The following is a 121896-nucleotide window of genomic DNA, read 5'->3' on the forward strand; positions in this document are numbered from 1 at the left end:
GCAGTTTTTTCCTCATTACCTAAATATGGACAAAATGTCAAACAGTGAATGTTTTGCAGCCGGCATACTGCTAGGTCGCTACTTTTGCAAACACATATAGTACAGGCAGACAGCGTTGAGAAGCTTAGCACGCTCGCACACTAAAATAATTCACGGCTGGGACCACGAATGCCCCGAAGTTCGTGAATAATGACCTTGCCGAAGTCAGCAACAATTAGCACTTAAGAATTTGGACTTTACCAAATAACCTAAGACCCACTCTGAACATTGACAAGTGAACTTTGACAAGTTTGCCCACGCAATCACTTGTGGTGGCGAAATTGGAAACCAGCTGTGTTGTTCCAACATATTTTGTCCACGACTGTAGCTTATACTCGATACGTCCACTCTTAAAAAAGGAATAATTACTTTTTTTATCTGATCTGAGGCTTGTTTGGCAAGAGACAAAGAAACATACGTTTCAGTCACCAAAACGTAATTTAAACAATTCAAAGGCACAAGGACCAATGTCGTGAAATGCTCAAACTCGACATATTAACTGCATGGAGTGAATTAGGCGAGCAAAAAACGTAGTTTTTGAACAAAATACTACGACGTCATTTAATAAACTGTGATGTAGTAAGTTCTGCTGCAACATAACAATTGGTAATCCGTGGTGCGAACTAAATAAAGTCAAAGTCAAACGAAGGGTGATTCAAACCCTCTTCGCTCGTGCGCGGATGGAATGAAGAATGATGTCATGCTGGAATGTAGTCATGGAATATGTGAACGCTGTTTACAAAATCTAGGAGGGAGGAGAAAGATATATATAGCACTCATCTACCCTTTGTAAACTAATTGCGGAGTCAAAAGAGTAAGGGTAATTACTGAGGACAGAAGTTAAACTTTAGGGCGTGAAATTGAAGATATGATACTATAAATTTGTCTTCAGCATGTATAATCATAAAGGTAAAAGAAGAATTAGAACGATTATTGTAGGATTATTGCAGGATTATTGCAGGATTATTGTAAGATAGATAGTAGATTGCGAAACTTTGTACAGCAATACTTGTGATATTGCTCGCTCAAATAATCACAGTTGTTTATTACCATCAATGCATCCAAGCTATGGGTCAATGGAACATGTTTAAAGCTGTAATATAGTTAAAAGCAAAAGCAAAAACAAGATATGATAAAATAACAACACCAACAACACCATATTTGTTTTAATTTTATTAATTTTCTAGGCTTTTCATTGATTAATAAACAATAAGACTATATATTCCAGTTGTCTTTGATAATTATCTACCTATTTCGGTTTCCAGGTATTTTACAGTGTATAACTGCTTCTATTAAAAAACATTAGCATATTAAATAAAACGCGCATGTTGCATATATTAATAAATAGATCATTTAAATTGTTATAACTTACTGAAAGACTTTCTCTCAAGAGTAGCGCCCCCTGCAGTTGAAGAGTCATATCAACATAGTGCTAAGTATTAATTGTTTCGCTAAGTGACATGGGTAGTCGAGCTATAAACGTTAACTAGTAAATTTCTTCAGAAGATTTACTATCAGGCTTAAGATCACTTAATAAAAAAGACATTTTTTAAAATTAGGACGAAAAAAATATTCTACTGACGAGATAATTCATATCCTATCTTATTGCCTCGTGTGCTTCAAAAAATAAATAAATGAATATGTCAGGTGGATACAGTTACAAAGTCGCAGGGGAAATGTTACCAGATATATTTTGCTGTGTTTGTTAAAGTTGATGAATAAAACTAAGGAAATGAAATGTTGACATGCAGTGTGTAAAACGTGTTTGCAAGATCTCGAAGCAAGCAGCAAAGCAAGGTAGGTTGGTTATATATTTATTTATCACAATTTGTGATTAAATGTACTAGTTAGAATGATATATCGTTTGGCATATTATCATGTTGTATATCTTCTGTTTTTTTTACTCCTGTGTTCATAGGTATTGATTATGTTTGCTCAAGCTGTTGGTAAAAATTCGTAAAGAATATTTAAGAACAATTATGTTCCTTAATAATATTTTTTCCTATAATATATTTTTGTGTATTGTAAGGTGAATTCGGCTAAAATGATAAATGGAATCGTACGAGGAGTTAAAGTAGACTGTGAGGATTTAAGAAAAAGGATGTCAAAGGATTGGAGAACCCAGTAATATGCAGGTTAAATGATCAGGGTATACTGATTAGTTGTGCTGTTAAGGTTCTCCCAAATGTTTTATTGTGGATTAGTTATTTGGGTCGATTAGTTATATATATATTTGTAAATTGCGATTTGTATAGAGGTTAAAACCTCTACAAATTAAACAATTGAATCAGTGGACTAGTTTTATTATCACTTCTTGTCATTTTCTTATGTCATAACAAAGTGATAAAAAAAATTTTTAAATTTTTGATTTTTATTAATTTTTCTTTTCAGCATCACCTTAAAAGTGCAATTTTAAGCTTGTAAATTGTACATTTGAACATGTGAAGAAACAATTGAGCGTCATATGCTGTGTAGCCATAAAAAAAGTATTTGTCAGTCTGTAATATGCGAGTATTGCTGAGTTATATGCCTGAATTTTAAAATGCGTGTAATCACCTTGTGTGTTTATAAAAGAAAACTTTACCCTGAAAATTTCTTTGTTAACTGTCAACCAGAATAAGTTTAAATGTGTCATAGAAAAAAACAACTTACCTCAATTTCCTTTCACATGCAAAAAAAACGTTGATTTTCTTTGCAGGACTTATGCAACCATAAAAGCACAACAAGGTCTAGCCAATAGTTGTCGAATGCATGCAATCACAGAAAAAAGTAATTCTTGAGAGATGACTTTTTCATGTTTTCACAGTAATGTGTATATAAATAAATCAATAATTTTCGGACTATGACAAATCAATCGAAGTCTCTGCGTTATTCTTTATGAATTAATTGTTTTAGCTTACTCAAATTACCTAGGCAAACTTTTTCTCCTAACTAAAAAGACAAAGAATTATTTCTTTCATGTTCACTAAAAAGACCCAAGCAATTATTAATAGATTGATAGAAAAAAGAAAACCGCTGTTTCGCACGAACTCAGAATGAAAATAAGCTGCACGTACACTGGGTGTGATGTAATTCGAAAACATCATTCAAGAGAAATGTAAAAAGATAGATGTGATGGATGCTAGTATTACTGAAAACACCCAAGAATGCATGTTGCCTGTCAGCCAAGTAAATTTTATATAGCTATACATATATTCATTTGTGGAAGTTTTCTGTATTAATTTCTCTACAGTATTTCGTTTAAAAACCTTCAAAGTATGGCTAACTACTTCCTAATACTGTTCTTTTTTATACTTAGTTTTTCTCTAGCTCAACAAAAATATTGTGCTGCCAAGGCAATACACATAATCGACGAGGATGATGTTGCTATAAATAATTGCGACTATCATACATTACGTAACCTTAACAATCAATTGTGAGATAACAAAACAGCAAGCTGCAATGATTGAACTAGTCTACTGACTCTTTTGTTTTTAAATTGTAGAGGTTACACCCTCTAAATATACTTTCCATGTTCAACTTAAACATTGCTTCTCAAAAACTACATGTTCCTGTATTGGAAATAGACGGTGTTTTATTAAGATTTCTTGTTTGTTTATGCTTTATGTTTTATTGCATCATGGCATTTTGTTTTATAGTCTGTCTGCTTTTCTTGTTTACTTTTATATTTAGGGTATAGTTTTGTAGTATTTGTTTTAGCGTTTTTGATTTGTCAGTAAAACCTCACAACAGTAGTTTTTTTTGTTTCAGCTGTTATAGTAAAACACTTTGTTAGTACACAGTTTGCACAACATTAGGCAATGTTACCAGTATGTCTCTCACTAAGTGTTACTGCCTCCATGCCAGTTTATGTATTTATTTATTTGTTATACGTTTATGTGTGTATGTACCCTTTTATAGTCTATTTTTATGTTGTTAATTGTGTTAGTACAAGTGTGTCCCTGAAGTGTCCATGTGGACATTAGTTTCCATAGTGATGTGACAGTGTATTTCTCTATTGTTTTACTTATAATTGTTTGTTCAATTGTCTATTAGGGACTTCTCTTGTTATGTTTGTAAGGTGTGTAGTTGTTCAGTTGTTGCAGTGTGTGTGCACGTGGATAGCAAATTAGTAAGTTTTCTTTTATATTTGTATGTCATTTAACTTGGTTTCTTTCTTGTCCTTGTCTTTGTTCTCATATTTATTTATATAGTGTGTTATGTCCTTTTAAGTGAACTGTTGTATGTTGTTTTAGTTTTGTTGTTGTAACAATTGGAAAGATGAGTTTTACTGTTATGACACTCAGTTCTATAATTATCCCCAACCTAACAAGGTAGTCGAAGCATGCTAGAAAGGAACATCAGAAAACAAATCTCCAAAATAGAAGGCTTGTTAGAAGATGATCAACAAGATGCAGTTAGAAAAGAGTTTTTTAGTAATCCAAGTTCAGATATTGTCAGAGTTTAGTGAGGAAGGGGTCAGAGATGATTACAGTACAGACTCACTTGAGAAAAAGCACCTTAATATTGTGCCTAAACGAAATGTATATGAATAAACCAAGCTTAGAATGATCATCACAAAAACCGTCAAAGTCCTTCTCAAAGACCAGAGGCGTGGGGAGTCGTGTGACATTTGAAAAAGCTAAATTGGGAGAACTCGAATCGAGGCTAAGTATTTGTTAAAAATAAATATCCTAAATATTCTAAGTCAAGAAAGTAAAGCATTGGAACTGAATGTTAAAAGGAGCAAAGCGCACGCTACAATAAAGACATACGAAGAAAGTCTTGAAGGTTGATCCATGAAAGATATTAATGTCGAGCCTACTAACAAGCATGAATTTGTTAAATCTTCATAAACATGCAGTTGGGAATGAAGAAGATTATAGAAAAGAAGCAGTAGGTCAGCACAGGAAGTTACAAGGTGGTCATGGGGTTTTAATCAGATGCTTCGATATCTAAAAGCGCCAGAAATTGATATAGACATCTTTAGTGAAAAGTCAATGTTTTTGTTGCTCTGAGCCAATAGACCATCAATATTTCACGTCTACGTTTGTTGAAGCTGTAAAGACAAAAATAGAAGACCCTAAAGGTAGACTTACCATGTTTTTATTAAAGGTTGCATTCATCTCCCTATAGAAGCTTAAATCTACTGGTTGAACATTATGGTGATCCATATAGCATCATGAGTGATTATCGAAAAGATGTTAAGATATGTCCAAGGATAAAACCTCCCGATTTTACTGAATTAAAAAAATTATACTTTACGACGGACTTACGACAACCGAAAAGAGACGGAATAGGCTGTCATACAAAACTACAAAAACAGACTTCGTGGGGCTGGATTGGAAGATTATATACATACTTTGTTGGGTGATACTAATAACAAACGAAGACTGTTTCTTTTCAAACATCGATTGTGTTTTTGTTGCTATGAGCCAACAGGTAAAGATCACTCCGCTAAGAATTGTAAGAAACGGAGAAAGTGTGATATTTACAAAAGGGAACATCCAACATACTGAGAGAAAATCCAAACAAAAGGAAGATGATAATGACGACAATAAGAACGATCCAGCAGCAGTATCAAATCTGATGTCAAATTGTACAAGGTTTACTGCAGAAATAATTAGTTTGAGTATTGTGCTGGTCAAGATCTCGTCCAAAGTTGAAATTAAGAACAATGCCTGCTTGATAATAGCTACAAGAAGGAAAATTACGAAGTGAAGGCACAATGATAAACTGGACCAGTTAAAACTTAGATTTAAAGTCTAGAGGAGTAGCTCCTGTGCTCACAAATGAAATTTTTTTTTCCTTTCTCCAAGGAGTTAATTGTCACATACGAACGTAACTTTGGCTCACAAACAAACATTAGGAGAGGAATTTTTACAAGAGTTTCCACGTAAATTTCTGATCTAAGGTACCTAAAATGTTTTAGACATTTCTTTCACTTTTTATCTGTCCCACTCAGTACAATCTTGTGTGACTGGGATAATAATCAATATAAATTATGCAGATTATACAACAACAAAAATGACATCCAGCTGCAATAAAATACGTCAAAGTATGTTGCCAATTTAAGCAGTGGAGCATCACCAACCACTATCAATCATTAAGCGGAGTCGTCACTCTTTAAAGATAAGACCAGTGCAGTTAAACCCTTTGCTAGCATATTTTTTTGATTGGGGTATTAATAAGACAGTTACAGTCATCTGTTAAAATTGTTGTTAATAAAACTATCAAAATTAAGGAGTATGTGAACACAAGATAAATTCGAAGATTACTAAAACGAGCATTGTATCAAAAACCACATTGCATATTACGTCTTAACATTACACAAACCCTGCCACACTTTAAGCACTTGTGTAGAGCGCCACCTACTACACCCACAAAAATCGCTGATAATGCAAAGACTAATCCTAAAATGGAAGTAAGTGGAGTCTCCAAAGCTAAGACCAGTCTCCATTACTGTTCTTATTGTAAGAAATAATTACGCTTTTAACTCTTTCTGCTTGTGACCATGTCCAGAATTTTGCTGCGACTTCTTGTTTTCATTGACATTATTATTGTTGATGTCGTCATTATCTTTTGGGTTGCTCTTTGGTTTAACCCGGTGAGCCCTGTCAATCCAATGCTGTAAGACTTCGACTGAGATGGATCTGTCCATTTTATGGATTGTTTTTGCAAGGGTGGCAGCTGTCTCATCCCATTTAAATTCAGTCCTTCGAACTCCTTTGAAGATAAGGGTACATCTCATACCTCGGTTTGTTTGTTTATCCAGGAAAACCTCCAGGGTTGATATTTTATCGTTTAAGCTCCGTACTTGTTCATTCAAAGATTAAGAGTAACAAAGCAAGTAGTGCGATGACAAAAATTGTCTTTAGACGATGTCGGTGATTTGACAATATTTCAAAATGACCTGAATAGTCACTTCCCTTATTTCAAGGTGTATCCGAACTTTTCCTCATTGGATTACACAAAAGCCATAGGACAAAAAAGCGAAAAAAAAAAAAAAAAAGCGATTAAACTAGGCAATTCAAAACGAATTAAATAAACATACATTGAATAAGTAAAACTTATCATAATATTGAGAATCCTGAAACGGATAAATTATTTAAAAAATCCTAAGCTTATGAAAGGGTAAATCATGTAGCCATCGATCTGTGTACCAGTACTTGTGACCCTAGCAGGAGCCTTACACGTGTTACGGGGCCTAAAACTCAGCGTTACACAGATCATTGCTGTGTTTTCCAAAGGATCGGCCTGGAAAGTGACTGGGATAATATGGGTGGGTGTCAAACCACCAAGACAACACAAGTTAGTGTTTCCCCCTTCCAATGCTTCTTATGAGAGACTTAGGTCAGCAGGATCGTCGAACCTGAAAGTTCAGTGAGCAACCTTGAACCTCCCTACTGGACTGAGGTAATAATAAAGATAGTCATAGAAATCTGTTAAGAAATACGTGAAACCTACTGATCAGAAAAAGAAAATAAATGTGTACAAGCAGTACAAACATATCATAAAAAAAATAGAAGAACACAGTATAAAATTATCGAATGTAGTATTTAAGACTTGAACTTAACACAAACACTGCCACTATTTGTGCACTTATGTTGAGCGCTGCCATCTACACATCCTACAAACTAACGGAGAGCCACCAGCCGTTCCAATCTTCACATTGTCAATACGACGACATACAGTTCAAGCTACTACGTGTCCAATCCTACAATGTACACCAGCAGTTTCGAACCCTTTCACTGAACTAACTGGTGCACTAAGAAGTTGAGTGGGTTCACCCTAACTAAGGTTCCGTTTGGTCATCAGCAGTGATTCATCTTCCCTCTCAAGTGACTTAACCTGGTAGTCATAAAGTCGAATTTTCACTAGATGTTCCAGAACGCGCTGAGCGTGGCGGCTATTGTTTTTTCAGCCCGAAACACGCTAAAAGCGGTCCGCTCAGCGTGGTTTTAAAAGTCGACTCTACTTCTACTTTTACGAGCGTTTTCAGAGCGCTATCCAATTAAAATGCCCCAAGGCCACATGATATGAACAACTTTTTGCGAGAGCTATTAAAACTATCATTTTCAATTCAAGATGGCTGGCAAACACACAAATATGACATGGAGCAACAATCTCAGCGAATTGGACGCTGCTAGTGCCTTGGTAATGCTGTTACCAGATTACTCAAGACACAACAAACCATTTAGAAAGTGGAGGAGAATCACAAGATTTAGAGCCCTATAGGCGATCTATTGGGGCATTGCAGACGACTCAAACGATGGAATTCGAAAAAGAGGTTTTCATTGAAGAGGTAAACTTTGTGGTTGGAAAGAATACTTTACACTTTCACACTGTGTGTTATTTAGGTCATTCTACCTGAGATTATTTTGATGCGTTTTCCAAGTAACAGGCTGTTTATTCTCGCAACAGATTTGCTCATAAAGAAGATAAACCAAGTATAGCTAAAGTATAATAGACTGGATTTTGATAAATTTGAAGTGCACGAATTCAACATTTTTGCTAGGAAAGGGGATATAGTCCATTATTAGCAGTTAGATATTAGCACTTTTTGACAATATATCAATATTTGTTAGTTGCTGTTAGCTAGATGTCTTATTATCTTTTGTCAACGATTGTAGGTCCTCTGTCATAAAATTCTTTTTTTAAGATTCGTAAATATCAATGCATATGGAACACAAGTATTCCTGCTTATAAAGACCGAAACATGAAGATGAATGCTTGGAAAGCTATTGGTTTAGTGTTTGGGAAAGACGGTAAGAAACTTTAGTAATTTTTCTACTTTTGTTGTTAGAAATTTGATTATAGTATACTTAGCATGTGTAAACACATAGGTCCTAGCTATTATTTATATGTAATATAGCACTAACATACACGTATATGTTATATACATATACATATATGTTTTTTTCAGTCACTTATTGTACATAATTTTTCTTAAAAATAACTTTTCTTCTCTTTAGTTGAATTTTTGAAAAAGGAGTTTAAATATTTAAAAGACAATCTGAAAAAGTGTCTTGATGCAAGAGCGAGGATGACAAAATTAGGTGCTGCAGCATCATCTTTGCCCACATGGCAGCATTTTGATCAAATGGCATTTTTATACGAAAAAACATCAAATGTGCCTACGATCAGCAACATATTGCCATCAAGCAGTGCTCTTTCAGTAAACAGAAGTCAGTTAATTCCAACTTTTAGAAACTGATTTCAATGAAACGAATCACCAAAGTCAAACTTACAGCTCTGCAGTAATTAAATTTGACTTGCAATCTCCGAACAGATTGTCAAATGAGGGAGGTTTTTCTTTACCGCCATCACCTGCATCGTCAACATTATCGAATAGTAGTAAACGCAAAAAAAAATTGTCCACTGAAGGTGATAACAGTGCTAATGCTACCTTACAGCAAATACATAACATCGAAAAGGAGTTAAAGACGCCTGGGGGAAAATAATTTACAAAGAGGTGGCAAGCCACCGCAATGATGAACTCAACCTGTTAGGTCTTTGGAAATAAGCTAGAGGTTGTACTCCTCTAGAGAAAATGCCTCTAAAAGCACAATTCTCCCTTTTTACAAGGAATTCATTAAAAAAAATCTAAAAAAAAAAAAGGACAAAACACATTTGATTAAAAAATTGGTCAACTTTTATTTGCACTTGAGCTCGATGAGGAATGTATATAAAAAGTATACATAATTGTAGTAACATGTTCTATACACGTTTTGTAAAAGAAACCAGCCTATAAGAAACTTTAGGCTCCAAAGGGTGACATTGTAAGAAATATTTCAGATTCAAATTTGAAAAAAATCAAAACTCAACCCAATGCTTTGGTTTCTTTTAAAAATGGTGTATATGTTATATCTAATCAAGTTTATCTTATCTTTGTAACCATGTCCTATTGCCATTCAACAGCTCGCTCTAACATAAAATACTTATTATATTTATCACGAACTGTAGCTGCATTTTTTGAATAGTTATTGGAAGAAACATGTGTCAAGTCTTGTAACCCCATAATATTTTCGTTTCCTTTTCTCCAATCGTCTGGCACAAAACCATCTTTTGTTTCCCGATCAACAAAATTGGCTGGACAGTAAATACTTTCATTGTCCTTTAAGGTAACCAAAAAATTATGTAAAGCGACCACGGCTTTGGTTAACGCTACTACTTTTTCGACTTTAGCGATAATCGGTCTCGGAAAAACTCTGAAACGACTTGTAGCTATACCAAATACATTTTCTACTACTCTTCTTTCTCTTGAAAGTCTGTAGTTGAATACTCTCTTTTCTGTTGATAAATTCTGAAAGGGATAGGGCTTCATCATATGCGGCTTTAATCCAAACGCGTCATCCGCAACAAAAACGTAGGGTAATACCCTGTCACTGTTTGGTAATTTAGCCATTGTAGGAATGTTTAAGCGATTTTCTTCAATTGCAAATCCTAAATTACTTTTGAAGTAAACACTACCATCGCTTTGCCGTCCCCAATCACCAATATCCACTAGTAAAAATTTGTATTGTGCACTACAAACAGCCATCAGTACAATAAATACTAAAATGTTTTTTGTAGTTAGAAAAGGCCGAACCAGACCGTGCAGGAGCTTGCATGAGAACATGTTTTCCATCGATCGCTTGGAGAGCGTTAGGAAAATTCCACTTTAATTCAAATTTGTGGGCTATGCGCTTCCAATCAGTTTCATTGTTTGGAGTTTCCAAATAACCCTTGTCGTGCAAAGCATCCCAAACCGCAAAACATGTTTCGTGAATTATTCTCCCAACAACAGCAGGACTCATTCAATAATTTGCAGCAATAGTCACTTCAGCATCACCTGTGACTAGATACCTCATTGTGAGACAAAGCCTTTCATTTGCACTTATCGCCTCTCTCATTTTTGTTTCACTTTTTGTTATTAAAGGAGCAACCCAAGATAAGAGGGTTTCAAGTTTAGTGGGTGACATACGAAAATACTGAAAAAAGAGTTGACTGTCACACAATTTCATATCTTGAACGAGAAAATGGAATTCTCCTTTTAGTTTTCGTTCTTGATACGCCGTCTTATCCAAAACCTTTTTGCATACTTCTTTGTTTTGTTTTCTTTTTCTTCATCCAATAAGAACAATAGTTTGAGAAGCTTTATTTTCTTAAACAGCAATAATTTTGTACGTCGAACATTCATGTTTACATATTTTTGTTGTTTAAAAGTTTACGCGCTCTTTTTGCTGCTTTTGACAGGTGGAAATCAAAAAAAGAAACAGTGGATTTATAAGCCGCCTACGCTCAGCGTGTTTTAGACCGCCTAGTGGAAAATCGCCTTAATAAAAGTGTTTACAATTTTTATCTTTTATATTTTATTTTTATTTTTTAATGACCTTGCAATAAAATTTCGCAGAGGCGTTTAGATTTTACCGCAAACCTGTAAAGAACATCATGCCAACCGTAAATGTTCACTTAAGTATTTTGTAGCATGCACATGTTAGCATCTTGCTTACTCATTCTAGCTAAAACATTGTTTGATGATCTTACAAAGTCTGCGATGTTTGAAGTTGCGCGACCTATTCTAAGTATTTCAGCACCAATTGAGGAGTAAAATATCTTTGATGGCATGTTACTACTTTTATGGGACATCCTTACAATTGGAAATGGAAAGTAATCTCTTTTATTAAACAGACACAATGAAAACGTCCTATTGGTTAGGGTAATGTCTGGATCTAGGAATGACGCATTGACACCACCATGCTCCTTTTTTAACTCAAGTTCAGGAGGATAAATTTCGTAAAAAATGCCTCTTGAGCAAACCATCATCGTTTATAGCAATTAGATCATCAATAAATATAAAGGTGTTTCTAAATTTTTTTGTTGCATTCAGATTCTTTTTCTTAAGTTCCTTTATCCACTGGCTTTCATAATAAAATAAAAACAGGTTTGCCATGAATGCGGCAGGATCAGATACCAAAGAAATACCTATTACTTGCTAAAATATAGTATTTCCACATGTAAAAAGGCAATTAATTTTATCCTTGTCAAAGGTAATGTCATGTTCAGAAGGATTTGAGACCCACTTAGCACCATACTTAGTTAAGACAACATGTTTGCATAGCACACCTTGAAAACAAAAGTCAATCAACAGAAAGTATTTTATGATGTGGAATTTTCGTATAAAGTGTCGAAAAGTCAAAGGTTGACAGACCTTTTCCTTTAGATCTACAATTTAGTTTCTGAATATTTTTGATAACCAGTTTCATTATTCTGTAAAACCCAGAAAGATTTGACACCAGAATAAAAATGAGACTTTTCATGGTAAGTCTGAATCTAAGAACTGGATAGCTCTAAAATGGAAGAAATGGATTTTGATATTGGCTTAATGGCACATTTATGTGCCCCGATGATAAACCTGAATTTAGTTGGCGTTTTGTGCATTTTAAGAATCCAATATATGCGAGGAAGGCATTCATTTTTACCGGTGACATTTAAGTTATATTTATCTTTTAGGGTACTTTTCTGTTTTGTAATGATGCCTGTTGCTGATGAATAAAGTGGATTGTAGGTTTCCGTTTTTCCAATTTGACACAATCCAAGCTTCCTTAACAAAACCTCTCCATAATACCGTGTACAAATCACAGCAATGTTAACTGTTGCTTTGTCAATAGGTGTAACAATAAAGTTATTATGCAGGTCTTTAAGTGCTTGGGCAGAGCCGGCGTTCTTCAGAACTTGCGAAACATTCTTACCAGTATCACTGTTCTTAAAAATGTTAATCCTTTCATCTACCAAACTCATCACACTGTTTACCCAATCCTTAAGCAAAACATTATTTGTTGTGTTTTTTGTGCACCAAGTAGTTGCACAAAGATTTCACTCCATCCAGGATGCATTTCCGTGCTGCTTGCCAATCAACTGTTTTAGGTTCTCTGTAATTTGGACCCTTTTCAAATAACTTTCGTAAATTTGTGTTACTTATGATATTGAGATCTCCTGTCATTATATGACCATGGTGTTTGTCGATAAAGGGGGACCCTCTACAACTAGATTTATGTTTGGTTACAATTTGTTACCTATCGATGTAAAAAAGGACGTAGAAATGGCAACTATTTAGAGATAATGGGTGAATTTTTACGACCGATCTATAATTGCATTGTAACCAGTCCTCAGATTTTTGGTCATATACATTAGCCTTTTTCGGTTTTTGCCTCAACATCTTTGCCCAGATCAAAGGCAATTTCAGCATTTTTCTTGTCATCGTTTGCAACTTGTTTAATCTCGTCCATGTCAATATGCATATTTTCAATTGCTACATATATTGATTGAAGTTGTAATAAATGGTCGCATTTCTACTTTTAATAGAATCTTTAATTTCCCTAATTTCTTCTTGGAAATTTATATCCATAGGTTTTTGATAGGGAGGCATAATTTCTTCAAAGATTAAAGCAGATAACGTTTTATACTTGAGTTTTTAGATAGTTATATTTTCAGCTTCCGTAAAGACGTGCACACTAGCTACCAACAAAATTGGGGACATCATATAGGAGTGTATTTAAGAATGATGTTGATACCGGCGAGAAACAAAATAACGAAAAAGAGGGCACTCAGCAAAAATACCATGCATGTGCCTGTGTTTGTTGCTCCATTATGTTCAAACTTTAGTGAAAAGTGCTCGCTGGTGTTTTCATTCCGTGCTTAGCTCTCGTTGAGGTCGGACGTATCTAAAACGCTCCGGTCTTGGCGCGCTAAGTCGAAGAAAGAAAAAAGAAGACTAAAACTTGAAGAGCTCCTGTTTTGACAGCTAAGTCCTTTTTGATTTATTATATATTGTACTGCTTTCTTTACTTCATTTATATCTTTTCATTTCTTTAATTTGTTGTTTTGTAAGATTTTAAATTATTGTTTTTGTTAATAAATTGTTTTTATCCCAGTCAGTTTTTTATCCATCTATCATCTAATATGGTAGCTTTGCTGTGTTGTGGGTTTCTGCTGCTCCTTCTGTGTAACATCGTAAGGAAATGGGCTTGCCTCAGATCCTTCAAACATAGTTTTGGAAGAGCACATAACCGTAGAATGATCTCTCTACGACTTAAAAATAACTTTACTCAGGTAGGAAACCCCACATTTACGCTAAAACTGATTTTTGTGTTCGTTGTATTTTTGAGCAATACAAAACCTTCGTTCAAAAGTAGCTCACCCAACAACAACGAAATGAGTCGACTAGATAGGAGTTTCTTTTCTATCTCTTCACTTGATGCCTGCAATAGAGTTTCTGAGAGCCAGCTCACTCTCCAATTAAAACTAATGGCTCTATCAAAACTTAAGCCAAGCAGGCACAAGTATTTCTATTTTTTAATCCTCTTGTCAGGGGACATCTGCCTCAACCCAGGTCCTGTTAAGTATCCCTGTTCTTCATGCTTAAAACCTGTGGCAAAAACACACAAAGCACTTTCTTGTGACAAGTGTGGATTATGGGCTCATAAAAATTGTGAGCGTATTTCTGATAAAAAATTTCAACAATTTATGAAGACTCCTGAAGATAAACTGTTTTTGGTTTGCAGTCCCTGTCTTTCTCGTAATTTGCCCTTTGCTAATGAGGAGTCATTTGGTGACGAAATTCCGGACAACATCAATATTACTATTGATGAAAACTTTGATTTTGAGGCAATCAGAAATGGGAAGGGCTTAAAAATGGCCCATCTCAACATTAATGGTCTGTCATCAAAACTAGACTATGTTAAACTTCTGCTACATCAAACAAAACTTGATGTATTTTACATCTGTGAAACCAAAATTGATGACACCATCACTGACAATGACGTTAAAATTGATGGCTATGTTTGTTATAGGAATGATCGGAATAGACGAGGTGGGGGTGTTCTAATTTTTGTTAATGAAAACTTGGATAGCCACCTTTTGAAACACCCTTACTTCGAAAATGTTGAATCACTATGGGTGAAAGTGTGCCTGAAAAAAACTAAACCTATTTACGTGTGTGGGGTTTACAGGAGGTAGTGATTTGCAGGGTACCGAAAACCTGTGTACTCATTTTAAACAGTGTTTTAACAAGCTCCCAAAAGAAAAAGAAGTTTTTATCTTGGGAGATTTTAACTGTAACATCCTTTCAAAATATGCTCTTTCCTCCAAAATAAAGGAATTATGCTCCACTCTTTTCCTAAAACAACATATTACGGAGCCAACTCGTGTTACTGAAAATAGTAGCACTCATATAGACTTGATACTTTCTAACAGTTCTTGTATTTCTAAAACTGGTGTCATGGATTTAGGCATCAGTGATCACAATTTAGTTTATGTGATCAGAAAATTCAAAAGGCTAAAATTTGAACCTAAAACATGCAAGGTTCGTAGCTACAAGAACTTCAGTGAAGAGGCCTTTCTGAAGGACCTCAGGAATTTAGACTGGTCATATTTTAATAATTATGATGACCTTGATGAAGCATGTGAGAAACTGAATAAAAATGTCAAAAAGTGGCTGACAAACATGCCCCTTTCAAAACACATAGATTTTCTGGCCGTGTTGAGGCATGGGTCACTGATGAATTAATAATAGCCATCAAAGAAAGAGACTTCTTGAAACGGAAAGCATCAAATACAAAATCCATCATAGACTGGGAAGCTGTCAAACAAAAAGGGAACCAGGTAATAGGTCTCAAAAATCGACTTAAAAACGAGTACTATAATGACGTTTTGCAGGACTGTCAAAAACGGCCAAAACAACTTTGGAAAACCCTAAAAAAACTGGTTCCTGATAAGTCAGGCAATACTACCTCGATAAAACGAGTAGTCCAAAACGATGGTACAGAAACTTCTCACCCAAAAGAAATTTCCAACACATTCAATTCATTTTTTGTCAGTGTTGGTGCCAAACTAGCCTCTAAATTTTCTTCTGACACTACTAATGTTAATGCACCTGTTAGCGGACACGATTTTCGGTGGGCGTATTGAGACCAAAAGTGTCGAAAAAATAATTACTTCACTAAAACTTAATAAAGCTACAGGCTTGGACGGAATTGGTTCACGATTGCTAAAAGCAGGTTCGTCAGTTTTAAGTATTTATTTATCAAGTCTTTTCAACAAATCTTTATTTACTGGTTATGTACCTAAATGTTGGAAGACTAAAAGGGTCTCGCCTATTTTAAAAAGTGACAATAAAACAGATCCTACTAATTATCGGCCTATCTCCATTTTGCCAATTCCTATGAAAATTTTTGAAAAGTTAGTGCATGAGCAAATGTCTTATTTTATTTCTGAGCACAACTTCCTGAATGACAGACAGTCCGGATTTCGAAAACTCTTTTCCACAGAAACTGCAGTAGTCGATGTCTCTGATTTTATTCTTACTGAGCTCGACCAACATAACTTTGTTTGTGCTGTGCTCATTGACCTTAAAAACGCTTTTGACACTGTTGATCATAAAATTTTGTTAAAAAAACTATGGTGTTTTGGCATCAGAGATGCTGCCTTTGACTGGTTCGAGTCCTACTTAACGGGCCGAATGCAGCTGACTCTTGTAAACGACACAGGATCAGATCTGCTTCATGAAGACGCTTTTGGTGTGCCGCAGGGATCTGTGTTGGGGCCCCTGCTCTTTCTTTTGTATATTGATGACTTAAAATCTGTCATCAATTCAAACTACCACCATCTATATGCAGATGATACAATAATTATTTCGTCTCATAAAAACTTGGATACCCTTGTCTCCCAGGTCAAGTTAGAACTTTCGCAAGTCGACCTCTGGCTGAATAATAACAAAATGACTATTAATAGGGACAAAACTGAAACAATCTTTTTCGGCAACCACAGCCAGTTAAAAAAAGTTGAGAACAAAACTATCAACTATATGGGTATTCCTTTGAAGAGGAGCGAAAAAGTTAAATATCTTGGGGTAACATTTGATCAAAAAATGCAATGGGAAAAGCACATTAATGACATAAATAGAAAAATACTAATTAAATATTCTAAAATTAGAACCATTGCATCCTGTTTAACACCTCACACAAAAAACCTTTTAATTACTGTACTTGTCATGCCATATTTCAACTACTGCTCCTCGGCATGGGCTTGTGCCACCCAAGGTAGATTGGGAAAACTAGAAAAACGATTAAAATGTGTCCGTACCTTTCTTGGGAAAGAGAGGGAATATTCAATGAATAATTTACTCATCAAAAACGATGCCATATTAGTTTTCAAAGCCATGAATCATATTGCTCCTGATTACATGCGCTCAAAATTCTTTTTGACAAAAAACTGTCATAATCATCAAACAAGAGGAGCTTTAAAAAACAGGTTCACACTTCCCTTGGTCAACACGGAATTTGGCAAAAAAGCCTTCCCATTTAGAGCTGCAAAAGTGTGGAATAATCTTCCAGACCAAGTGACCTGTGATGGAAGTCTACTTTCGTTTAAGACTTCCATCTCTAATGTATTTGGCAAATTCTAATGGAGATCACTTTTTAACTTTTTAATTTTTGTTTTTTATTCTTTTTCTTTTCAATTTTCACAGATTATAAATGTTACTATGTTTGATTGAGCTGAGGCAGTCTAAGGTTTATCATTTTTTGTTTCTTTTTTGTTCTAGTGGCCCCCAGTGGAAACAATCCACTAACTATAGGTTTTTGTGATTTTCTGGGCTAGCCACTTTAAATATTTATTATTCCAGTAAGGTGGAAAATGCAGTCGTATGTAAACCTGCCTGCGGGATTGGTCTCAGTATTTATGGATAAAATCGTGTAGCAAAAATTAGATAAACCAGACGAAAAAAAGGATTTTAAAACAATACAGCAGGCTACTCTGAAGTATCTTGTCCACAGGGGCAGTGGTTGTGAAAACTGGGGTTAGGCTCCCAAAAGGTGTTGAATACACTTTCTTGCTTCTTACAACCGTGAGTACTGTCCAACTTGGACCTAAAACTATTTTTGAAAATGTTATAAAATTCAAAACTAACCACAAGCCAAAAACCACCCAAAACGAGCCAAAAATTCCCGAAAGTGCAACTGTCGATTTATAATATTAAATAGTAATACGGACATATATAAAAAGAGGTTTCCAAGGCAAAGGCATTAAGGACGGCAAGGAGAAGGCATGGCATAGGAAGGGAGAAGAGTCAGCAAGGCAGGGTTAGGCGTTCATAGCAGGCAATGGCGCACTAAAAGTAGGCAAGGAAACAGGAAGATGAATCAGCAAGGCAACGACAGGCAAGCCATGGGAGGCACAGGCAAGGGAAGAGTAGGCAGGTACCAGAAAGGGCATGGAAGGGTAGGCCAAATGGAACAGCAAGGCAGGGGCAGGCACCTTAATAGAAGCTCTCCCTTAAAGAACTGCGAAAAGGAGGTTTAACTGTCTTTTTTGCAAACTTTGGAGGAGCAACCAGTATAGAAAGTGTTGCGGAGAGGTTGCCAAGGCAAAGGCATTCAGGAAAGGGCACGGCAATATATTTAGCGTTGCACGGCAAAGGCAGGCAAGGAAACAGGGAGAGGAATCAGCAAGGCAGGGGTAGGCAAGACAGGGGTAGGCAAGGCATGGGAGGCACAGGCAAGGGCATAGCAGGCAGGCACCAGAAAAGGCATAGGAAAGGAAGGGATTTATTAAGAAAGGCAAGGAAAGGGAGCGACAAAGGCAGGCAAGAAAACAGGAAGAGGAATCAGCAAGGCAGGGGTAGGCAAGGCATGGGAGGCACAGACAAGGGCATAGTAAGCAGGCAACAGAAAAGACATAGAAAGGGAACGGCAAGAAAGGAACGGCAAGGCAGGGCCAGGCATTTAAATAGGCAGGCAAGCCATGGGAGGCACAGGCAAGGGAAGAGTAGGCAGGTACCAGAAAGGGCATGGAAGGGTAGGCCAAATGGAACAGCAAGGCAGGGGCAGGCACCTTAATAGAAGCTCTCCCTTAAAGAACTGCGAAAAGGAAGTTTAACTGTCTTTTTTGCAAACTTTGGAGGAGCAACCAGTATAGAAAATGTTGCGGAGAGGTTGCCAAGGCAAAGGCATTCAGGAAAGGGCACGGCAATATATTTAGCGTTGCACGGCAAAGGCAGGCAAGGAAACAGGGAGAGGAATCAGCAAGGCAGGGGTAGGCAAGACAGGGGTAGGCAAGGCATGGGAGGCACAGGCAAGGGCATAGCAGGCAGGCACCAGAAAAGGCATAGGAAAGGAAGGGATTTATTAAGAAAGGCAAGGAAAGGGAGCGACAAAGGCAGGCAAGAAAACAGGAAGAGGAATCAGCAAGGCAGGGGTAGGCAAGGCATGGGAGGCACAGACAAGGGCATAGTAAGCAGGCAACAGAAAAGACATAGAAAGGGAACGGCAAGAAAGGAACGGCAAGGCAGGGCCAGGCATTTAAATATACACTCCTTCCCCTTCTACAACTCGAAGATTACGTATATTTAATTAAGGTATTTTAAGGTCAATATACAGAATTTTATCAATATAATACAACGGGGTTGTTGTAGGTGCAAGATAATGTTTTTCATGCCCTGTCCAGGATTCGAACCTGGATCTCTCGTTTACGAGTGTCATAGCCATTAGACTAACAAGGCGTAATAATTATGTAATTTTGTTAATTAAATATACTTAAATATTTACACTTGTGTCTAATAAAGTAAGTAATTTTGATCATTATCCATCAGTTTTTGACCTTTCGTATTAAAGGATCGTGTGTTTCAGGCTTAATCCCGAAGTTTGAGGTGAAATCAAGTAAGTTTATTGAAAAAATTTTCCAGCATGCAAAGGAACGAATATTATCAGAACAAACTACCACTTTATTCTTTATTATTCCATGAAATTAACGAGTCAAGAAATTAACGCAAATTACATTTAATTAACGCGAATTTGAGAATATGCTACATCACACGGAGCGAAAATTACGGTAACAGGCGATTTTATTTATTGTAAAAAAAGTCGGCAATTTACAGTATTTTAATCAACGAGTCATGAAATTAAAAGTCTTTAAATTAACACGAATTTTGACAAACCGGTTTACACGCTTTTTTTATAAGAATATTGTTTTTTTGTTTCAGCCTCAGTATCCTTAGCTTTTTGACAAATCTCAGCCACAAATATTCTTAAAAATATTCTTCACCGGAAAGTATGATTACCCTTAATATGCTTAAAGATGGTTAAAAAAATGGTGGAAAGTCATTAAACAAAGTGAAAACGACAGGTGATCCGACAAGAAAATAAACATACAGTATAAGAAATAAAACTCTAATCAAAATCTGCGCATCACACAAATTTTCATATCTAAAACAAGAAGTTGAGGCTGGGTATATTCTTAGGATATTTCTAATTTTAACCCATTTCTCAGCCTCGATATTCTTATAATTATATTCTTATAAAAAAGCGTGTAAAATCATAACTGGGTAATTTCATGGAATAAGGTAATTACGCACATTATATGCAGAATCTTGGAACAAAAACGCAAGACACAAATAATATGACAAAACGCAAATTGTTTTATAATAGCTTAATAAAGAATTTTATAACCTAAAGTTATGCTTGCAAGACACAAATATAGGTGGTGGTGGTTTGAATTGATGACAGATTTTAAGTCATCAATATACAAAAGAAAAAGCAGGGGCCCAACACAGATCCCTGCGGCAAAGGTAAAAAGTCAGGGTAAAAATCAGAATATATATATATATACATCATAGTATACGGAATATAATATCCTTAATACTGCAATGTATAGCTATATGTGCAACATAATTAATGTTTTTCCTAGCCCTGTCCAGGATTCGAACTTGGATCTCTCATTTATAAGAGTGTCATAGCCATTAGACCAACAGGGCATGAATGCATATATACTTTTATAGTTGCACATTATAGCCACACATGTACAGAAAGTCTGACATATAAAAACATCATTTAGTTTTCTTTATACAAGTGTCTCAGAACTGCAATATTAACCACAACAGCAAAAAACAAATCAAAATATAAAAATATATAACCAAAATGAGTCAAAACTTTGTACTCTCTGCACACCATATGTTACTTATGTTAACTTTTGAAGTTGTAGCTTCACACCTGTCGTGGACGACAGACGTCAGTCACTTTTTCCTCTTCTTCTACTTCATCTCTAGAGAGAGGAGGATGAGGGTTAGATCGAACTACAGTGACTATACTGTTTTCTGAGGCTTTATATATGGAGAATTTTTACTCACAAATTTTTATATGTCATGGTGCTTCTTTATTAGCAAAAACACAGTCTATTCTGGACACAATATTCTATATGGGTCAGTGACACATTTTATTTAGAACAAAACAAATCAGAAGATGCTACAAAACGTTACGAAGGATTTTTCTTATGCGAATTGGATGGCAAATTTGCAGGCGAAATGTATCTAAGCATGCACATTTTTATTTGTGTTATTTTGCTTCGAAAAGTTTGCTTAACTGAAAAGTAGAAACAAGGTTCTTTTTTCATGTAAATATACATCCTAACAAAGTTTTATCCTAACATAGAAAAAATAACAAAAGAAGTCTTAATTCAAAATATATATATACTCAATAAAATGCATAACTATAAATTCAAATAAAAGCTCAATGTTGTTCAATGTTTATATATATTTGAAGATTTTCTATGTTTCTACGTTATTTTTTCTGTTATTATATAGATGTTTGAAGATTTTCAGGACATGTTAATGATTGCACAAGAACCACTCCTTAGAAATTAAAAAAAATTGTTACTAGAAAATATGGATGTTGGTGTTAATCCTGATATATATATAGAAATAATTTCAGTTTCTATAACATGACTCGCACTAGTGTATAAAATTAATTTGAAGACACATGATCCTGTTGCTGTATTAGCGAAAGAGTAGTCTGTTTGGAACGCCAAATAGTCTATGGGTGTACATTTTGTTTAGAATCCGACGACTACAAATTTATATACATGTTAAACAAAAATTGCATCCAGCACCGTGATGCCCCAGTGGTAGCTAAATATTTACTCCTCTGGGTGTTTGGTGATGCCTCTTAATTTCTAGCTAGCTCCACAATTATATGACTCTCCTCCCCCTGCCCTCTCCCCAACACTTCTCTGTCATCCAATCTTGAAAAAAATTACCTTTGGTGTCGGTAACATGTGACCATGTCAATGTCTATATAAATATTGACAGGAAGTATTATATGTGGAAAAATTAGCGATGTTCTTTTGTTGATTTTGCTAAGTTTTTTTAGTCATTCTTTATATACATTTAAAAAATTTGTCAAGAGCCAACACATTTTGTGGAGCTGGATAAAACTACAAAGTAGTTATGTGATGGACATCACTCACTGTGTGCAGTAGCAGCTAGCTAGCTCAAAAATCCGTCCTAAAGTCTTAGGACGGATTTTTGAGAATTCTCTTATGATCTTCTTCATCTAGCATAAGAGAAAACTTAATAAGCATTTTTATGCTAGTTAAATTGGTAGTTTTATGCTAGCTTAGCTGCTACTGTTGTGCTAGATAGCTTTAGGTGTATGTAAGGGGTTTTCACAACCTTTAAAAAACAGTGATCATAACCTCCACTTCTTTCTTGAAAAATCTCATCATTTCGCTTCTAGCTGGCTGACTACGTTTAGCACCATCTTTAAAACACAACAAAAACTCCATCGCCGTGCCAAAAACACGTTGTCTCGCTCAATCAGATATTTACGAAAATTTACCAACAAATGACCAGATAAAATTACTGGGCAACACTGATAAAATGGCAGAATTTTTTATAAATTTGATGTATAGGGACGAAATCGTATAGAAATCCTATATACTCTCCACCGTACTTCCTTTTTCTTTTATATTTGGCTTATTTAATGAGGAAATGGGCTCCGCTTCTCTCCGCAAAAAAGCCTTTATGATTTAACCCTAAAACTTAACAGGTTGAGTGTTTCATTGTGTTTTGCTGCAATGTTCAAAAGTTTCTTCTCCACATATAATCAATGTATCTAAATAATGTATCATCTTAGTCCAGGGGTTGGTATAGAAAATATTAAGGTGCAAATATCTCAAATTTAATATCTAAAACATATGGTATCAAATTTGAGATATAAAGTCAACTTGGCTCCAATGAATTTACTGACAATTTTGGTCTTTAAGAACTGTAACAACTAAGTCATGGTACAGAAGTGATCAAAATTCATTATTAAGAGAACGGCAACTGGTAACTATGCTCCACAAAAAGGCATACAGGGGAGACAAAACATAAAAACAGGTGTATTAACCTCGTCCCCAGAACTTTACTGGGCCTATGATATCCCAAACCTTGATCCCAGGGCTTTTTTCTTTAATATAAGGGACGGTGTTTTAAAAGAAACAAAGAGTGATTGCAAGATCCAATGCGTGATGTACCATTGCCCTTATTGGAAGTTTTACCATTACCTCCTAAGCAGGCTAAAGCCTTTAATACACCACCTTTTTACATTCCATGAATTTCAACAAGTTCTTCAGTCTCGTCGCAACGGCTCTGCGCCAGGTATCAATATGATGCCATATGAGGTTTATAAATATTGCCCAAAAACTGCTTCTTTCTTATTTAATACATTAAAGTCATGTCTTAAACAGTCCTGTTTTCCTTTGCAGTGGCGTGTTCCATCTGAGGTTTTTATCCCTAAATGCAAGCTTCCCGAACCATCCTGCATAAGGGATTATAGACCAATAGCTTTATTAAATGTGGCAGGTAAACTATTCTGTAGCCTAATCTTGAAACGTTTAGAGACTCACATCATAAAAAATAATAATTTCGTCAACAAACGTATTCAGAAAGGTTGTATGGAAAAGGTTCCTGGTTGTTGGGAGCATATATCCCTAATTTGGTCGGCATTAAAATCTGCCAAGACTGACAAAGCTGTTTATGCTATATGGCTGAATGTAGCTAATGCATACCCTTCAGTTCCGCACAAACTTATCTTCTTTGCTTTAGAACGTTATGGTGTATCATCTTTCTGGATAGACCTTATTTCTTAATAAGGTCTATCTCGAGTATCTATTAAAGCTTTGTTATGGTGGTTTATGGAGTAAATCCTTTTTACTCTCTTCTCCATCAGGGTAACAATTCTTTCACTGCCACAATGTCTAACTTCCTTTTGTATAGGGGCAACCTACAACACTCTTCCCTCTCCAACCAATCTTGTGAGATGGGGAATTGAGAAAGACAAAAGTTGCACTCTGTGCAAGAAACCATCCTCAAATATCTCTCACATATTGGGTGCCTGTAGGACCTCCCTTACGCAGGGTAGATACACATTCCGTCATGATTCGGTTTTAATAGTTTTGGTTAAGACATTAAAGAGTTTTTGCTATCATATGAACCTCTTAAGGTTTCCAAGTGCAACAAAATTAATTTCATTCTGGCCGGCCAATCACCATCTAAGAAGAGACATACAAAGTGCCCAGGCCTTCTTCACCTTGCTTCTGATTGGAAAATACTGTCAGATTTAGATTCCGTTTTAGTTGTTCCACCATACATTGAAATAACACAACTACGCCCAGACGTGTTATTAATATCCACAGGGGCGGATACAGGATTTTTTTCTCCTTAGGCGGATTTGCGAAGCGAAGCGAAGCGAAGCCCACGCGCAATTTTTGCGTAGCAAAAATTGCGCGTGATAAAACAGCTGGGGGTCTTGGGGGGCGCTGTAAGCCCCAGAAGTGGGGTCTGGGGCGAAACCCCAGAAGCTTTAGCTTATTTATCTATTTCAGCACTCAAAAATGCAGCAGACAGGACCTTCACATGTCCATTTCTTATATGTTATTGGAAAAAAAAACAACCATAAAATTCATAAATAAAAGCCAAATAATGTTTGCAGAAAAATTAAGGCTAAAATTAGCCAGCCAGCAAAATTTCTTCTTTCTTCCAGATTCACATCCAGATAAATGAAATCCAAAAATAACATTTTTTAAAGATTAGAGGATTAAATTAATAATCCAGTCAAAATCTTCTTTCTTCATTCAAAATCTTCTTTCTTCTTTCTTCCAGCTTGCACATCAGGTAATATAACCAACTATGAACAAAATGAATCTGTCATGAAATGAGTCAAATTGATCAATTGTCAAAACCAACCAATGAATAAATAAATAAACAACAATCAAAACTGAAAATTTTAAACTAAATTTCAGTACACCAGGTCAACATGAAGCATAAAAAAACATACTCCCTTATATACCAACTTACTTACTTACTTCCCTTACCTACTTCCCTTACCTACTTACTATACCTACTTCCCTTACCTACTTCCCTTACCTACTTACTATACCTACTTCCCTTGCTTACCTACTTTCCTTACCTACTTCCCTTACCTACTTACTATTATCATTGCATTAGGGGAATACTCGCACCCACCAGGCTGACTTAAGACAAGTATTATCATTGCAGCTAGCTGTTTTGTTACCTTAACTTAAAGTATAACCGTCTTTAGACAAGTATTATCATTGCAGCTAGCTGTTTTGTTACCTTATTAACTGAATATTATTTATACTACTATCATGGATGTATACAGAATTTATGAAAATAGCCTAAATTTTATCAATCACATCTAAAAAATTTAACAATCAGATGAAAAGAAAAAGGGCGAGGGGAGGGGGGAGAGAGAGAAAAAGAGCAGAGAGGTAAAAAAGATAAAGGGGTGGGGGGGTAACATGGTAAGTACTATCTATTAACATTTCTTTATCATTAGTTATATATCTCAAAACATGTCATGTCTTAAAATTTTAGTCTTCTGTTATCAATGGAAAATTTATTTATAACTTCATTTATATCAACGTTTATTTCTTTATGGATGTGGAGAAGAGCTAAGCCATTTAGTCTATCGTTAGACATAGTACTGCGGTTATAGCAGGTAATTCATATGTTTTAACTATAGGTTTTGTTAAGAAATTAAGTTTTGTCTGTAATTTACCACCTACACACATATTACCGTCAGTAAATACTTTTTTAGGAAAACATAATTTAAGTGATTGATCAGTCTTTCGTTTTAAGGAAGAATGAACGAGAGGCACGAAATGGTTGGACTGAAATTTTGAAGATAACATAAGGCCTTCATAACAAAACATTATGTGTAGATCAGCCTTCATTGAAACATGCTTACGGGGAATTATTTTTTGGTTCATACAAACCTTAAACTTTTCCTCTCCGATATCAGGGTAATATGAGAATATAATTCTCCCTGTAACTGAGGACAAAGCTAAAAGGCAAAGGAAACTTGACCAGTTTTTGTCATTTAAATTTAAGACAGCTTCCTCTTTTATAAGCTCTTCCCCCTCTTTATTGCTGTCACAAGCAACATGGGAAACACAGAAAAATAGAATATTTTTCAGAGAACTGAAAGAACCTCTCTGCTCTTGAAAGATGGAAGAAAATAGAGGATGATTGGAATAAAAATTTGGGAAGAGAAAAAGTTCCAACGATACCAGAAGTCGTAGCAAGTCCACCAACATATTGTTACTTCCCAAACACAAGGATGCTGAACTGTATAAACAATTTCCAGAAGCTTCAGATCTACAAAAGTGAACATAAAAAATTTGTTCACTTCACTCTACTGCAAATCTACAACAAGAATAACAGCTGGCTCTATTATTGTCATTAAATAGTCTCGATGACCCAAATAGAAACTTTTTGTTTATTGTAGTGAACCCCCTTTTGTTTATTGTTTAAAAGCTTAATAGCGCTTTGTCACCACAATACAATTAATTTATTTTTAAACATTCCTTAGGGATTATCAACAAAAGTAAAAATAGATAGTTACCTCAAAGCGACGAATGCTTTCTCTTTGGCATACCCAGGAATAAAATGTTCAACACTGAAATTTCTGCTTAACAACTTTTTCTCAATCTTTCTCCAATGATCTAATGTTCCAAAATCAGGAAACTCTGTTATTTTATCTTTCAATATCTTATAAAGACTTTTACATTCGCAAATATCATTGCTTTTTACAGCAAGCACAACCCGATCCCGCAAGCTCCCATCAGAAGACATGTTGGATCAGAAAGAACTTCAGAATTGCAGTTGGCCGAAGCTGGCCGAACCCATTAAACAGACCGGCTACCGCGAGGCAATAACAATAGGAAGAGTAAATTATTCCTACGCACCCATCCCCTAATATCAATCTTTCTTTCACCGTAAATTTCGACTAAAGAGAGTCCAAAAGTCCACACTCCGGCGAGATTCTTTTTACGTCACAAATTCTTTTGTTTTAACCAGAGTCCAAAAGTCCACACCTCGGCGAGATTTTTCTCGACGTCATAATTCTTTTGTGTTTCTTTTGTTTAAGAGAGTCCAAAAGTCCACACCTCGGCAGCCGCCGAAGTCGACTGTTTTTACGGCAGAAAACAAAGGAATCGAGAGAAACAAAGTCAGCGAAATGCGGCAAAATGTAGTTCGACTACCGTAAGAACCATAGTACTTCGGCAAAGCACATCGAAGGAGAGTCGAGCCTCGGCAAACACTCCTGAGTGGAGATAAGAATATTACCTCGGATCCTGGGCGCAAAGGAATCTTATTAAACGCTTATAATAAAAATTATGCGTTGCTTTAAATCAATTTCTATATTTAGATACACATGATTTTCTCATTGGCAAAATTTCTCCTTAGGCGAGTGCCGAAGTGGCTGAAGTCTAAATCCGCCCCTGATCCAGTTCTTCCAAAACTGTAACTATGGTAAAACTGACTGTCCATGTGAAGAGAACACGGAATATTGGCACAAATGAAAGCTTAACAAATATTCTTCATTTTGTTATGCTATGAAAAACAATGGATGGATCGTGCATTTCTTTGCCATTGAGGTGGGTGCAAGGGGTTTCTGTTCAGAATCAGTAAGGACCTGTTTTCGTCGCCTTGGTTTCCCTAACAAGCCTTTACGTTCCCTATTAAAATCCCTAACTTTTACTTCATGAGTGCTTCTTTTTACATCTGGATGTCTCGAAATTCTACCACTTGGGTTGAGCCTGAAAAGACCCCAATCATTCCTGAAGTTTCTTCTGTTACAAATATGGAATGTAAGAAATCAAAAACCCTTGAGAAATCTTCCGAAAGTCACACAAAATCTTGTAAAATCAAAACACCCGAAAAACCTGCTACAAGGTCTTACCAAACAACAGTTGCATTGCCATCTAACCCTAATTTTAGGAATAGCGGTCTAAAAAACTTGGGAAACACATGTTATGCAAACTCCATCTCACAATGTTTTTATAACCTTCCAAAAGTTAAAGAAGCCATTTCTGTCAGCAAAACAACCTCAAAGTTAAGCGAAGCGAAATTTTGTTTCTGCTGGTAGTTACCCCACAGCAAAGAAGAAGAAACCTCCTCCAATAAGCATAACCAAAGAGTTAATGCTTACAAACAGTGGAATACAAAATAAGGGTAACACTTGCTTTGAAATTTCTATTCTGTAATGTTTAGACTCCCATGTACAATTCCATGTAGCCCTCTCGGCAGGAAATCCTTCCTTGTCACCTCTTGCTTCAGCTTGCTCGAATGTTTTCCAACAATTATCATCTTTAAAAGTCCCAGTTTTTGTAGGTGTTCTTCAAAGTTTGGCTGTTTCTAGAAGTCCAGTTGATCCCTCCCATTTTTTGCGTGCTATGAAACATCATATCTCAGTTGCGAAGGGAATTGCATTTAATATCTTTGCTTAGCACGACGTCCCCGAGGTTCCTGGATATCTCCTACCTGGTCTGTCATTAGACTTTCCATTTCTTCCAAGTCTTTTTAGTATTGGCATCAAGACATCAACCACTTGCAATTCATGTCATATTACCAGCTCCTCAGAAGTTATAGCACCATGCATCCAACTTTCTCTGCACCCTACGTTACAATCTTCCTTAGATAATTTCTTCGAAAGCGAGGAGTTGTCAGACACCAATGCCTACTTCTGCCATGTTTGCAACGCTCATCAAACTGCTCTAGTTGAAAACGAGGTAGTGTCGTGCGGTTCCCATCTCATTTTACAGCTAAAACGTTTTGCCAGTGCCAACGGCCTTGTGTCAAAAATTGCCTCTTGTATTACTGCGTACCCTGGTACCCTTTCCATACCTTTTACCGTAAATGGAGAAGTGAAATTTCGTAAAAATTTCCAATTAAGGGCTATTATCAACCATTGCGGCAACTTAAATAATGGTCACTACACAACCATAGCCTTCGACCAAATGGTTCACAGGTGGATACATCGCAACGATAGAGCAGTAATTTTCTGTGATGACCGCCTTATTAACAGTCACAAGTCATATGTTTTCTTTTTAGAAGAGCTGAGGTAAGAATATTTTAACCAGAATGAGTCAGCAAGGGGGCTTGACTACACTCAGTCTTGTCTTTGGAGAGTGACGACTCCACTTATTACCCAAGTCAAAAATGAAAACAAAAGCAAATAAAAAATAAGTTAGCAAGGGGGTTTGATCATACAAGTTCTTGTCTTTGGAGAGTGACGACTCCACTTATTACCTGAGTTAAAATCAAAGAATAGCACAGTTGAACAGAAAGTGGTCAGAGTTTACTTTAGGAAGATAGGGATGTTTAATTTCTGCTGATGACCGTCGCGGACCTCTTCGAGGTGACCCAGCTAGACATCCAGGGTACTTAGATTCAGAAATATGGGTCGAAACCTACCTGCCCTTGGTTAATGTTTTGTTCTTTTTTTCAAATGTGTTGTCCTTTTTATTTTTTTTATATTTTTTTTAATTAATTCCTTGTAAAAAGGGAGAATTGTGCTTTTAGAGGCATTTTCTCTAGAGGAGTACAACCTCTAGCTTGTTTCCAAAGACCTAACAGGTTGAGTTCTTTGCGGTGACTTGCTACCTCCTTGTAAATTATTTTCTTATTAAATTAGGCTCTATAATTTCCCCATTTCTTCGCACAGCGCTTGGTGCGTTGCGAAGTTTGGTGCCAACAATCCTCCGCATCTCGCAATCGTTTCCGTTTTTATATTTTCGTTTGATGGCAGCTAAAAAGTAGTGAACAAAATTATAGATAGATTTAAACTTTAATTAGTCTATTGTGTGTTATACACACCTAAACACTTTCCTTGACTTTCTTTAAAATCCTCCCTATTCCACTGTGATTTTTCACTCAAAACCGGTGCTTCTTTCGACTTCCTATGGTTCCAAATATCTGAAACAAAGTAAAATTTATTTACAATCAAGAGTTATTACGCGTAGAATTGAGAAAGCGTAACCAAATTTATTTCAAATATTCTGTGACGATTTTCGGCACTGACTGTGTGCTTGGTATGTGTTGTTGGTATGGACTGTGTGCTTGGTACTTTTACCGATGATTTGCAAACACTAATCTCGTCTTTTCCTTTCGCGATATTTTCTTTTGAATTTGTTTTTTGTCTCTAAAGTACTGTTAGAGAATTTCTAACATTGGTTTGATTTTCAGTGCAAACTTAAAGCAAAGAAAGAAAAGGTCATCTTTTCAAAGTCTGTGCCACTATCTTCGGTACTGGAACAGTCATTTGATAAATCCGGTAATATACTCTTGAAAATTACATTTCATAGAAATAAATAGATCATGAATATGATGGTTATGTGAAGTTTTTCAATTTAATGACTAATAACTTCTTGAGGACCAGCGCGAATCTTAATGCCAATGCCTTAGATATTTTTTATAAAAAATGACTATAAATTTTTCACCATAAATAGTGCTGGATTTATAATTATCATTTCTCAGCACTTTGTGACCTTAATATCCTTTTACCACTTGAAAGTTTTCAAAATTCTTCAACCTTAATTAATTATGTTTGAGGCTCTCAAACCGTTCCAATGTCAAGACTTTTTATCAAATAGTCGCGGAAATTTTGAGCAAATCGTTTTGTGTATTGGCAGTGTTTGTCACGATTTCCAGCCTTGGTTATTAGTGTCTGCACATATTCGCTTTCACAAAATTTTATATAATGCTGTGAATGCGATAGGCGCTTCACTTTAAGCCTTCTAACTTGCACTTTCCTTTGCTTTAAAAGTAGGTTGAACTGCTTATTGAAGTCTTTGATTGTATCAGAGGGAATTTGTAGCTACACGCGACTCATTCCAGCAAACACCTGACTCTCGCAATAACTGGATGAAAAAACCAAGAGACTCATAAAGTGATGATAAATGTTAAGCGGTGATAAAAATCACAAAAGAGATGAATACCTGACATCGGATTGACTGGAAACATTTTTAATTTTCTGTCAACAGTTGACTAAATCAATGTTACCTGAATTCTGTGCTGAGCAGGATTAGTTTGTATGGCCGACTGCCAACAAATCTGTTCAAAGGCGTCTAACAGATCTTCCAGGTTTTGAAAATAAATCGTAAAATCTTCAATAAACTTTATATTCCACGTCTTGTCTATCCAATTGAGAAACACGACAGGCAGTTGATGGGATATAGTCTATGCTTGACGATGGTTTTAATTTAAGCCTTATCAATACCTTCTCATTATTGCTTATTCCTTCCTCCTCTTCGTTCGATGACATCTGGAATAGCACTGTTTCCAGGTTTGGGCTGACTGTTGTAACCTTTCACCCATTCAATTCTAGCATCTTTAACCATTTTTGCCACTTCATTATTAAAGGTCTTATAGATTGGGTGCGTTTTAAGATGGCGATCTAGCCTATAAAAAGTTAAAATTTAAAATCAATTAAAAACCATCGTTAGTTCTCCTTTAAGCAAAACGTAAGGTTGTATCTATAACTAAGGGTTCCAAAATACTCACAAATAGACAATCCTGAAAACGTTTTTGGACTAACTGTATATATAAAAAACGCTAGGACGATAATCGCTGACAATGTAATAAAATAAATGAAACTATCTGCCATTCATAAAATATTTCATAAGATGTATTCAGTGTTTGTTTGTGTGACACTACAAATACAACAAACACATCTTGGTGTTGCCATGCTAGCGTCATTGTAACTTATATAACTTTTACACAGCGGGCATTTGTAAACCTAAAATTTCTTCTTATCCTCACCAATGTGTGCAGTGACGCGATCAGCAGCTTACAAGTTCTGTTTAAAAAGTACTTGGACTTTTTTTCTTTTTTTTTTCTTTTGTTTTGTAGTTTCACAGTTTCTTTTTTAGGGTTTCTGTACTTTCGTGATTTCTTCTGTGCTGTCGAAAATTTACTCCTGCAGAAGCTTCTGCTCTTCTAAGTAAGGATGTCTGAAAGAAGCAAAAAATTAAAGAGAATTCAACACGGAGAATGAAGCAATAATACATGATATCTATTTTACCCGTTTTTTTAAACATATGTTCATCTACAACAAAACAACATCGCTTGGTTAGTACATCAGAATATTTTACAAAGAATGCATTCATAGTTTTTCATAACCAAGCCTAACGTTTTAACAGTTGTATAGCGAAGATAGAAAAAGCGTGAAAACAGTTAAACACCATCTTTAAGAAACTTTGCAGTATGGAGCAGAACAAATTAGCAACGACATACAACTAAGATATGTCACCGTGATATGATTTTCAAAAATTTGAATACAATCAATTCATTACCTTCTACACTTGTCTATAAACAATTTCACAGCATCGTCTTTGGGTAAATTTATAGGCTTGCGTAGATTTCTCTTCCTCCTATATGTAATCTCATAGTGCGTATCGCCGAAAAGTTCATTTTCATTGTTTAAAAGATTAACTTTTTAGAACCTTCATTATTGTCATAGTTACAATGTGTATCGTTTCCCTTCAAAAAAGTCACCAGCATTACTTAGCTGGTCTTGCACACAAACCTCATATTGCTTAGTATAATAAGACACGAAGGTTCGTAGAGACGAGCTAGTAACTGCATTTTTTATCTTACCGTTCTCATGCCCTCAACAACTTTATCGTTTATTCTTTTGAGGGTATTGAACGTTCTTAGATCTATTATAACAAGAATGGTCTTGTCCTTGCAAACATAATTATGACTCGAGGGGGTAATAATTATAAGTTTAGTAAACGATGGTACAATAAAGTTTTACGGCAAACGCTTTAACGACACCTTGTTGGTAGTCAAACCTTCAGATATTAGTTTTGATTCGACTCTTATATTTACGCTTGATACGTTTGAGAATGAGGTTCCACATTTTTTATATAGAGATTGCAGCAGATGGTCTAATACACAAACTTTGAAAATTACACAAATTGGTACTATTAAATTACCTGGATTCTTGTACGTCGAGCCAAAAAGATATGGTTTAATAACAAACTTCCACAGGAACTTTTAATAATTCGAAGATTTGCTTCTTGCAAATGGCATCATTATAAGAACACTTATAAGTTTAAAACACTACTGTTGAAAGCCACACTAATAACAATTCTGTTACTATTTGGATAAAAATGCCGTACCTTGGCAAGCAAAGCTAACACTAGTTCGATCTTTAGAAAAGAAATTGCGCAGGTCTGTTCGTGGAAATGTGAAATTTATTCTGAAAGTAACTTATTCAATAACAAAAATCAGTTATTTCACGAATGACAAAGGTTAATGTCAAAGTCAAATGTGGGTATACCGTTTTCGTTGTCCTGATTGTTCCGCTGATTGCATCGGTAAAACAGACCAGAACCTACGTAAACGTTGTCTTGAACATGCGGCAACAAAAGACATTGCTTTTTTTATCATTTAAATTCTTTTCGTCAACTCAATGACATCAACGAAATGATGCATTATGACTTAGCTGTACTTGATAAAGCTGAACAAAGGAATTACAATGTTAACTGCGTTAAAAATAATACATGCGTAATACAAATGGAACATTTTGTTACTAAAAGAAGCACTGTATATGAAAAAAACATAGGCCTCTTCTAAATAACGGACTTATAGCCAGTAGGGAACTTTTCTTATTTTCTTAATTTTATTTTATTTCGTCGCCAATTGCCCATTTAACACTTTTACTGTCTTTAGCGAACCTTGTTATTAGATTTTTAGTTGCCTGAAAAATGTATACGTTGTAAGAGATATAGCTTTTTATAAAAAAAAATTTTTATCTCGTTGTTTTGAATAGCGAGTGCAGATGAATTTATTCGGACTAAGTTTCTTACTAGATCTTGTCTGTCTTGACAAGATTTCCAATTTCATGTGATTAAACTGTCGTAAGTAACTCTTGAAAATCATCAGTAAATTTCTGCAACGCCAGAGAAGAGGACTTTGATACAACAGGAACCATCACATTAGGTCTAGAAACTAAGCAACTAATCTGGTGTCAGGGCTTGAAACATTTAGCGAAAAAACCATTGCGCACTGAACACATTAACTGAATGTCTTCTGTTGCATTTACATTTCTTCTTTGCCTCATAAATTTGTCATGACCAGGTTTCAATACTGTCGTCTTAACAATTTAATTTTTCGATCTTGCTCTTTGGCATTTAATTTTATCAAAGGCTTCACTAAGTTGCGTTCTTTGTGCTTTGTTAGAATATGCCGTTTTAATCGTGATTGTGGTATTTTGCAAAAAACATGGCATTTTTGGTTTGATAAAACCTGTTGTTTGTTTTTTTTCGTTTGACCACCTTCTTTTCCAAAAGCTTTAGAAGATCCCTGTTGTTCAGTTTGGGAACTAATGTAATTGTCCTAGTCCTATATAGCTACTATACGGCTAGCTACAGATTCAAGACAAATGTTTTTTTATAGCCCTGTCTAGGTTTCGAACGTAGATATGTCATTTGCCATAGTGTCATAGCCTTTAGACCAACTGAGCATTATGAATGCACACATAATTTTATAGTTTCAAATTATACCCAGAAGTTTACAGTAAAGAATATCTTAACGAAAACCCAAACCAAAGTGGTCACAGCAAAAGACAAATCAAATACGTATGACTAAAAGTGTCCAACTTTAAAGCCGGTTCACACAAAATACAAAGAAATTTTGTCTACAAATTCTATCCTCAAAATAAACCTCCCGATGTGGAAATTATGAGATCAGGAATTTTTTCGTTTTTCTGAAAGTTGTTCTGATTAAAAGCAAAAAATGTGATTTATTTAAAGATTTTCAGTACGTTTTTACAATTGCATGATTGCACCGCTTGTCAGAATTTAAAAAGCCTTCGTAGTAGCTGGTTTAAAATATTGCTGGAGCCAATATATTTTGTGCTTGATTAGTTATAAGTGAAGTATTCAGCATTAGACAGGTAGTACGCAAGGGGTCAATAGGTTGAGTTGTGGGATGGCATGAAAAACATGCCTGCTGAGCCCGCAATAAAGTTGGCAGCCACAACCCTATTGTTATCTGTCGCACCCACCGAGCTTAGGCCGGCCCGTGGGATTCATTTTGGACTACAAAAAATCCATATCTTTTTAACCATGATTTTCCAAATGTTATTGACCTAGACCGTATTAGGACTACCCGTTCGGATATCGATTTTAATATAATTAGTTGCTCTTCACCACCGATCACCATTGACATTGCGTCTTCAAATAAAACTTCCTTGAAAAATTGGAATTTAAAACCGTGTAAAGTTGTTTTGCAAGATGTTCTTGCTGCCGGTTCCACTGAAAAGTCTAGCTGCTGAATGGTAACCTGGATAAAACCCACAGTGTTCTTTCTCAGCAACCAGCAGATATTGAAAAGCTTGAGAAAATAGAGAGAAAACAACAAATTTCATGGCCAATATCCGCTGACACAGGAGCTTGGAGTGCTCTTAACAATGCTCTTTTGCACAACCTGTTAGGATCTCACCCTCTGTTATAAAGAATGCAAATTCTAAAATTCCACAATTTACCATCATGCTTCCCTTTTCTTTGGATTTAAGGCTCAACCCACACATGGCCCATCTGGTTTAAACAGACGTGCCTTTTAGTCCATCTCGTTGGTAAAAGAGAAAAACTCTCTTCTTCAACAACTGGAAAACGTGTAGGACTTAATGCAGAGGGAACATTTACAAACTTCGCTAGGCAATGTTAAATTAAGGTTAACAACATTACCCCGGGGAGAACGGAACAGAAAAAGCGATGGAAAATTCGCAATGCAAACCGTGCATTTGGTAAGAATCCTTATCAGGCTGCTAAAGTCTATGGTAAGTGGTTTCATTGCAACGACAGAGCAGTGGTCCCTTGCAAACAAAGCTTGCTTAATGGTGTACAACCTTACATCCTTTTCCTTGAAGAGCTTAGGTAAATTGCAGTCAGCACCACAATTCCGGCTTATGTCAGCAAGGGGGGTTGACTATTCTCATTTTTTTTTTTTTTTTTTTTTTAATTTTTTTTGTAGTCTTGTCTTCGGAGAGTGATAACTCCACTTATTACCCCAGTGTAAATAAAAGCGAAAAATAAAAAAAAAGTAAAAAATGACGCCAGCAAGGGGGTTTGACTGTACCAGGTCCTATCTTTGAAGAGTGACGACTCCACTTATTACCCAGTCAAAAAGGAAATAACAAAACAAAAAACAAAATAAAAATTATGTCAGCAAGGGGGTTTGACTGCACTGGTGTTATCTTTGGAAAGTGACGACTCCACTTCTTACCCCAGTCACACAAGGTTGTACAGAGTAGGACAGATGAAAAGTTATGGATAAAAGAAATGTCTAGTTTCTGCTAAAGACTGTTCGCAGACCTCTTTTGAGGTGACTCAGCTAGACATTTTGGGTACCTTGGTTCAGGAATATGAGTCTAAACCCTTGTACCTTTACAGAAGTCCCGTCCTACTCTTTTTTTAGAGGAGCAAAACCTCTAGAATTTAAATTTTAAGACTTAAGTGGTCCAGTTTATCATTGTGAGTGGACTTTGTAATTTTCATTCTTATTCTAGAACATTCTATGTTTGTAGGACATTCCTACAAAGTAAAAATTATCTCACTCACTGCTAAATGTATAGCTAGCTAGATAATCTGTCCAATAGGAGTTTTCTATGCTTGGACGTAACTATAATTTTATGCTAGCTAGCTATAGCCATTTTATGCTAGCTAGCTATAGCTGTTAGTTTTATACTAGCTAAGTAGCTAGTTTTATGTCAGATTTTATGGTAGCTAGCTTATGGTGTGAGTAAGGGTAAGAATTGGTATATCCTAGCTATAGTTACATACCCATTTTTCGTTTTCTTGAAAACGCCCTTTTGTCAGAAGCATAAACGCGAGTTCTGTTTGAGGCGTTATGTATCATAAAAGAGTCCACGTTATATTAGTAAAAATGACTTATCAATCACGTGGTTAAAAATGTAGGTTGGCATGGTCTCAACTGGAAACGATACAATTTACGCTATCCCCGCTAAGCCATCTTTAAAAAAAAAGCACTTCATCGGCGTGCTAAAAAACTTTCTCGCTTAATCAAAATATTACAAAAATATTACAAAGAATGACCATATTAAATTTTGAGTAACTAAGATTTTTATGTCAAAATGATACGGACGAAAGTATAGGGACGAAATCGTATGGAAATGCTATATACGCTCCACCGTAATTACTTTTCACTTATATTTCTCTTATTCAGCAAAAAAGTAAGCTTCGCTGGCGCTCGCTTTGCTATGCTCCGCAACTAGTATAGAAAGTGTTGCGCAGAGGTTGCCAAGGCAAAGGCATTAAGTACGGTAAGGACAGGGCACGGCAAAGGCAGGCAAGGAAACAGGAAGAGGTATCAGCAAGGCATGGTAGGCATGGGCATGGCAGCCACCAGAAAAGGCATGGGAAGGGTAGGTAAAGGCAAGGGATATGGCATGGAACAGGCAAGTATAGAAATTTGTCCCTTTACAACTCAAAGATTACGTATTTTTTAAGCTTGCATCATATTCCGGGAGCATTAGAAAATGTGCAGGTGTCATAACGTAAAAAAAACAATCATTGTTTAATATATTTGAGATTAAAAGTCAGCTTGGCACCAATAAATTTCATTAACAATATTGGTCTTTGATAACTCTAAAGTCAAGGTACAAAAATGATCCAAAGTCATTATTAAGGACGCCAACTGGTAACTATGCTCCGCAAAAAGTCATACAAACAAAGCAAAGCGTAAAGACAAACAGGTATACCAACCTCGTCCCCAGGACTTTAGTGAGCCTGTGATATCCCCCAACCTCCATCCCAGGACTTTTTTATATAAGGAGGAACGATGTTATAAAAAGAGACAAGACCCTGAAGGTCGAGGTTTCTTCCCCCGATTTATTAATTAGGAAAAAAAAAATCTTTTTGAAAAAAGTAAACTACGCGTCATAACATTCATGAAAATTCTCAGGTAAAAACGACACAAGTGGACATTAAAAGCTTGGTTTTCATCTTGCGTTAATTTTTTCGCGCTAATTTTTGACCTCAGAGTTAATCACATTAGGTATTTAGTGCAAGGAAGTTCTTATTAAAATTATCTTTTTTTACCACATAAAGGTACAAATTTGGGGGCTACATCTGGTGATAAATATATGCAACAACATATATACAACATATATACAAGAAATGACGAAAACAAGTCTATTAGCGCTTACGTCTGCGTTTTTCACGTGCGGCATCCTCCCGGGTTAAAAAATCTTTTTCCCCGGAAACACGCCACAAGTGAAAATTCTCTTCGCACGCGTAAGCGCCAACAGACCTGTTTTCGTCCACGTGCTTCTTAAAGCCTTGCCATGTTAATATCTTCTTCTTCTAAAAAAATTAGGAATCAACAATTTTAACTATTAATTGTTCCCTAAAATAAAGACGAATATTAAAGGCAGAGCAACACAAGAAGCACTTACATTGTATTTCATAGTAGAAATTTCCTCTGCTTGGTTGTACTAAAATAGAGAAAGACGAATACCCATTGTTTATATTTATATATTATCACATTGTTATTTGTTTTTGTTTAGCGGAATAATTAACAAAATGTTTTGTATTGGCAACAAAATGGCATAATAAAAAAATTGTTTTTTGAAATAGTTTTTTCATTTAAGAATAACGACACTTACCAGTTCATTTTTTAAAGAGGTTATGTCCTCGTGCAGTCTTTTACCACCTTTTCGACTAATATTTTTTTCCTAAAGAAATAAAAAGAAATAACAATTATCAACAAAGAAAGACTTTAGAAGTACGGCGTGCGTTAAAAGAAGCATTTAAAATGAAATGTAATATTGACGGAACTAGATACATACAAGAATGCTTGCCATGTTTATCAGAAGAAAAGTTTGTAACACTAAACGTAATATTGACAGAACGAAATTTTTTTTGTTAGAAAGAACAGCTAATATAGTACTCTTCAATGGCGGGAGTTTCTGATCCTATTTCTCATTGGATAGAATAAATGCAGACGTAAATAAAAACAGCCTGTATCGACGTTGACCAAAAAAGGCGGGAGTTTTCGATCCTATTTCTTAATGGATAGAGTAAATTTAAACGTGTATGAAAACAGCCTGTATGAAAATCGAACGTAAAAGGCGGGAGTGGCCAGCTAAACGCTTAATAAACCGTAAAAATTTGGACAAACACAATTTCTAGGCACATTAAGATTGACGGATTTCTGTAACAATACAAATTCCTAGTTGTACGGACCGTGGCAAAAGCAATACGGTTTTACGTTGCGATTAACAACTCGCTTTTACGTACTTTTTAGCCAGTATCATATCTATTTGTGTTTTTTAATATGTTTTTAGATAAATTTAGCTGTGAATGTTAAAATAGTTTAAAAATCGTTAGACCCCCCCCCCCCCCCCCTAATTTGAAATCAATCCCCTTGTTCATTCGATAAAAGCTTTTTTTCATTCTGGTTGAATGTACATCATTATCTGTTATCTGAATACGAAAAGTTTGCCTGTGATTAAAATAGTGAACAAAATTCGACTTTCTACAGAAGTGCTTTTTTTTCTCCAGGAGATTGCGCAAGTTTAAAAAATTCGTTCTAATTTGTTTATCGGCTAACTAATCATTACGTAATTACGAAGATTGACGTCAATGAAATTATTAAAGTTGGTGAAAGTATTGCATCGCCCATCTTAGTGAGGCCAAATAAGTTGGAAACGAATATACATTAGTAACGTCATCTCCTGTACCATCAGCAATGGACCCCCTAGGACCAAAATGGGATTAATTCCTGGGTCAACCCATCCGAACAGACCGACATATGAAGTCAGTGTTTATAGCTCTATACAGTATACAATTTTGGAAAGTCTTACGTCAGCAAATTTTTTAAACCCCTACATATCCCCGAAGGCACTACATTTTTAAGCAGCGTCGTAAGCTCCCCATATTAATGGGAACGGGAAACAACTTTCCTGAAATGTTATTTTAACTCGCCGAAGTGTGGACTTTTGGACTCTCTAAAGCAAAAGAATTTGTGGCGTCAAGCTTATAGACTGGTTATTTTTATTATTACTATTATTAACTCTTTCATAAAATCAACTATTAATAAGTGTTTATAAGTTTGTTTTAAAAATTATTGAATTCCTGATCTGAAATCGGAAACGGAAAATTACAATTTTACACGCTTTTTTTATATAAGAATACAGTCGACGCTCGTTATCTCGAACTCCCAAGGGACCGAAAGAAAAGTTCGAGATAGCGAGCGTTCGAGATAGCGGAGGTTCGACATAACGAACGTATTTCATGAAAAGTTCGAGATAACGAGTTTTTCGAAATTTTTTGAAATTTTCAGAAAAGGGCAAGGGTCAGTAGTTCGGTCATAAGTATCTGTGGGCAAGTTTTTAAAATTAAAATTCACCTGAATTAAGGGTACTTGAAGGAACTGTTTGGTCAAGAAAGGGAAATGGATAATAAAGAAAACAGCATTTTGCGTACATGTATACTTATTGTTGATTACAATTACATACATTATTTTTGATCGAAAAAGCTCAAAATACTAGTTTGCTTCTTGTTTTTCATTTCACTTTTAAGAAACAAATCTTCAAAGCGAAGCGGGAGGCGTTGCATGTCATTTCCATCATCAGTGAATAGACAAGCATTTTTGTAAAGTCTCCACTGCAGTGTTTATTTCTGATTTTGTTGGCTTGCTCACTGGCTCATCAAACACCTCGACGACATCGGCATTTTCATCATGCTCCTCGTCATTCTCATCTGTACTTGGCCGTACCGACTCAAGGATTTCTTCATCAGTCACGGGATTTTCGATTGTGGTCAAATCTTGGTCAATATCGACAACATCACGGGCCGAGAGATCAGCAGGAATAATGGCATCGTCAATGGCACGCAGTTGTTTGAGATCTTTCTCCAGTTGTTTAAATGGATTATCAATATCATCAGTTGCATTCTGTTGAGCTTTCTTGGAAATCTTTGATTTCTTGAAGCAATTTACGATGGTCTCTTTCTTCACTTTGTCCCACGACGAAACAAGTATTTGAAGAGCACGCAGAATTGAAACTTTTGGAAGATCTTTGCCTTTTTCTAGGTTTTGAATCATCATGTTGACCAATTTTTGGCGATAAAGAGACTTAAGACATCTTATGACACCTTGGTCCATCGGTTGTGACACAGAAGTTGTATTTGGAGGTAAGAAAATCAATTTAATGTTGGACAGTCCACCGACATCAGAGTGAGCGGGAAAATTATCGATGATCAAGACTATCTTTCGACCTTCTTTTAGAAACATTGCATTGATTTCTCGCACCCACTCTTCAAAAAGAGAGCTGTCCATCCAACTCTTCTTCTGCGCTCTGTACCTGCAGGGTAGGGATGTTACATTTTTGAAGCACCTTGGTTTCTTCGATTTACCAATCACAAACATTGGTAGTTTATCTCCGACAGCATTGGCAGCTGCAAGCCCGGTAATTCGGACTTTGCTATTTTTACCCACAGAGCATTTTTCGGATTTGTAGTGATACGTTTTATTTGGTAAGCATTGGTAGAAGAGACCGAATTCGTCGGCATTGTAAATATCTTCTAGTTTGTAGTTAGTTAATAATGTTGGTAAAGTGGTTTCAAACCAAGATGCTATCACATCAGGTTGAACAGAATTGCTTTCACCAACGACCGTCTTGAACGTTACATTGTGCCTGAAATAGAAAATAAAACAAATACCGACTTGTATAAAAGATTTATTGTTAACCTGTTCGTGCATTTTTTCGAATACGAATGTTCGAATTTCAATTCGAATGTTTTTAAAAATTCTTGTGTGAACACCCTGTGAACATTATCATTATTACTTGTGCATGGCAACAAGGAAAAGCAAACCAGGAGAAAAAGGAGAAGATGGATCTTGCAAAAATGATAATTGATCAAAATTTAATCAATGTTGTAATGATAAAAGAATTTGAATTGGCTTCACATGTTAAGGGGTTCCACGTTTATAAAGCATTGTGGACTCCAAAAAATGGGGAGACTTTACAATGCGAAGGAGAGCCTAATAATCCCGTTGACAAATATGCTGTGTGTGTCAAGAAAGAAAACAAGATAGTTGGACATTTACCACTTGGAAAATCTGGAAAATTTGCTAAAACAATATTTTATTTCCTCAGAGCTGATGAATTAAGCTCGTGCAAAGTAATTGTGACTGGAAAACCAGTTAATTTGGGAGATGGTGAAGGCATGCAAGTGCCATGCAATTTGACATTTATTGGAACGGAAAAGTGCATCAAGATACTCAAATAACATATTTAGTTTACGTTAGTCTTTTTAAGATTTTAATATCAAAATAAAACCAATTCGAAAAAAAGAGATTTAATATTCTTACCTTTTTTTTCCATTTACCAAGCCAACCGTCTGAAGCTTTGAAATCTTCTACTCCAAGTGCATAGCTTTTAGCTTTCTCCTTTAGTATTGTCCCATCGATTGGTATGTTTTTGCTTCGTTGTGAAACAAACCATTTGAACACGACAAGATCTACTTCTGAGAATTTACCATCTCTGATCTTTCTTTTCTTGCCCGAAGACTTTTTGAGAGCAGAAAAAAGTTTTTCCTTATTGGCCAGCCAAGTTGATATCGTGTTTTTAGGCACCCCGTACTTTTTATCAATATCTTTATTTGAAATACCTTTTTCCAATTCTTTTAATGCTTGGCATTTTTCTGCCAAAGTTTTTACAACGAGCTTTCTTTTCGGTGGCATTCTGACAAAGGAAATTACAATGGAATGTCAACAAGCAGTGCAAGGTCTTCTTTTTTCAAAATTCCTTTTCAAGAGTTCGAGATAACGAGCGTAAATCAGTCCAAGGGACTGAGAAAAAAGTTCGAGATAGTGAAAGTTCGAGATAACGGAGGTTCGAGATACCGAACGTTTTTTTGCCTACTATTGCTTACAGAACTCAAGGGACCGAAGAAAAAGTTCGAGATAGAGAAAGTTCGAGATAACGGAGGTTCAAGATAATGAGCGTCGACTGTAGTTGTACCTCCAGGAGCCAGGTTAAAATCACAAATGACATTTATGGAATGCAGCAAAACCAAATCTGTGGCAAACTTAAGAATACACGTGGAAAGGTCAATACGGCGTATCAAAACTTATCGTATCTTGCAGACACCTCTACCAATTACAGTGCTGCATCGCGTTGATGATATTGTCCGTACATGTGGTGCATTTTGTAACTTGAAATCCATGTTAATTCAAAAGGCTAAAAAAAAGGACAGTTAATTTATTATATTTGATTAGGTATATTTATGTATATAGCTATAGCTGTTTTTTGTATAAATTTAATATTTTCACGCATTTGTAAAAAAAAAAAGTCTTGATCGTCTAATGTAAGACACCTACATTGTAGGAAATCCAGGTTCAAGTCCTGGTCAAGATGATTTTACGTTAGAATATAGCAGCAGAAACTGTATTTCAGACATAAAACATTTTAACAATGTTATGTGTTTTTACATATTTGCACAATATTATACCATTTTATCTCTAAATTACATCCATAATACCTTGACCAGGACTTGAACCTGGATTTCCTACAATGTAGGTGTCTTACATTAGACGATCAAGGCTTTACGCAATTTTTTTCTAAAATATATACACAAAAAATACAAATACATCAGTTAGTTTTATAAAATAGCTTTACCATCTCAATTAAATTTTTACAAAAATCTTCATCATACAAAATGTCATCAATAACAAAGCCATGCGAAGTCCAAACCATAAAAAAACATTTTTTCAAATTTGTTGCATACATTTGCAATTGACACTGCGTGTAATATTTGTGTGATTTTTTTAACACCTTCTTTCCATTCCTTTCAACCAGAAAATCAAGTACCACATCTGTTGGGGACTTGTGGCTTATTGAAAAGGGGCACTTTATTTCCAGACAGCTAGGCGAACAGCAGCAACAAGTCACCAACCCATCAGGACTAGCACCAACAAACTTCACGTCACCGTCAATAAATAAGCCACAAGACCGCACTTCTACATTTTTATGCTCTTTCTTTATTTCTTCTTTAAATGCAGCTAACGCAACAGGCTCCATTTCTCTTCCATATTTCAGTGCAGGTATATTTGGGTTGAAAAACACAGACCCAGACACTTTCTGAAAAAGGGACCAGAGGTTAACATTAAGATTCCCTTTTTTAAACTTTTTCATTTTAGTTAATACCTCATGTGCTTTTGATGCAGTCACAATATCCTTCCGAAATAAATACCATGCCTGATTTTCTGATTGCCCACAAGTTATCTCTTCTATTTTTTTTTCTGGCTTCTAATGTCATTTGGCTATCTAGTTTACTGAGAAACGTGATCTTGTTATCACTAGATGAAATCATTTCATTAACAGATAATACATTTTTTTGTTCTGGAACAGTTTTAACAATCTCTCTCATAAAGTCTATCTTTGGTGTTGGAACAGATGTAAACAATACACTACATGGCAGAGTGTCTTTCAGCGCAGTTACAATGTTTTGAAGCTCAGGCTTTATTTTACATGTAGCAAGAGGATTATAATTTCTTTTCGGAGTTGCTACCAGCGGTCTCTTTTGCTTTTTAGATTTTTTCATTTCATCTCTGTTTAAAACCAAATTTATCATTTTCTGTGGTCTGACTTCTTTTCGGTTAGGTAGCCATTCACAAGCTTTGGCTGTGCATGATGGATTTGTCAGCCCACATGTTACTGCAGCATCTACTCGAAACAAAAGTGCAGCAATATGGTTGCATGTCTCAGACATTCCTGCCATGCAGGTGCAGTGTGCTGACATAATCCGATTACTTTCTCCTTTCAGAACGCATACCCATAGTTTATGAGGTGGATCATTTAATCGTTCTGAAGGCCTACAATCTCCTTTTAAAAAGCAGTACTTTGAATCTTCGTCAATCGGATGGTACATTATTGGTCCTAGCCAACCATTTGTAAAATAGCTATATGCTTTGCTTGTTTTGTAATCGTTTAGGTCGTCACTCCTCCGTGTGCTAGGAGTAAAGGTTAAATAATTAAAAATACTTCCATATGTAATCATTGGCCAAAACGATACACCGTCTTCCTCCGCTAACCATCCAGAAGTAATGTCCATTGGGTCAGGTATAACACCATCTTCAACTAATAATTTGCTCACATACTCTTCGTTTAACTGCTCTTCTACCTGCGCTGCAGTTTTTACCAGCTTTACATTATTCTCACTAGCAGAAAATACCCTTGCCACCAACTCACATTTCCTTCCAGACACCTTTAAACCCCGCATTCTTAAATATTTTTTTAATTCTTCAACTTTCATCTTGCTAATCATATCAAACTCCATTGTAAATGAGCGTGTTTACTTCTTCTTGTCCCTCCTATACTAGTTACTAGTCTTTTCCTCCGACGCGGTTTCATAATGGTAGCCGGATGGGGTTGATTGGTGTATTACTTTTAACTAAAAATGTAAACGCTCATTATACACAAAAAATATATCTATCTTATAGACCGAATCGTGTAGCATAGCTAACTAAAATTACCCGTACATTTGAAACTGGCCTCTGCTTTCGAACTTGCAAATTCTTTATTATTAATAAAGTCTTTTTTCTGTCACGAATACGTTTTATATATAAGGATTCTTATGGTGTAAATTAAAGCTTTACATAATAGAATCACCAACTGTAAAGTTTCAGCCTTAGTCTGTGTCACTTGCCGTGGCCTACGAGCGTATTATAATACAAGAGTTATACGGGAAGTTACACTGTAGTTGAATTTGCTTTAATTATTTTCACAACCTATAGCGTAACCAATCATATTGCACAAGGCGCCAAATAAGTTTTAAATAAAAATACTTATTGTCCGCTGTTTTAAGTGTTTAACCCGTATGCTTATAGGAAATCTGTGTATGTTGTTATTTGCTCTCAAAGTTTATTTCTTTCTTTCGAACCGATGTTAAAAACAGTGAATACTCGTTTTTTGTAAAGAAACACGAGGTTCATATTAAAAATGCTATCAAGTAGCACGTTATCAAAGGTTTATACAAGTTAGGCATTTCGGCTGACTAGAAAGATGACTTTTTAAATAGACTGTCTAACGCCTTTTTTCTTCTTTTTGCTTTTGCATTTTTCTATATCGTCGTAGGTTCATGATTTTCCCAAGCAGCCTTTCCACGCCAAATCTTTCTTCAAATACTTCAAGTTCACAATCTTCTTTGCACATTTTCCTAAGACGTGCGCCAGTTTCGTGAAAATGTTATCTACCAACACCTTCAGTTTTCTTTCAATAACTTCTTTATCGCATATCGAATACTCCATACGTATTCCTGTACTGCTGCTAACATTACTTTCTGAAAAACTTCAAGAAATGCTTGCTGCACCAACTACACTGATGCCGTCAGGAGCAGGATTGTTTACTTCGTGTTGTGCGGCTTCTCGCTTAGCGACTTCTTTTTTGATCGAATACCTTACTTTGTCAAGCAAGATCTTTTCGTGTTAATCACGAAAAGACCTTGTCATCTTTTCCAATTTTTCCTCACATCTTCGAGACAAACCTGTTGAGCTTCTATTTCATCTTTAAATATTGCAACAATCGTTGTATCGTCGCTTTTTTTCATCAGGTTACTCAACTTTTGGCTCATAAGCGATGCTTTTTTGGTGTTGTCTGTCAAGCGATATGTGTCAGATGCCATGTTAACACTATGGGACATAAGTGTAGCCAACTTCTCCTTTAGTGCCGGTTCGTTCTCATGAACAGCGCTTACGCAAGATTTTCGAAGCAATGTAGAAGCAGGGTGTTGTCTCATAGCGGACGCTCCAACACATCTTTTCCAAAACGAGTTAAGTTGGTCCGTAATCATAGAGGACATGTGGGATCCACTCCAGCTGAAAAACACTTTACTGTCATCGTTTGTGTCAATACCTGGACGCTTCCAGGATTTTTTGTACAAATATAGTGCACAGGTGATAAATTCTAGTGCAACTGCTAAGCTTGCAGGTCCAGTCAAGGCGATAGTTTTGTATTGCATGACACTTACGACGTAACACCCATCTTCAAATACAGCTTTGGAAGGTTCCGATAAGGTCATGTTAGCAACAGCACCGGCTCTTGAACCATTATTTAAAATTATGGAGGTGATGAGAAAATGCGACATTGTGTAAACGTTTTCAGGTTTGTCGGCTCTCGTCTCGACAAACTTTCTTTCATACAATCGAAACTATCCTCCACTGTCTTCCAATTGCTTTTGCCATTTTCTGATGTTAATTTTTTTGCGATAAATGCTCAACCAATTATCTATCATTGCCATTGTCGCGACGCAATTTTGTGTTTCAAATATAATCTTTGTTGGTTCATCACAAATTAAGAATTTAAAAAACATTTTCAGAGAATTAATAATTCTTCCTGGTTGTGATTCTCTTCGAACGAAGTCAGCTATCTGTCTGATATACAGATACGATTAAATATGCCATCGAAGGATGTTTGCTGACAGTCATCTGGCATTGTGCCTAGGACAATTGCATACACTTGGTTACTATGTTGAGAGGTGCACCTCAAACTCTTTTCTTTCCCATCGATTGATTGTAGCAAAGTTTTAAATTTTCTATTCAACAGCTGGACACTTTCGTCTTCTTCACTTTCACAATCAATGACGATGTCGTTATCTATGAAAATAAAATATGTAGTAATTTTTGATGGAGATGTGCAACAGATGGTTTTTCATTGAAATGATTGAATTGGGCCACATTTATGTTCCAGACATTAAGGAGGAAATAACTTGAGTACCTGTTGGTTCCTCTTCTTCTGCATTAGCGGTTTTCTCGTCACAAGCAGGGTCCTGTGAAACTTTCGCTGAACTTTCAATGGATTGATTAGCAGCGTCTATTTCATCGTGAATTGGTTCAGTGGGGTCTTCTTAATCAGATGAGATGTGTTTCACCGGAAGAATTGTTATTGTGTAGTCATTTAATTTATTTCAAACAAATACTACGATTTGCTAAAATAAACAACTGAACAAAATTAATGCAAACATCGTCATTTTTAAACAGTGGGAATTAGATCTTACAGAATAAACTTACTTGCTGATGCACTGCAACATCGCGATAAAAATAACTGGGCATAGTCCTCACAAACATCAAACATTGTCTCAATTAGCATCTCCAAACATTCTGGAAGTAAAACGCGTTGCATATAATTAAACAGTTGTGGTCTGTATCCGGTTGGGTTATTAAACAAAGTCTTTTGGAAGTATTTAAACAAACGTTGTATAATCATGTGAATGCCGCCAGTTTAAGGAATTTCAATATCTCTCCGTCTAATGTCAGGATACTGCTGACAAAAGAACACTCCTCCAGCAATTTGTGTCTCCCCTTATAATATTGATTAGACATGTTTTAATGTGGGAGTTCTCTTCAGCCAATATCAACTCTCTTTTAGTCAAACCATTTATCTTGCAGGAGATTTCTTCAAATTTTGTCAGCATTTCGTACAGTTCATCGTCATCATCGACATTATGTATTAAAAAAAGGAAACAACAAAAATTAAATGGCAGAAACACTTTATAGAACTTAACCTAGAAATTATTGAAAACACAAACAAACACAGCCAAATATTCTTTAAAATCTTTTCAAAATTGGTGGAAGTGAACTATTGTTTACGGTGTAGCACTATAACTCTCTTTTGGTGTGTCAATGTATTTCTGACAACTTAATTGCCCCCAAAATGTACAAAATGTTTTTTTGTTAAATATTTTTGTTGCCAGATCCTGATTTAAAAACTGCCACATATTTTTTTAGTTACTACATTGATTCCACACATTCTCTATATCATGTCAGTGACTTTTTATAAAATGATTCACCCAAATTTTCCAACAATCAGTTTGTGAGAAATGGTTTGTTGTTTCATTGGAATAGACATATATACATGCCAATGTCGCAGCCATACTTGTCACAATACTGTAAGTATTAAAAATGTTTACCAATATTTTTACGATATTACGATTAGGAGGGATGACTTTGCCAATGCTCAAGTTAACAAAGGTTCAACTTAAAGAGTGACTTTCACGACAAAGTATTAGTGAAGGTACAAGGAAAATTTAAAAACAGTTATATTTAAACGTTGAACCCTACGTTTTAGGCAGTGAAGCATACAAGAGGTCTTTTTTGAGAGATTTATTAACTAAATTGAGACTCATCCGATTGGGAAAAGATTTTATAATGATTGTGGTAAAGTGAAGCAACGTTTTGGACATTTCATGGGAACTAATTACATAATAAAAGGGCACAACGGCTGTATATCTGACTGCTGCACCTGGCGCGACACCAATTCTACTGGCTAGTTTGAATTTAAGTTCATGCCATCATTCCTGTTGCATTATAAAAAATAATTTACCTAAATGTTTCAGGCGTACAAGATTCATACCTATAGCTAAGCACCTTTGTAAACATTTAGAAACACCAGTCCCAAAAGTTGTGAAAGTTTTTACTTTTCTTCAGTTATAGACTGGCTTAAACATACAAATAAAAATGTATGTGTAAAGTATTAATTAGGACCTAGTCATTTGCTAACATATTCATATAAAACATGCAAGCTAGCTATAGCTAGCGAGCTAGTGTTTATTCCGTTCTCCTAAACAGTTGAGCTAGCATGAACACTCATGAACAAGTTCTCATCAAAGACAAAAGCTATGTATAAAAAAATACATAAAACATCAAACAACAAAAATATAATAAAAGAAACAAATAAGAAAAGAAAGATTGGTTGGTTGGTGGAAAGTCCAAAATATGCATGTTGACCGTTTTGCTGTTTCTATTTATTGCTACCATCTTTCTGTGATTTTAACATTTTAGTTTACCCGAGGCTATAATTGCATTCTGGGAACGTCCAAATTGCGAATTTAGTCCAGGAGCTCATAACAGAACTTTAGGTCCCATTTTCTACAAAAGGTTTGACCCTCTAAATAGGTTGGTAGTATCACGGACAATAAAAATCACATGGTCAGCTGACCCAATTTGGGGGCGTTTGGGTCCCAGGCCCCTAAAATTACCCTAATTCGAGACTCCTATTTGGTCCCATAATTCTCAAAGCTTAAAAGTTAGTAACGTGTGTCATTATATGAGAGAATCTGAAAGATGATAAAGCTTACCGAAAAATTGGGTCTTAAGACTGGGTCAGACCCCCCTCAAAGACCATATTTAGGACCTTAATTTGTCCCCATAAGCTACAAACTCCAAATTTTGCACAAACATTCTCTAACATAGTGTAATGTCAGTGGTCATAAAGCTGACCAAAAATTTGGGTCTCTTGGCCTAGTCAGACCAAGTCTCGCCCCAAATCCCTATTTTAAACAACTTTTAGAGGGTAAAAAAAACCAATGACTACAAAGCCCAAACTCAATATTTGTGTTCTATACTAACTATGTAATACATAAATGGTCGAGCTTACCAAAAAATGCGGTCCTATCAGCAGGTCAGACAAAGATCTGAACAGGGACTCAAATTAGACCTCATAAGGTACAAACTTAAAATTTTGTAAGACTATTGTGATTTGGCAAAAAGCAAACCAAAAATTACGGTCTCTTGATCAGGTCAGACAATAGTTAGCGATATCAAATTAAAAAAGAAATGCTCTGATAGCATTTAATAAAATATAAATATGTACAATAGGTTATAGCAGCATGATTGATATTGTTCTGCATCAGCATCTAAAGATGAGAAATGTCATTCAGTCATAAGATCTAGTTTAAACTACAATACAACATTAAAAAATATTAAAAAGGTTACTCAGTTCTAGAATATATGACATTGAATCCTATTCTGTAAATTTTTTGTCATATCCCACAAAAAAAATCTAACCTTAAATTATCATTACACGTCTTCGTCACTAGTTTCGTCATCACTGTCTGAATCGTCATCACTTGACAGTTCATCAAACCCTTCAAAATCTTAAGGAGAATGAAATACTTTTAATATTTAAAATAGCGGCGGCAGTAGCGGAAATAAAGAATTGCTTCCGAGTAATAATTAAAAAACTAAGTGACTAGATTGTAAAACTTAATATCCAAAATTTTACCTTCTACTTCTCTGGAGAATCCATACTAATTTTCATTGCTGGTGACATCTACTGCTTTTGGAGACTTTTCGCCTTCGTACCACTTAATGATATAGCTGCCATCTTTCAGCAGCCAACCCATGTCTTCAGGAAGGTGATTTGGAGGCTCGGACGTTATTGATGACATCCATAACTGTGCAACATACTTTGTTCGATAAATCTTTTGACGCAACACTCGTAAACAAGGTGGTAGAGAACTTCCATCAAACTTTTTAACACAGGAAATTGCTTCATTTTCTCCTTTTGGTTTATACTTTTCCAAAAACATTACCAACCTAGCTTCATCTACAGATGATAGATTCCTTTTTCCATACATGCTGCATACAAATTTTTCCAACGTTGCAAAAGCGTCATCTGTGACATCAAGATTTGTTCCTAGCTGTTTAAATACATCTTGCACACTTTCATTTTTTTCTAGTAGTTTGAAAGGTCGAATTTTTCCTTTCCTACTAAACGATGCTGTATAGTCACATCCAGTGAAAGCATGGTATGCTGGCAAGGCCATGCAAATATTTTTGCCCAATTTCTGGTATATTTGATTAATACTTATGTACCTTAATGTATTTTTAGTGTAAACACCGGTTTCCATCCAAATATTCAAGCTGTTAGGTAACTTACTAAGGCAGCCAAGAGCAATTATCAGCACGTCAGTATCTATGGTTCTTATCACAACGTTTGCTGGTGTTTGAATCGAAGATAGGTGGTACAAAATTCTGGAATCAGCTTCTTCATGAGTTGAAAACAATTTAACGATCTCGGTTTTGACCACGATCTCTCCTTCAACTCTAAACATGTAGCAGGTATCATTGCGATTCATTATGACTGTTTTGTTTCCAAGTACTGTTGAATGCATGTTGTTTTCCCAAAAGAAGGCTAAGAACTCCACCAATGCTGCTTTGAAGTGATCATTTCTCAATGCATTCAACCAGTTTGAAGGTCTTTTTTGCTCAGGTCCAGTTATCTGATAAGCTCCATGTCTCTCAGTACATCGCAAATCCCTTTCACAATCCTTGATACTCGGGTGTACCATTTTGTCTAGAACAAAATGTATGATGTTTCCCTTGCTAGCACAAACGCGTTTCAAAATGAATGTTGCCAGAGCTCCAAATGTTGCTGGAAGGTCAACAAAAAGATGTAGGAAAAACATTCCATCAATTATGTTAACATCGACGCGATTTGGATCGTCAGTTTTTACTTTTGCTTCTAACTCGTTCAATAATTTGACTTTAGGGGTCTTTTGCATTTTGCCATCAACATGTCCAAGAGATAAAGGGACAGGTGTTAGAGGATACTTCAGTACCTCTGCCATATCAATTTTCCTTTGTAGCGAATGGTACAAGATGCTACCAAACAAATCTCTCATCATCGTTACAGCAACCACTTTGTTGTCAGCAGCTTTAATATTATACTTCGTTCCCCCAGTTGCAAATGTGTGTAATGTTTGTCTTCGTATAGGTTTTTCGAATCTTGCTGGATCTTTAGAACATTCGTCAATAAATTTATCACGTGCTTTGCTTCCAACACTAACGATGTTGAGCAAAAACTTTGTTGTGTCTGGTGAGGCTGCTTTTCCTGATGCTATATTAAAAAGATATTGTTTTTCAATAGCATCGTTAAATGGATTCATGGTTTCCTTGACCATGTTTATAACTTGATGTAAATCTTTAGAATTTTGTCGCATTCTGCTGGCCTTTAAATCTTGAGACACGTCTTCCTGTTTTGTCATCCCCAAATTTTCAAACACGTATGACACAATACTTGTTCGAATAGAATGACTTTGTGCCCATCGTTGACGAGCAGAAATAGAATTTGTTAAAGCTGATATACCTTTTCGCTGACATGCAGCATCTGCATTTATCGTTTGCTCTAATGTCAAGTCGATTGGTAATCTTGAGAATGACTTTTGGGTTCTTCGCAGCGAAAATAATCCCCTTTGAAATTCAGTGTAAACCTCGGGATGAGAGTCCTTTAGTTTGAGAAGATTATCATGATAACGGACAATCCAACGAGCGTAATTTGGATGGTTCATGCTAAAGAAATAGTTTGCGACTTTAGGCAAGCAGCACACATACAGATCAAAGTTTCCATCCCTCAAGCTTCTACTAAAATCATGGTAAAGTCGAATCATCTCGACGTACCCCATCCAATATTGTGCTGTTGCACCATGATTTCCTTTCTCTGTATCTTGCCTGAATTGACTGTATTCACGCAAGACATTGTTGACTTCTTTGGATACTTCATGTCCTTCATGCAAGTTCAAGGGTTCTTGGGATTTTATGAACTTGATTTCTTCTTGGATATCTTCTTTTAATTGAATTTCCTCTCTTTCTTGAAGAAAATATTGAAAATGAAGAATCTCCATTGCAAGTGCAAGTATTTGGTGACATCTTTTACTTCTCTTGTAACACTTTCCCAGTAAAAATGACTTGAGAGAACCTTTTTCAATCACACCAGCTTCATTTAGGATATGCGGACCACCAGATTCAGCGATGTACTTGCCAAATGCGCTAAACATGGCCATCTCTACATGGAATGCACCTAGAGCGACAAATATATTGTCAAACTTTGGAGATTCTTCTGCTTGAAGTTGCATAGCCACTTTGGCAATCGCAAGATCATATGTTACTGAAATGTTTTTTTTACCACATTCATTCGCAATCACCTGTGCACGCCTCAATGTTTCTGCTACTACAGCTATAGAAGTTGGAGACTGATTAATTTGTGGCAGGTACCAAACTTTTTGCAGATTGTTGGTATTTTGAAAAATTATAGAATTCCAGCCAACCCACATTGGTGTAGTGTCGGGTGAAAAATAAAAATCCATCATCCACAAGGTATCGTACATGCGTGCTTTGATATATGAAAGGGGTTCTGACGCCCTTCTCTGGTCATCTAGTGGAAGCATTATTCTTGTTAACATCTTAGGTTTTTTTCTGTACGGCTCTATGTCTAATCCTACAGCCAGAAATGATCTACGTTTTTTCTTTCCAGATAGCTGAGAATTGCCAAGGGTAGAATCGTCATCTTCTTCCAATGATTTGTCATTATTTTGTGACACAACTTGGTACGCTATCCCAACAGTATCATGCAAGGTATCCTTTCCACTTAAAGTTTCAACAAATCTGTCAAAGTTGTCGAATGCAACGCCTGTTCCAAGACTTGACATTAGTTTCATACCATGTGGTGTGGCATTCCCGGCCTTTGTTGATGTAAAAGTTAATTCTGTTTCTAGTTCTTCGATAATGCTATAGCTAACAGAGTGTCCAAGTCTATTTAACATTTCGATCACTTTTTTGCTTCCTGTAATGCTTTTCACTGCCAGTCCAAGCTGCAAATGTTTTGCAGGTTTTTTTTTTCCTGATGTTGCAGCAAATATGACATCGTCAGCAATACTTTTTATGCGCCTCTGCTTCTGATTTGACTTTACTATGCGTTGGTCAGGACCACCAATAAGGTAACTGAAAAATTCAATTAATTCATTTGGTGCCTCAACTTCACCTTTTTTTATATCTGCAAATGTCACTTCATCGGGTATAGGGCATTTTTCAATTTCCATTATGGCAGACCTTAATGCAAACGCTACATCTCTAATCTTCGCTTTCAATTTTGTCTTCATCGAGTACTCTTTCCTGAAAGCTTCTTCTTCGGAAATGGTGCTGCAGAATATCAAGTTTCCACGTCTTGTTTTCCCCTTCATGATTTGTATACTTTCTTTGTAATGCTTTAATAATTTTTGCTCAAGTTTTGCTGAAGACGATTCAATATCTTCGAATGCTTCATTCCCGATTTCTGCTAGTAACATGTGATATTGATTTTTTAGCTCGCTGAGTAAGATAACATCTTTTTCTTTTAGGATGTGATCATCAATATAAGCACAAACACCTTCAAAAGCCTTGCAGTGAATCCCTCTCGCAGTATGCCAGGATGTTTCAAGTTTTTGTCTTTCCATCCCTTTTTCATTCCTCTCTTGTATTGCCAATGGTGTTTTTTCGGCCTTGCTTTGATAACTGACCCTGCACATTCCATGGTAGTATATTTCTTTGCTTACAAAATCTTCATTTCCGATTCGCACTAACATAGGCTTATCTTCCAACCAACGTGCATACTTTTTTATATTTTCTTGAAAATTCTCTGTAGATGCTGCATTTAATTTTTGCTTTAAATTTTTGTGCTTCTTTTCCTTTCGCATGCAGAAAATACATATCTTTGAAAACACTCCTGTTGAAGATGATTGCACTGTTATGGAAATTTTTGAACGGGTTAAAGGGACAGCTTTAGATACTTTCTTATCGTTGGGGAGATTTTTTCTCTGTGTTTCAGACAATGCTATAAATCTTTTGTAACAATTTAAATGAAATCCTTGAATTTTATTCACAAAGCCAGGAAGTTGCGTATCCTTGTACTTTAGATTTCCATTTTTACGTGTAACTAAGATAGATTTGCACTTTCCCAGGGTTTCCGTATTAATATAATTAGAACGTAAAAATGTACAAAGGAATTAATATTTACAAGGCTTCAACATAATCTAACAAGTATGTAAATCAAAGAAGGTCTCATTTACATTAAAGCATCTTCAACTTACCATCACTGTCAGTATTTCCATTTGCATTTAAATTGTCATCTACAGTAGCTACAACATCTGCAAAATATCACAATAATAACTTGTTATTGGTTATCTTAAATTAATGTATTCTAATTAATTATGTTTTCCTCTTACCATCGCTTTCATTGATCTTATTGAATATTTCTTTGTTCGAAAATTCTACGAAATGAGAAATTCAATCAATGAAGTAAAAATTGACAAAATATATGTTTAAAAAATTCAGTTCAACAACAGACTATTAAAACTTTTTTTGACTTATCATCCGAAACTGACTACAACATGCAGTAACTAAAAACTTGATATAATTACATATATCTTTACCTGTCATATCTTCTATCTATCACATTTTATCTAAAGTTTCTAATTTTCTATATTTGATAGTCTAATATGCAAATATCCCGGTAATTTGTTCACGTTTTTACTTCACTTGCTTCAAAATAACTGCTTCTCTTAACTTTTTTCTTTCACTGTCTGGTTTGTTATGTCGGTTTCCTGTTGTATTTGGACGAAAACGTTCTATTCTATTTAAAAAAATTCTAAAAATAAGTTAAGGCCCTGAACACATTGGAAATAAGACAAATGTTTTTCTATTGCTTCTCCTCCGCATTAAAAATAGAGATATGGGGCGAGACGCGGTCTGACTAGGCCAAGAGACCCAAATTTTTGGTCAGCTTTATGACCACTGACATTACACTATGTTAGAGAATGTTTGTGCAAAATTTGGAGTTTGTAGCTTATGGGGACAAATTAAGGTCCTAAATATGGTCTTTGAGGGGGGTCTGACCCAGTCTTAAGACCCAATTTTTCGGTAAGCTTTATCATCTTTCAGATTCTCTCATATAATGACACACGTTACTAACTTTTAAGCTTTGAGAATTATGGGACCAAATAGGAGTCTCGAATTAGGGTAATTTTAGGGGCCTGGGACCCAAACGCCCCCAAATTGGGTCAGCTGACCATGTGATTTTTATTGTCCGTGATACTACCAACCTATTTAGAGGGTCAAACCTTTTGTAGAAAATGGGACCTAAAGTTCTGTTATGAGCTCCTGGACTAATTAGGATACGCAGTTCTCATATCGGGGGAAGATACTCCTAATTTACAAGGTAAAATTTGAATTTTGGGAACGTTCTTCCAAAGTAAGAATAATAAATTCCCAAATCGGGAACATATTCCTGATTTGCGAAGGAAAAATCAGGAACAAATTTTGTATTTCGGGAACAATAAATTCGAAATTGAGGCCCATCTAACGAACGAACGAACTACTGTTTTATTCATATCTATAGTCATATTAGCGTACTTTTTTGACTCTAAAGGCTGTTATTTGGCAAGAACATGGTAATATGAGTTTTCAAAATTCATTTCACTGCGTTTCCACCTCAACTTACTTACTGACCTTAAAAAGCAAAGATGGTGTCTGTATCTTTGCTACGTTTTTTCGATTCAACGAGTTATCAATACACTATTGAAACGCTGTATTGAAGAAAGCATTTGCAGACAGGCATCTTTTTGGTAAAATTATGTTGTAAAAAGTGCATTTCAGGTTAGGATTTTTTTTAAATTGAGTCATTTAAGTATTTTTAAAAATCTTGATTTAATCCTAAAAAGGGAGCAACATTAAATTACGTATAAAAACAGAAACACGATTACCTACACCAACAAATTTGTGGTATAATTGAAGAAAATTGAATGAAGTAAGCAACAATTAATCACTCTGGTACGATGACCGCAGGTCATTATTGGGCTTCTGTTAAGGATCCTGCCACAATTTTTTGGTACCACTGCAACAATAGAGCGGTTTGCAAATGCTCTCCACCTATTCTCAACAACAATTCATGTTATATTCTTTTTTATTTGATAAATAGCCGACATGTTCTTTAATCCCGACTATCCTTCTTAGATCGTTCAGTTCTTATTTTTACTAGGATTCTACGCAACGCATATTTTTTTAAATGTTTTGCAACTCTTCGTCTTTTAACATAATTTTAGATATTGCATCTTTTTTTTACCAGCGAGTTGGGATTTTCTATAAATTTCTTAAACCACCTTCGAATTAATTTCTCTTCGCTAGGAAGATATGTTACGCGTCGAAGAAATAACGAGCTGCCTTCATCCTCGGGAACTGATTCGCTTTCGCTTGGTGATAATACATTACAGTAGTGTTCGACTTCATTTTCATCCACGTTTGCAATTCTGTCTCTTTTCAGACTTTTAACTGCAATCGCCCGTAGAGATATGTCTGACTGACAGAATTGCGTTGCAGATATCTGACTTTGTCTCGTATCTGTGATTCTGTCATTGATGGAAAGTCTCCAGGAGATATCCTTTTTTCGGACTGCATTAAGAGTAATCGCATCTCCTGACATTATCTCGTTGCAAATCTCTCCCTTAACTTCTCATCTCCACCACAGCACATTGTTTCAATAATTTTAGCAAACCTTTCCAAAACGTTTTTTGCTTTTTCTTGAAGAAAGTAAGTTTTTCTAGCTGTAGCCCCAATGTGGCACATCATATTTGCTAAGTCTCTCTTTAGTTCTGGTATCTCCCCATGAACTTTTGAAACAAACGACTTTCTGACAAGGTTTGCAGTGAGCCTCTGACGTTGTTTTTCCGCCAAATTGCAATTGATGGCGCGCTGGAAAAATGCTGAAAATTGGTCACCAACCAAAGGTGATGACATAGGTCCCCCGCCTAGCCCACAAACACGGAATCTGATGAGGAAATGCCAATACCCGGGAGCATATTGCGAATAGCAACGTATGCCTGACATCCTTCGTACAAGGCTTGCGTGAAAGCCATGAATCGATGGCCATTAGTAGAAGCGGTTTTATGGTCTTTGACACTGACCAAGTGTACATTATTTTGGGAGATTTTGCAGGTGTTAAATTCTGTTAACGTCATATTTTTAATTGCTTAGACAAAATAAGTAACGAGATCAGGTAATCTTGACAAAACGCAAAAAAATCTCTGCATTTTTCTACCAACTCAGAATGATCATACTCATGCAGCTCTTTTTCTGTTAATAAGCAGGCTAAATCTTCAGTTGGAGTTGGTTCCATTATCCCAAAATATTAAGTGACGTCTTTCAAAACATCTCAAAGAATGTTTTAATTTGTCAAAAAAGCTTTCAGAATTGTATTCTCCAATTCTTTTTAAATGTTTTACAACGTCATCTTTCGACATGTTGTCGTAATCAGCATCTGACCTAATAAGAAAAAAAATGTTTGTGAAGATCTTTGAAGCCTTTTAGACTTATCAATAGGTTAACCTTAACATTCATTATTTCTCCTTAAAGAGAAAAGAAATTGTGCAAGCTAGCCGCTAACCTAAAATTATTAAAAATGAAGGACTACTAAAAGGATCAAACAGTAAGATAATAACCTAAATCTCATGAAGAGTAGATGTTTTTGTAGCATGTCTTCTCATATTTTCTTTAGTGACATTTTTCGTCCACTCACTTGCACTGTTTCCTCCATAATTTTGTTTTCTTTTAGAACCACCTTGGTGAAATTTTGTGGAGTTAGAAGTTCACCAAGTGAACTCCAAACTTTTCTTTTTAATGTCTCATTTACTTTGTCATTCGTTGCATCCACTGGTAAAAAAATATCCTCAAAGTTGTTCATGTTGAGTCTAAATATGTAAAGTAAAATTGTACATGCGTTTTGTTTGCCTTACTCTAGTAAAACTATTGTCTAGATCATTTGATGTGACGCAGCATTTATATCTTGCTATATCGCACCCGCTAAACGAAACGAGTTCTTTCATAACCTGTCCATGATTTCTCGGCAATGACCCCAAATAGCATATAAATAAATATTAAAGTCGTTGATAGTAAATAAATTATTACATGCCTTAAAAGTTTTGAATTTCTTATGTCAAAAAGACATGATTTTTACTTGCGCTGGAAATGTAATGTTAAAAACATTTATCAAATATACTAACCGTTCATATTTCTTAGTTTATCGGCTTGCTAGATCTGCAAAGTTAATTTTGTGTCCGTCTGCATAGCCCTTAGACTTTCTCCAAACGCTCTTTTTTGTTCCAGTGGAAGTTTTCCAGCGGTCCAGTATGATCGTATGGTCTTTTTAAACCCTACAAAAAGCGTGCATTACCCATATACAAAGTGCCGTTTATATGATTGGATACAATTAGAACATTATATACCTGCTTTTTTGCGACATTTTCATTTGTGCGATTTATAGCATCTACCTTATTTTCAAAGTTTGAATGTAAAGGCAGTTTTATAGGCGCTATAAAAAATATTGCAATTCAATTAACGCACATTCGACAGTTTTTATGATATCAACATTCTTATTAGAATTACTGCAAAGTACTGTAATGTTAAAAATTTAAACAGCAAATTATTAAGTTAAGGTCGTTAATTCTTGTGTGTTCACTGTTATAGATGTCGAAATTGGTTACTAATGCAATCTGGTTACCGTTCAACTGCTGTTTCTGACCATTTATTCTCAATACCCTTTTAACGGTGCGCAAAAGATCACGTTTTTCGTTTTCGTCTTTCTCCAGTGCCAACGTTTCAAACTGGGATGTAAATGACGTATTGTAGTTAGATATTGTCATAAAGTACGCATACTGCATTGTCAAGTCGATTTTATATATACGTTAAAGAAATAGTTTTTATATGTAGTCTAATTTATTTCATTGTATTTTTTAAATTTCATGATAAAACAACATACCTTAATTTCTTTTTTCCAGAACAAACCACTTTTTTCAGCATTAATTTTTAACGACGCGTTTTTAACGGGAAATAACGCCAGCTGCTCTGCGTGCTGTTCTTGACAGCAAAGGCAGTTTTGGAAAGTGTGTTTTTTATTTTTCTCTGGTGCTAAATTGAATCAAGCTTGAAGAGAAAAACATTCTAATAACTGGTCTCTCAAGGTCAGGTTACGTTTTACTAATACGCGGACATTTTCGACTATTTTTGGAAAATTACGTATAAAGGTCTTGTAGTCGACAGAGTTAACAATGCCACACAGCAGCATGCCCTTGTTGTTTTTAAGGATGCTAAAAACTTAATCTTCCATCATGCTTGATAATAGCTAATCTTTGAATTTGTATATTTGGCTAAACTTTTTTGCAAAAGCATTTTGTTAGTCTTCCTGTTGGAGGAATTGGACTTTGAAGATGATATTTTTTTAGCCTGACAGATCTACAGTGTCTGTGAAGCGTTTTGTTATTATGAACTCCAAAACAATAAATGCAGGGGGTGTAGTTAGCAAGGGATATTGGTTTAATTTTTCTTAACGCTAATGTATTCTGTAATTTCTCTTCGCGTAAAAACCCCGTTTTCTTTGTACGAAGGCAAATTCCTTGTTATTTCTTATTTTTCTTAATATTTAGAGATTCAGGTTTAAAACTTCATTTTAATAATTAGCACAATTCTAAATTTCTTTTCTCACAAATCATTTTCTTATCTTATTCTTATCTGCAGATATACTGACCAGAACAACTCACCGTCACGATCTCAATTTGCTATCACCAAATAGTGCCGTTTCTTTTTGTAAGTCGACTTCGTTTTCGGAACCTGAGACAACCTAAAATACATGAATATAAAAGTTTTTGCAATAAAAATTGAACATTAATTCGGAAGGGTCATATATTTTGTATTTAAAATTTGTTTCATTATTTATATAATATATATTTTGCTAATAAAATTTATTTAATGATTTTTATAGTAAGGCCTGTTGCCTTTTACCATTTTCCGTTGTGCTATATTAATTTATTTCATAATTTCTATACCATCGTACTGATCATAACTAATTGCTTACATTAGTTACGCGGATACTTCTTTTCCAATAAACATTTCAGTTACTTAAAAAAGGCAGTTGTTGTACACATTTTTATAAGGTTCATGAAACTTAACATCAACTTGAGGTACTAATTTTGCAGAATCTTATCGGTTGATTCTGCCAAAAATTCAAGTGTAAAAGATATATTTTTATTTCACTTTGATTAATTACAACAGCCTTCAATTTCTTTTATGTGTCTGAGCAAAGTGGATATGTTCATTTTCCCTTGATCTTACCGAACATTCTTTGAAGTAACCGAAAATGCATGTCTAATACGTTAAATTTTCTGACGTTACGGCGCGACGTCAATAACACTACTTTATAGTCAATATCCAATATTAAATTAATGAAGCCGTTACAGTGCACTTAAAACTTTGAGGCCAAATAACTTGGAAACAAGGTAGTGACGTCAATGTTTTTTCACTGCGTAGGTAACTACGAACCACCCAGGACCAATTTGGGTAAGTTTCCCAAACCTGGGTCCCCAAATCCGTTTTGAAATGGACGTGTTGATGACGTCATCAAAAAAACTTTAAACCCTAAAATCTCTGCAACCGTTTATCAAAAGTACATGATCCTATACATTGTCTTGATCAGCGTTTCAAGATCTATACGATAAAGGCAAATGGTATACAAATTTCCAAAAATATATTTTTGAGGTTTTGACGGGCCATTGCATCAAAATTTTCAAGCTCGACCCCAGCACCTTTTACCGTGGCGTCGAAAAGGCGCTGGCACAGGCTGGTCACGTGGGCATCAAATGAACCAGATTCTGGTTCATTTTTAATTTATGCAAATTCTGCATATTTACGATTTTGGCGATGGGCTGGGAAGATGTAGTACGTGTTTTCAAGCGGCTGAATAATGTTTTCGAAAAGTATGAAAAGTTGCCCTCGTTTATTTTGAAACCAAAACAAGTTCAATGTTTCGAGTATTTAGGAGAAGGACACCACGTTATAGCTGTTTTGCCTACTGGGTTTGGTAAATCGTTAATTTATCAACTTTTACCCAACTTTGTTCCAGAACGAAAGGCAGACAATATTGTACTTATTGTCTCTCCTTTAACATCAATTATTCAAGATCAGTTAGTAAATTTAAGTAAAGTAGGCATTGAATGTGGTTTCTTACAACTCGAAGACCAAGCTAATAGCCAGAGATACGAACCCTTGTTTGAGGAAGATTTGAATGATGCATCAAATTCTGTTTTTAAAATTTCAAAAAGCATTGTTGCAGGCAAATGTAAAATTTTATTTGCACGTCCAGAGTCACTGTTATCAGATCAGGGAAGGAAGATATTACGATCCAAAATTTATGAGGAAAATGTTGTGGCTTGTGTGATACACGAGGCGCATTGTGTGGAATTATGGTGAGTATAGCTAGCTAGCTAGCTAGTTTTCTTTGTATAACATAACATAACAAAAATCTACATACATAGCTATTATAAAAATAATATGCCTTAAATATAGCAACTAAATATATATAAACAAACTAATATATATTATATATCCATTTGAAAAAGTTTCACAACCAAAATATATGTATATGTATAGCTATAATAATTGAATAATATAAATTTATCACCATAATACTTTTAAGCTAAAAAATTGATGAATTACTGTATGTTATATCTAGGGGTGAAGAATTTCGTACAGAATTTCAAAACTTATCAGTTTTACAAGCATTCTTCCCTCACAGTATCATGTTAGCTTTGACTGCAACTGCTTCACCAACGAAATTACGTAATTTAAAAAAAGCTTTGAAAATAGAAAATTGCAAAGTGGTTACTGCAAATCCAAATCGTAAAAGCATTTTTTTAAAAAAAGAAATAAGAATGAGTAATTGCAAAGGTTTAGCAGGATATGAGGATATATTACTACCTATCGCAACAGAGTTAAAGCACAAAAAACAAAACTGCCCTATGACAATTATTTATTTAAAGTTAAAATATTGTGCCTATGCATACAGATTGTTTGAAAGAATTTTGGGTGAGGATCAATAACCACTTTTGACAATCTGTACTGCACTTGACATAAAATTACCTCCAATTAATTTCAACAACGTATCCCTTGATGAAGGAGATAAACAATAGCCAACTTTGTTGAGTCTTTTTTGTAACTAAAACAAATTTGCAATAAAAATATAGAATATAAAGCATAATAATTTTATTAAACAACTATTTAACAATTTTTATAACTAACCAACGGATGTTTATTTGAGAGGAATTTAACCATGGTGTGAAGTTTTTTTGTATTGTTTGTCACATTTTTTAACTGATTTTTAAGATTTGTACGACTTATGTTATTTAATCAATAAACATGTATTTTTTACCTGTTTGCTGCAGCCACCTTCAATAACAAGTACTGTATTTATTCTTTGCATTAAGGACAATTCATGCCATCTGTGCTGCATTAAAATTGAGTAAATAAAACACAATTTTATCTGTAGATCATGCTCAATATGTTTTCTGCCTGCTACAGCCGTCAATATGTCTATTAAAAATGGATTATATTGTGTGACTTCTGACCATAAATTGCTTTCTTTAAAAAACATCATTTCGTCACAATTCTTTTCAAACAAGACAGAGCCACCACTTTTCTTGCATAAGTTTTTGCATGCAGTGCTTATTTCATCTGTAGCAAGTTGCTTAATGGCATCAATTAATTTAGGGCAATTATTTTTTATGGTAGTTATGATAATATCAATTGTCCTTGTTTGTAATGCAGTAATAATTTTCTTTTCTTGATCTTCAGTAATGAAGTCGTTTTGAGGTTGTTTTGTTTTGCCAAGTTCTTTAGGAAGTATTTTTGTGTTTGACTTTATGTCTGTTTCATTTGTTATGTTCAGTAAAGGCGTAAATTGTAGAGATTTTTTTGACTGGAAACAGTTTTTTTGGACAGGATAATTTTCATTTTTAATGTTGATTTTTTTTGGTTTTGACTGCTGGTTTGGTGAAAAAGCTGCACATCTTTTTACTGTTGTTTGCTGTTGTAAATGGATTTGTTGTTGTTGTACATTATTCTGGAAGTCAAACATTTTATTGATAAACCTGTCACACTTTGAACAAATTGTTGTAGGCAATAGTTCAAACTCGGAAACGTTTAATCCACATGTTCTGAATATTTTGTGATGTGAGGATTTTTCCTTTCCACTTTTTGAAAAAATTCTGGTCAAGTGATGTGCTGATGTTTCTTCAGCACAAATTCGACACACTCCTTTGCCACCTTTATAAACTTTTTTAGGCGTAGATGGCAACATCTTCTGCAACGAGAGATTAACAAGAAGAGCACCTGCAACACTTCACTTCTCTCTCGAGCCATATTTATGAATGCATTACCTAGCTGGCTAGCAACAACACCTACTACTTTTTAACAAAAAATATCGTATATTTGAAAGAAATTCTTACTTTAGCTAAGACATCTTTAAAAAAAGGTGGAGGAAATGAGATTAAAAAGGAAAAATAATGCTTTTTAAGGATTTAAAACCACCAACAACAACGACGCCACATCTTCCGGTGCCATATTTGTTTATGTATCACTTTTAGGATTTTTGCTGACGCCAGCTAAAAGCGTTGCATAATTAGGGTAACGCCGTGGGCCAATCAGATGCGATACGGTGACCAGCCTGGTCCAGGGCTATTTCGCTAGAACTATCAGAAAGCGCAGCGCCGTTGAGAAGCAAATAGTCCTGGGGACGAGGTTGCAAAATTTTAAAACCCTTATATCTCATTAACCGCTCATCAAAAGTACATGATCATATACATTTTCTTGATCAACACTGTAAGCTTACACAATAAAGGCAACGTGATAACAAGGTTCTATTTTTTTTGTGGGTGGGTTGCTGACGTTATCAAAATTCATATGACGGTTCTTTTTCATTTTTATCCTGCCTTAGTGGATTTTTCAACGGGCTTTATCGACTAGTAGACTATTATTAAGCATCATTAAGCATCGCATTGGGAATAGCAACTTAAAAACTTAAAAATATAGCTTTTTGTTTTTTAATGAATTCTTTATAGGTTTGCCTTTTCATAGTTAATTAGCAAATATTTCTTGGGTTTAAGGCAATAAATAACAAATTAAATTTTGATTCTTTTAAATCAAAATTTAATTTGTTATTTATTGCCTTAAACCCAAGAAATATTTGCTAATTTTGTTTTTTGTTCACAAAGGATATTTTCGAAAATCGCGCAATGTGATTGTTAGAACTAGCGGGCATTAAATGTAGATAAACACAGAAAAAGTAAACAAAGCGCGAAACAGAAGTGAAACTTACTTTTACTTTTAAAGAATTCTATGTTGCAGCTACAATAAAAACCTGTAATGTTTACACGATATTCGATTTTAAAAAATATAGTTTTAGTTCGAATGTACGTTCCATATGTGAATAGTTTCTATACAGACATGGTTTCTACATCCTGCTTAAAATGTTATATTTTTCTCGTAAAATGCAGTACCCGGATAATAATCCATATAATAACTGTTTTTTCTGTTAATTAAGACCCAAATCCCATAGCTAGGTTGGTATGGACAATAAAAGTGTTTTGACGGGATATATTTGTTGCTAATTCAACGAGTTTTGTTTGGAGACAAGATTATGTATTTTTAGTTTATAAATATCGCAAAAAAACATAAATAAAAACTGATTGTTCCCATCTTTTTTCATTGTCCCCTTGCCAGAGTGAACTTTGGAGTTACAGAGTTTGAAATCCAACGTATTGTGTTTGGCTATCTTTGATTTTCTATTAGGCGGAATCATAGTCAGGATTTCAGAACATTAAATGCCGCGATCTTGGATTTCACACCAACATCTGGGATTGTGATATTAAAAGCTCTGTGAGGCATGGAATCAACAAAATTGGAATGCAGATGTCTAATAGATAATTTCGGAAACCCAGTAAGAGTCTTTAATAAAAAAACAGCAGGGGAATAGGGGGGGGGGGGGGGGGGACGATTTGCCTCTCAGACTGAATAAGGTTAATATAGACACAAGTTGGTAGCCTGTAAATAAATGCACGTGGCCAATCCTTTTTATATAGCATTTGCTATTTCGTGAGGCCGTAACACGACAAAAAACTGCGCAGAGACGGCCATTATTATGGAGAAGATGTAACACTGGTTCTTAACTAAGTAAAATGAATGGTTTAAAACATTAAAAATTAAGGTTTGGTCTAGTAGTATTTTTAAACTCATTTGCAACATGCAATATTAAATTCTGTTATTCCATATTCAAATTATTTTAGCCGTATTTTTTCTGTACATGCGTCAAGCCCAAGTGTTTCTGCGGAATACACGAAGCAATTACTAACTTAAAGGGATTCACTACTTTGCAACGAATGCACGAAATTGAAAAGGTAGATATAGGTACGACATAGGATAAATTAAGGCGCGTGGGAGGGAGGCGAGAGGGGAGGAGGATCGTAATTATTTTTATAATAATAAGAGTTTGGCCACTTACAATTAGCTAGGGCAGGGTGTATAGTTGACATCTTTTTCGAAAATTGTTTATGATACCACAATTTGTCAGATATTAGTTAAAATCACAATTACGCTCTTTAAAAAATAAAGGGCATAATATTTCTCTCAGAATCATGAGATGAATATGAAAATTATATAAGTTGTTTATGTTCTTTGTAATAACTATTTCATCTAATTTCCAGATTGTTATAATTTTAATCAACCTCGTACCCAGAAGGGCTTGTTACGTTTTCCTGAAAAGACACGAGGATGAGTTTGGACTTTAATTTGATACACAAACTATTTTTTCTGGGGGTGGAGGCATTTTTTGAAATATTATTACTTTTTATCTCCCAGAAGCATAATGTTTAACGTAGAAGTAACAGGACATAAAAAAAACCGAAAAGAAAAGAAAAAAAAAACATACAACATTCTCAAAAACCATCAAGTTTGGTAATGGTTTCTACCTGCTTCACCTTGGCTAGTGACGTCAGCAAAAATAAATTAAGCTGAAGCAATCATTCTGTCTTGAATCGTACTTTTTTTGTATCTTCGTGATTTTTAAAAAATCTATATTTTGGGTCGTAAATAATTCATAAAAAGCTCTTAAAGAGGAATTTAACCCAAAAGAATATCTTTTTAATATTTTCTTAAAACATGTACCCGACATGCTGTTGAAAAGCTCGTTTTCAAATATTTTTCGATCGTACGCCAGTATTCTGAACGTGAGGTCAAAAGCGCTGTCAAACATGGGGCAGGAATAAGTTTTTGTCTTGTTCTGGTAAAAATATATTCATGTTTCGAAAAGTTTAAAAAATATTAAGCAATAAACGAACATTAGAAGAAAAAGAAACTATAGTTATACATGCACACAGCATGCAAATATACTGGACCCATTGAAAAACAGAAACTTGCTATAAATGTATATATGTATATAGCTTTTGAATAGGTATCCTGTAAAAAAATTCATTTTAAATAAATAAATAAATTTGCAAAGCGGCATTATTTTTTGCTTAATTAGCTTGGCTTTCTTTCCACTAAATTGCTCCAGTGTCATTCAGTGTGGTTGCATAGATTTGCAACATAGCCTTGTTATGTTGTCACTAGTTTTGCTTATATTAAATATATCCATGGTATAAGTAACAGCATTTAAAACTAGAAATGATGCATTGAAGAAATATTAAATATGATAGAAAAATTGCATTTCGTTTATATTTTTTGTCAATACGCCTAAACTTTTTTTTGTTTCTGAGCACAGTTGCGTCAACATTGTTATTCGGTCCCAGACCTTCGGTACGAAACAAAATGGTAACTCTTACCAGAACAACAATTTAAAATTATCTGTAAAACTTTCTTCGATCACATATGCAGAAATAAAATTTGAAAAAGATAAAACAGAGCTTTGCCTATCTGAGTTCGTAATTCTGTTTCAGGCTTCTATTTTTTATTCAATATTTTTTAACATTTTGCTTTTTTATCAACCGTGAAGAATTAAAAGATGATGCTTATTAACGCTGCTGTCATATTGAAGAATGATTTGCGTTTGTTGATATACGTTACCTGAGTAACATATGTAAACAAAACCGTATGTGCATGCGAAAAATAACTTTTATAGAGGAAAATTAACGAATCTGCTTACTTTTATCGTGCTAATTTAAGCAACGAAAAAAGCACGAACCAATAAAATTCAAGACCCCACAAGTAAAAATACATTAATAGTTAATCGCGGTCAGCCAAAACTTTTAATTTTTAATTACCCTGTTTTAAAAATAGTTCTGTTTTGAAAATAGTCTTCGTTGTGAATCTTCGAAGTGCAATGGCATCAAAAATGGCGCTCTTATTTTTAACACTGTTAATATGTATCGTATGTATTAGCAAAGGAGATATATTACGATTGTCTGAATGCAACAAGTTTTATGCTGTCTTCGATGTTGTGTTTAACAAGTTTCTTTTGATAAATACGACATATTCTTTGGTTAGAAACGTCGAGCTGAATATATGTTTGATTATATGCATGCAATATCCAAAGTGCAAATCATTCAGCTACATGTTTCATCACTCACAATGCCGAATACACCATTCCACTAGAACTGACACAGGAAGTGAGTTACAAAAGGAAAATGGATGGACACACTATGAAACCAATGAGAATGCAACGAACGTGAGTAGTTTAGACTGCTTTTTAAGGCTACATTCTTTCATGTGGAAAAAAAAATGTGTTTGGTAACAAAATATGAGCACTATAGAGTTCTGTAAAGAATTGTTTCAATTTTAAATATACCTGATAGACAAACTGGTTTACGAAATTTTAATATCCATATTTGAATCTTATTTAAACAGAACATGCTGCAACAATACAACCTCGTTAACAGGGTCTGCTGTTTCTTATTTTCTGAATGACGAGACGGACATTTTCGTCTCGTTGACCAGACATAAATAAGAAACAACAGGCCCTGGTAACGAGAAACAATATTTCCCAATCAGTGTGCTATAAGAGACGAAGATTTTCGGATATTTATTTGTTCCTTTTTGAAGCAGGAATGAATTATAAAACTTCTAGTATTTGTCGGTCTATCTGAAATCTAGGTTTATACGCGTTTAAAAAATGCAACATCTGTAAAAAAATTTCAATCTCTTTTTTGACCACTGATGAGTCGCTTTGGCAACATGTGTGATGACATAACAAAGATTTTTACCGACCCTAAAAGTAAGCAGATCAATTCTGTATAAACACTTACGAGAATTTTTTACGTCAGTCAATTTAAAACTGATTGATTAAACTTTAATGATAATAAGAACAGAGAACACGTAACTATTCACTTGTTAAAGTTTTATACCTGTTAGCAGTTCAACTGAATTTTTAGTGCGTAGACTTCCAACTTCAAAAACAAACCTCGTTCCCAGAGCATTTTTCTTCTACAGTGAGTTAATAGCAGCGAAAAGGTCTTGGCACACGTTGGTCTTGTGACTGCTTATAGTTTATAAATATTACGCTCTACAAGATAATTTATGCACGTTAATTGCCTTGCAAAGTAATTACACCTGTCATGCACGGGAATTTTTTTGTAAACAACAAAAACAAAATGGTGGATGAATTATAGTAATAATTAGGCCAGCTAAGATTTTGCATCAGCGTTGGGACACCTTTTTCGAAAAATTTTTAGTTTTACATGGTATAAGCAAGACCTACATGTTATTAAGTAGACCAGCAAGAAAATGATCACATGCGAAACCAAACAAAATATTCTAACAAATGTGTGAAAATGCATAATTTGTAACCTTCTAAACTCGCTTAGTTTAAGTGTATCTAATTAGTAACTAGTTAATGTAAAAAAATGTCTGGGGTATGCCATTTTTTTTTATTTAGGTTGGCCCTGTTTGTGAAGAAAGAAAACCATGCAAATGTGGAAAATGTGTGGATACATGTGATGATGCAGGCTTCAAATGTGAACCTGCCTTTTTGGGTAAGAACTAGGAAAAAACTATTAGGGTTAAAGTATACTCTCCGTTGATTAAGTCAAGTGCCCTTGTAACGAAAATTAAATTTTTTTGACAATTAAATGCCTTATGGTCAATGTGCTTCTCCCTCATCGGTTTTTTAACGCTGTCGCTTACCTGATTAACTTTCAAAGATGTTTTTGGCTTGTCCTCAATCTCTAACTCTACTCTTTTACAGGACAATTAAAAATCATGCCTCCAAATAATAAACGACCGCAATAATATTTGCTGAAGCCCATCGTTTAGCATGTATTTTTGTCGATATTTGCTGCTTAAAAATATTTAAAATAAAGATACTCGAAACGCCTATTATCCCAGCTGAGAATACTGTCTATATTTTCTAAAAGGTTATAAAAGTAAATATTTTCTGAAAGTTGGATAAAACTTCTATAGCATAGTGTTGTTTTTACATCCAATTGATTATCGTGGACGTAAAAAAATACCCTTTTCGAGTTGCCGTTTGAAAGTTCGCGAAATTTTTGCAAGAACTTTTGTTTTAACCTTTTTTGCCTTAATTTAATTTGTGAGTGAGATGTGAAAATTCTGCTCAAAACAATATCTGACATAAACATTATTCCTAGTAAAGAGAAAAATTTATCTACCAATTATGTTTCGAAAATTTTATTCAGTCCATACTGATAACTATCACCTCGATGCTTCAGACCTTGCATACTGGATTTATGCTTTATTCTTTATATTTTTGTTACAGTCTTAAGTATTAGGGGCTGTTCATGTTAGGCGAGCTGATATTTTATTTACGTTTATATGAGGCCAGCTGGCCCAATTTGGCAGGCTGAAAGGAGTCACGAAAGTTTGTTTATAAATCGCATTCTAAAGTTAATTTAAATTGCAGGGATTCTTGTAATCCATTATGCTAACAAATAATGCTTATTTTGTCAAAACAACGATCAATACAAACAATAAAATTTGATAATAATGTTAACCTAAGCCGTCACAAGAAATGTTGCATAGCGCGCATGAAAATGTCCCTCGGGTCCCCTTACTTTCATTCATTTGGAGCCTTCTTATATATTTATTGTTCTCCGTGCACGCAATGTAATATTATTTTCACCATGTTTATATTTTTCGGCATTTCCGTACAGAAAAAATATCTGCAAATAAAATAATTTTATCATGCCAAAAATAAGAGTCAGTTCAGTTATCCCGGCTGGTGTGTTCGTATGGAAAATTCTATCCCGCCTTGACCAGATCTCGGCAAGCCGGGCTGGCTCGCTTCTCTAAGAAACACGGCGAATTCCCGCCTAAGTAAGGCAGTTCGTCTCCATATGAACAGCCCTTTAAAGTTTTACATTATTCAAATTCTGAAACATTTTATAGAATGAATTTCAACTATTTATTCGGACTGTTTATACGTACTAGAGTTGCAAGTTGGACGAAATGCAACCAATTTTTGTTCCTCTCTCTTCTTCAACTGATGATAGCCTTAGTCTGCTTATTTGCAACTTTAATGGCCCCTGCGCGTAAAATATATAGAAATACATAATGGTATTATGTTACTGCAGCATTTTTTTGCATCATTGGCGAATTAAGTGTATAGCTTCAAGATTATTTTTTTCAATTCTCTAAGCATTCTCTTTTTCTCTTAAGCATGGAGTAAGTTAAAATATATTTATAGAAAAAAAACACAAACACAAATTCAATGGAGTAAATTAAAATGACAGTTCAGGATCAACATGTTATAGTCATTTATAAAAATAAAAATAAAGGATGAATCATTATTAGTATAAAAATATTTCTCAGGTGAATGGATTTTATTGAAGCGCAATGTCTGCTTTGGAGCACGTGAAAATGAGTTTGGAACATTTGAAATACAACATGATGCAGTAATGACTGACATAAAATTAGTACATATTGGTGGACCTGGTCTAAAGTGCATAGAAAACACAATACCAACAAAGTGGGGATGTAGTTACGATAAGGCCCTTTTTACTGTGAAATATGTTGCGGCTGTCATTACAGATGATCAAAACAAGCAACTTTACCCATCTATGCAACCTGATAAAGGATTCTTTACTGTACCAGGATACAACGCCAACTCTCCCTACCTCATCTTCAATGCAACAAGTCACACTGTTTACAAAGGACAGGAGCTGAGATTGCATTATGGTGAAGCTTGGGTGTCTAATGGATACCTTTCTAATAACAGTGGTGAATCATGTGCAGATATATATGTGAAATTGTGTGACGAATAATGTTTTTCTGAATGATGCAATTCTCTTCAGTCTGAACTAAATGGAGAATTAACGTTCTTGTTTGTTGGAATATCGGTTAAATGCGATGAATTTTCTTCTTAAACTTTAAAAAAAAAAATTGATTTTAAAGACTTTTCACGGTAAACATTTTGTATTAAATTTCTATGTAGATACACACAAAATTGAAAGAACTTACCGTAATGCTTCGAATAAACGCCCCCTTCTATTAAACGCTCCCTCGAATAGACGCCCCTCCTTTTCAGTCATTTTTCAAATAAACGGTCCCCCTCGAATAGACGCCCTTCCCTCATAAGGGGAGTTTATGCGAGGCGATAGTAAAAGTATACTTACTTACTTTTTTCTTAAAGCTTTTCGCTTTTGAAGTTCATTCTCTAAGCATGTGAATATCTTTTATTTTCTGTTGTGAAGATATATATTATAGGTTACCTTAAAAACTGCAAAAAAGACAAAGTGTAAAAAATTTAATAAACGCCCCCCTCGAATATAAGCCCCCCTCCAACATGTCAAAAAATTTAATAAACGCGAAGCATTACGGTAGTTGGAAGAAAAAATCACTTTTAAATCAATGTATTTTATTCACGATCTTATTATTATAGAAATATTACCAATAAAATTAGTAACAACAGCTGCAATTGGTTAATAAGACATTCGAAATTATCCAGCTGAACTTTAACGACGCTCAGCGAAGTCTCGTTATCTTATGTTAATTTCGAATGCCATTTTCCCGCGCGGTAAAAGAAGCGGGAAAGTTTCTTTGGTTAGCAGCAGTAGTTATTTTATTTTTTTATCTCTGTGTATTTTTTTATTTATTTATTTGGTAGTACATATTTCTACTAGATATAAAATGTATAATAGTTGCACGAGGTTAAAAAATATATTCCTAAGAGTTCAGTAATTTCTTTTTTATGTAATGTTAGAAATACTTCATTTAACTTTTAAATCCACTTGTGGCGTATTGACTACAAAGGCTCTATTAACTGTTCTCTTTCTACTTAACACTGTAAAAATTATAAACAGTGTTAAAATTTAGAAAACAGTAAAACTTTAGGAGTCGTTGCACTTTGTTCTTATCGCATCGTATAGCCATTTCCTGCAGTATTGTTCTTATAGAATTGTTCCTCTGGCCAGAGACTCCTGTTTTTAGAACCTTTTACAACCTGATAACTTCTTATCACAGTTTTATTGCTATAAAAGCAACTTCAGAAGCGTATCTAAGTAACACGCACTTTTAATTTATCATCATTCACTGTTCAATGCGAACATTATATAAAGTACCGTCAGTACACTCTCGACACTTCTGCTAAATTAAACTATTGTAGCCGACTCACTGCCTGCAGAGAACTGACCAGCTGCTATTTATATTGTATAAATTGTAAAATAGTAAAAAAAAAGGTCATTTAAACAAATGTTATGTCCAAAGTTGTAGCTTCAAAGTGGAGGATTCACAACCAGATTGTTATTTTATGAGAAATTGCAGTCTCGGTTGCTCATAGGTTGGTAAAACCTGCGTGTCGTGTCGTGTTTTTTTTGAAACTAGCGTGCGTATGTGGTAAAAAGTCTGATAACATTTTAGGGCAGAGATTATTATCATTAACCAGATATATTTGCAGGTTACTTAGGCCACACATTTTCGCAGGCAGAAAGCTTCGCGATGTTAAAAAAATCGTGAAATTTTGCCATAAATAATACATTTCGGACGCATTTCGATTTTCGGATTGCGCAAAAATCAGCAACCACTTTATTTGCAAAAAAAATTTTCCGAATGGCAACAATTCTCTTTTTTTCTTTTATTATTAGTTATCAACAATCTGCATCATTACTGTTCTTGTTTGTCATCTTAATTAGCATAGAGTTATCAATAAAGCCGCATTCGCACGTACGTAAATTGTTACATAAGGTCGTACGGAGTTGGATGGCGGTATTTCATTCTCTTTTCATACATGTTACATACTTAACGGAAAGTGCGTAGATTTTTTTACTAACAGAAATTTATGTTCTTAAATTATACGTAAAAGCTGATCTCCATTTATTGAAACAGTTTCCGGACAGGAAAATTTTTTAACATGCCTAAAGAAAGTTTACAGGATTACCCGGAAATTCTTCATGGATTGGACGGAATTCTGAAAGTTAAAAACTTTGGAATGGTTGCGTAATGTAAACCAGATCTTGACTCTTTAGATCCGTTCTATTTATCAGTTGTGAATTTAGCACACCATATTGCTGTTTAAACACAGTATATGCTGTTTCTGGGAAGACTTTTGCCATAGGATAACTGGGAAGATTGTAGAGATCATAGCATAGATGTAAATACTAAAGGTTGCTAAGCTAGTTGCTTAACTTTTAGCTCAACTTTAAACCCAGTCTTAAAAACTGGGTTGCTTATAGAAAGAGGAACTTGACTTGAAATATAAAAGCTAAGCAGCTAATAAACGCTAGTGCGCTAGCTAGTATCAGTATATCCCAACAAAACTAACTTTATCAAATTACACGTTAATCCATTCTTTTGATAAATAATACTTTAAACAATTCACTCACTATGAAATATAATTCTAGAGTAAGCAAATAATAACTTGATTTGAAATAAAACGTTCTAAACTCAAGCGTTGGAAAACATAAACAACTAATATCCATCGTTCTCATCATGTGCCAGTGAAGAATGAGAACTTGATCAAGTTGCTTTTACTAGCCACAAAAATGTTAACAGCCAGATAATTATCCATAGTAACCCATATACTGGTTATGAAAAGCAGCCTGTACCTGGGTCCTGTTAGCCGTCAAGTAAGTGCTAGCGGCTTTGACATCAGGTAACAAACTCTGGGGACGATAATGGGCTGAATCGGTTAAGCAAGTAGTTTAAACTCTTTCGCTACATTATGTCAATTTTAAAGATAATATTCCATCATATATTGCGATGATGGTCTCAGCATACGAATGTCAGCAGCATGGATCAGCCTCGATCAACCTTGTCCCCAGGACTATTTGTTTCTCATTGATAATTCTAGCGAAATAGCCTTGGAACAGGCTGGTCACCGTATCGCATCTGATTGGCCCACGGCATAACTCTAATTATTCAACCACTTTAGCTGGCGTCAGCAAAAATCCCAAAAGTGAGACGTAAACAAATACGGGATCGAAGTTGTGTTGTTCGTTGTTGGTGGTGGTTTTTAATCCTTAAAAAGCATTATTCTTTCCTTTTCAATTTAAGATACCTAAGTTCAAGTAAGAATGTTTTTAAATATTATTTTTTTAAAAAAACATTCAGACATATATTTTGAAATACAAAGAGAATAGTTTTTCACATAATCCTCATCCTCATCATCATATTTTGATGTTTCTGTAATATGTATTCCTGAATAAAATGTTGAGTAACGTGAAATACTCTTGTATTTCAACATTTTTTTCATTTGTTGAAATGTATGAATTATTGTGATACAATGTTGCTTCTGATGGTTGACCACGTCGGTCTGCCCGTCCAATTTCTAGGACAGGCAACCTGGACGGGGGGAAATATGTACAATCTTCTTGACAAATGGTGTGGTGACAACCATACCAAGTGCTGTAATGGCAAAAATTATTCTTATTCGAGAGTTTTTACGTTTTATTTCTTCTAAAATAATGGTTTTTATCAATTTTGTTTGTGTTGAATGATACTGATTGAAAAGTCGAGAAGATAGATGATTTTGATAATCAACATATTGGTCCTCACCTAAAATTCTTTCAAACAACCTGTATGCATAGGCACAATATTTTAACTAAATAATTGTCAAAGGGTAGTTTTGTTTTTTGTACTTGACTCTGTTGCGATAGGTAGTGGTATCTCTTTATATCTTGCTAAACCTTTGCAATAACTCAGTCATATTTCTGTTTTTAAAAAAATGCTTTACCATTTGGATTTGCAGTAACCGCTTTGCAATTTGTTAATGTTCTTTGTGACTTCTTTATATTATTTTTATCTGATTTATACAAATGTGTAAATAACATAAGTAAGTAAATACATACAAATCTTTTCTTTTTGCCGCTTTAGCGTTTCATATTTGCACTAAACAAAGGGCGCCATATGCGAAATTAACTCTTTATCATTCTATTTTATAATAGCCGGGTCAAGTAACAACTAACTGTGTGATCCGGCATTAAACACTCGGTGAAGAGTTTAACAAGAGCTTAGTAAGAGCCGTAAATTGTGATAAACATCAAGTGGAGCGTTTTAGAACAGGTATGCAGGATGTCTTAAATCGTACGCTTTACCACTTGATTTACGACATCCTGTGCGTAGTGTATAGCGTTTCGGGTGTGAAAACTTTTTTCAACAAATTTCTTGCAACTTTAACTGAAAAAAAAACACATTACCAGCTGTTGGTACCCTGTCATACCAAAAACAAGCGGTCAATATTTTTTATTTTGCAGAATAAGTTTCCTTAAAAGTTCAAAAACTAACCGGGCCAAGCGCTTAGTACAGGTAAACGGTGTTGCACATCCGTATAGGCGTAATACACTTAATAAAATCTTTATCGCAGCTTGAGTTTAAACAAAAACACAGAAAACAGTCCGTTGTTAACACCGGGCTGGGCGCTTAGTACAGGTTAACTGTGTCGTATAGACGTAATACCTTTATCTAAAACACTTCATAGCAACTTTGAGTTATATAATAGCACGAAAGTAATAAAAGGTGTAGCTGCCTAACTGCATTCAGCATAAGAATTATTAATTAAGAATTTTGTTGTAACCAAACTGCATTTGACATTTTTTTTCTTTTTAGTCAGAGGTAGCTAAAAAAGCTAACTAGATAGTCACAATCGCAACATAGAAACAAATATGTTGGCTAGGATAAAATGCTCTTATACTAAACTGAATAAAAACTTTAAAATACTAGTAATAAATAAGGCTAGCTAGCTTTAGTATGCTTCCTCAAAATCTTCGTTAGCAGCCTAAAACCCATGGTGCGTTTAAGATTTGTACATGGCTAAAAAACGTGACAATATATTTATCTTAACATGTGAAAACATACGAAAAACAAGTTATACAAAAATAGCAATAAAAAAGGTCAAACAAACCTACATAGCTAACACTGACCACTACTACTTTCAAAATCAAAATGGCCGACGTTTATTATGTTCCTTCGTCGAAAAAAAATGTGTCGTGATTGCTATATCACGCGCGAGCGGTCAAAATAAAGCCGGTAAAACTATGTTGCATTTGTTTTTTGTGGTTTGTGAGCGAAATCGGCGATTGAGGTCACAGGGGATCATATTCAAAATGGCGTATTAAAATAATAATGCACATATTTTTACTACTTAATTTATTTATTTTTTTTACGTTAATAAAATGAAGCAAATAAATTAATTAAAGAAATAAATTTAAATTTAAATTAAAAAATTTTTGACTAAAAAAGACTAACTGCTTTATTTACCGCTTACCCTAAATTGTCAAATTTTACTTGAGGTAAGCTACTTCCCCGAAAAAACAAATTGAACTCTTGTGAAAGGTATTTAAAAATTGTTAAATAAATCTTTTTATTTTTAAAAAACTCTTTATTAGTTCTTAAGTTCTCAAAAGGTCTTAAATCATCAATTAAGTCTAAAACATGTAATTAGTGTTGTTGAGCATAATCATTTGCAACTAAATATTACGATTTATGTAAAATGTTCAAAAAGGCAAAACTGAATGACCAAAAATATTTCTAGCCCTGTATTCTTTGATAAAACCGTTAAATACAACACCTTACTCAGAGCTAGTTTATGGTGCTATGTATAATTAGTAGAATTTCTAAAATCTTTAGGACCAATACTTTTTAAAAATATATAATATACAACCTCTCAAACAACTTACTAAGCATTTTAACGTTTAAAGCATCTACGGTGTATAATTTCATTTTTACTTGTTTTTCTAAAGTTTGGCAGGAAACTCAGCCATGCCAGTCGTTGTTGCGTTGTTAACACGTTCCCGAGTGGTCTCCTTTGCTCTTAGTGGTACACAATGTTGATGGTGAATGTTTAACACCAAACATGGGTTGGTAACTTCATATTGCAACTTATCTCGAAATAACCAGATTATGAAATTTTCTATTCCGTACTTATTTTGTTCAAAATCAAGCGTTTTTAAAATAGCAGGCGTGAATATACCTTTAACGTGATACACAAACACATCATGACTGCCGAGATATCTAGTCGTTTTACAGTTAGGTGTGGAAACCCATGTGTTGTAACAATTCGAATTGTAAGCTGGTTGTCTTGTTAACGCATACATTATTCGCTTTTCCGACATTACTTTGTAATTCACTAAGTCCCAACCTTTACCAAACAATATATCCTGCTGCCCAAATATAACAATTTCATCCATAAAACATTTCTCTGCATACTCAAAGAGGGATTTTATAGTGTGTTGTTTACTTAAATGGTGAATTACTAAATTCTTACTTTTCATTAGATTCAGACTGTTTAGGTACTCCACAGCTTGGTTGGAATCAACAAACACAAAAACAGATTTGATGTTTTCATGGTTTAAATTTCCTTGTAAAGTTTCCACCAGTTCGTACAACCTGGCATCGATTTCTTCATCTGTTGGTGGTCTCTTCTTTGATATTACACTCTTGTCTCGATGAAACTTCTCGAAATAAGGAATAAAGTCAGTCATTAAAATCATCTGATTATTGTTTTTGTGGACTTTCATACCCTCAAAGCTAACACATTCTCCATATGCTATACGTGCCATGTTTCGTTTATCTTTTCTCAAGTTCGGCAAATAATGGAAATATTCAACTTTATTGTTAGGCAACTCAATAGTTATAGTATGGATCCTCCAGTCAACATTCGTTTCTGATGTGTTGCACTTCAACGTTTCATAATCTCTTTTCTCAAGAGCCATTGGTTTGAATAGTTGAATATGTTTATTTCGAACTTCCAAAAACAAATATGTCGTTGCCACAACCAAAACAACAAGAAACAGAGAAGCAGCCTTCGCATTCATCTTTGTAAGCTTGTTTAATGTTATCAGAACGTTGTTACTTTCTCTTCATTACTAAGAAGTTTATATAACACAATTAATCATTCTTATATCGTCACAAAGATTGAAATTAAAGCGTTTAATAAATGTCTACTTTTATCCTAACAATGATTGCATTCTCCTTTCCAAAGACTTTGAGATAAACCTCGAAAGTAGTACTACTTCCGAGGTTTTGTCTTAAAATGCTCCAGGAACAAGAATGCAATGATTACTTATTTCATATTGGTAGCTTAGGAACATGCTAATAGTAAACCTTCTATGCTTAAGTAAAAACATGCGCATTCTGATTCGAAACAACCGCATTAACTAACCACGTGATCAAACGTACAAACGAAGCGGTCTACTGTCGGGTGGAGCGGGTTAGTGTTAAATTTTATTACCAAATGACTTTTTTATAGCTGCCAGTTTTAAAGTTGCCAACAAAGTTTTAGCTAGTCTTATAGGAATAAGACTAGCTAAAACTTTGTTGGCAACTTTTTTTTAATTTCTATTTGGCAATATTTTTGTGAATTTCCATTCTCTATTTTTTGAAATCCAGTTTCGGGAGTTGTCATGGCAACCGTATTGCAACATTTGGAAAATGTTCTGATTTGTTTACTCATCTGTATTGTACCCGAAAAGTAATAGGTATAAAGGGTACTAATAGGCAGCGGTAAAAACACGTTTTCTTCAGAAACAATAGCCAAGTTGCCGATGCCAATAAATTTTGATAACCTCAAATCAATTTCTTTTATGCAGTCATTAACATTGAAAAAGTATTTGAGGTGTTTAAACTGAACTTTTAGGATATTATATAAAAATGAAAACAAAAATTCTTATTGATGTTGTTGTTGTAATTTTACGTCCACAGGGTTTTTGATTCAATTGTTGAGAGTGGCCGGCACTCTACCCCAGTGCACAGTTCAGTCGGCTCTGATCTCTATTCTCGTACTCTAATTTAAGGTGGCTTACGGGTAACCTAATGCCACGCAATGAACCCTAAGACACACACATGACAGGACTACGACATATAGCGGAACTACGTGATTTGATGTGTGGGCGGTCCACCTTCCTCACTAGACCCAGGGCTCCACAGCTTGCCAGCCATGAGACAAATTATAACATACTTTTACTTCATATAAAGCACTTCACTTTTATCTAATAACTACTTGTTTTCACATTTATTACGGTAAATTTCCGTCATTCTCGTTTAATCCCAACATGCAAGAAATCTTATTAATGCAAAAACAACCCTTTAAATAAGCTTGAAAACAGAAAACGTTAAAAAGTAAACATGTTTACATTGTAAAGTATTACATTTATTTAATATTTTTTTAAAGAATCATATTTCAATGTTATCATAGATTGACTATGTTTAATTAGATATCAGATGTAATCGACATCACAAATATCTATATATTAATACGCCTTGTGTGTGTGTGCGCACGGTGAGGCCACGTCACACAAATCACAGGTCACTTTCTTACGACGTGGCGTTACGCTAAAATTTACCAAGTTAAAGAAAACGCAAATCAGGGGGTTACTATATAAATATTTAATTCTCTTTTCTTATTTTTTTTTAAAATAAAACTTTTTTTCCTTACTCATTAAAACTAATTTTTATTTTAATTTTAAATGGTTTTATTTGTTTTTTTGTTGTAAAAGCCCCGCTGGTCGTTTAACATAGAATAATTAAATTTTACCCCCGGTTTACCATGTGCGCGCCGTATCTCACGGAAACAAAGTTTATTAACTGAAAAATGAAAACCGAAGCGAAGAAAGTTGTCTCTTTTTCAAAGTAATCCTGGAAAAATTTATTTCAAACAAGGTTTACTCATCACGAGGTTAGATTAAAGCTTATTTATTTCTTCTATCTTTTTTGTGTTCTGGGACCGAAGTTGCTTTCTTTTAAAAAAACTATCGAATTCGAATGATAATTCGAATCTAAGAAGTAAAGAACAAAACTGTTGTCATTGTAGAGCGACTGTTGATGTCGAGCGAGAATAAAAAAAGTTAATGTTGTTGCCAGAAATATTTATTATAAAGAAGAAAAACGTACGATAATATAACGTCAAAAAGAGAACTGATTGGAAATGTATCAGACAATTGTAGCTAGCTATACATTTTCAATTTGTTTTCTTTGGGATGAAGCGAAGTTTAATAATTGAAGTAAAAAACTGATTGGTCTTTTATCCAGAGACGCTAGCTAACTGAGAAAGCCAAAGAAAGGCAGGTGTGTTGTTTAGTTTATCTGGTAAAGAGATAAGTTTAGGTGTGTAACGTTTTTTTTTAACCGTTTTAACTTTCAGAGCTCAGCTTTTCCTTTAAATTTTTAGTTTCTTTTTGAGTCTTGAGCTTAAATGCGTTTTCTTTTGACACAATTTTTATAAGAATCTAAAATGTAAAGCGACGTTTTTAAACCGTTTACACGCTTTGTCTTTAGCCTGAACATATTTAACATTTTTTGTAAGAATATACTCTAAACAATGGGTCAGAATATCCTAAGAAAATGTCTAAGCTTGGTTGTTTCTTTTAATATAAAAATTTGTATGACTGAACCTTTTTCTCTCCAAAACAATGGGCAAGTACACCAGGGAAAGCTAAGAACATGAAGGCCGAAACGAAAAAAAAAAACACTATTCTTATAAAATACAGCGTGTATATGATAGAGAAGAGTTTATATAGAATGTAGAAAGTATTTTTTCGTTGTTACTGTTTTTAACGCTACGAAGTGGTTGATGTCGTTATAATAAACCTTAATGTAAACAAATTTAAATCAATGTTTACATCTGTTACGTTACCGTTTAAAATAATATTCGATTCTTCAATTCGAAAACACTGCATTGTTATCATGCACTGCACGTTTGCGCATTGGGAAGGTTGCTATATGCAATAGACTAAATAGCTAATTTGGTATGATGCATTAGAATCTGTACGTTGTGGAAACTTTGCAATAACCTTATTTGTGTGACTTATATTTCGGGTATGGCAAAGAAAGTATATAGTTTTAACAGATTTGTTAGCCACCTTCGATTTTGTTAAACTTTTTGCATTTTTATTTGTTGCTGGACATGCTTATATTTTTAAGCGTTCTGTTTCAGCGGGTACAAGTATAACGCAGATTGTGAGCAACTTCAATTCCAGGGTTTTTTTCTCTTTTATTGTTATTTTTTTATTGCTGCACATATTTATTTTTTTGGACGTTTTGTTCTAGTGGTTATAAACTAGAATAATACAAATTGTGACTTTTAAAAATTCATATTACTGTGTTGTATGTTTTTGTTTGGTATCCCTTACATCGGTTTAATGAGAGATTCAGTGGATTCCCCCACGGGTATTCAGCTAGTCTATATATTAATACGCCTTGTGTGTGTGTGCGCACGGTGAGGCCACGTCACACAAATCACAGGTCACTTTCTTACGACGTGGCGTTACGCTAAAATTTACCAAGTTAAAGAAAACGCAAATCAGGGGGTTACTATATAAATATTTAATTCTCTTTTCTTATTTTTTTTTTAAAATAAAACTCTTTTTCCTTACTCATTAAAACTAAATTTTATTTTAATTTCAAATGGTTTTATTTGTTTTTTTGTTGTAAAAGCCCCGCTGGTCGTTTGGGATAGAATAATTAAATTTTACCTCCGGTTTACCATGTGCGCGCCGTATCTCACGGAAACAAAGTTTATTAACTGAAAAATGAAAACCGAAGCGAAGAAAGTTGTCTCTTTTTCAAAGTAATCCTGAAAAAAGTTATTTCAAACAAGGTTTACTCATCACGAGGTTAGATTAAAGCTTATTTGTTTCTTCTATCTTTTTTGTGTTCTGGGACCGAAGTTGCTTTCTTTTAAAAAAACTATCGAATTCGAATGATAATTCGAATCTAAGAAGTAAAGAACAAAACTGTTGTCATTGTAGAGCGACTGTTGATGTCGAGCAAGAATAAAAAAAGTTTATGTTGTTGCCAGAAATGTCTGTTATAAAGAAGAAAAACGTACGATAATATAACGTCAAAAAGAGAACTGATTGGAAATGTATCAGACAATTGTAGCTAGCTATACATTTTCAATTTGTTTTCTTTGGGATGAAGCGAAGTTTAATAATCGAAGTAAAAAACTGATTGGTCTTTTATCCAGAGACGCTAGCTAACTGAGAAAGCCAAAGAAAGGCAGGTGTGTTGTTTAGTTTATCTGGTAAAGAGATAAGTTTAGGTGTGTAACGTTTTTTTTAACCGTTTTAACTTTCAGAGCTCAGCTTTTCCTTTAAATTTTTAGTTCCTTGTTGCGTCTTGAGCTTAAATGCGTTTTCTTTTGACACAATTTTTATAAGAATCTAAAATGTAAAGCGACGTTTTTAAGCCGTTTACACGCTTCCAGCTAAACTTTCCCTTTAATATGAAGTTAAATATGTTTTGTCTTTAGCCTGAACATATTTAACATTTTTTGTAAGAATATACTCTAAACAATGGGTCAGAATATCCTAAGAATATGTCTAAGCTTGGTTGTTTCTTTTAATATAAAAATTTGTATGACTGAACCTCTTTCTCTCCAAAACAATGGGCAAGTACACCAGGGAAAGCTAAGAACATGAAGGCGGAAACGAAAAAAAACACTATTCTTATAAAATACAGCGTGTATATAATAGAGAAGAGTTTATATAAAATGTAGAAAGTATTTTTTCGTTGTTACTGTTTTTAACGCTACGAAGTGGTTGATGTCGTTATAATAAACCTTAATGTAAACAAAGTTAAATCAATGTTTACATCTGTTACGTTACCGTTTAAAATAATATTCGATTCTTCAATTCGAAAACACTGCATTGTTATCATGCACTGCACGTTTGCGCATTGGGAAGGTTGCTATATGTAATAGACTAAATAGCTAATTTGGTATGATGCATTAGAATCTGTACGTTGTGGAAACTTTGCAATAACCTTATTTGTGTGACTTATCGATTTTTTCTAATGTCTGGTATACCATTTTCCCTTTTATATTTCGGGCATGGCAAAGCAAGTATATAGTTTTAACAGATTTGTTAGCCACCTTCGATTTTGTTAAACTTTTTGCATTTTTATGTTGCTGGACATGCTTATATTTTTAAGCGTTCTGTTTCAGCGGGTACAAATATAAGGCAGATTGTGAGCAACTTCAATCCCAGGGTTTTTTTCTCCTTTATTGTTATTTTTTTATTGCTGCACATATTTATTTTTTTGGACGTTTTGTTTTAGTGGTTATAAACTAGAATAATACAAATTGTGACTTTTAAAAATTCATATTACTGTGTTGTATGTTTTTGTTTGGTATCCCTTACATCGGTTTAATGAGAGATTCAGTGGATTCCCCCACGGGTATTCAGCTAGTCAATCACATTATGTCTGTATGGATAGCTTTCAGTGGGTAATTAAGTTTAAGAATGTCTGAAATTACAAAGGTGTTATCATGGTGGCATATGTGGGGTTATTACGCAGCCTCAGAAACCAGTTTCTAACTACTCCGAAAAATCTTAAACATCAATCACAAGGACTTTATATAAGTCAACATTTTACTAAATTTTACTTAAAAATAGATGTGTGTAGATCTCTACTAAAGGCATCAAAAATTGGTCACAGTGCAAAATCCTTCAAATCATATTTGTCATATCATGATAATGAAATGGAAAAAAAAAAGCGAAGTGCGAAGGAACTGCATGCAGCGTTTCATGTAATATCCCAGCCTCATAACTTTCACTATGTTAGGTTATTAGTCATAAATGCTGGTACGAATGATGTCTGTACCATGACAATTAAAAATCATGATGACTTTTATTAATAATTTTAGCTAGCGTCAGCATTGAATTTTCTGTTAAAATACCAGTTTTTAAAGATATATTGTTTAGTAGATATTTTAGCGATATTTGTTAAAAAAAAAAGATAATATTGTTGAAATGAAAAATCATTGTTGGTCCATTAATTTCGACTAAAATCTAAATGCCACGATGTTCGTGGCTTAAAATTTTAAACAATTTGCTTGCTAACATATTCTACGGTGCGAATTTAAGCCCTAAGCATAATTTGTCAGAATTAAAACCCCTGCAACTTTGAGTTACGGTGGTAAATTGAATAAATATTTCACAAAATTTAATGTTCTGACTCAAAACCCTTTTGACTCATTCTGAATTTATTTAAAAAGGAACATTCCCAACCCTCAACCCCTCGTATAATCTTACCCAGGTGAATAATGACTTTTAGAAGGATTTTGCCTAAGTACCTTTCCCATGTTAGGCGAAGAGCAAAAAATCAGTTGCTTATAAAGAAAAGTGCACTAACCTTTTAAATGAGAATGTTAAACAACTAAGTGTTATAACTCAACAACATCTTATAATTCTCATTCTCATTGTTGTGTTGCTATAGTTACTTAAAAAATATTCTGTTTGCATAGTACTTTGTTTTTACCACTTGGCGAAAGAAGTGCAATAATCATGGCGCTGAAGTATTTTTTTATTAGCAAATTGACACATTATTGATAAAAAATTTCTCTATAATAATAGCCGTATTTTGTCTGTGTGCCCGGTAAAGCCGCGTTGCGTAACGGAAACACGAATTTTTTAAAAAGCGCATTAATACCAAATGAGATATATTTTTGTCCACTTTGTTGCGACGGGTAAATTTAAAGGACGGGCGACTCCGTGATTTTTCCACGGCTAACGAGTAGTGTCTATATAATAGCCGTATACATCTTTCTGTCATGCATAATGGTAGCGCAAGTAGCGAGACGCGGTATAATGAGGACGGGCTAACTCGTGGATTTTTCCACGAGTCACTGACTTATACTTTGATTGATAGAAAAGTTAGTTAACATTCGTTTACAAGAAGATCAAACATGATTATTTGATAATTTGTAAAAAAATGAAAAATAATATCGCAGTTTGACTTTAAAAATTTCCATAGGAATTGATTATCACAAACTAAATAAAACCTTCTTCGATTAAATGTTTTTTTCTGGACAATGGCTCAAAGTACGAGAAGCCATATACTCTAAGTTTATATGGCGTTGACGTCAGCAACAATCAACACATTTTAGGAATTTGGACTTTTGGACATTTGAAACAAACTATAATCATAAATCCTCGCTCTGAATATTGACAACTGTACATTAACAAGTTCAAAATTTGTGGATTTAATATGGAAATAGCCTACGCAATCACTTATGATGGCGAACCTTAAAATTAGCCGTCTTGTTTTATATATTTTGACCAAAATTGTGGATAGCCTAATTTTTAGAGGATTATGTAACTTTAGGGTAGCTAAGACCCTGTTTAAGAACAACGTCGAAGATGTTTGCAAACATTTGCCGTTTGTAAGTACCACATTTAATGTGTACAAAGTTTGCGCGTAAATTGCATGCAAACGGAATCAAAGTACCCTGTCCATAAAAAAGATATATTGTGTCAGTGGCTCACTGTTTACAAATGACACCACGAAACAAAAAAACCGTGTCTTTGTATTTCCTGTAACCTACACTGAGATCTAGGACGGGATTAGTATGTAACAGAATTAATTTTCTTTAATTGCTGTGTGTATATCTTGTATTTATACTCGGAAAAAAAGTGATAAATTGTGGAGTGATATTCTTACCGACCAAAAATTACGACATTTTTTTTTATATTGAAGAAGAACAATGTTTTCAGATAAACTTTATAATTTACCATATAGTGTATGGCAGGTTGCCTATGAAAACAGTTGTTTTTTATTAAGAATTTTAAATAAAGCTAGGTTCTATATGAAATACTTCTTCCGTTCTATGTTACATGTGTCCACCACTAAACCATTTACTAAACTAAATTTATCTTTGACTTTTGAGCAATTCGCCAAGCTGGCGAAGCTGTAAAACGCTTTTTTGATAATCTGTATTATAATACCCGTATACGTCTCTCCGTCCGTCTGTCTGTCACTCAAAATGATGGCTTAGCTGCGCAAGTAGCGAGACGCATGCGATGCGGTATAAAAGGACGGGTGAACCCGTGAATTTTTCCACCGGCTAACGACTAGTATTATCAAAACAAGAAGCCATATTGAAATCTGTAAAATTTCTTTTGTTTTTATGTCAACATAATTAGCGAAAACGCACATGCTCCACACTTTTGTAAACATACAAAAAGAAAAAGTTTAATCTCGTTTTAAAACGACGTTCTGTTATAAGAAGTTATTTATTTTACTTAGAATAAACATTAATTCAGCACACATTTTGTCGGCCTTTTGTCGGCGCATATCTATCAAACTTCTTTTTTATAAGCAAAGTGGTATACTCAAGCTTGTAAAAATAGATTTATATCACAGCTGAACACTGACTTTTAAATTGTTGCTAAAGTTTTTACAAACAATGTTAACCGATTTATATCAGGCACATTTTTCATACAAATGTCACGTGTCTGCAGCCTGTTACAGTCAGATTTTTATAGAAAAAAGCAAGTCCCCAATGTTTGAGAATTTGGAATTTGATCGTTTTTTTGCAAATAAGACTCGGTCGAGCACCTGGCGCACTGATTCTATTAAAAAATATTAAAAGAAACAATAGAAAATTCAATACATTTAAAGCATACAGATATGACCCTATTTCTCCTTCCGTATTCCGTCCCCCATGGTTTAAATAAGCCAAAAAATCTCAGAACTGTCCCTAAATTTAGCCGCTTTTAAAAACGCGGACAGAAAAGATTTTGACAGCATGTTAATTTTGACTAAGATACATGCTCAGAAAACATTAAAAACAATTCTCACGATTGACATAACGCAGGCTCTAAATAAAACATGTGGCTTAGGTCAAAATACTTTATCCAGTCAAGTAAAATTATGCTTTAAATAAAGTCAAGTGTGCTTTTAACCCATAATACCGGAATATTCAACCTTCAATTGTAGCTTTCAACCAATTATACTGGTGAAAAAAGGGTTAAACTATCTCTATAATAATAGCCGTCGTCTGTCTGTCTCTGCGCGGACCCCCGCTAAGTTAGAAAATGATGTTACGGAAACACGAATATCAAATGCGATATATTCTTATCCACTTTGTTGCCACGGGTAAATTCAAAGGACGGGCGAACCCGTGGATTTTTCCACGGGCAACGACTAGTCTCTATAATAATAGCCGTCGTCTGTCTGTCTCTGCGCGGACCCCCGCTGAGTTAGAAAATGATGTAACGGAAACACGAATATCAAATGCGATATATTTTTATCCACTTTGTTGCGACGGGTAAATATAAAGGACGGGCGAACCCGTGGATTTTTCCACGGGTAACGACTAGTCTCTATAATAATAGCCGTCGTCTGTCTGTCTCTGCGCAACATGGCGGAGCAAGTAGCGAGACCCGCCGAAAATCCCCGCGGCCCTGCAGCTTTATTTCGAATCCCCGGCAAACCCCGTTTTTTTATCGGCCTTGCTTTGCCGCTCATTGTAATAAACCAATCACGAGGCTCCATTTTCACTAATGACCAATCCAAGTGCTTCGCGGCCTCAACATGCCGACGGGAGGAAACATGCTACCCCTACGAAGACCATTTTGGTTTGGAAGTGATGGTGTGAAGTTTGTAGGTTTCCTTTCAATCCTCCTTATTTCTTCTGAGTACTTTTTATCCTATAGGATTATTTAGTTTGTTTTCACATGTTAAGGTGAATATTTCATCACGTTTTCTAGCTACGTATAAATCTTAAACAAACCAATTTTAAGTTTTTGGCTAGCTACAAAACGTACATTTTAAGGCAGCTAGCTATAGCTATCTTTATTTATTCCTATTCTTTTAAAGTTTTTATTCAGTTTGGTATATTGTTATTTATTTTTATGTAGAAGTTGGGTCTACCTATCTAGCTCCTTTTAGCTGTACCTCTGGCTAAAAAGTGAAAGTAGCTAAATGCAGTTATAGGCAGCTACCAATTTTATTACTGCTATGAAAGCTTATGCTGAAAAATAAAATTGCTGAGTATATATTTTTTTAACTGAACTTGATAACGACAGGCGGTTTCCTGATTTTTTTTAAACTGAAGTCGCGATAAAGTTTTTTTAAAAATGGTGTTATGCCTATACTCATGTGCGACACAGTCTAGATGTACTAAGCGCTTAGTCCGGTGGTAACAACGGGCTGTTTCCTGTGTTTCTGTTTAACCGAAGTTGTGATAACGTTTTTTACAGAAAAAAAGTACACACTGTTTACCTATACTAAGCGCTCAGCTTAACATTTTTTTGAACTTTTCCCGGGAACATTTCCTGAAAAATAAAGAAGGTTGGCCAGCTGCTTTCGCTATGACGGGGTAACATTGAATTGTAATCTGGGTTTTTATTTTACCTAAGTTGTCGAAAGTTATTTTTTGAATAGTATATTACACCGGAAACACCATAAAGTTGTGTGCACTTCACTTTATTTTCTACACACTATATGGCTGTACTAAAGCGCTTTACCTGTGTGGCACAGTTGACGGTTCTTATTAATCACTCAATCTGGTGTTTAACGCTGGGTAACACAGCTACTTGTGGCTTAACCCGGCATTTCAACAGAGTGTATTCTGTGTTGTGTAAACCAAAACTGCAATAGTTTTTTTGAATAGGGTCTTAAGCCTAAACGCATGTGTCGCACGATTTACCTGTACTAAGTGCTCAGTCCAATGTCACAATTAATTTGTTAACCTTTACTGAAACTTATTTCGCAAAATAAAATAAAATTGACCAATTGTTTTTCCTATGACGGGGTAACAAATGGTTGTAAATTGTGTTTTTATTTTGGCTAAAGTTACAGTAGAGTTATATTTTCAAAAATACACTACAGCCGAAACACTATAGTGTTGTGTGCGCTTTACTCGATTAACGACATACTGCGTACCTGTACTAAAGCGCTCCACCTGACCGTGTAGTACAGTTTACGGCTCTTATTAAGCGCTCCACATAGTGTTCAATGGCGGGTCACACCTTGACTTGTGGCTTACCGCGGCGTTTCGACGCCGGGTTTCCCGGCTAGTCTCCTATATAAAGACACAGGGAGAGACATGCAAACTAAGTGAAACACAGAAACTCAGCAGATGTCAATTGTCCAAAAAAATAATTATCCGAAATATATTCAACATTTACACATAAAAAAATAAATAATAGCAAACATATGATACAAATATAGCACATATAGTATATATTACGTCCTCCGCAGGATAACATATATACCTTCAAAAGAGTTAATTTGCGCAAATAGTTAGATTGAAAATGGAGATAGGAAGAGATCGTAGGAAAATCGCTTAGATGAGGAATATTATCTCCTTTAATCATCCTCATTCGCAAATTTCGAAGCGAAGTTCTTCACTGGCGAAATAAAAAAGGTTTTTTTTGTGTGAATATATTATTCTTCAGACGCATATATGTTTGTAGTAAGATATTTTACATAACGAAAATAAAAATTGTGAGAATGAGAGTAGTTGAATTTTTTTAAAAAAATTCGGAGTGGCTGCAAATCTGTAGTTTTCTTTGTTTTACATATCTGTACCTCTTGACCCCTGGACAGTAACAAAACAGTAGTCGAAGTTAGATTTTTAAAAGACATGACTTATAGTCGTTTTTCTGATGAGATATTTATGATCAATTGATAACGCATCATTAAGCATGATTGTTGTAAGGCAACTTGAGATCTTCTCTCCACATGCAGATGTGGTGCTTTCTTCTGCCGTTCTTATCCAACATTAACGCACTTTAATAATGAAACCAACTTCGGGTGCAAATTAGATTTGTCTGCTGGTTTAGAAGCCTCCTACAATCGAAATGATAACTGATAACGTTGTTACTACCCATCTCTCTATTTGTTGTTGTTGTTGCTGTAGCTGTTATTGTTGTAGTTGTTGTTGTTGTTCTTGAAAACCACAACACTTTATTTGTATAATCTTGTTATCTTTGTTCCCATAAGGTGACCGTTACTGAGCTGCGTTTGAATTCTTCGATCACGTGTGTAGAGCGAACGACTAAAACACAAGTTTAGTGAACCACGTTAATAATCGTTAAGTTCTTAACAAATTTATCATAAATAAAGGCGGGATAACAGACAAATAGAAAAGCGCTCGCCAAAACAGACGTTTGACGTTTAAATATTTTATACTATCGAACATCGATCTTTTTTTTTGGAGAATGAAAAGTATTTATAAGTCAAGAGGAGGAGTGTATATTCGCGTCCTTGTGAATTAAGAGGTTGACGCTATTCAAATTTGTCAGTTTTTAAACTTGAAGTTTAGGGCATGTAAATAAAAGGACAAAACATAACTGCGGAATGAACGTTTAGCATACACTCTCTGATTTGTCAGTCGTCCTCACCTGAATACTTAAAGCCATCCCGACTCGACTCACATAACAGATAACACATACGGACCTGCATAACGCAAATGTTTAAAGCCACCCGAACCACTGTTAAATGAGTACTTTAACCCACCCAGCCCTGTATCGTGTAAATATTTCAACGTATCCGGACTCCAACCCATTGAACGCGCTCATTGCACAACTAAATAACTCCCTCGTATAACGCAATTTTACCGTGTATTTACTTGAGCCAAATTGGAACTGAGTTTTACGCTAATTTTGTCCCCAGGTACTGATACATGCGCAGATAAAAGAGTTGCAATTTGCACTGGTTCTTACAAAGAGCTAAAAACTAGGCGGAAAGGTTTTACCTTGAAGCAACTTGATTTGAAGGGTGCTCCGTATTGACTTCCACAGATGATGATGACGACGAACATATTTGCGATTCTGACGCAAACTGATACACGACAAGTAAACAGTCGCGACATAATTTGACGATTTGACGGCAACATTGAATTTCCGCCTAGTAAAGAGAAGATGCGAAATTACGCGGATAATTAACGTATTTCAGCGTTTTGAACTAACAGTCAATTTTTATAACACCAAAAATACATAAAAAATCGAGGAAAAGTATTATACAGTACAAGCACATAGTACATGATATCGAAGTATAAGTCGAAACAATACTCTCTATCAGCGTCACCGGCAAAATATTTCTTTTAGAAAAGCCTTATGAAAAGATCCAAGCCTGACACCCAAACAGAATATGGCAAATATCTCCCGCAAATCAAGCAGAAACACTATGAACATAATTACTGACACCCATACGAAAACGAAAAATATAATTTCCCAATTTTCGTTTTTGTCAGCAAATGATTAGCATATTATGTCAAGCATTAGAATTATTCACAAAAAGGGCGGGTGGTACATCAGAACATGTGTGTATGAATAGTTAGTAAATTGAATCTGGTTTATGTTTTCATTGATCAACATTACCTGCGTCAGTTGCTCTGCACTCTTTAAAAATATGGATTCCCAAGAGTCACTGAAAGTAAAAACAGAGAACACTCACACAAATTGAAAGCTTAAAAAATAATTATAATATTCCCGTAATTTCTAAATCGCTTCGCTTAAACGAAATTTAACCTTATTTATTTTCCCGCAGATGGAAATTCTGAAAAAAACCCGCCTATTTGCTTAAAAAAAGCACAGGAAAACGTGATATCGAGGTTAATTCTGTAAGGCCTGTTCTACACTGAAAATAATTCCTACGGAAATGCTTACGATTCTTGTGTCAAGCTTTATAACTGTTTCATTTTCGTTTTAAAAATAGAATTGTGAAGTATAACGGCAGGGGCGGATCCAACTGTAGGCGAGGTAGGCTAAAGCCTACATTGAGAATTAATTCAGTTCTTTGTTTTTTTTCTGTCATGAAAACAATTGTATTGTTTTCATTTTTTGACAAATTTAAAGCGATTGTTGGGGTGTTATAAATCCACTTATTTATAATTTTTTTACTTAAACATCTCTGGGACACCAAAAGCAAGAGAACAAATAATTATACGCACTAGAATTACTGACAAAAAAAAATTCACCCGTTCGCATTAAAACAATTCCACAGTCCCTGTCCGTGGCTCCACAGCAGTCGATGAAACAGTTTTGTGAAACTGCGTTGCAATGAAATCGATTCCACGTCCTGTGTTTTCCAAGCACGTTGCATGATCACTGTCACATTGCTTCGTACAATGTCGATGACCTGAAAAAAAGTCAAATCACATTTGTCGCTTTACTCTACCCCGCAAACCTGTATACCACCTGTTTAAATTCAATATTTTATTTTGGGGTTTTTTTAAGATGTTTTTACTAAGTATGCAGTCAAATGTGAAACCTTTTAAATTCAACAAAAGTAAGCTGATATGATAAAATGATCGAATTACGTTTTGAACCTTTTTTCGTGTCTTTGTTAACACTTTTTTCGCCCTTCTTATATCTTCTTTTCGTTATTAACTGAGACAGAGATAAAAACCGTCAACGTAAAACAAGTCCATTACGCCAGCTGGAAATGATGGGTAGGGGGGAAAGGGATTTAAAAGGAACATCAAAATTATCAAAGTCGTCTCCTCTCCCGTTTAAAACCAATCCATGTTGTACCAATTCAATTGCATTTTTTAAAATCGTGGATACTAACTTCGTGAGGGGAAACCACGATTTCTAAAAATGCAATAAACTTGGTACAACAGACTGCTTTTAAACGGAAAAGGAAACCATACATAAAAAAAGTTTTTTGTCTTCTACATGATCACAGTATGGACTATAAGAAAACACACTTTTTTCCTTTTAACAGCGTCTAGTTTTACCAGCCAATACGCAGCAACTCTCGCACGATGTAGCTTCCAATTATCTTGAATCTAAGAAATAATCAGAGAACTTAAAACACTATACATTTATTCATTTATTAAATTAATTCAATCATTCATTCATTCGTTCTTTTATTCATTTATTTATTTATTTATTTATTCATTCATTTTTTTCGTTCGTTCGTTCGTTCGTTCATTCATTCATCCAGTCATTCATTGTTTATTTATTCATTCGTTCGTTTATTCATTCATTTATTTAGTCACTCAATAATTCAATCATTCGTTCATTCATTCATTCATTTATTTACCCACTCATTCTTTCATTCAATCATTCGTTTATTCATTTATGCATTCGTTCAAACAAATTTAAAGAGATTGTACACTAAAATATAATAATTGGAGAATCGCAAACATTGTATTGCAAAATGTTGCAAAGTTTCTCTTTACAGACTCTTTATTACCTTTTTACTTAGAAAGATCAAATTAAAAAAGACATGATCTTCTATGGACAGCTAACCAACGTTAACAACCGACCAACCTGTTGTAGTATCTCTTCAGCTTCTTCATCAGATTTACCAGGATATTTTATCTTCATACATTGTAGCAACTGCAACGTTTCTGCCACTTTCTCTTCGTCTTCTATACTCAGTGTCTTAATCTCCTGCTAAATAGCAAAGAATGTTTTTACTGTGTCACACAAGGGAGATTCCCATGGTTCAAGTCTCACTTAACAAGTCCTGCCGTTTGAACTCTAGTAAAAAATGGTTAAACTTACCGACATTTTTTATTGGAAAAAACTAAGCTTTGTAAAATTTTAACGAAAATGTGCTTTTCTGATAAAATAGGGCTACATATATAAACGTATTTTATGCCAACACACAAAAATGCTTTGAAAGGTAAAATACACGGAATAAGTATAACATAGGTCGACATTTTTGCACCCGGGATCGTTGAAGATATTACCATTGACCCTATTTAGTATAAGCTTTTGGCGCTTTAGATATAAGGGGGGGGGGAGGGGTGCCGGCTGTCCATTACTGTTCTAACTTGCGTTGCTTCTGCATTTTATCTTGGTTTTCAGGCAGTAATATAAACGGTTTAAACCATATCTCTGCACATAACAATGACAAATCCTGAAAATTCATCGGGGAAAGCTTACCAAGATATTTAAATTAAAAACAGAAATACGTTGTGAAATTTTTATTCTCATATGGCTATTACATCAAGTACAATTTAGTGAGTTAAGTATATGTTTGTTTCATAAAAGCTCAACTAGAAGTTCTGGTTCAAACGTTTCTTAAAATTTACCGCAATTTCAAAGAATATAATGCCCTTAAAGCCCTATATCACAGCCTGAAATCGAGACTTTTAGAGTGATCAGTCAAGGAGTGGGAAAATCACAATAGAAAATATCACTTGTATGTAGTAGTTAGTTAAAGCAGAGTTGTTATTCTTTCATGTGGAAAAATTGAGGAGATTTGATGGTTCATATGCTATCAATGAAAAACAAAATTATTGCTGTTCCCAAGCATTTTCACGTATATGGAAAATAAAAACATCTAAAATGCTTAACCACTATAGAAGAGATTTGAGGATAACATTGGTAAAAAAATTACTTTTAGTGAGGAGCTTTCAGAAGACTTTTAAAAATTATCGAGGAGCTTTGAGGAGGCGCATGGTGTAGCATAGATTCTCTTTTTTGAAGCAGATTTTCTGTAAAAAAATAAAAACGCGCACACACACGAGATAAGCAGATATTTCTGCGAGAAGTGACTTCTTGTGTTCATAAGAGAATTTTAAAGATAGCAGTGAACATTGTTGCAAGAAAACCAACTTAAAAAAATGCAGTAATGACAATCTAGGGAATAAAAATTTGAACAAAATTAACTGATTCAAGTTTAAAAAAATTGCCACATTTGATTTTCTTTTGTCAACGAAAGGACTCAAACACACGCTTTCTTTCTAGAAGCGAAACTTTCGTCATTTTGTCCGCCTGTTAACATGAAGTGATAACATTACTTCAACAGCGTTTAAAAATTGGAATTACTTCTTTTTGGCCGGAAACCTTTTGTCATTGCACCAGAGACTTGGTGTCTCAACGTTGATGAAGAAAACTACAGCCGGATAATAATTTTAAATCCTATCAAAGTTGAGTGATTACTAATAGATGACGTGTTGGTATTTCGACCTAGCTGGGACGACACTTGATGTACTGAGGCTTATAGCGCCATTTTTATCTTTGATTTTACGCAACTTCTAAGCAAAGATATAACCTGAAAAAAAGCGCACTCACTTGAGAAGAATTTTTCAATAAAGCTGTAGAAGGTCTAGGCGTACGACTGACCAGTGATTGTGTATTTAAAAAATAAGATGCAGGACGCGGTGTTATTCGTTCGGCAACAGATTTGGTTTTGATTGGCCTCTGCACAGATGGCATCGATAGCAGTGGCTAAAGATAAAGTTATTTACCAACATGACATTGTAAAAATTTAAAAAAATTATATCACAAATACGAACCATACAAGAAACACACGCGACAACAGAAACTGCTTGACATTGCTTGATCTTACAATATGCTCCAACTCACCATAAGAAATATATATTACTTTTTAAAAAATGCCCTACCACCATAGCATGTCTTGTGTCGGGTCACAAGTCGAAAAGAAAATGGTATGGATGTTTTCTCTGCCAGTTATAATTACATCTTTATTTTGCTATCACTCTTAGTTCACGTACTTAATGAAGCGCCACGCAGACGCAATACATTGTCCGCAATACATTGTCAATTTAGCCTACTTTTTTACTTTGGAAGATACTCTTACTACTTGGATAGAGATGAACAATTACACAGGGCGCCAAATTAACAAAATCGTAGAAAAATGAAAACAAATCACAACACATAGGACGTAAATGGGCATGATTCGAGGAATATATTAAAAACCTGGGAACCATTGAAAACTATTTACAACGCACGAAAGTTAAATATAGAACTTCAATAAAAAAAAATCGCTATCATGTCACGAAATTTCAAAAAAAATGAGAGAAAGCTTTTAAAAATGGGCGTGACAACCGCCTGCTTGAATTTCTTTCAACCTTTTTTTTCGTCCTTTTAATTTAAAGGACATTTAAGGACATTCCGTTAACTGATCTAATATTATTACCAAAAGTATGCGAGGTAGGGAGTTGTTGTCCACAACCTCTATCATTTTTACGCCATATTCTAACGACCTCATTCAGCTCACAGTAAGTATGTCACAAAGAAAGACTTTGCCTGCTTGTATACGTCATTGTGCACGACTTAACAACCTGAGCGGGGGGGTACAACAACCAAATATGCCCCCCCCCCTTCCCCTTCCCATGCAATGCAAACTTGATATATAAGAACACCTATAGCGGACAACTTATCACAAGTCCTTTTTAAGTCATAAAATCCCAGAAACACAAACAAAAAAAGCAACATGGCTGGTTCACTTCACCTAAATACATTCAAATCATTGAATGAAGTTATCCTACTCACCACAGGTCCTTTCAAAACATATTGACCTTTATTATTAACCAAATGTAGAACATCATTCTCAACTTCTTGTAACAGATCTAATATTTCTTCCTCCTATTGCAAAATGTGTAAAAAAAATTAAAGAGGTATGTATGTATATTGTCGGAATACAATTTGTGAATAAAAGCTCCACGATGTATTTTCAGTGATATTTTAAAAAACACAAATGGTAAATTTGACTGACATAAAAATAACTATATCTCCATCCACTTTCAAAATGTGTGTTTTCTGACATCTGCAAAAGTAAAGTTGACAAAAGTTGCTCACGTCAGCATTTTTTAATAACAACATAAAAAAATAAATTTCAGAATAACAAGTTTCAGAAAAACTAAACTCAATGAAAATGTTTTAAATTTAGGTTTGACACACTACAATTAAGGTCATAAATCTGAGGCACAAACAAACGATATATCAAGTCCTATTTTTCAGCTTACTGCTATTTTGTTAATGCAAACTTGGTGCAAGAGATAGTGAAAATTAAAGTAAAAATAATATATATTTTTAAGGCCATCAATCAGTTTCTTTAGAGCTACAATTTTTTGCACTCAGGATAATTTATTTAAGTTCACCGTTTTTGTTTTTTTTGGACTTTTTTGTGCATATTCAAAGAGTAATTATCACCAGACACAAAAGTTACAAACCTTGAGATTACACAAGTGGCTCTCATCTTTCTGTAACGTTGTTCGACCTGAAAATTATAGACAACTACTAAAATGAAGAAACATTGACGAAGAAAAACTTAAGAAGACACAATTAGGTTAGTACTTAAATTTGCATTTCTAATGTGTTTGTAGGTCACACCAGAGCAGTGAAGAAGCTTGGTATATATACAAGGCGTTAAGTTTTGTGCAACATTCAACCAAAATTGGTGGAATACAAATACGGTTTGCCCTTGAAAGATTTCCAACAGAGTTTACTTGAAATAAACCCATTGTTCATGTCTACAAAGTCACTGCGCATGTACAGTTTCTACAACCTCGATATGAAAACTTCTATGTAAATACTAATATATTTTATTGCGGCTCGAAATCTGTGCATCAAGACAATTAGAAAACAACAAACGTTATAGATTACCTGTGATAACTTTCGTGCACTGTTCAAGCAGGTTCGAGTAGTAATCACACAACGGTTTAGTAGCTGGTGGATAGATGCGAACAAACTCACCCTAAATATCAAAACACAAAAATAAAACTCTATAGCTTAAGAATTTATAGCCCTTCTTATATACTTGATGCGACATTAATGGTCATGGGGACGAAGTTGCTGTTTGATTTATATTCTAGGAAACAAAGGTGTTTTTACAGCGTTATAGCGCGTATATTTTCTCTGAAACCCATCTATAGAAGACACATATACTACGGCTTGTGACGTAAGAGCTGTCAGAATAAAAACTGATATATTTCACGAGGTGAAGCAGCTTGCGCATGTCTATAACATCAATATGACACTGGATAATTTAAATGATTCGAAGCTACAAAATATAGATTGAATAGATAGATTGAAGCAATTTAAACATAGATTGAAGTTCGCGAATTGAAAGTTTGGCAACATTTGGCCAAGAAATAATTTGTCGGTCACCTCTTTCACCAAGGATAATAAATTTATTCGTTAGTTATATTTATACATATCTGACGTAAAGAAAGTAAAATTAGTGCCGTTTTTAATTCTGTGTAATTTATTTTGGGAATATAAGTTCAAATCTAACTTCTTCGCACCAGCTTTTTTTCCTTAATTCCATGAAACATTGTAGTCTTTCTAAAAATTTTTTCAGATTTAACCGGTAATTTATTCCAGCTGGGTTACGATTTTCCCCAATTGGAATATTACTTTTTAGCGGTCTATATTTTAGTGATAAGCCAATCACTTAACTTGTATGTTTTATCAAAGTACATAAATGAAGGGATTTAACAAGAAGATAGAATATACTAACTGCATTTTTATCTTCGTATTGTTTTTTCTGAGCTTCAGTTCGTAATTGATGCAATCTCCATTTCTACATGATGAATGAGATTGTGTAAAAAAAACAAAAATATACAACAACAACAAACAACAACAAACAACAACAACAACAACAACAACAACAACAACAACAACAACAACAACAACAAAGAGAATAAAAGCAACACCACCAGTAAAAACAACAAAAAACAACAAGACAACAACAACAACAACAACAACAACAACTCCACCATCACAACAAAAGTCTTACCAAGTCTTTTTTTCTTTTCTGAAGTAACTTTCTTTTATTGCCAGCCTGAAAATAGATATGTTTGTTGTGCAATCTAACTTGTTGAAAAAAGAGTTGAAATTGATACTATATCAAATATAGTATATAAAATTTTTTATGACATTTTGCCCATATTTGCCCTTTTTGCCCTTTTCTAAACATTTAGACAGTATTTTTTAACTTCCTGACAATTTCTGACTTTCCGAACAACGCTGACTAAGTGTACACTCTGAGATATTAAGATTAATACGAAAAGGTGTGATATGAAAAAGTATCAAAGTTCTCCTTTAAAAATTGTGTGTGTGAAAAACGTCTCTTCTTGAAACGGCAGCTTACTAATGGTGTGTCATGAGTAAAAGTAACGTTTTCGTGGAAATCATTCATCACAAAAATGTTTATGTACAAATAATACATACAAGATTTGACGGTTCCACAGTTTTACGCGGAGTTGCACCCATTAATCTTTTGTTCGATTCAACCTTCTCCGCTTTTAAACGTCTCTTTTTATCTTTCGTTCTAGACCAAGAACAAAAATCTTATTACATGGTTTGAATAAAAGGTTCTTCCACGCGCATACAGGTAGTTATATCTACTAATCTTATTCTTGTCCTTACGAAATAAAAAAGCAACATAATGGGTCCTGAATGGTTATTATATCATTTCTTTCGACCTGAAAAATCAAAGCTTATTCACATTTTCAAATTTGCAAAAAAACCTGTTTAATATCTGCTGAGTGTTAACTTGCTTCAGCGTGATGAATATAGTGCATTAGGACTTAAAGATTATGGATAAATCAACAAAAATAGCTCTTATTAATCTGTGTTAGGGATTACTTAAAAAAACAATAAAAGTGGAAATTGAATAGAGCAATTTAGTTTAAAAAACTGTTACAAAATTTAATTTTCTTAAAACACAGAAAGTTTGTTTGTTGCAAATTCTTAAAATATTTTATTTCTTCTCAGATTTTGTTAGTTATTCATCTCTTTTCTGCTGGTTAACCATAACAGTTCTTGAACGAAACCATTAAAGTGATAAAAAAGCTGTGAAACTAGAAAATTCAAGAAAAAACTGATTTTATAACCAAGCACTTATTACATACTTTATATTTAGCAGGTTTAGTACACTACTAAGGACACCATATTTGATTTCATAATCTAAGTCTTGGTCAGCACCGAAGCTGGGAGCTCTGTTGACCTGTGAAACAAAAACACAGTGAGTAAATCCTACATGAGAAATACGAAAAACACGTATACTTTTCATGGGGAAGGTAATAAATACTGAGCAAATCACAACAGTTCAGTACCTGCACTGTGTTATAATAACTGTAAAAACATAGCATTTAGTACCGATTTTAAAAGAGAATTGCAAAATTTGGTTTTCAATTCCATTATTAACAAACGGAAAACACAACACAGTATGCACAAAAACGTCATACCTCTAAAACCCAGGGTTTACACTTTCTATCGATAAATATGTCAAAGCCGAGTATTTCAAAACAGCAGCTCTCTCCCTGTGGATCACTTCCTCGACACATGTGATAGGCATGAAATAAACGAGGCTCTGCGACTAAGATTGTTTTTATGATGGCATCCTAAAATTGGTGTGTATATTGTATTTGCTTTATTATTCCCACTGCAGGGTCAGCGTTATAACCTCAAAAAAGGGGTTATCAGAGAGGTCAGAATACTAGCGGATAGGATTATTTTTACAATGCATGAAAATCAGATTAGTATTATTGTCAACAAAAAAAACCAGTAAGTTTTTAAAAGGTCACGGAATTACGATATTTTTTCAACCCATGCGAAAAAGGGGCTTACTAGAAAGGCAGGAGTATTAAAGAGGTGAAATAGATTTTCTACACTCAAGCATTTTAAGAAGATTTTGAAGTGGTATATTTTTGTGTATGTAATTTAAAAAAAGTGGTTATTGCAAAAATTTATTAAGCTGAAATCAAAAGTGTTTTTTACAGAAATTACATCTATTATAATTAAATCAATTTTAAATTTTTAATTTAGAGAAATAACATTGAGAAGGGGGAAAAATATTAAGACTAAATAACAAATAATTTTTATTTTTTAAAAAATCTAACAGTAAAAGTGCATGACACAGGTAACAGAACAATCATAGAAAGAATAGAAAATTGCCAGCACAAGTTCCAAAGCAAAGCACAGGGCATATTCGAGTTAAACCTTCCTCTACACAAAAAACCCTGGCATTACCGCAACTCTGTTCCACATTGCTTCAACATTTTCACCCTTGTCTTCTAACCATTTCCAAAAATACTTTAAAGTTCTAAAAAAGAAAGTTGAATTAACTGAAAGAACAGAATCTTCGTTTTAGTCAAACTATTTACCTCAGTCCCTTGGGAGTTCGAGTTACCGGAGTTAGCTATATGAAATGTTTTAATATAAATTTATTAAATTTTAAAGTTTATTAGAATTATATTCAAACACGTCGTATTAATACCTAGCGAACAAGAAACTACTCAATATTTTCTTAACTTTGTTTATTTTAATGTTTTGAAAAAGGTAGTAAAATTGTCTTTTCAAAATCCTTAGAATTATCTTCGTGCAAAAATAGTAGTATTAACAGTATATGTTCGATTTTCAGTCTTCAATCTTGTCAGAATATTAAATTGATATAAAACTTCCCTCATTAACATACGATTGCATATTAACTAAACTTTATAAAAAGACATTGTGACTCTCTATTTTTTGCTTTCATAATGAAAAACACACAACCTTCACCTTTTGCTTCCTAAATCTTCTTTGGACGTCTGTATAAAATTTTCACTATGTTTATTAATAGAATAGTTTGTGAGATGCATGAACGAGCTTGTCTAAACAAAATTGACTTCTTTATAAAATCAACAAGGGAAGACATTTTCATGGAAAGAAATATATAAAAAGAAAAATGAAGATGCATTTAAAAAAGATTCTAATTGCAAACATAAATTATAAATCTAATTGCAAAAATATCTGTATTTAAACAAAATACAGATATTTTTCTTTGTGATAACTTTTAATTGCAAGAATAAGTTCTGCGAAAAGTTCTTCCCTTGGCATAACAGGTATTGAAATATTCTTTAAAATGCAATTTAAAAGCAACCACTTACTTACAGCAAGTAGATTTTTTATATGGGACATAAAGCTAGTCTTATATAACAAAAATAATTAGACTTACTATGTTTGACTCTGATGGACTTGTATATGGCTCAGTTCCCATACGTACCTATCCAGAATAAAATGTAAGTGAAAATCTGGTTTTATGTGAGTAAAATTAATTTAATTTTTTGTTTCATTTTTAATACAAGCATAAAAAACATAAACACCTCAATACTACAACATACTACAAAAGGTATTATTATAGCAGTTGAAATGGTGATACTTAATTATCCTACACAAGTTTTTTAAAACCTAAAAAAAATGTTTTTGTTTGACAAGACTTTTTGCAACAATTAGCATGATATTGTACTTTTTAAGGGTTTAAAAGAATCTGAGAACTAACATCATTGGGATAAAATAGGACACAGGTCTTGAAATTTTACAGCAAAGATCATTCTGTTACTATAACACCTCTGTTATTGTCAAGGAGGGGAATTTCTGTTTCCCTCCTTGGTAAAATTTAAAAATAAAAAAAAATCACTTAGGCTTTGTTATATGTTTTGTTGCACTACAGAAGTTAAAATGCACGTTCGTGCACAGCAATTTTGTGCATGCAAGATCTCCGTCTGTATGTAAAAGGCACATAATTTTTCTCCACTTTTGCAGGTCATTGCTTACGCAAGTTTAACATTTATCTATTACGTAACTTTTATTATTTGCAAAGTAGAAAAAAAGAGAGAATATTTCGTGCCACATCTTTGGCATATAATAGTCTTTAGTTTCATAATGAATTTAAAATTGTTATACTTGTCTATCATTCAATATTAAAGGATGTGCACATTATTTTGTGTACATTATTAGATTGCCACGAAAACCTGTTCACCATATCCTTATTACACATTGCAGGGTACCAAATGTTAAATCAATGTGTGGGGAAGTATTTTTATTATAAGAATTATTTGTGGTTTGGACTATGATTTTGGTATATATGAACGACATTTGTTTGTATCTTTTTTCAGAGAATGATTAAAAAAATGCAGAACAATTTATGTATATTTATACATCTGTTTCGCAAAAAACTTTTTTATTTCGTTCCTCCCCTCTGTGCCTTCCTAAAAGTGTCTTAAAATTGGTTCTTCCTTATGACCATGGTTTCTCATAAATTTATTTCAAAAAGAAAAAAATGAGTGAAGTACTCACCAAGCCGTCCTTATATAAAAATATTTTGAGTGGATCACATGACATTACGAAGACATACATCCTCAGATCGAATTTAAAGCCATCCATTAACATGGGCTAAATAAAAATGAGAAAATAATGGCAACAAAGCCGAAAATTGAATAAAAATATATTCATTTGGTTGTCAGTGTCTAAACTAAACCATCAGTGGTGAGATGATTTATCTATACATTTTGACATTTATTTAAGAAATGGCAATTTAACAAGGTTGGTAATTACTATTAGGTAGACCAGAGAAGAGTATAGTATATAGTTTTCAAAGGATGTTCATTGGTGTGCACATTCAGCGTTCGAATTAACAACTTGAGCATTGCAAGTTGCAAATCATTTAGATTTTTATGCAGATCTCAAAATTACGTACTTAACATAAAATTCTCAAATTGAAACATAATATTTGAAAAATATATACAGCCCATCAATGTTTTAATTTCAGTGTTTTCCAGGTTTATTTATTATTGCGAAGTATGGAGCTTAGCTTGTTCTAAAACCACCGAAACGTGATGTATCGAAAAAAAAAAAATTTTCGCAGATCACTTTTAATACTTAATTTAAACCCTGAATATTTATTTCATGAAAGGAATATTTCCTGGGTTTAATTTGGATTTACGTGTTGTTTTTTATGCCAAAATTTACTTAGAAATACTCAAATTCCTGTTGTTTTAATTGTGGGTTGGACTCTCTGGTGATTGAACTAACCTCATCATATTTTTTTTATTTAACACTTACTACACATACATTTTAACTTCTTTCTTTTTTCCGTTCACAATAAGTATAACTGAAATTATATCAAACAAACAAACAGCACATACTTTATCTAGATATTCTTGTATTATGCAGTTTTCATTTGGCATTATTTTCTCAGCATTACGCGTTAACCAAATGCTAAAATGAAAAGTAAATTAAACGGAATCTTAGTTTTTTAGGAAGGAAAATTAATTGCTGTGAATCATGCATCTTACCCGTTCCCCATAGCTCCATTAACAGGCTTTCGAATGTATGTCTTCGATCTCTTTTTCTTTTTCTTGCTTTCTCTAGCTTGAAATTGAAACATGGAATACCTGTGTTAATCGTATTAAGGAGACTTTTACATTGTGTCAAAATAAAAGTATGTTTGTATTTCACTGTGAAGTTTTTGATATTGAAAATAAATTTATCATATATTTTTATTACTTGCACGCTACACAAAATTAAAATAAATAATATTTTGAATTGAAAATTTCATCAGTGATGTGTCTGATTTTTTTTACGATAATGACATCGGTTTATTTTGCATTACTCTTATTGCAACTTTCATCAAAGACAAATCAATTGTTTGAAAAAAAAATTACGCAGATATAAATTTTCCACCTGTAACGTTCAGAATTTTTTTTTCTGTGATAAAACAACTTAAGAAATTTAGATTCACAATCGATTTCCCCTCTTATAAAAAACGTTATGTAACCTGTAGTATTTTTCAGATTGGAAATATTTTTTATGTGCTTACAATTGAAACGTTATGAAAAGGATACTCCCCAGGCAAAATCCAGGTTTGTGGAACAAAATTAAAATCATTTGGACATACTCGTTGGACTCTGAAAAAAAAATTACAAAAAATATAGATAATTTGCATAGATGAGTTTTCATGTTGGGATTTTGTGTTGGGAGCAGCATACATGCATGCATATGTACAGGGACAGAAAATATGAATAACTATGATAAGGAGGTCTATTTAAATGAAAAAAAAAATTGTTGAAATTCTTTTGACATGTTCTTGAGAAAAGAGGAGAATAGCTAATAACTTTAATTTCAGTGTCTTTAAATTTTGTAATTCCTGAAATGCAATGTTAAGTAGTCGTTTTTTTTCATGGGATCATTTTTTCTGCCCAAACTTGTATATATACAATATATTGTAGATATGCTAAACAAGTGCAATTACGAATATTTTCATGGATCAAATTTCCTTCTCTTAGCTAATGCCAACAATGCAAAGTAACATCCTAAGGGAAATTGTCAGAGAATTGAACATCGCACAGGTGATGAAGGATTACAAGACAAAGTATTGGTCATCTGTAATTGCTATCTTGGGGTACTCCATGTAAATCTTAGCACATACCTCCATATATTTCTAGCCAGACAATCTTTGCGACAAATTTCCCCCATACCCACAAAGTGGTTTATTTTCTATAAATATAAAAATGGGAATCGGTTCATAACCTTGTCTCAACTTTATTGCAATCAAGTTTAAATTACTCTATGTTTTGCCTTATGTTAGAACAACAAAACAAAAGTACAGGGTGACTACTAATAAAATGAGAATAAAAGTAAGGAGAATAAGGAGAATTAAGGAGACAAATTGACATTTTTTAAGTATATTTTGCTGTAAACGAGAATAAAAAAAACCCAGAGGTAACAGAGAAATATGTCTTATTTTACTGGTGATGAACAATCCATTAACACATTTCCAAAAAAGTTACGATCAGAAAAAATAAGAAATGAGGAGAAATTAAGGAGAATAGCTAAAATTTCATTCTTTTAAGTATATGATTTTATTTTTCTAAGGTTATTTAAGGAATTTAAGGAGGAGTGCCACCCTGTAGTAAGTAAAAGTAATTACAGACCTGATATGACTTCAGTTCAGCAATCTTCTCTGCTGGAACAGCACAATCACTCCAAATCAAAAAACTATAAATACAAACACAAAAAAAACATTGAAATTAAGACCATCACAATCTTGCTAAAAAATTACTTTGGACTCTTTTTGTTTCTTTATTTATGCGAAATCAACAGCAGGCTACTTTTCTTAAGGTGTCTTTTTATTATAAAAATCAAAGAATGTTTATAATTAGAAAGAACTTCGATTATTTTTGGTCTTTCATCTGATAATGTTGTGAATGAAACTGTACATCCTAAATTTAAATTCAGGCAATTTTTTTTGTCTAAAAGCATGTAATAACACCATCTTGTAACAATAGGACCTGCTATATATTATAACCAATCTATCTGACAAAATACCAAAAAGCCAAGCCAGATGATTCTTTTACTATTAGTTGAAAAACACATTTAATGGTTTAAAAATTTTGTTGTTGTCAGCAATGACCAGTTGATAGACAAAAAGAATTTATCAGAAAATTGTTTAAAAGATTGTTTACATGTTGCTTCTATGGTTACTATTAGAGTTTGGAATGCTGATAAAGAAAATGTATAGGATCATGTGCCTTAGATAGATTTACAGAGACATTTGGATTTAAAGTTCTTTTAATTATGTCACAAATCCATTGGTTCCGAAACAGTTGGGTTGGCCAAGCTATAAGAAATTGGTCCCATTTGGGTTCCAGGTGGTTTTTAGTTACCCACGCAGAAGATCTGTGTGCAAGTTAGTCATAAATTGTGCATACATGTAAAGTTACATTCCAGCAATTCAAGTTAGAGCATTCACAAATTTACCATAAGCATGATGAACAAAATAAATTGATATACACTATTGGTAATGTACATAGTTTGTTAAAACTAAATGTTAAAAGTAAAATTGTCTATTTTAGCAGCTCAAATTTACATTTTAGAGTGAAACATGGAAGCAGCCACCAGTATTAAATAATATTTAAACAACCCAAATTGTGTAAAGGAAAAACAAAACTAACCAGTCTGAAGTTGGTGCACCAGAAAATGTGAACCCGAAATCTGAGCAGACTTGACGCACTATAACAGGTTTGAAATAATATAATACCTTTAAACTATACATCTACAAGACTTATACTTAGCCTATTGTGTTTACTTCCAGAAATTTGTGGGATCAGACCATAAGAGACAATAAAAGTGTGAGTTGATTTTTTTTGCCAAGCCTTCAGCATGAGAATTGAACTATCTATATTTGACAAATTGTCATAATTACACAGATATTGGTGCTCAAATGAATCGTCCAATGCAGACCCTTTTTTGCAGAAATTGACAACACTGCCAATTGGAATTAAGATGCTGTCTATAAATGTAAATAATTGTGAACTAAAATTTGCTACCCTACAAATACAAATGCTGAAGTGTTAACAAAGGAGGCAACAAGCAACGAGCTAACGTGAAAAAAATTGAATTAGAAAGGCTGAAGTCTACTAATATTTTGTATTTTTTTGTAAACTATAATGGTATAGCAGTTAAGTACTACGGCAAGCGGTACTGCATAAGAAAAAACATTTTGCTTCATATTGATTGATTTAATAAGCATACACCAAATAACCAAACATGTAACAAATGCACATGATCTAAAGATTTTATTTATTAAAGTAAATAATTCAAAAACCAAAATCCTAAAGTAAGTCAATAAAAACATACCTAAATTATACTTAGTCAATGAAAGATTTGCAGACAACACAGTTTTCTTTTTCTTCCCAGTACGTGTTTTTGTTTTCTTTTTGACTCCATCTTTTGGAGGGTCATTTGCTCTATTTTTCTCATCCTTCTCCACAAGAAGAGGTTGACTTGTGTACTGTGTAAGTTGTTTCTTTTGTTTGTGTAAAGAAGAATCATTTAAACTGACTTCTGCTTGTGATATTAATTTTGACACTGAATGGCATCTTTGGGCTGGCATATTTTAACCTAAAAAGATGGTATATAATTATCTAATTTAAACAAATTAAAAATCCAAAAAACAGTTTTATGTAACATTCTAGTAGTTACCCACACATTAGATGATATCACTTATATTTTAAGTTTTTAAGTTTGTTGACTTTAAAGTTATAAGTGCAATGTCATGGCTTCACTAAGTTCAACATCAACAAATAGCTAATTTGTTGGCAAACAAATGAGGAAATCACAGACAGACACATCTATATTATAATACCCGCATACGACTGTCTGTCACTCAAAATGGTACTGTAAGTAGCGAGATGCACACATTTTTCCATGGGCCACTGACTAGTTAATTATAAAGTATTAATATAATAGACAAACATTTATTTTCCTTCACTTCTCAATTCTACTGAAATTTTTCCCAATCTGGATAATTAAGGAATGTTCTAATAAGAAGGCATAAGCATTTATTTCCAATATTTTTTTTAATATGAGAAGGTTTATGTTAATATTTGGAAAGGGTGGTTAAATTTTTTGAAACATGGTATTGTCACCCAACTACACCAAGGCTACCAGGGATATATATGTGGTTTTTGAGGACATCGAGCATCTAAAATCAACAATCGCATTTGCTGTTGTCATTACCATTCTATGTTAACACAGCACAGAAATAAAATTGCTGTGAAAAGAAGTACTTGTGATGTGTGTTGTTGAATCCGATACACTCACTAGGTTTTTCTAAAGATCTATTACCTGGAAAATACATTAGATATGTTAGTCATTGTTACTAAATGGAGCTAAACACAGTTTAGCTCAAGTTAATTGCAGTTTCCAATACTTGATAGTTGCTATGCAGATGCATCATTAAGGGTACACAAGGTTGTCTTGCTCACCCAAGGCATCTTTGTCTCAATTAACCAAATCGAAGCTTTGTGTCATAACTTGAAGCAACTTTCTTGTTGTTGATACTTTAGAGTAGGGGACTAAAGGTTTGGGTATAGTCTGTCCATATTAGGAGGTTCTAAGTTAGCCAATCAACAATCCAGGGGCCCTATAAATAGGAGAGAGTTACTCTGATTTAGCTTCTCACCAGCAGTAGCAATAACTTGCTTAACTGAAATAATTTTCCCACCCACCCACCCATATATTTGGTTAATTTTATTTTATTTTTCTCTTTATGTGACACACCTGCATCATCGCCACACTATGGTGGAACGATAACGGATCGAACTGGTTCATCGAGGCTACATAACGTCGTCGAGCTTAAAGAGATGTCCAATTGCTTTAGCTACACAGTTTCCTCGAATTGGCGCAGTTTGGCTTAGTACGACCAACAAGGTTTTAGTCCAGTGGTGGAAGCAATTGGCAGCTTTACTCAATTATGTCAATGGGTTAAATTTAACTGGTGGGGGTGCTGGGCTGCCCTGGGCAGCCACAAAGTGTAGAGATGTGCATGTACCCCTGGAAGAGTATGGTGAATTAAGTACAGGTGCGAGGAGATAAACGACGGTGCACCACACGAGCAGGACAGATGACTGGGAAAATAACAGCAGGGGGATGCGGCGCTGACAGTCAGAGGTGGGGCACCAAGAGGTTAATAACAGGTGTGAAATGCAAAAGAAGCTAGAGCTCATAAACAGTAGGTTCTTGTGAGGTATGATAGAGGAAATGGAATCACAGGAGAGAAGCTCCGGATGTGATTGAGAGATTAGTTAAGCCAGAAAACACTACCAGGAGAAAAGCTCCGGATGTAGTGGAGAAGAGAGAACACTACTAAGAGAAGAGCTCCGTATGTAGTGGAAAAGAGCGAATTTATTGGGAACACGCACGTGAGCTTGAGACAATATCTTCTCTTTAGCCTAGCATTCTCAACCGATTCCGCCAAATTATCCTCAGTTTATTCTTACAAAATTGAAATAAATTTTCTATTCCAAGTTTGTGTTTTTATTGGGAACTACATCAATTAATTGAAACTAAAGAAGAAAGTACAACAAATGATACACAAATGATAGCATTTACAACATGGACAAATACTTCGGGCAAGTTGGCACCCTCATGAATAAAAATAGCTCTGTATTTTACTAGTTCCATGTGTCTGCAAGTGGCAAAGTGGATATGTTTATTTTCCTTTGATCTTACCGAAATTTTCTTTGAAGTAACTGAAAAATGCATGTCTAATATGTTAAATTTTTTGACGTTACGGTCCTCAACAATAACACTACTTTAACGTCAATATCCTATATTAAATTAATAAAGCATGAGTTGGACGGGGTATATTAATGACCCTCTTCCAATCTGATCTAGACTGTGTTAAATCTAAATTCAACTTCCTCTGTATCAAGTCTGTCCTTATAACCTCCTGCGATGTCAGCAAAACTTTTAAACCCTTATATCTCCTCAGGCGTTTGTCAAAAACATACGATACTATAGATTATTTGGGTCAGCATTTCAACCTTTACACATTACAGACAACAAATGACTAAATCTCACAAATTTTTCTTTATGTATATGCACTGCTGACGTCAGCAAAAAATCTAAAGCAACCTATTTTTTCATTGTTCTTCTGCGCCTTAGTGGATTTTTCCACAGGCTTTATCGATTAGTAATTAAATACTTTAACAACACTGCCAAAAGTAACTTTATAAACACAAGTTCAAGTTTGAAAAAAATGCCTCAATGCGGAATCTAAACAACATAAAATATATATACTTTAATAAAATATAAATTTAGGTACATGTTAGCAAAAAAAGTCAATAGCATTAGTCGGGTAATTCTTTTTACAATAAACACTAAGCAACTAGTCTTATCAAACAATCGGCAACAGAGAAAATGACTTCATTCTAAAGTTCCGGCTAAACCTGCAAAACAAAGAGGCTTTAGAAATAATTCCGGTGAATCTCACATTTGAATAAACACATGACTAGGTAGTTCGGCAACTTCCATTTTGCTCTACCCTGCACAATACCTGCCCTGTTTACCATTTTGTAGCAAGCTGACTTGCCAGATTGTTACTAGAGCCGTTTGTTTAGATAACTACGTAATAAGGTCAGTATACGGTAGAAAGAAAGATTTGAATCTTCTGTGATGTTCACTCTTTTTAAGAAAATGACCTTCCATATTCAATGTTTAAATGACTTTTCCGAAAAGATTTTACCAACAAAAACCCACTCACACCCAAGACAGTTTGACATCTTCCGTTCTTAAATCGATTTGTAAGTGGCCCCTGAGGAAGTATCGTTATAGGACGGGTTTGAATAATGAGTGTTAGGAATCAGGTATCAATTTTGTTTACACACTCTGTTTACACAGCTTGCCTCCATTTTAACAGCCCCTGAGAACATTTTACTTTGGTGATTAACTTAATGCATAACAGACAGGGACATTTGATAAAAAGATTAAATATTCAGGACATGATCCTAACATTTTGCCTATATTTTCGAAATTCATGACATTCCTGACAGAGTGGAAATATTGATATAGTAAAAAATGCACTGACTTCCCTTTCCCTACCCCATAGATGTTAAACCCACTGAAAATGTAAACCAAAAAACCATCCGCTCTAGAGGGTTTAGATAGCTAGCTAGCTTACGTTTTTCGCTGAACAGAAAGTGCAAAGAGAAACCTTGTACGACCCATAACATAAATGTGAACACAGAATGAAAAGCTGATTGCTATTCCTAAAAAAGCCAGAAAATAAACAAGAAATAATAAGTAAAAAGTCATTTCTTTCTATTCTATTTTTTATCCTTCAAATCCACCACGTTACTGCCCGACAACACAATTATTTTGATGTCTTGTAAAATATACATGAATTTAAATTCGTGTTTTCGACATGCTGTGGTGGGAGGGTGGTCTGTGATGTTACGCCCAAAACGAACCTAAAAAGTACGCATGTTCATGGTACAAGACTGGACAAATATGAATTTTAACCTAAAATTAACTGTGTGAATAACCTTAAGTATATGTGAACAAGATGGTTAATTGACGGCTTATGTGGTAAAGCCTTAACGGTAGGTTGACGCCCAGAATAATCTCGTTTTCAGGTCTCCTTGTCTGTTTTTCTCATTATAATTAATAATTAAAATACAAAAGAGCAATGAAAATGCGGCTGATATCAAAGACAGTTGAACGTCTATATACATATGCATTCCAATTCAACATCAATCGCTTAAAAAAGTTTATGGAGATCGCAGACAATTATATTCAACTTATAAATAAATAAAAATAAAGCATTTTAAATCCCAGTAGAGCAACGTAAATGAAGTTTTCAATCTGGAGAATGCACGACATATCTTTTATACAATCTTTTCTCGTATTCCAATATTAAAAATGCGAAAATGTATATATGTATTTATTTTGTCAAAATAAAAATTCTTTGGAATTAAATTGTTTATTGAATCTTGTCTGATACCTGTGTAACTTAGCTTCTTATCTCGTATCCGCGCAATTTTGTTCCGCTAAACGTTATCCGATTTTAACTAAACATTTATGAAGGACAATGGGATAAAACAGTTGGATGACGTTAATATGTGCAAGAGGACGTCATCAAATAATTCCAAACTGTAGATTATAAACTTCTTGCAAATGATCCACATAAGCAAAATTACTTGATGAGCGCATAAAATGGCTAAAATATGACGTTGGAATTGCAAAATAGGATATCTAAAGAAAAATAATACTTTTTTGTCAGATTTTGAAAAACTGGTACGTAGCTGGCAGCAGACTTAACCAGGTGGGTGCAGAGTGGAAGTCCGTTGTTAATACATCTTCACTGCATCCTTGTTCCCAGGAGGCGAAAATTCTTAAGCACGGGTAAACTTGAAAGGATAACAATAAAAAACTGTCCTATATGGAAAAACATCAACTGTGAAAATGTTAAAGAAACTGAATAAAAAATCTTCTAATGTCCGCCTTAGTTTTATCATAGTTAATAGAAACCATAGTTAATAGTTTTTTCTATTAACTATGGTTTTATGTAGTGGAGTTCGCTTAGAGGATTTCAACTTTAAAAAAACTTACACAATGAATTTGATGGTACTTTAAAGAAACATATACATGTTTTCTTGAAATTTGTGACACAACCTGCAATATGAATCAATAGAAAAGTTCATTTTTCGATTTGACATGTTAATTATTTGTTGATTGTTGCAAAACAAGTCTAGATTTCAATTTAAATTAAAGCTAAATTTTGTGGAATTGTGTCTATTTTATGAACTGTCAAGGGGTCGCTTCAACGTACGCTTAATAAGACACACGCTGGCGTGAACGTTCTTTTCTTTGCACATAATGGAAATGATCCTTGGTAAACTAATTTTAAAAATTTAACTCTCTCTGTGCACTACGTGGACCGTTATTACGTCGACCCTTGTTACATTCGCTCTTCCATTGATATTTTATTGGCCTTTAATCAACATCATTCTATCCTACGCCGGCCCCAATAATGATATTTTTCAAATGTCGACGCTTACACATGGCTGAAATAAGGAAGAATTTTAAACAAAAGAGTTATCACCATTAATTATTTTACAACATTTCTTATGCTTTTAAATAAGCGAAAATGCAGTTACTTAATGGCTTTGATGGCGAATGCTAAAACAGGGTGCAAGAAATTATACACCAAATATATATTCTTTGTCAATATTAAGTAATGTTATTGTTTTTAGTTGATATTCAGTTACTTCTCTGATATATTCCGCGTGTTCAAGAACATCAGAGAAGTGGTTTTAATTCGATTTAGAGTAGCGTTTTTATATTTACATCTCGCAGGTGTTTCAATAGTCAGTGTAAAACAATAACTCAAGCATTCTAAGAAAACTTGTCAGAAGGTTTTACCTTTGCACTGAAGTGGATAACATGATGGACAATAACATGCTGCTTAGCTTATCCTGTTTAATTTTGTTTGCTGCCACGGTCACCTGTTATCCTCCAATGGAAGGTTAGTGACATTGTTGTCATTGGTTAAAAAAAAGATATATTCGTGCTTTAATGACATGCCATATTGAATTTTATTCCATTTTATAAGTATTCCAGAAGGCTTACGAAGCATGCCCGATGATCTTAGACGCACGCAAATGTATTTATTTATATTAAATTTTGCGAGTTTGGTCAGTTTTGATCAAAGATGAAAACTCTGAACAATACAAATTCTGGAAGAACAAAGGTTTTTTATTTTATTTTACCATCTTAATTTTCGAGCCTTTAAATTTTCATCTTCGGCTCCTGGACTCTAATAATATATTTCTAATTTACATCCATAAAATGTTGATAAAATAAATGGTATAAATATAAAATGTTTAACATTTATATTAATATCCAATTATCTTTCATTTTTTTCTGTCTGTCAAGTGAATTTTTTTACGTTACTTGCAGTTAGTTGTTGATATAAAACAAAAAGCCAAACGGCTTGAAGATTTCCGCCATCAGCGGGGATAATAAGTATGCGATTAAAATATGTCATACAGTGTGAGATTATCCTCAGAGAGCAAAAACGCGATGCATGTTATCTGCAACCAAAGTTTTACAAGTTTAAAACAAAGAAAAAACAAGTAAGCTCAGCGGTAATATCCTTCCTTCTGAGGACGAAACAAAGTATATAAGAACATAAGTCTCAAAATTTGAGAGCTTGTTGAAATTTTTATAAGGCTTTGTGAAGCTTGACTACAAATTTTTATTTTAAGAAAAATATAAAAAATATGCCAAATGCCAAACGTATATAAATCGTTATCAAACTGATACATAATTTTTTTTATCATTCTCAACATGAACCACATTTGCCTGCTCTAAGTTGGCAAACTTGTGTTTCATGTGGGCAATTCATATTTTGTTTTTGATCGTATGATCGCATACACAAATCGCAGTTACATTTAGAGAGAAATTTATAAGAGAACGAGAACAAAACTTATACATGCGAATTAAGTCACATCCAACTGCAATAAAAACCATGTCGAAGAATACATGCCAACGTGAATCGAGAATTTTTGTTAACAACTGGGCATTTGCCTCGGTCAATTGCAAGGTCAATGTATAAGGCTAAACGTATATATATGTGGTCTGGATTTTATCAGCTTACAGAAAACATTAATGTCCCATTTATAACATAAATGTAAAGTGTACAAGTGAGCAATACACAAATCTTGGAAATAAAGTTTGAAAAAAATAGTCAATGTTTATCGCCTGCATTTTTCAGCCATCCAATTTGCTTTTGGGGTCTGGAAATATAAACACCGTTGTGTCACGATAAAACATGTGAAAGAAATACGCTTTCCTTTCTCATTAATAACAGTCCGATAGGACGTGAAGTGCCTATCCTAAACCATAATAGGAAATAATAAAATCACTATTTATTAACTTATTTTCTTATTTATTTAGATCCAAACCTATTTGAAGGTGATATGATTCTCAGTCCGGACCAATTAGAAAGAATCCAGAAAGGAGAATTTAACAGAGATCTCCTATTAGCTGCAACTCGACATCCATGGCCCAAACTGATTCCCTACGACTTGTATGGACTAAGTATGTGTAAAATACTATTTCTATATTAAGTATCATACTGTGAATGCTTATATAATATTACTGACAGTAAATAAAGCATTATGTCCAGCCAGGTTAAAATCATGATATTTAAAAAAAGTGTGTAGTTACTGTTAAGTGGAATTGTTAAAAACATTTTTAAATCTAAGGTGTCAGATAAGCCACTAAAACTGCTGGATGTGCTTCCCATATTTCCAGAAGTAATCAATGGTTATCTAACTTAAATTCTTCCTATTTTAAAGGAACACCTGTTAGCGTTGATCCGATACATGAATGTAATGCTGAAACCTTGGACGGAGATGATCGCCTGGATGGAAATAAATTTCCTGGCACCAGCCATTTTTTGCGCTCACTTTATGATAACTGCACATCCTCTTCAATTCAATTGCATCTTAAGTTATTTGCATAATTTTTTACAAAATTTTAATTTTTTAAAAAGATTGAAATGAAATGAGTTTCACTTCCAGATATAATATAAAAAGGTTAGAAGACCGGAACGATTTCACATTTGCCCAGGTGAATGAAAAACTTTCATGTATACGCAACCCTACCCTGAGCGTGGTATGGCTGTTCATTCAGAGAAGCCGCTAGTTTAGAAATTTACAGTAAAATTAAAGAAGATAAATCCCTTATACAATACTGTACCGTGCTATGCTGAGCTGTATTGTACATTGCCTAATATGTCGAATATTTCTATTTTTAATAAGATATTATATACGATAACATTTTTAGAAACTATTCCTAAAGCAAGAAAAGTTATCGAAGATGCTTTCAGAGAATATCATAAATACACTTGCTTACGATTTATTCCAAGAACAAACGAATTTGCTTATTTACAGTTTCTTAACGGACAGGGGTATGTATCACTTCCATACATTACATATAGCTTGCTTATAAACTTTGTACACATCAACAGAGCTTTGTAAGACCCATTACATAAACTGTGCTGTATCGAGCTGGGGTTATCGAATTCGGATTGGCACAGGCTATAAAACAAATATTTAGCCGTGTTGTGTCAAGCCAAGCTGTGTCGCACGCCTTTGCACGACTTAGCTCGACTGCATAAAACCAAAGACCGAACCGAGCCGTGCTGAAGCATGCGAATAGCGCTGAAAACTGAGGCATGCACATAGCGTTGTAAAACTGAAGCATGCGCATAGCGTGGTAAAACTGAAGCATGCACATAGCGCTGAAAACTGAAGCATGCGCATAGCGTTGTAAAAGTGAAGCATGCGCATAGCGTTGTAAAACTGAAGCATGCACATAGCGTGGTAAAAGTGAAGCATGCGCATAGCTGATTATTTAGTTAAAAACTATTGTAAAAGATCTATCATCAAAGAAATTTTGATAGAGTGAAGTTTGGCTCTGCTAAAAATATTTGTCGAGCCCAACAAAGTCAAAGCGTGCCAAGGATTTTAAGAGTTTAATTCAGCATAGTACAGCTTGTATAATGGACTTAATGGTTAGCGTATTCATTTTTAATTACGCGTTAATCGGTCTAAACTTAAGCGAATATTTCTTTTCGTGTTTAAAGCTGATGTAGAAATATCGCTGATAAGAATTCAGCCAAAACATTTGTATATGTATCGGTTACAAGCAAAATAAGTGCAAAAAGGATAAAGCACCATCATATATAGTTAATGTGCGCTATGAAAATGCTGTTTTACTACCAGCTTTTTTGCCACAAGAAGTTTTTTTATAATGCAAGTCAGCTGTACTCTATCTTTTGCATCGAAATTAGAAAAATAAATAAACAAACAATAAAAAAGTTTATAAGACAAAATTTGTAATTTTATTTAAGTAGTGATAGCGCATTCGAATCTAAATCATAAGGATCGGATTCGAGTCTCCACTTTCGCACTGTAAGTGAGGTGTTGTTAGCCGGTTTGGAGCCGTTCACTAACGACACTACCTATACACTGTCGGGTATTTAGGATGCATTCCTTGAGGGTGTTAGTCTTCCTGTCACTCTGGAAGACTTGAAGTACTCACACCGACAACGCCCTTACAAAAACAAACCTTAGTAATTACGCCTCTGGCCCATTGCTCTTTCTAGACGTCCTATACATATGCTACGTAAGATACTGCGGGGCGCTCTATGTCAACTCTTTTTCGACGAGTCACATGCAATTTCGTCTAGAAAGTGGGAAGTACTACAATAATACTCTATTTTGCAATGATTTTATTAAAAGTTTCTGATGCAGCGTGAGAAAAGCCTTTTGAGCATTATTTTCATCATTACTCATACTACATATAACAGCAACTGCTACTGCTATATCTTTTATGTAATCTATTTTTAGCGGCTCGTCCATGGTTGGTTACAAAAGAGGTAGAAAAAACACAATTTCATTGGTACCTACCTGTTGGACAAAAGGGATAGCCATTCATGAAATCATGCATTCCTTAGGTAGGCTGTTGTAACTTATATTCACTACCTTACCTTAAGGGTCTTTTACGTTTATGATATCCTGACAGAAGGGTTTTTACGGAGTCGTCTTGTCGAAATATCAGCCGTCGAGAAATTAATTCTCTACCTGCTTCCTCCTGACAAAAAGTCGTACCATGCACTCCCTACCTACTCCGTATTGGGTAAAAATACAATGCCTACTAATAATGCTTCCTTTAAAATGCAACGAATTATTTAAAGCAAACAATTGATATCAGAAAAAATTGATTTTCTGCTGATGAAAAAATACAAAAACGACCATACACAGATTAAGGACTTTTGATGTTATAAAAATGGTTTTCTTAAATCCCCGAGGCTGGAACTCTAAATGAAATGAATCACTGTGGCTATTCTTACATTCATAATTTTTAACCACAACAACGCTGCTCGACGTTGGCTTTCCCTTACGTTTGTCTACTCTCTTACTTGTTACAAATCCATATTTTCTCAGGTTTTCATCACGAACAAAGCCGACCAGACCGAGACAAATATATCAGGGTGGTTGATGACAATGTCCTCAGCTGTAAGTAAAATTAAAAAGAAACATCGTACACCGACGAGTTCTTTTATTGTTGTCGCCAAATATGCTCAAATTTTTCTGAAAGACTGAACTATTTGTAAAACCTCCCCTCCCCCGCGATTCTTATCAGTTACATTTGAAGATAGGATAGTAAAGCACCTCCCCAGCCCTCTTTACAAACTGTGTTATCTACTCCCCCTTCCCACCAAATTACTTCTCATTTTTGCCAAAAATTATTTATTTACAGAAATTAAGTACAAAAGTTACAAAAATTTATACGCGTGACAGTTTTAAAAAAATGCATCTTATTCTACTATTACGATTAACGCAATGCAGTGTTTGGAGTGGGTGGCAAAACTTCCCTGTTGCAATCAGTTGCAGCGGTCATTACTTCTTGTTCTTTAATTATCATGCTAGCAATTAAACATGTTTAATGAGTAAAAATGAGTGTGAAAGGTTTAGTTTCTTTATTCAATTTGTATTCAATCTACTTGACAAATGAACTTAAAGTTCCAATAGACGTCTTTTTAACTTATTTTATTGGTTACGGCTCTTTCTTCATTTGCAGAGGACGTTCGAAAAACTTACCAAAAATTTTAGAAGGTCCGAAAATTAATAATGTTGCCGTTTATTGAAGATTCGTGTTATCAGCGGTGGAAGTTTGGGAAGGTTTTGGCCGCAGTATTAGAATGAAGAACAAATTTACACGTTTGCTGGTGTAGCCATTGCTTGTCCTATTACAAAAAAAATCATAACAAAAAAGAAAATAATAACAAAAACCATTTTGAACTTGCACCAACCAACCACCAACATAAACGAAAAATAATACACATTCTATATATAAATATACTCAATCTTTTTTACAGACTTACCTTTACATATGCTTTTTTTATTCAGTAAAATCTACAAAAATGAGTGAAACACGGGTATATTGTTTGTCAATGCACCTGCAAATTCATATCAAATTGCGCGTTTTAAATTACTTATTCTGAGATCATTATCTAACAGTCGGTTAAGGCTTGATAAAACGCAACTGTTTAAACATACACCGGTGAGAATAAATATGTTTATAGCTTATACAAAAACGTAAAGTCAAATAATGGAGAGATGCAAATAAAACAAAAAAAAGCATATATCGAATCAGCGAACAAAACACTACGAAAGTCATAAAATATAAACTAAAAGTACCTGCACCGATGTGAAAATAGATGTATATATATAATAAACGTAAAATATTGCTTCTCCGAAAATAACATTTTACCTAAGCATGTAAAACTCGAAGCAATTGATTCGGTGATTTTTCGCTTTATCTTGTTTTTTTTTTCGCACCCTACGTTGTTTTAAAACAGAGGGACGTACAGTACTTGCGACATTAAAAAGATATTGGTGAGGTTAAATCGGATATCGAAAATTATTTAGTCTGACTTGTGAATACTTCAACGAATTATGCGTAGAAGAAGCTTCATATTAAATTTGTAACCCATTTATTTTCCCGCAATTCTCCTCCCTTGACATTATTTAAAACAATAGACATGATAAAAATATGTAACTTAACTATTTCTATACATAGTTCGACTAAAACGATCTCCTTTTTAACTAATTGAAATCTGTTAACTTTTTATAGACGGATAACTTCATTAAGTATGGGACTGGCAAAGTTGACAGTTTGAACAGTCCATACGACTTTTCCTCTATCATGCATTATAACGCAACTACATTTGCCAAACATGGCACCAATGCTATTGAGACTCTTGATCCAACAAAGCAAAAGTTGATTGGCCTAAGAATAAGATTGAGCAAAGAGGATATATATCAGATTAACAAATTGTATCGATGTGATGGTATGTCTGATTTCTTTATCCTCAAATTGTAACAATGTGTTGTTTTGCACTGGGTATTGTGGAATGTTGAATATTTCGTGACTTTGATCGTTGAAATTCATTTTAAGCTTCTCTTCTTTACTTCATGCAATTTGTTTACTTTTTTACAAACATTCTGGACTAAGCGCTTAAATGCTATAATAAAAAATGCCTTCCAAATTTTTCTTATTTCAGATGCTTTGTTTTTGAAAAAAATTCCATCAATCTCTATCCAGGTATATCTAGGTAGCGATAAAGCTGTTTGGAACTAATTAAATGCAAATAAAATAGCTTTGAAGTGAAATAACTTAATTTGGAGGGAGATTTATTTTCCTTTAAACATTCAAATAAGTTAGATTTTGTTATATTTTTATAGAAGAGAAATGGATGACAACCCCTGTTATACCAAC

General features: G+C 34.4%; 9 protein-coding genes and 2 long non-coding RNA genes across 12 annotated transcripts; 6 read left to right on the top strand and 5 right to left on the bottom strand.

The window, feature by feature from the left end:
- Window positions 1–9922: 9922 nt before the first annotated feature.
- Window positions 9923–10817, bottom strand: LOC130629887 (uncharacterized). The gene is made up of 2 exons (XM_057443266.1): window positions 10615–10817; window positions 9923–10547 (listed from the first exon to the last, which is right to left on the bottom strand). Exons 1-2 carry the CDS (start codon window positions 10815–10817, stop codon window positions 9923–9925), a joined length of 828 nt encoding a protein of 275 aa, XP_057299249.1.
- A 7358-nt stretch (window positions 10818–18175) lies between these two features.
- Window positions 18176–19599, top strand: LOC130629885 (transcription termination factor Rho-like). Its single transcript, XM_057443264.1, has 2 exons — window positions 18176–18682; window positions 19112–19599. Exons 1-2 carry the CDS (start codon window positions 18543–18545, stop codon window positions 19407–19409), a joined length of 438 nt encoding a protein of 145 aa, XP_057299247.1. The 5' UTR covers window positions 18176–18542; the 3' UTR covers window positions 19410–19599.
- Window positions 19600–40780: 21181 nt separating this feature from the next.
- LOC130629889 (tigger transposable element-derived protein 4-like) lies at window positions 40781–41911 on the bottom strand. Its single transcript, XM_057443267.1, has one exon. The coding sequence runs from the start codon at window positions 41909–41911 to the stop codon at window positions 40781–40783; it is 1131 nt and encodes a 376-aa protein (XP_057299250.1).
- LOC130629886 (uncharacterized) lies at window positions 41132–42491 on the top strand. Its single transcript, XM_057443265.1, has 2 exons — window positions 41132–41343; window positions 41438–42491. The coding sequence occupies exon 2, from the start codon at window positions 42043–42045 to the stop codon at window positions 42439–42441; it is 399 nt and encodes a 132-aa protein (XP_057299248.1). The 5' UTR covers window positions 41132–41343; window positions 41438–42042; the 3' UTR covers window positions 42442–42491.
- An 8271-nt stretch (window positions 42492–50762) lies between these two features.
- LOC130629888 (uncharacterized) lies at window positions 50763–51214 on the bottom strand. Its single transcript, XR_008982024.1, has 2 exons — window positions 50996–51214; window positions 50763–50844 (listed from the first exon to the last, which is right to left on the bottom strand). It is a non-coding gene; the product is annotated as an uncharacterized LOC130629888 (long non-coding RNA).
- Window positions 51215–62485: 11271 nt separating this feature from the next.
- On the top strand, window positions 62486–63607 carry LOC130629890 (ATP-dependent DNA helicase Q1-like). Its single transcript, XM_057443268.1, has 3 exons — window positions 62486–63030; window positions 63297–63554; window positions 63604–63607. Exons 1-3 carry the CDS (start codon window positions 62486–62488, stop codon window positions 63605–63607), a joined length of 807 nt encoding a protein of 268 aa, XP_057299251.1.
- A 5318-nt stretch (window positions 63608–68925) lies between these two features.
- On the top strand, window positions 68926–73735 carry LOC130626933 (uncharacterized). Its single transcript, XM_057441351.1, has 3 exons — window positions 68926–69278; window positions 70485–70581; window positions 72377–73735. Exons 1-3 carry the CDS (start codon window positions 68934–68936, stop codon window positions 72826–72828), a joined length of 894 nt encoding a protein of 297 aa, XP_057297334.1. The 5' UTR covers window positions 68926–68933; the 3' UTR covers window positions 72829–73735.
- A 4772-nt stretch (window positions 73736–78507) lies between these two features.
- LOC130626949 (uncharacterized) lies at window positions 78508–80157 on the bottom strand. Its single transcript, XM_057441352.1, has one exon. The coding sequence runs from the start codon at window positions 79810–79812 to the stop codon at window positions 78733–78735; it is 1080 nt and encodes a 359-aa protein (XP_057297335.1). The 5' UTR covers window positions 79813–80157; the 3' UTR covers window positions 78508–78732.
- A 1075-nt stretch (window positions 80158–81232) lies between these two features.
- LOC130629894 (uncharacterized) lies at window positions 81233–85092 on the top strand. The gene is made up of 2 exons (XR_008982025.1): window positions 81233–81671; window positions 81807–85092. It is a non-coding gene; the product is annotated as an uncharacterized LOC130629894 (long non-coding RNA).
- A 5771-nt stretch (window positions 85093–90863) lies between these two features.
- Window positions 90864–109181, bottom strand: LOC130629897 (tubulin polyglutamylase TTLL7-like). 2 transcript variants are annotated; one of them, XM_057443275.1, is made up of 26 exons: window positions 108895–109181; window positions 108210–108267; window positions 107190–107253; window positions 106685–106752; window positions 106101–106163; window positions 105552–105650; window positions 105402–105474; window positions 104554–104649; window positions 103433–103480; window positions 102997–103088; window positions 102469–102541; window positions 101685–101840; window positions 101349–101443; window positions 100666–100765; window positions 100232–100276; window positions 99953–100015; window positions 99097–99187; window positions 98664–98710; window positions 97984–98076; window positions 96760–96915; window positions 95005–95127; window positions 94437–94517; window positions 93705–93865; window positions 93106–93154; window positions 92481–92632; window positions 90864–91781 (listed from the first exon to the last, which is right to left on the bottom strand). In XM_057443275.1, exons 1-26 carry the CDS (start codon window positions 109148–109150, stop codon window positions 91691–91693), a joined length of 2493 nt encoding a protein of 830 aa, XP_057299258.1. In that variant the 5' UTR covers window positions 109151–109181; the 3' UTR covers window positions 90864–91690. The 2 variants fall into 2 exon arrangements, with proteins under 2 accessions (XP_057299258.1, XP_057299257.1); XM_057443274.1 differs by having other exon boundaries at window positions 95005–95130.
- A 5540-nt stretch (window positions 109182–114721) lies between these two features.
- LOC130626966 (protein SpAN-like) lies at window positions 114722–119823 on the top strand. Its single transcript, XM_057441353.1, has 5 exons — window positions 114722–115066; window positions 116500–116643; window positions 117394–117517; window positions 118962–119068; window positions 119559–119823. Exons 1-5 carry the CDS (start codon window positions 114985–114987, stop codon window positions 119636–119638), a joined length of 537 nt encoding a protein of 178 aa, XP_057297336.1. The 5' UTR covers window positions 114722–114984; the 3' UTR covers window positions 119639–119823.
- The last annotated feature ends 2073 nt before the right edge of the window (window positions 119824–121896 follow it).

The sequence above is a fragment of the Hydractinia symbiolongicarpus genome, chromosome 2 (assembly GCF_029227915.1).
Source record: "Hydractinia symbiolongicarpus strain clone_291-10 chromosome 2, HSymV2.1, whole genome shotgun sequence".
Taxonomy (NCBI): Eukaryota; Metazoa; Cnidaria; class Hydrozoa; order Anthoathecata; family Hydractiniidae; genus Hydractinia; species Hydractinia symbiolongicarpus.

What these genes read in the sequence shown, in the direction of transcription:
- LOC130629887 (XM_057443266.1), bottom strand. Translation starts at nt 10,817, where the DNA reads ATGAGTCCTGCTGTTGTTGGGAGAATAATTCACGAAACATGTTTTGCG. An exon ending in CTCATGCAAGCTCCTGCACG is followed by an intron (nt 10,548 to 10,614) that starts GTCTGGTTCGGC and finishes GGCTGTTTGTAG; the next exon opens with TGCACAATACAAATTTTTAC.
- LOC130629885 (XM_057443264.1), top strand. Translation starts at nt 18,543, where the DNA reads ATGGGAGGCACAGGCAAGGGCATAGCAGGCAGGCACCAGAAAAGGCAT. An exon ending in AATCAGCAAGGCAGGGGTAG is followed by an intron (nt 18,683 to 19,111) that starts GCAAGGCATGGG and finishes AGACAGGGGTAG; the next exon opens with GCAAGGCATGGGAGGCACAG.
- LOC130629889 (XM_057443267.1), bottom strand. Translation starts at nt 41,911, where the DNA reads ATGCACGAACAGGTTAACAATAAATCTTTTATACAAGTCGGTATTTGT.
- LOC130629886 (XM_057443265.1), top strand. Translation starts at nt 42,043, where the DNA reads ATGGATCTTGCAAAAATGATAATTGATCAAAATTTAATCAATGTTGTA.
- LOC130629890 (XM_057443268.1), top strand. Translation starts at nt 62,486, where the DNA reads ATGGGCTGGGAAGATGTAGTACGTGTTTTCAAGCGGCTGAATAATGTT. An exon ending in GCGCATTGTGTGGAATTATG is followed by an intron (nt 63,031 to 63,296) that starts GTGAGTATAGCT and finishes TGTTATATCTAG; the next exon opens with GGGTGAAGAATTTCGTACAG.
- LOC130626933 (XM_057441351.1), top strand. Translation starts at nt 68,934, where the DNA reads ATGGCATCAAAAATGGCGCTCTTATTTTTAACACTGTTAATATGTATC. An exon ending in CCAATGAGAATGCAACGAAC is followed by an intron (nt 69,279 to 70,484) that starts GTGAGTAGTTTA and finishes TTTTTTATTTAG; the next exon opens with GTTGGCCCTGTTTGTGAAGA. An exon ending in ATGTGAACCTGCCTTTTTGG is followed by an intron (nt 70,582 to 72,376) that starts GTAAGAACTAGG and finishes AATATTTCTCAG; the next exon opens with GTGAATGGATTTTATTGAAG.
- LOC130626949 (XM_057441352.1), bottom strand. Translation starts at nt 79,812, where the DNA reads ATGAATGCGAAGGCTGCTTCTCTGTTTCTTGTTGTTTTGGTTGTGGCA.
- LOC130629897 (XM_057443274.1), bottom strand. Translation starts at nt 109,150, where the DNA reads ATGCCAGCCCAAAGATGCCATTCAGTGTCAAAATTAATATCACAAGCA. An exon ending in ATTGACTAAGTATAATTTAG is followed by an intron (nt 108,268 to 108,894) that starts GTATGTTTTTAT and finishes AACCTGTTATAG; the next exon opens with TGCGTCAAGTCTGCTCAGAT. An exon ending in ATGTTTTGAAAGGACCTGTG is followed by an intron (nt 96,916 to 97,983) that starts GTGAGTAGGATA and finishes CTTTATCTTTAG; the next exon opens with CCACTGCTATCGATGCCATC.
- LOC130626966 (XM_057441353.1), top strand. Translation starts at nt 114,985, where the DNA reads ATGATGGACAATAACATGCTGCTTAGCTTATCCTGTTTAATTTTGTTT. An exon ending in CAGTTTCTTAACGGACAGGG is followed by an intron (nt 117,518 to 118,961) that starts GTATGTATCACT and finishes ATCTATTTTTAG; the next exon opens with CGGCTCGTCCATGGTTGGTT. An exon ending in TGAAATCATGCATTCCTTAG is followed by an intron (nt 119,069 to 119,558) that starts GTAGGCTGTTGT and finishes ATATTTTCTCAG; the next exon opens with GTTTTCATCACGAACAAAGC.